Source organism: Xenopus laevis, chromosome 7S (genome assembly GCF_017654675.1).
Source record: "Xenopus laevis strain J_2021 chromosome 7S, Xenopus_laevis_v10.1, whole genome shotgun sequence".
Classification (NCBI taxonomy): Eukaryota; Metazoa; Chordata; class Amphibia; order Anura; family Pipidae; genus Xenopus; species Xenopus laevis.
The window spans coordinates 103308654-103452832 of NC_054384.1; the positions used below are offsets into that span (position 1 = coordinate 103308654).

The window sequence follows — 144179 nt, forward strand, 5'->3', positions numbered from 1 at the left end:
AAGTCGGATAGAGCCGCAACGGTGATCTGATGCAACACGACTGTCGGATGCTGCAAGCTGCATCTTGACGCATGCGTTTTGTCCCAGTGTCGGATCCGACATAAACGGCTAAGTCGGCCATGTAGTTCTATCCCTAGTCTACAAAAAAACATTAAATAACCCAATAAGCGGGTTTTGCTTCCAATAAGGATTAATTATATCTTAGTTAGGATCAACTACAAACTACTCTTTTATCATTAGAAAAAAAGAAATATTTTTTAATATTCTCAATTATTTGATTAAAAGGTAGTCTATGGCCTTCCTTTAATTTGGAACTTTCTGGATAGCAGGTTTCCAGATGAGGGATCCTGTACTATGACGCAGGCTCATAAAGGGGCAAGTTGAACCTCCCTGGGACTTGCATGGCTCATTGAACGCTGAAGATAACTACTTGTTGCTTAATTTATCATGTAATGCCAAGTTCAATATTAATTTACAAGCACGCCCTGCTTGCACCTTGTGTGGTCTCTACTGTGAAAGAATGAAACACCAGAAAGTATATCCATCTTGATGGGAAAATACTACCAACAACAGGTAAATCATCATTAAACCCTGATCGCTGTCCTCTACCTGGTGTCCCAGGGGCCACAGAAGTATCTGATGGTCTGAACCCAGGACCAAGGGAAAAATAATATAATCTGCAATCACTTCCAGGCTTGGAACAAGATCATGGAGGGGTCCTGGTGCATTTGTAGCATTTGTAGCATCTAGGGATGGTGGAGGTTGAACTTAATTGACATGTGTAGTGGAGAAAGGATCCAGGCCCCTATGTGTCTCCCTACTGACACCCATGGTCCTTTGTTGACAGATGCACTTAACCCCATTGCTGCTTGTTGCTTGCTGGGATTAATCCAGATCTAATCAAATATTTACTAAATATATATACTGAAGTGCACTAATCTCCACAATTAACAGTGGTCATAATCCAAAAATAAGCAAATCAATACCTATAAGCATGCATAACTATAGAGGAAGCAGACCCTGTGGCTGCAGGGGGGCTCAGGAGGTAAAGGGGCCCCCGTGGAGCCCTAATTCATATACTATTTCAATCTAATTCATATACTATTTCAATCTAATTCATATACTATTTCAATAAATATTGGTAAAATAGTTCCACCTCTAGACATTTTAGGGGAATGAAAAATAATTTGCTGAGGGGCCCAGTAATTTGTAGTTAGTTGCTATAAGTCCTACATGGTAGTCAGGCGTGTAGAAAAAGTTATGTGCAAGATCTAGTACAGGTATGGGATCTGTTATCCAGAAACCTATTATCCAGAAAACATCCAAATTACAGAAGGGCTGTTTCCCATAGGCTACATTTTATCGAAATAATTTTACATTTTTAAAAATGTTTTTCTTTTTCTCTGTAATAATAAAACAGTACCTTGTACTTGATCCCAACTAAAGGTGGCCATATACTTGCCGATAAAAGCTGCAGACAGACCGAATCAGTAGCTTATTGGCCTGTATGTGGGGCCCTCTCATGGACTTCCCCAATCGATATCTGACCGAAAGTCAGCCAGATCAGAATCCGATACCCTAAAAGCTCATGAGGTCCTGTATATTCAAAGGGGAATCTTCCAGTGTCTGCGCTGGTGTCTGTACCAATATCCAATGATTTTGGGGTTTCATCGCAAAAAACTCAGAAAACGCCGAAAAAATCATAGTTTTTGCAGAAAACTCAGAACAATTTGGATTTTTCGGGGGAAGCTCCGAACTTTGCCCAATCCTATTTTTTCGGGGGTTTTTTTCAACATAAATATGGTCCATTCGGGAATTCGGAGTTACTTGAAATACTGAGATAAATTCGGACCTTGATAAATAACCCCCGATGTGTATGGCCACCTTTAGATATAATTAATCCCTACTGGAAGCAAAACCAGCCTATTGGATTTTAATGTTCAAATGGTTTTATAGTAGAGTTAAGGCATGAAGATCCAAATTACAGAAAGAACCATTATCTGTAAAACCTCAGTTTTAGATAACAGATACCTGTACAATGAATCCCGTTGTAACCAAACTTGTGCCCCACTCAATGAAAATACTAGTGGGTGGAAGGCAGGTCCGGACTTAGAATAAAAATAAGCCCTGGCATTTCAGGTACACAGAGGCCCAAACAGTCCCCACCAGCCCACTAAATACTGACTTTCAATGGGACCTTATAGCAGCCCCTCTGGCATTTGCCAGAACCCACAGATTGCCAGTCCGGGCCTGGTGGAAGATGTAGTTGGCACAGTACGACTGATACCAAAGTGTTAAGGAAGAAGCCACTATATGAATTAGTAACACCTGAGCTTGTATTCAGAAACCAGAGAAAACCCAGTAACCCATTATAGCTTGCAAGAGAAATGTCGTGTTCTGGTTCAGCTTCAGGCCCAGAAAATGAATTGCCAAAAATGTGCGCCAGGTCGTGTTAGAGTTCAGTCTGCGATTCACCGGCCCAAATCGCTACTATCAATTGTGATACTTTAGCAATGCCAAGAATTCACTTGCTTGTTATTACTGTAACTAAAAATACAGAACGGTAAAAGAACTTGGAAGATAAATAAGTGAGAGTAAACATTTCATATAAACCCACACTCGGCCCTATCGGAAAAATGTCTCACGGGCTCAGACACGCATAAACTGTCATGCAGATAAGCAGAGGACCGGCGTTTAAGAAATATGGCTTTATAGGGAGCAAACCTGGGTAAAGTCTAGAGTAGAATGTTTTATAATCTTCTTATGTGTACAGTAAGGAGCCTACTACAGCCGCTCCCTATTCAATGATAAAATAGTCCATGCATATATCACATACCTGCGTGTTACATACATATAGATTGTGCTTAGCCACGAACCACTTCTTCTGCAGGCTTGGAATTCAAACTGTCATCTGGTTCAATACCATAGAAACCAGAGATCTGCTTTGGAATAAAAATGCAAGATAAATAATGGAAGGTTTGGAAAGTAAAACATGCAATACAAATTATGAATTATAATAAAATTGAAGCCTCACTGCAAATCTGGTTTAGGAAGTTCTGGGGCCAAAATAGGTCCTGGCATTTTAAAGGGGTCACCTTTAGATTAACTTTTAGTATAATATAGAGAGTGATATTCTAAGATATTTTGCAATTGATTTTCATGTTTTATTATTAGTGTTTTTTGAGTTATTTAGCTTTTTATTCAGCAGCTCTCCACTTTGCGATGTCAGCCATCTGGTTGCTAGGGTCCAAACTTACCCTAGCAACCATGCACTGATTTGAACGAGAGCTTGGAGTTTACGTAGGAGGGGGCCTGAATAGAAAGAAGAGCTGTAGAAATAAGCAATAACTATATATTTGTAGCCTTATAGAACATTTGTTTTTAGATGGGGTCAGAAGAAGAGTCAGAAGAAAAAAACTATGATGAAATCCTTCGAATCGAACAATCGTTCGAATCATTCGATTTTACCAAAAATCCTTCGATTTCTCAAAACTTGCCCACACACTCAAGATAGGAGGTCCCCCATAGGCTAAACAGCAATTTGGCTGGTTTAAGACGGCGAAGTGCTGAAGTCGAACTTTTTTAAAGAGACAATACTTTGATTTTCAAAGTCGAAGTTTTTCACTTTGAATCAAAGTCAAATTTGGCCTATTCGATGGTCGAAGTATCCAAAAATTACTTTGAAATTCGAAGTTTTTGAATTTCGAAAATTCACTTCGACCCTTAGTAAATCTGCCCCTTAATGTACAAAGGAAAGGAACCCCCACCACATTAGCATTAAGAGATGTAATTTTATGTCTTTAGTCACAGAGAACCTTATTCATTGGCCATAAAATAAACTGTCGGGCTCCAGATAGGAGATATCATGCAATTGCTGGGCCCCATATCTATCAATACAATATCAGCTTGACTGGTCTGTACCCTGGATCTAGTTACACTTTTACTGAAACGCCTCCCTGATTTAATGAGTAGCAGCACATAAAGCTTTTCCCCAGGTAGAAGGCCGTTCTGTAGAGCCGCACGATTGCCCTGTGTGAATATCATCTTTACCAACAACAGGCAGTTGGCAAGCGCCATATTTACCTTGGCAAGAGCAAAGGCCAGAAAAATAGGAAAGAGAACACGTTTATGTCTTATGAAACCCGATTCATATCAATTACATGGTCTTTTTAATGATGCAAAAAAGAAAGTTTCTATGCTACTGTTCCTTATTAAAAAAAAAAAGGATCTAAATGCTTCTCTTCCCCCAAGGAGACCTTTAACAAACCATAGAACTGCCCCTCAGCCTGGATACTTGTTAGAGTTTTATTGATTCTGATGAATCTCGTTCTTCCACAAGCAAATGCTAAACTCACAGCTGGAACATGTTCTGGGCTATGTAGGCAATATATTATGGGATACAAGCCCATTACATTAGTTGCTCCAGAAAGACCAGCACTGTGGTTCCAGGCAGGGACTATTTATCAAAGAGCAAGTAGAGCTCACCATACTCCAGCTGAGTCAAATTCCACAACTTTCCATACTTTTTTTTAATCAGATGGTGAACTCTCACTTGCATTGTTTGATAAATATGTGCCTTTAAACTCCATAGACTGTTACATGTGTCCAGGGGCCCGAAATAGTAATTATAGGACAGTCAGAATGCCATGACCGGGTTAATGGGAATTGTAGTTTTGTGAGAGCAGAAAGAAGAGGTAGGGAAAGGACTGTGGCTGTGGGATAGCAGGTATAGTAGGGAGAGATGGTGCCTATAGTAACAGTGGGATAATAGTCTCTGGGAAAGGACTGTGGCTGTGGGATAGCAGGTATAGTAGGGAGAGATGGTGCCTATAGTAACAGTGGATAATAGTCTCTGGGAAGGGAGTGTGACTGTGGGATAGCAGGTATAGTAGGGAGAGATGGTGCCTATAGTAACAGTGGATAATAGTCTCTGGGAAGGGAGTGTGACTGTGGGATAGCAGGTATAGTAGGGAGAGATGGTGTCTATAGTAACAGTGGATAATAGTCTCTGGGAAGGGAGTGTGACTGTGGGATAGCAGGTATAGTAGGGAGAGATGGTGTCTATAGTAACAGTGGATAATAGTCTCTGGGAAGGGAGTGTGACTGTAGGATAGCAGGTATAGTAGGGAGAGATGGTGCCTATAGTAACAGTGGGATAATAGTCTCTGGGAAGGGAGTGTGACTGTGGGATAGCAGGTATAGTAGGGAGAGATGGTGCCTATAGTAACAGTGGATAATAGTCTCTGGGAAGGGAGTGTGACTGTGGGATAGCAGGTATAGTAGGGAGAGATGGTGTCTATAGTAACAGTGGATAATAGTCTCTGGGAAGGGAGTGTGACTGTAGGATAGCAGGTACAGTAGGGAGAGATGGTGCCTATAGTAACAGTGGATAATAGTCTCTGGGAAGGGAGTGTGACTGTGGGATAGCAGGTATAGTAGGGAGAGATAGTGTCTATAGTAACAGTGGATAATAGTCTCTGGGAAGGGAGTGTGACTGTGGGATAGCAGGTATAGTAGGGAGAGATAGTGTCTATAGTAACAGTGGATAATAGTCTCTGGGAAGGGAGTGTGACTGTGGGATAGCAGGTATAGTAGGGAGAGATAGTGTCTATAGTAACAGTGGATAATAGTCTCTGGGGAGGGAGTGTGACTGTAATAAAACAGTGTTTATCTATAATCTTAATACAGGGGAGCCTATAATTCCAGGTGTGCAGTTTACTTCCTGAATAAATTTCTTCTAGACAGTATTAAGAAACTTGGCTTAGGTGTGTGTACAGGTTGGTAGAACAGGAGGAGCGTGAACTAAACTCCATGAGAGGCCTGGACTGGCAATCGTTGTGTTCTGGCACATGACAGAGGGGCTGCTACAAGATGCCATCAACACACCCTATTTAGGAGGCTGGCGGGGGCAGTTTGGGTCTCTGTGTACTTGAAATGCCAGGGCCTATCTAGTCCAGGACTGTTCATGGCTACAGCATGATGGCTTCCCTTAGTATGAGTAAATTGCTGAAGAAATGGGACCAGATTGCGAGGACTGACATACAGGCTTCCATTTGCTTTCTTCATCCAGATGTTAGAAAAGTTAGAAAACAAGGTTTTCCCCCACTACCCAAATCCCCATGTGTACGGGTTATATAATATGCATGTTTTATGAATAGTGGTTGTATCACCGAATTTCAAAATCATATTGCTCAAACACAGAGCTGGGCAAGGTTTCCTTGGACTTCTCTGACAACAAAACTTCAAAATTCTCCATAAATCTCATTCATTCTCAAGTAAGTGGAGCAATATAATGTGCCTATTGGTTTATTGGTTTCTCAGTCGAAAAATTAAAAGAAATGGTCAAAAAAATTGAGATTTTTCAGAAAAAAAGCTTCTTCTTTTTTTTAAAGTCAAGGTTGAACCAATTAGAACAATTGATAAATCGTCCCTTAGTGTCTTCCAAATACAAACCATTCTCATTCCCTGTTCTCTGTATCCACTTGTGGTCTTGAAGCTGAGGGACAAGTGTTTGTGCATAGGGAGCATGGTGGAGATAAAATGGCCCTATTGCTTCTCCTTATATTCAGATTGGGGGGTTCCTAGGTTTGTGTTTTACATAACAATGCTCACAAGCCTTCTACTGTCAGTGTATGCAGAGAGGCAAATGCACAGATGGCTCTTCATGGTCTTTGTTCTTCTCTTCATAGAGCAGTCTCCTTCCCGCCTAACACCCAAAGAAAGGACAAGTAGCTGCCACCAAGTCCTTTTGCTCTGTAGAGATGCAAAGAAGCCAACTTAAAGAAATGTAAAATGCTACATTCCAAAGATTTTGGATATATTCTAGAAATGTATAGCCACAATGCAAGCACAGTTAGATGCCAGGAGGTTTGGGTCCAATACTATTTTGTACATTTTGGATTACTGTGACAGCTATCGAACAATTCCCAATAATGAATATTGAGCGAGGATTGAGGTTCAAATCCTGAAATATCCCCACAATTTAGTACAGAGAAAGAAAGACAGTTAGGATAAGATGATTTGGGGAAATAACGGTCAAGGTGGACATCTTGGTGGACTTTTATGTTGTTAGGAGATGGATAGGAATTAGGAGAAACATATGAAAGAAACACAGAGAAAATATGAAATTGGTTACTGGCACAGAGGCTGAATGAAGATCTATCAGGAGGCTCAATCTCAGACTCAGGTCAGCCATTACTGAGGTATGGACACGAGGTTTGGGGTTCAGTTTAAAAAGAAAAAAAGAATAGTTTCAGCGTTCCCTGTGCAGTTGCAAGGGCACAGGAAATATATTAGGAAAACATACCTGTATAATTGTGTCTCCCAAGGACAACAAAGTTCCCAGGCCTGGACTGGCAATCTGTGGGTTCTGGCAAATGGCCTGAGGAGCTGCTGTAAATTGCCACAGACAGTCACTATTCATTGGGCTGGTGAGGGCTCCTGTGTACTTGAAATACCAGGGCCTATTTTGACTCATCTCTAAAGCTATTGACTATTTTGTCACATCTCAAAAGCATGGATTGAACTTTATATAACGGACATTTCTAAGTTCTGGTCCTTTGCTGCTTGTGAAACAGTACTAACCACTGGTTGGGAAGGTTCAGGTTGAAATTTGGCCAACCATTGCAGGTTAGGGTTGGGTGCGGGTCAAACAAGGAAAGGACGTTCCTTCACTGCTTCTGAAGAGTTTGTGAAATTACACCACTCTCCATTCATTTCTGTGGGATTTTGAAAGGTGTATTTATCATAGGATGAACTTTCACTTTCACTCATTGATAAACATCACATAGAAATGAATGTCGAGTGGTGGAATTTCTACTCTAGAGGAGTGCGGTGATCTATAATTTCACAGTTTCTCAACTCACCTCATTGGAGTAGCACCCCTGCTCGCACACGTCACTAATAAGCTAATTAAGCGTCTTCCTTCCAGTCTGTGGACTGACATCAAACTGAACTTTGAGTAGAATTTTTATTTAACATTGGGATCAGTATTCTAGATCAGACACTGTGGGATTGAGATTCGGGGAACTGAATTCCCAGGCACCACTACCAGCCTGAACTGCAATTCACAGCTGCACAACTGACTTTGGGACCTCCCGTGAGGCACAAGGGTGAGCACAATGCAGCCCCTAGGACGCTGATCTCCAACCAGTGCCTCAGAAGCAACATGTCCAACCTACTGGATGTTGTTCCCAGTGACCTCAAAGCAAGTGCTTATTTTTGAATTCCTTGTTTAAAAGCAAATTTTCGATGCAAAAAAACAATGTGTACTGCCAAACAGAGCCTCCTGTAGTCTGTCAGTCCAGATAGGGGCTACTAATAGCCAATCACAGGCCATATTTAGTGCCCTAGGAACTTTGTTGCTCTACAAATTTTTTTTTACGTTTAAATTTGACATTTTGTATGTGATCTATATGTTGCAAGACTACAGCATTTCTTGGATTCAGTCCCCACAGTAACACATTCCCATATGTGCCGTGTGCCTGGCGTCACAGCCGAAAGAAATAAACGTCTTTGGGTTTCTCATATGATTGCGGTTTTGGTCGCTGATACCATTTATGACAAAGGCAATTCATTGCATATGGCAGAGAGAGATTGCGGTCTGGTGGTGTGCATGTGTCATACCCCTAGCCTGTAATTTGTGTCCCTGAAAGATGAATCAGCAGCATGTGTGCATGGGGGTCAGGGAATTTTCTTTTAGAGAACAGCTGCTAGTGCTAGTCCCTAGTTCCTAGGGAGAAAGGGGGGCGAGAGAATTGTGTAGAAAAGAGGTGTGTGCGCACGTTTGTATGGGGGTGCTTGGGTTCATTTCAAGTCCCTCTATCTTTGTTTGTAACTTACAAGAGCTGATCCAGATTTAGGGCTTATCACTGAGGTGAGAGGAGATGGAGATTGGAGAACACTTTCTCTTGTATGATCAGCCCTGCCCCTACACAAAGCAAAGCCAGGCTGGTTACACTTGGGCCTCTTTGACACACATCAGCCGTGAGTCAATATTTGCCAAGGAGAGGAGTCCACAGCTTGCACCACATCTCCATGTCTTGTCCAAAGATCCCATTAGCAGCCAGCGCCAGAGAATGAGCAGAACATGTCAGCGCAGCACCTTGGGGAATTTTTAATTTCCATTAGTAAATATCGCACTTACATAACCGAAATGACGAGATGCCTCATTCCAAAAAAAAAAGACTGCAGGGCATTGGCATCGCTGACATGTGGCATCATCTGCTGCTAACATGAGTTGTTAAAACACATTTCAGTTGGTTTGATTCTTTTTTTCTTTTTTGGGAGGGCCTATTTTAAATAATTCAATTTTAAATTGAATTTGTTTGTTGGAGTCAGTGATACCTGGCAACTAGAGTAATTGTACAAGCAGAAAACCTTGCATGGCATTAGCCTTACCTGTGATGACCCTTACAACCCCATACTTGCTTGGCACAGGCAAGATTGAGGGTACACAATCACCAGGGAGGGCATTGAGGATGAAACATGGGCACCATATGGTCATCCACTGAGACACTTCTTTCTCACTCACCATTAAGGAGTCTCAAGGAAAGGGCTCCACTGGGTTCTGCTCTGGAGCCTTGTTCTTAAAGCTTGTTGGCCAAACACAAGATGTTGGTATTAGCCTTACCTGTGATGACCCTTACACCCCCATGTTTGCTTGGCACTGGCACAGGCAAGATTGAGGGTGTACAATCACCAGGGAGGGTGTTGAGGATGAAACATGGTCAGCATATGGTCATCCATTGAGGCACTCATTTCTCACCCACCATTACGGAGTCTCAAGGAAAGGGCTCCACTGGGTGCTCTGGAGCCTTGTTCTTAAAGCTTGTTGGCCAAACACAAGATGTTGGCTTTTGCATTTTGTGATGACCCTTACACCCTCATGCTTGCTTTGCACTGGTGCAGGCACGATTGAGGGTGCACAATCACCAGGGAGGGTGTTGGAGATAAAACATGTGTCCTTAATGGATCTGGGTGCCATAGAGGGTTTTGGTTCATCTTTCAGGCAATCAAACCACCGCCTGATTAGTGAAAGTGAGACTCAAGCCACACAGTAGCTTGCATGACAAAATGTTGAATAAAAAATGGCAAATATTGTAACAATATTGACCCATTGCAATACCAGGGTCTGCAAAAAGGTTATTTTGAGTAAAACGTCCCCTTTAAAGTAGTTAGCGTGACCCACCATTTCTTGCATTGTACACATTCTCCAATACGTCAGTGCCCTTCCTTACCAGATAATGTCATGGGCTCTGTAGGCGGATTTTCCATGCAGTTCTCACTTAATGTTATTGTCAGTATGATTAGTCATGTATTTTATACACCACACATTATAGTTGGCATTGCTGTGCAACAAGGAAGAGGGACACATAAAATGATGACATTACACATTTAAAAAATTGGGATTCGAATGTATATTATTCTATCCAGAATGTTATCCAGAATGCTAGGGACCTGGGGCTTTCCGGATAACAGATCTTTCTTTAATTTGGATCTTCATTCATTAAGGAGCTTATTTAATAAACTTGAAAATTTTGAGTTTTTTTAAAATCTGAATTTTTAGTGGAAAAATAAACTTCTCGAATTTTTTAAGATTTATTATAGCCTGAGTCTGTAAAAAGTCCAAATCCAAAAATACTCCATCTTCAACCCGTCGAGGTCCTGTAGAAGTCAATGGCAGAGGTCCAATTTGTAATTTGAAGATATTACGGTCTGCGCTTGGTTTCATATGATAATCTGAGCAAACTGAAAAAGTTTCGTTTTTTGTCGATCCGATCTTTTTTCATGTTTTTTTTTAATGATAAATAAGGGTAAATCATGGATTCTAGTTTGGTAGAAAAAAAAAAAAGTATTAATTATTCCGAAAAATTGGGATTTTAGTAAATAACCCCCTAAATCTACTAGAAAATCATGTAAACAATAAATAAACCCAATAGGCTGGTTTTGCTTCCAATAAGGATTAATTATATCTCAGTTGGGATCAAGTACAAGCTGCTGTTTTATTATTACACAGAAAAAGGAAATCATTTTTAAAAATTGGATTATTTTAATAAAATGTTAAGCGACTACAATATGTTCATGCCAGCAATGGCCAAATTTCATTGTTTAAGAAGAAATAAAGTTGATCAATTTTCTGAGCCATGTGGGAAGTAAAATCGCTAGATGTACGATAGTTCATTGCACGCAGGCCCACCTATAATTCAGAAAAATTCTAACTTTTATGCCCATCTTTACTACAGGTATCACTGTAGGTCTGTTTTCCATGGAATACCAGATGGTTCACCTAAGATGCCAACAAATTGTGACTTCAGGCTCCAGACTGGAAGTGTCACTATGGAATGCCAGTGCTTATGTGCAACTAGGATCCCCATGTCAACATGCCAGTGGGAGTGGAACCAATTAGTAACCTTCAAATATCTCCTCCTCTAAACAAAGAAACAGTGCAGTGTGAAGCACCTGTTAAAAGTAGGAAATGTTCTTGAAGGCATAAAGATTAGAGCAGAGTCTGAGCCTGGTCCTTTTTTGTTACTAGTGCATGTTTGTAAACAGTGCCGTAACTAGAGTGCGGGTTCTGCTTCCTCTATAGTTACGCCACTGTTTGTAAAATAACCAGTTTTGCCCTTTCTTAGTATAGAGAATGAAGAAGCTGCAAAATGGTCTGTATACAGTATTTGGGGTGAAATATGGTCATACACTGGGACACTGACTCCTTTCTCCCACACCATTAAGGTGTCTCGAGGAAGCAGCTCCACTGGGTGCACCAGAGTCTTGTTCTTAAAGCCTTCTTGCCATACATGAGATGTTGGCTTGCTTTTTGGCCTGTGTATAGGGGTCTCTCTGTCGGTGGGTTTGGCTCAAACAAAAAATAATATCTTCTGGCGTATAGTCAATGTGGCTATAAGAATAGAATATTGGTGGTAATAAATGATGTACCCAGCTACCTCCCTACTGGCGTCTTTACTGGCAAGTCTCCCAAGCAATCTTTCCTATGAATGATCATCATGTGAACTATTTATCATTCCATATTTATGGGAACATTGGCCTTAAGACCATTCAGCTGTGATTTGTGACATGATAGACACTAATACACACATAAGGGCATAGCAATTGGGGAGCAAAACCAATAGCTAGATTGATAAAGCTTTGGAATCTGTTATGCAAAAACCCAATTACAGGACTAGCCAATGCTGGATTTCCAGTCCTGATTCTCAGCATAAAGACTAGCAATTTCTCCTGCTATTATTTTTTGGAACAGTCTAAAAAAACTGTTTTTTATTGTACGCTGACAGTCATTAGTTGGCCCACTCGGCCGCCCCGGATAAAATTAAAGTGCGATTGAAATGGACACATGCTTTATTGCCATCCCACACAGAAACTGAAGAATGTCTTTTCTGTATGGGGCTGAAGAACAAATAGCGCTAAATCAACAAAGTGCGGGAGGGAAGAGGATTTTATAGAGAAAGAGGAATGCCAAAGCAAACGGTCAGTGCTGGCCAACATTTCTCAAGCAAAAGAACAGCTATTTTGTTTTGTTTTTTTCAAGGGCGCCATCCAGGGGGGCATAAACTCATATGATCTTTAATAGAGCCATATTTAGGGGGTTGCAGAAAAATGGAGATGGCCCTGGCCCCATAGTTGGCAAGATTGTGGCAGAAGGGCACGATGGCAACAATACAAAAAGATAAATACTATTGGGTCGGTCCAGCTGCAGGGAATTGTATTTAGAAATAATATTGTGGCAATACACTTATGTTGTTGTTGAATGTGGGAGTTGACATTTGATGAATTGCTTATTACTTGAGCATTTGTATGGCTCTTGGTTTGTTGGTGGATCTGGGAGGGACCTGCTCACGAGAGCTAACAATCGCAAGGATAATCTGAAATAACAGTGAAGCAAGAAAGGAAAATAAGCCAATAAGCCAATAAGTGCTATGGTCCATTAGAGAGAGGTTTAGAGATACTCTTTGCTTCCTCCACTGAGGGGCCTATTCTAAAGTAAAGTGGGTTGCACTGGAAATGTGTTCTGTACATACTTTTAATGGTGTGATGTTGTGTTTTTCTGCCAACTGGAATCTGCAGAGTCAGGGTGAAAGGGGAGGAGGTTGATTTATTAGTATTCCAGGATGCAAGGGGGGAGTGTACAAAGAAATATATGTTCTCTGCCCAAGATGGAAGAAATGGTTGAGGATAAGACCAGAAAAATGGCTTGTGCATGTTTTGAACTGGCCAACAATCCTGGAGCTATATGTCGTCACTATATTTAATCATTTAACCCAGATGGGAGAAAGTCTTCCAATCTCTATCTAAAAGGTCCACCATGGTTGCATCTAAACTGCAGCCAGATTAACAAGGGTCAGTTGAAATACTTTTTGAGAAAGCTGCATATTTGGTTATAGGAGATCGGGCTGGTGATCAATACTCCTCATATGTCCTAGCCTTTAATTTGGCTACATGAATCAACCAAGGGATATACAGGGTCAGAAGTAGTGGTAGGCTAGGCTGCAAATTGTGAGAGCTGTTCTAGGTACATACCAATACTTTGGTACTGCACATCCAGAAGAAGTGCTATACAACATGGACCATGTGAGAGAGGTTTTTTTCAGTGGTATGCAAAGAGTAGATGGACACTTTGGGGGGGAGGGTGGCAGGCTCTATGGAAGGTACAGATGGTGGGCATGGGTGCCAGTAACCATTGGTCTGGGTTGTGATTCCTGGGGTTAGAGCAGTGATTCCCAACCAGTAGCTCATGAGCAACCCCTTCGATGTTGATCCCAGTGGCCTCAAAGCAGGTGCTTAATTTTGAATTCCAGGCTTGGAAGCAAGTTTTGTTTGTATAAAAACCAGGTGTACTGCCAAAGAGAGTCTCCTGTAGGCTGACAATCCACACAGTGGCTGTCAAATAGCAAATCACAGCCCTTATTTGGCAGCCCCAGGGATTTTTCATGTTTTTCCAAGTAAGAAAGGTTGGGGATCCCTGGGTTACAGTGTCATGAAGTTCTTTACAGGCTGATCAACACTTTAGAGTTTGATTGGCCAAGTTGCTTGTTGGCTTTTTGCAAATAAATAAAGCAAATAGCTTGTGTCAGGCCCTGGTACAAGATTTAATCCAGTGCCCCTATACGTGTCATCCCCAAACACTATTAATACCTTAACAGAAGTTTAAAAAGATGGCAAACTAAAGGCCAGTGGGCCCTGGTGCAACACACAAAGGAAATGTCAACCCAAAAAAACAAGTAAGAAACCATAATTCTATGAAACTTTTCAATAAACATTCATTACACTTTTCTATGGTGTAGAATTATGTTTTCTCTTATTAGGCACATTTTTATGTTGAAGTTGACTTACCCTTTTATCCAGTGCTTCTATACTTGTCATCACAAAATATACGATAAAAAAAATAATACAAATAGAATGTATTGATACAACCCATATCCTATTGGATTGTGTTGGCCATTAACATTGCAGTTTGTTGTAACAGTTGGGCCTATAGGAAACCATATTGTAGAGTAGCTGGGTGTGGTTATGACCTCAAGCGCATCTCTGAAAAACCTATAATTAATTATATTATTATCTTATTACTATTAAAACATGCATTCTTTCTTATATAGAAACACTCTGTGTTATCGCACTTCAGTTGATCCCCAATACCCAAGTGTACTATTCATCAATCATTTTTATGTTTCTTGACAGAAGTTTTAATGAGCCATTGTTTTTCTAACAATTTCTGCTGCATTTTGTTCTTGACCCCTTGCACTTTCCTGTGCCATTGGCCATTTTGATATATAGACCTGTGGAATTCTTATCTGAGATTCCCCATGAATGGGCCAAGGGCGCTGTCCCTTTAACCCGAGTGCCTATAAATAAAGAACATTAGCAGATAGCAGAAGCAGGGGATCATGTTTTGATGAGATTGGGGAGTCCTGGAAACAGAGGCCATAAAACAGACTCCCTCCTTCTCCAGCGCCTTTGTCCATTGTTCTCTAGGTTGGATTGATGGTGAAAAGAATGAAGAAATAAAGAACATTTGGCCCTTAGAGGAGCTAATACACAGAAAGACAGTTGGTTTTGTGTGTTGCTAAATTAAAAAGTGAAAGCGCTTTCTACATTTTATTTGTTGCTGTCTTAGAAGGAGTGGGGAGTCGCATTTTTTTCAGCCGAGAATTAATCTACTTTATGGTCTTGGAGAGACCCTGCTTCTAAAGAAAGAGTCCCTTGCTAGGTGCAAAGTTTGCTTTTTATGAGATTCAGGACACTTACGGAGTGTATAGCCTTGTATAAAAATATTACTTTTTCAGCTAATTAAAATGAGGGATCTGCTGTTTCTTGGGGAGACACTTTGCTCTAATTAATAAAGTTTATTTCAGAATAATTTCGTGCAGTCAGTGGTGCAACTAGATGGCACTGGGCCCCACAGCAAATTCATTTTAGGGCATCAGAAGTTGTTGATCAATTAGGGCCACATGAGGACCCCAATATTCCAAGGCCCCCCTGCAGCTGCAGAGTTCTGTTTTCAACTGCCTTGTAAAAGAACTTACTATGTGTCCTTTGCATGTTCTTCCCATGTCTGCTGTTTCCACTAGTGATGTCGGGGTTGAGAAAACTTCGACCCGCACCGGACCCGAATCCTCACCGGATAGGGCTGCCAACTTTGCCTGTGGCTGAACCCGAACAATATGGGCGTGGCAGATAGCATTGGGGGTGGAGCAGTAATCTTGGGGTGGACTTGATGACATCAGAAACAGGCACAATGATGGCGTGGAGTCATGATGCTGGATCACGGTTATTACATCACTTATATATTTAAATGGCTGGATTTCTGTACAGTTTTCAGAGAAAACTCTGAAATACAGCAATGCTCATTTAAAAAAACAATTTCTTATTTTTAATTGATTTGCTTATTTTGGTTTCTTTAATAAGAAATTAACTGCACTTCATAATAACTAAGCCATGTCAAGGTGAGTATCTTGGTACTTAATTGGTTTTCATTTGGCCAGATTATTGTTCGGTTTTCACAAGGCTGAAAACTGAACAGTAAGTTGAGACCCAAATAGGCCTTAGAAAAACCGAACTTTTCAGGTCAAAACTGGTGGCGACCCTGGCGCCTGACCCGATCCACATCTACCCGCACCCGGCATTTATAGACCTGCGTCTAGGGTTGCCACTTTTTTTTAGATTAAAATGGGCAGGGGGGCAGGCTGATGACGTAGGGGGCGGGTCACGGGCAGGCAGGGCGGGTGATGTCAGGGGCGAGACTGATGATGTAGTGATCAACGATTGACAAATCGCCATGTCATTCACTTCAGGGTCCTTTTAGGATTACCTAATTTTCCCGCCAATGATGTCACGAAAGGGGCAGGGCAGGTAAACTCCTATAAAAATGGAAGCTGGAAGAAAGCAGTATAAGGTCGCAGGTTAGGAGAGCAGGCAGAAGAGCTTATCCTGAACCCACCCACAACCCGCAAAACGGTGCACCGAGGTCGGCCTGAACCTGCTCGACCCATGGGTAAACATAAATATTGGCCCGGTCTGCACATCGCTAGTTTCTGTCCTCTTCCACCCACAATAATTTATGGAAGGTTTAACCTTATTGTATAACTTCTATACAACAACAGCATGCCTAGTTGCTATATACAGATTTCTCTGTTCCATCTAGAGTCCTGCACCGGGCTGGGTACCTACCGGGTACCCATAGAACACTCTGGTTTTGCGCAAAAAGTCCCCGATTCCCTGGGTGTGCGGGCAGACCGCAGGCAACCCAGCTGTGTACCCAACAAAAGTGCGGGCTTGAGCCCTCCCCTGTGGTCGTGGTAATTTTTTCTATTTTTGTGCAGATTCAGCACCAGAGTGATGTTATTTCCATTCCAAGTGCTGCGTGTCCCAGGGTCGGGAGGTTGGTTGGCCTATTGTGGGTCAGTTCGGGTAGCGGATCAGTGGTGGTAAATTAAGGGTTGCGGGTCTGGGTTGTGGGTCACAGGTAGCGGGTATGGGTCGGGTACAGGTATAAGAAAATAGACCCAAGCAGGACTCTAGTTCCATCCACACCTATGGAGAATGGCTCAGCAAATGCAAGCAGTCAGAAAGGCAACTGTGTACTTCTACAGAAAGCTCAGCCTTTATATCATACTCTCTGTAAGGCCAGGGCTGGATGTGCTACAGGTATAGGGTCTGTTGTCCAGAAACTCAGTATCCAGAAAGCTCAGAATTACGGGAAGACTATCCCTATCCCCCATAGACTCCACTTTCATAAAATAATTCACATTTTTAAAAATGATTTCCTTGTTCACCTTTTTTAATAAAACTTTACCTTGTAGTTTATCCCAACTCAGATATACTGTAATTGGAGGCAAAACCAGCCTATTGGGTTTAATTAATGTTTAAAATATTTTCCAGTAGACTCATGGAATATTACAGATGGAAGAAGATCATTCTGGAGAGCAGATCCCATACTTGTGCAGCGGGTATTGGGGCTCAATTGCATATAATGGAGTTCTACAGAAATAGTGTATTATCTCTAGGTGCTGCCAGTTGCTGAGTTTCCTGCATGATGCTCAAGCAAATACAACAAGGTGGTGTTTCTACCTCCTTTCATTATAGTGAAAACATAGTATTTTCCTTTTACCTCTGCTGCAATAAATGGGGGTATCACACCAAGTCACTTTCTGCCTATTGCATCTTGCTGGCTCCAATATAGGAGCTATTCATTGCAGACGTGTGCCTGGGAGAAACTGAACCATAAATATTGGCTAGGAAAGGGTTCAGTTTCCCTTTAAAAACAGAACAGAAATAGTAAGTGTGGCAGAGTCTCCTTCCATCTGCTTTTCATTTAGCTAATCCTCTCCTTGATTTTATCCTCACGCTCATATATTTAAAAATAGTTTTATTCCCCTTTTTTACTGACTCTGCTACATTTAGTTCTTTTTTCAGCCTCCACAATCCAAACTACTATTGTTTGGCCTCACATTACACCCCAGAATTCTGCTTCTACCTTGCGTGTGGCTCCCTTTTCTTGCACTGGCTTCTATCTTCATTATTCATTATATTCATTCAATTATTTTCAGGTGCCAGTTTGAGGGCTATTTTCAGAGAGGGCATGCCACGTCCCTGCCATGGAAAATAATACCTACTCTATATGATGATTCAATAACAGCAATGACACCATTGGGTATTTCTTTGGGTGACAGTGGTGTAAATACCAGGGGTGCATTGGGTGAGATCACACTAGGGTCCACCCCACAGAGCTGCGATAGGGATATCCAGGGCTGGGGAATTTTTCAGCGGTGTGTACAGCAGCCGCAGGTTTTGAGAGTGGTTCATATCTTGCACCCAGGCCCTACCTTAGCTAGTTACGCCACTGTTGGGTGACTTCCCGTTGATTGCAGATTGCAGAAGGATTAGAGTATCTCATGCCCAATATGGGTTTTAGATCAGAGCATATAATATGCAGGTAGGGTTGCCACCTGCCCTGGCCGGTAAAAATGTTGCATGCTTGAAAAATACGGAAAAACCATTAAAACATAGGAAGGCCAGTATTTTTTTCTAGAAAATGTGGCAACCCTTTATGCAGGCATTGGAGCATTTGGGTAGATTCTGTCATTATAACACTGGTAATGATTAGGGGCAATAAACAGGCCCCTAACTATATTTTGCAATAGGCACTATGGTCTCTAATTATGCCTCTGTTGTTGAACAACAACACCCAAATTCATTCTTTGGCAACCGAGAGAGGCTGGGGGTTATATTCAAAGAACAGCAGGAGGATCCCCATCCACTGTTTATTGTTGGGAATAAAGGCAGGGCCGGATTAAAATAGCAGGCGCCCTTAGGTTCGCTGCTGCTTATTGCCCCCTCCCCTTGTGCACATGCAAAAATTCAGGTCCGGAGTACTGGGCTTTGGTGCGCAGGACATTTTAAAAACTCTTGTATCTCCTGCAAATCCCCAGGGCTTCCAAATCAATGCGGGCGTGGTTGGGCAGCACACCGCCCCCTAAAATTCCACCCTAATCCCGGGCCTTTGTGGCCGTTCCACAAATCCGGGCCTGAGTAAAGGTGGCCATACATGGACAGATTAAAGATGCCGATATCAGTCCTGCCAATGTGTAGGGGCTTCCGAAGGGTCTTTCTGATCGATATTTGGTCAAGATATCGATCAAGGAGGTTTGAGTTTTCTGGCGATCCTGGATCACATCGACTGGTTGATGTGGCCCTCGTCCAGTCGGGGCCCATTCTCTTTGTTTTAATCTGATTGTTCGGCCCAAGGGCTGAATGTTTGGATTAAGATTCTATTGCCCTACTGTTGGTGGGCATATCAGGAAAGATCTGCTTGCTTGGTGACCTCACCAAATGAGCAGATCTTAAGGGCAGACACACGGGCAGATTCGGGGAGATTAGTCGTCCGACAACTCTTTCTCTTCTTCGGAGCAACTAATATCCCCAAACTGCCTTCCCTGCCTTTCCGCCGGCTAGAATGAAAATCGCCGGTGGGATGACACTCGGAGTGCTTCTTTTCCGAAGTCGCCCAAAGTTTCCTTGTGAGGCAACTTTGGGCGACATCAGAAAATAAAGCGCTCCGAGATCTATCCCGCCGGTGAAAAGGCAGGGAAGGCAGTTCGGCGATATTAGGCGCCCCGAAGAAGAGGAGATTTGTCACCAGGCAACTAATCTCCACGAATCTGCCCATTTGTCTCTGCCCTAAGAGAAACAGCTCAGATTTTTGCTTTAGGGCTACATCCCTGCAAGTCTGACATATGGAGCATTAGCTGTAAAGGGCCTAGAGAAGGAAGACGGAGGCAGTAATGAGTGACCTTACTTTAAGACAGTAATTGCCACTTTCCTGCACAGAAGGTGCATCAGGGTAAAGTGTCAATTTATTTTCACGATTATTTTAGGCCCCGTAAAGGGACAGATTTACAACGTTACCCATGTGACTGCAGCCATAAAGTGCTAAAGGGGGGCCGTAATGCCGTTACAGAAGGCTGTGCAGCCCTAGGTGATGGAGTGTGCGGAAGTATTCGTTTGAGGAAGAGATGTAAATCTAGGACCCCCTGTGGAACGGGCCACCCAAAATAACTTAATAGTACCCAAGCGCTTCTACTTAACGTGTGTACAACATCGTGCACCATGAGTCTTTTATATAGGCACAAACTATATATCGTTAGGGTTGCCATCTCGTGCCATTGGGGCAGGCAGCAGAGGCACAGCCTAGGGCACAAACGTTTTGCAAAAAGGAGTGGGGAGCTCAAATTTCAGAAAATACTTATTGGGATTTATAGTTTCATTTTAAAGGGGTTGTAAACCCAGCTGTAATACCGTCTCACAACACCCACTCGTTTTCCATGGAAGTCGACAAATAACATAATTAATTGGTGGAATAAACGTCACCAATGAGAATTCTACTGATCAAAGACTTTATTATAAATACTAAAGATTCGACCAGTAATAATTCTGATTTTCAGCACCATGTCAGTCATCTTGCTGTTATGTAATAATTATCTGATAATATGTCATATTTTTCTTGATGATATTACACTGGAATCAGAAATGGAGATAAAGGGCAGACTTGTTCAGTGCTGGGAAACTGGGCTTAAAGCTTCCAACTCCAATTAAAGAAACAAAGAACAGGGATTGTTACAGATCAGCTGGGAGTCTCATTGGAGGATTTTTTACATTTTAAAGCAGCCGCTGACTGTGGAGATTTGGGGGAAAATTTTATTGTGCAATATTGCTTTAAGAATACAACCCTGATGTTGCTGGACTACAGCTCCCAACATTCCTCAACCTTCATTATATGTTACATTATTATTATTAGTCCAGCAACGCTTGTTGAGCAGTGTGGTGTTGAGCAGGGTTTACAACCCCTTTATTTGTTTTGATTTGCTTAACTACAAAGGTCACATAGTCTACTACAGCACAACCTATAAAAAAAACACCCCTGGTGTCTTTTATAGGTAGGGTTGCCACCTTTTCTGGAAAAAAATACAGACCATCCTTTATATTTATTTTTTTTATCAACCATTTTTACCTGCCTTGGGTTAGGGTTGCTACCTGGCGGTTTTTTAAAGGGCTACCCGGGATTCCCTATGAATGACGCCACGATCGTGCCAATTGTCACAACCCTGCCCCCGCACAGCCCCTCCCCCATTGCATCACATCCCTGCCCGGATTCAACTGGGCCTAAAGGTGGCAACCCTACCTAGGGTGTTAGAGCTCCTTGACCCAGATCAGCTCAATTTGACCCATCCCCTGGGTGGAGAAATGTGAGAAATTGCTTTTAGGGTAGGACTACAATGACGTTTTCGGCGCGATCCGACACGCTGCAACAAAACGCTGGCGTCAAATCGCATGCGACGGAAATAAGGGAAGTGAATGCATTGTCGGATGAAGTCGCAGACGCTGCATCTGCCAGTCGTGTCGGATCACGCTATGACTTCATCCGACATTTCCATTACTTACCTTATTTCCGTTGCATGCGATTTGACGCTGGCGTTTTGTCACGCCGAAAACATCCATGTAGTCCTACCCTTAAGCATCAAAAATATCTAGGAAAGAGTAATAGTGCTCCAGAAAGTAATCACATGCAGCCCCTGGGGGCCCCAGCTGAACGGCCCTTAGCAAAGGCAACGTGCTACTTGCTTTCTCTGGCACAGGCATGTGAGCTCCAGGTTAGTTATACAAGGGCGTAGAGAATAAAGTCAATAACACCAGGGTGTGCAAAGCAGAGATGGGACTTTACACCTCCGCTCATTGAACGCTGATGGGTGATGATGAGGAAGCCACAACCACAGTCAGGGGGGAGAAGTCTAATCAAGGACCTTTTATTTGCTGGCAGGAAGGTTTCCAAACTGACACCTCATTAAAAGTGTGAATTGTTAACAACTTCTGCCCGTCTTCTAATTACTCTAATCCTTTCTTCCCCAAAGTGTCCTCAGCAGCAGGGCATTAATGAATTATTATCATTAGAAAAAAATATTTGCACGCTCACAGCCGATTGTACACAAGTATTTTCACACCAAAACACTACAAAGCAGTACAATGGGGAATTTGGGGAGGTTATACGGTATATTCAGTGTACCCCGGGCCTGATACTGGCTCTAGCCCACGGGTGCCCAAAATGTAGATCAGGATCTACCAGTAGCTGGTGATAAGTAGATCTCAAGACTGTCAACAAACAGTTTGTCTAAATCTCCCTCCTGTTTAATACCTCCCAACTGTCCCGTTTTTCACAGGACATGCACGATTTTGACAGCTAAACCTGCAGTCGCGGATTGTTACTGAAATGTCTTGAGTTTCTCTTTGATCTCCTGCACTGAAATGTCAAAAAACAGAAACAACGTTTCTAAAACTTAATTGGCTTTTGGCAGAGCCCAGAATACATGGCAGGTGCACTTAGATACATTTGTAACAATTTAAGATAAGCAAAAAAGCAACTGGAACAATTTAAGATAAGCAGATCTCTTGGGGAAACTGTGACTTGCAGCTTAAAGGGCAATTCAACTTCATTAGAAAACTGTAATAACATAAAAACCACAGAACTTTGTTCAAACTTTCATAATCTGCCAAGTTTTGTAAAATGAACATGGTAATTAGGGATGTGGCTACAAAAATAGGCATGGTGAAAAAAATTGCAGCTGATGAAGATATTTATTATTTTAAAGTAACATAATATGGGCACTCCTGTTGTAGCCCGACTTAATTACAGATCTGACATGAATGATACAGGGAAGGTGCAGTCCCAAAGACCCATTTTACCATATAAAAGGCTAATTCTGACATCACAGTGAGGCATTTATAACTTAAAGGGCCATTGTCAGAAGTGCACACACAGGTCAAGTCATTTAAAAACTACATACAACTTTGTTATTGCATCACCACAGGGGTGGGAGTTGTAGTCTTTCTACCTGTGGGTGGGGATGGCTACAACTAAGAACTGCAGAAAGATGTTATTGCCCAGACAAACACTTGCTACTAGTTGCACCAGAGTGGCCTTTATGCTTCTAAAAAAAAAACACAAATTAGAGTAAAATTGATATTTTCTTAAATTTCTAAGTATGACCTGCAAGGTCGGCTTTAATGCAGTGAAATGGGAACATAAAGGGAGTACTGTACATTGTAAATTGTTATTTACCCTAAGGCCAGATCTGCACTTAATTCTACACTAATTGCATTGCCTGCGGAAGCTCAGGCCTTGAAACCTTGAAAAGGACAATACAAGCACATAATAACTGAGCCATGTTTAAAGTTTCTGTCATTCTGCTTAAAGTACATGTCATGCTGTTATGTGGGACATAATACATATAATCAGAGTTATTGATTAGGAAGATTCACTGAACCTTCTTTTATCTCTTTTTTGCTTCTATTATGTGTTTACTGAACTACAGCTCCCAGCAGCCCCACAGCTTTTGTTAAATGTTGGGATGATGATTTCGAGTGGGAACAGCATTGTTCAAAATGAACTAAAGGTGCACTGGCCATGGGGTGAGTGTTCTTGACGCACCAAATCCACTAATTTAGGTTCTGGCCATATCCCAAATCCTTTGTGAAAGAATCAGTGAATACCAAAGTCACATGATTTTTTTTTGAAAAAAGACAAAGCCCATCAAGTTCAACCCCTCCAAATGAAAACCCAGCATCCATACACACACCCCTCCCTACTTTCATATAAATAATATATACCCATATTTATACTAACTATAAAGTTTAGTATCTGTCCAAGAAATCATCCAAGTCATTCTTAAAGTCATTTACAGAATCAGCATCACAACATCACCCGGCAGTGCATTCCCCAACCTCACTGTCCTCACTGTGATGAACCCCCTACGTTGCTTCAAATGAAATTTCTTTTCTTCTAGTCTGAAGGGGGGGGGGCTCTGGTACGGTGATTCTCTTTATGGGTAAAAAGGTCCCCTGCTATTTGTCTATAATGTCCTCTAATGTACTTGTAAAGTCTAATCATGTCCCCTCGCAAGCGCCTTTTTTCCAGAGAAAACAACCCCAACCTTGACAGTCTCCCCTCATAATTTAACTCTTCCCACCCTCTAACCAGTTTAGTTGCACTTAGTCTCTGCACTCTCTCCAGCTCATTTATATCCCTCTTAAGGACTGGAGTCCAAAACTGCCCCCATACTCCAGATGAGGCCTCACCAGGGACCTATAAAGTGGCAGAATTATGTTTTCATCCCTTGAGTTAATGCCCTTTTTTATACAAGACAGAACTTTATTTGCTTTAGTAGCCACAGAATGACACTACCCAGAATTAGACAACTTGTTATCTACAAAGACCCCTAGATCCTTCTCATTTAAGGAAACTCCCAACACACTGCCATTTAGTGTATAACTTGCATTTATATTATTTTTGACAAAGTGCATAACCTGCATTTATCAACATTGAACCTCATTATCCAGTTTGCTGCCCAGTTTCCCTGTGCAAAGTGGCAGCATCCTTCATGGAACCTATAGTTCTGCACAATTTAGTATCATCTGCAAAAATAGAAACAGTACTTTCAATGGCCACCTCCAGGTCATTAATAAACAAGTTGAAAAGCAAGGGACCTAGTACAGAGCCCTGCGGTACTCCACTAACAACACTGGTCCAATTAGAAAATGTTCCATTTACCACCACTCTTTGTAGTCTATCTTTTAGCCAGTTCTCTATCCAGCTACAAATACTATGTTCCAGGCCAACATTCCTTAATTTAACCAGTAACCTTTTGTGTGACACTGTATCAAATGCTTTAACAAAGTCTAAGTAGATCACATCCACTGCCATCCCAGAATCGAGGTCCCTGCTTCTGGAGGTGTTGCTTCTGGCCAAAGAACACCCATGTTTGGACTCTTCTCTGCCACCTGAAAAACCCAGTGGAGACTACAACCAGTGCGCATTGGGCCTTAGCAAGGACACTATAAAAGAGGCAAGATAATGAAGAAGGACTCGCACTGGCTGAGATAAATCATACCAAATGGTTTCATCATATACCGGACTCATTAAAGCCATCGCCCACCCCCTGGAATATATTTCGTTTGAGCTCCTTAATCTCCAGAGCTCAGAGCCCTGAAGGGACAAGTGTGGCACAGATTTCTTTTATCAGGCTCTGCAAAAGAACAATATGCTGCATTTATCCATCCAGTCATACGCTTCTCCAACCCTGGTCAGAGGCGTTGCGTGCGTATGGTATAAATAAGCCTTTTCCACATCACTCGCAACCTCCCACATAATTAATAGCAGGCTCTACATGTACACAGAGTTTTACCCCGGCATCCCTGGCAGCACATACTGGCAATTCTGGTTACAGGTTTTTTAATTTATATGTCCAACTTGCGGTCCTCTGGCATCATGGATTTATTTTTCACCAGAAAAATACAATATTATTATCCTTTATGATAAGGGATGTACAGGTATGGGGTCTGTTAGCCATAATCATTTTATCTAAATAATCAAAAACGTTTTAAACTGATTTCCTTTTTCTCTGTAATGCTCCCGAGCATTCTGGATAACGGATCCCATACCTGTACCTAAAAAAAGCAGACCCTGCAACTGCTGGGGGGGCCCATGAGCTAAGGGGCTCAGCAGAACACCAAATGTGAGTCAAAAGGGGTCATTTATGATTGCAAGCACAGTTGCCCTTGTGCAAATTTCCCAGCACATAATAACCCATGTATTAAAGGTACTTTGAATGTGCTTCTTGCACTTCCATATAGTTTCGGGTTGCCCCACTGTCTGGATATCCCAGTTCTCAGAAGGGCTGCCTGGGTCGAAACTGGCCGCCCAAATTAGGAAAACCAAGCAGGAGTCTCCTAGATTGATGTGGCAGTTGCACTACTACATCACATCACTCATGTCATGATGTCACCTGTTCACCCCATGATGTCACAGGCCAACCTTCCTGCCCGTGCAGTGCAGGCTCAAATGGTGGCAACGCCAGTATTGCTGCACCTGTCGCTGCTCAGTACTTTCTGAAGCAAGCACATTTATTGACATAGAGTGGGGGTCCACCTTTTTTACCCATGAACCACATTCAAATGTAAAAGGGTTGAGGAGCAACACAGGCATGAAAAAAGTACCTAGGGGTTCCTAATAAGGCCTGTAAATGGTTATTTGGTAGTCCAATGTGGACTGACAGTCTACAGGAGGTTCCGTTTGGCAGTACACCTGGTTTTTATGCAATGAAAACTTGCCTCCAAGAAATTCAAAAATAAGCACATGCTTTGAGGCCATTGGGAGGAACATCCAAGAGGTTGGTGAGCAGAAAGTTACTCACGAGCCACTGGTTGGGGATCACTGTTGTAGAGGAACCCTGGAGCTTCCACCACCTCTTGACCAGGCAGTAGCTTCAGAGTTTCCTCAGTACCTTCAGCGCTGCGAAATAGGTTGGCGCTATATAAATAAATGTTAATAATAATAAAAAATAGCCTGCATCCAGAAGTACAGTGCACTAAGAGATCGGACACATGTCACTCACAAGAAGATGCCAGAAATGACGCCAACCAAACTTAGAAAACTTTCAGAAAATTGCACCCAAAATGAGGCAAGTTCAATTGCATTTGTTTTGAGCAGTGGTGATAATTCCATAACACACGTTTATATATGACAGTGTTGTAGCTGAATACAGATATTGTTGTAAATATTTGCGCTGCATTTTGCGGTACAAATAGTTGTGCAAAGAGTTGTAAATGCTGGGCTACCGGGAGACAAACTCTGCTGCTTGCTCTGGTATTATTACGTTTAAGAAAAGCCCCATTCATTTGCTAGCCATGTTCTACAGAGTCTCTATATCACCTAATCCCTAATAGGGTTGCCACCTGGCCGGTAAAAATGATGGTTGATCCCAATGTTATTAATAGGGAAAAAAGATAAATATATAGGAAGGCCGGTAACCCTAATCCCTAAGGATCATATTGTAACAAACAGGTACAGTCTGCGCCAGATTCCTCGTCAGGAGCTTGTCACCAAGCAGTTGGCGCGCAGGTTGGTATCCTGTAAGCTGATCCCAACTGTAACATATTGTATGGAACGTGCCGCTAAGGAGGGTGCAGGAATTTCCTCCTGTCGCTGTAATTAGTTTCAATATGGACTTGTTCTCGGCTAACATGACTCCCGTGTTATTTTAAGACCGCACTTCGCAGCCCGTAATTTGTGACATGTACACAACCTTGCGCTGGCACCGTGACAATATTGTTATTGTTTTCTCCCTTAATGAAAGTCATTGTACCTGAGGAGCCCGGCCTGGCCTGCTATACCCCCGGAAGGCTTAAAGGGACACTGTCACGTTTGTGAGTTTCTTGGACAAATTCCTTCCCTCCTGCAGTTTAATTTTTGGCTGGCAGTGGGCCAAACCACAAGGCTTTAAGCACTGGCTTTTTGTGTGTTGAGGGGGGAGGGCAACATGGATAGGGCCCCTGCTAGGGTTACCTTCTACAACTTAAAAACTGGACAAATATAAAGCCTGCATTATATAGGGGTAACAAGCAATGGATTTTTTCTTGTCTATTTCTGCATGGTTCTGAAAAATCAGTGCAGGCTGCAACATGCATCTTATTGAAGGGTTCATTAGGCATGCACGATGAGCATTTAATATGGGCCCTGTATGTAAAGGGTATGGCAGAAACCCTTTAATTACTTCCCTAAGGCCTATGGCTGTTACAGCCTGTTAGTTTCAGAGTGGCAACTAAGGAGAGTTTTAACTACAGCCACTAGGGGGCATCCAGTGCACATGTGTCCAATCTGCCCAGAGTTGGACTGGGATACCAGGGGCCAAACAGAAAACCCTAGACTATGGGTCCACTTTCCAACTATTATTCCTCCTCTCCTCACTCAACCTCTTTATTCTCCTAGTCTTTTATCTCTACGTACTATACTCTATTCTTCCATTTTTAAGCCTCTTAAAGAAATAGGGAATGACCATGAAATAGGCCAAATCGTTAGAAGCAAGAGGGCCCGCTGACACCTGGGCCCACCAGGAGTTTTCCTGGTAACCGAGTGGGCCAGATGCCCCTGGCATCCCAGTCCAACACTGGGCAGATTGGACATATAACAGTGCAGTGGATGCCCCCTAGTGGCTGGAGTTAAAACTCCCCTTAGTTACCACTCTGTGACTAGCAGGCTGCAGTGGCCATAGGCCTTAGGGAAGTAATTAAAGGGTTTCTGTCATACCCTTTACACACACGACCCATATTAAATGCTCATCATGCATGCCTTATTAAATGCGGGGACATAGGAGAGGATCAAGATCATTTTTTTCCTTTTTGTATGATTGCTTGCTACAGCCAAGTTTATTATCATCAAGGACTCCAAGCTCCGTCTCCATAATGTATTTGCCTAGTGCAGTCCCATTAAGGGTATAAGTGGATATTGTTACATCCCAGGTGCAGGACTTTACATTTATCAACATTGAATCTCATTTGCCACTTAGCTGCCCAGATTGCCAGTTTGTCAAGATCCTGTTGCAAGTGCCACATCCTGGATGGAATTAATTGGGCTGGATAATTTTGTGTCATCTGCAAACACTGATACATTACTTACAATACCCTCCCCTAAGTCATTAATGAACAAGTTAAATAAAAGTGGACTAAATACCGAGCCCTGAGGGACCCCACTAAGAACCTTACTCCAAGTAGAGAATGTCCCATTAACAACCAACCTCTTTACCTGATCCTGTAGCCAGTTTCCTAACCATGTGCAAACGACTTCATTAAAGGAGAAACAAACCCTTAATAAAAAAAACCCTACCCTACATAGACTCCCCTCCCCAGCCTAGCTGCACTCCCCCCCTGGCAAATGCCCTTAACTCATTACTTACCTCTCGGTGCAGATTCTGTCCAGCGGAGTTCATGGGCGCCATCTTCAGCCTTTTCGGGCAATTTTCCTGAGTTTCGGCGCATAAGCAGTTGAAAATTGCTCCAACTGCGCATGTGCCGCTTTGCCAGGTCTCATTCCGATGATTACTGAAGAGAAGATGGCGCCCGTGAACTCCGCTGGACAGAATCTGCACCAAGGGGTAAGTAAAGAGTTAGGGGCATTTGCCCAGGGGTGGGGCAGCTAGGCTGGGGGGGGGGGGAGAGGAGGGATGGGGGTCTATGTAGGGTAAGGGCGTAGGGGTTTTTTTATTAAAGGATAAGTAAACCTTTAAAATAATTGAATTGAAAATTGATTAGAGTGCTAGTCTAAGCACTTTTGTAATTTACATTCATTATTTATTCTTTTTTCACTCCAAGATATTAAGGGATACATGTACTGTTAATATAAATGAATTTTGTTACAACAGCGCCACCTGCTGGTCAGTTTCCCACCAGTCTGACCACCAAGTAGTCAAGGAAGTTGTCAGGAGAAAGAAAGAGGCTGCTCTGATGTTCTTCTGCTTAGGAAAAAAATTAGAAACATTTCTCAAATATTTTCTAAGCAGAAAAACATCAGAGCTCTTTCTTTCTCCTGACAACTTCCTTGACTACTTGGTGGTCAGACTGGTGGGAAACTGACCAGCAGGTGGCGCTGTTGGAACAAAATTCATTTATATTAACAGTACTTGTATCCCTTAATATCTTGGAGTGAAAAAAGAATAAATAATGAATGTAAATTACAAAAGTGCTTATAATAGCACTCTCATCAATTTTAAAATTGCTTATTTTAAAGGTTTACTTATCCTTTAAGGGGTTGTTTCTCCTTTAAGCCCAACAGACCTTAGTTTAGAAAGCAGTCATTTGTGGGGCACGGTATCAAACGCTTTGGCAAAATCCAAATAGATCACATCTACTGCCCCCCCACTGTCTAGCATCTTACTTACCTCATCATAAAAAGAAATCAAATTTGTCTGACATGACCTATCCTTCATAAAGCCATGCTGATTGCTGCTCATAATGCCATTCACTAGGACAACATCTTGAATGTGATCCCTTAACAAGCCTTCAAATAATTTGCCCACCACAGATGTCAGACTTACTGGCCTATAATTGCCAGGCTGAGTCAGTGGAGACAGCTTTAAGCCCATGTATGTGGGCCTTTACCCATAACCCACTCCCTTCTAGTATTACGTATATAACCTCTTTATATAGGGCTTTATTTTTCTTTTTTTTATCCTAAAATAGACAGTACGATAATTTTGCTTATTGTGTGGAAATATATTTATAAGTGGGAGGTACCATATGAGTTACCAGTGCTGGAGCATTTTACATAGATACCAGCATAACAGCACCATCTAATGGTCATTGCTAGGGATGGCTGCTTTAACTAACCAGCGGAGGATCTGTTGAAACAAGCAATAAACAGTTCAGACATGCAGAGACTGTACTCCATTATACATTATCATTAAAGGGGTGGTTCGCCTATTAGTTAACTTTTAGTACAGTACATGACCGATTCTAAGCAGCTTTTCAATTGGTCTACTTTATGTTCTTATTGTATAGATGAATTATTTGACTTCTTCTTCTGACACTTTTCAGCATTTCCCAGGAATGATTTTATTTAGCTGTAGGCAGGTGGTGCTGTTGTTTCAAATGCATTATATTAGCAGTGTAAAAACTGATTATATCTTAAAAACTAAAATAAAAAAGAATGTAAATTGCAAAAAGTAGTCAGAAGAACACGCTGAACAATTTTACTAGGGAAGCACTGAATCCAGGATTTGGTTCGGGATTCGGCCAGGTTTCGGCCTTGTACAGCAGGATTCAGATTTGGCTGAATCCTTCTGCCCGGCCGAATCCTAATTTGCAGATACAAATTAGGGGCCGGAGGGAAATCGCGTGACTTTTTGTCACAAAACAAGGAAGTAAAAAATGTTTTCCCCTTTCCAACCCTGATTTGCATATGCAAATTTGGATTCGGATTCGGTTCGGTATTCGGCCGAATCTTTCGCGAAGGATTCGGGGGTTCAGCCGAATCCAAAATAGTGGGTTTGGTGCATCCCTATATTTTACAATAATTTGTTTACGTGTGTGGTCACGTTTTACTGATATCCAACCAACTGTTTTATTCAGGGTGGGTCAGATATCTTGAAATGAAGCCAAAAAGGATTCCTTAAGCAAACAGCCACGGGAGCCTGGGAATTTAAGAATATTTATAGGGCCACAGGCAGTGCCTCCCCTCTCTGCTTAATATTGTTGCTCCTTATAATCAGATTAAAATAGCTCCTGTGAATAAATACAGGTATGGGAACTGTCAGACCGGGCTGGCGTTATACCGGGAAAAAACACGGTGGGCCCCTGGTTCTTGTGGGCCCCGTCGGGCCAGATCCACATTGTTCGATTTGCCTCTTCTTCCTGCCTCGAACTTCCGAAAAATATAGTGCACACGTGCGCAGTTGCACGGCGGCCCAAAATACATAGTTCGCACCTTTGGGGAGGCGGTGCGACTGGAGGGGGGACCTGAACAGCAGCCAGGCCCGGATTTACGGCAAGGCCGCATAGGCCCGGGCCTAGGGCGGCAAAGAAATAGGGGCGGCATGCCGCCCAGCCGCCGTTCAACTGCACCAGCTGCGCCGGCGTTTTTTCGCCAGCGCGCTGGGAAGGCGGGCGCTAGGACCGCGCGGCCGCCTGGTCGGACCGCGCGGCCTAGGGGCGCGCAAAAGTTAAATCCGGCGCTGACAGCAGCCGGTGTGCCCTGGGCCCCCCAGTCCGACCCTGGGTATGGGATCTGTTATCAGGAAACCTATTATCTATAAAGCTCGGAATTATGGGATAACCGCCTCCCTTAGACTCCATTTTATCCAAACAATCCATATTTTTAAAATTGATTTCCTCTTTCTCTGTAATTCTAAAACAGTCGCTTGTACTTGATCCCAACTCAGATAGAATCAATCCTGATTGGAAGCAAAACCAGCCTATTGGGTTTATTTCATGTTTTTCTAGTGACTTTCTAGTAGACCAGGTATGAAGATCCAAATCATAGATAGATCCATTATCCAGAAAACCTCAGTTCCAGAGTATTCTGGATAACAGGTCCCATACCTGTGTGTGTGTGTATATATATATATATATATATATATATATATATATATATAGACTCAATTATTGAGTTAAGTAACGGTGCCCCAGCGTAGATAGATTGACTCATAACTGCATCCAAATGAAGTATCTCTACATTAATAGGCCTTGCAGCCAGTTCCTAAATGAGCTCAGTTGTGTGATTTAATCCCTTCCTGTCGAGTGACTTCATGCTGAAGCCCCCGCGTTGCACTAAAAAAAACAGATATAATTCCTAAATGCAGGTACAACATGCCTGTGGGCTGATTCACAAAATTGACAATACTCATTGGATAACCCAGACCCAAGAAATGCTGTAAAGGCTAGGGCCACATGGGGGTCAAAATAAGCTTCTGAAAATCTCCTTTCCACATTGAATTGACGAACACGAACAGACTTCAGAAGATTTCGGGCCTCTCCTAAGGAATTCTTTTTAACTACAAAATACATTTTATCACAAATATCACATTTTCAGACAAAATGTATTTTGTAACCACAAAAGAGTATTTGGGTCTGCAGATTTATTTTTGTATTGACAAAATGATCTTTGTGCTCACAGAATTAGGGGCAGATTTAACAACAGTCCTATTGAGGAATATAAAAGGATTCACACCTCTTTCGCATTTATCGATATTTTCCAGGCAGTCAGACAAATGATATCGATACATGTCATTTCATTTTCAATGGTAAGTTAATACAGTTCAGCAGTAATGCTGCACATTGACACCCATTTAAACTGTTAGTTCCAAAGCAAAAAGACCCTCCTAGGTTTTTAGGGAGTTATAGGTCAGATGGGAGTCTGGCAGAATGGGGTTTGGCTAAAATAATGTGATTTCAATTCTGTGCTGGGAGGAATTTGCAAATTTATTATTTTCTGTTCTATATGTAGAAACTGACTATTGAAAAACGGACTTCATAATTTTGTGCTGACAAGATACATTTTCTCACTATATAATTATTTTTGTGCACACCTAATTTATTTTGTGATGACAAAATCTATTTTCAATTTACAGAATGCTGTGTTAAACAATACACTGCCCCTTCTGCTGACAACACTAATTTTTGCAGCTAGATAGTGTGGGTCAGTGGTTCCCAAACTGTGGCATTAGGGTGACATTTGGGGACAATGCCTATATGCTCCTCTAGATGCACCTGAAAGCCCAGCTTGATGGTCAAATAGGGTGAAATTTGAGGAAAACACGTATTTCCTAGATATTTTAGGAACCGAAGGACTGCTATATATACGAACGAAAAGCTAATTAACTTTTCAGCTTGTGTATTTTATATGCATCTGCGTTTAAATGAGGAATTGGAAATCTTGACCCTCTAATCGTCACACCTAATGCATTACAGTTTATAGATATTATTAGACTTGCCTCCAGCCATGAAGCGGTTAATCCAGGCCTATAGCACATATTTCTCCAGTAAATTAAGTAAATGTTTTCAGCTGCTTTAACACCTGTTAGTGTGAGAGATCAGAGGCACTGGGTGGCTTGTGTGAGCTTTGAGCATTAGCCCCAACTCTCTGTCACACCCACCTCCCTGCCGCAGCCGAAGCTTCAGATCTTTCCAGCACTTTGAAGGGTGGACTTGCCCCTCTTAAAGGAGCAGCGCAGCTGTAGAGTGAGTGGTGGAACAAACATGTGTTTAACAGTGCTTAAAGGGACTTTATCAATAATTAAAAAGATTAAATTTGTGCCTCATCTAATGTTCAGAAAAACATTCAGTTGTTTTGGGGAAAATAATAATATATACATAAGCTTAATATATGCTTGATAATGTTTTAGTAACTGTAATGATAATGATAAAATCTTTCTGTATCTTCTGAAGCAGCAGTTTTGTCATGCTTTATGGCTGACCTTCCAGCTGTATTTGTAACAGAGCGTTTTGTCAACCCTTCTGTCATGGCAGTTACAGGTTTTGACCCCTTAAAATGCGCCTATTGGCTAAATATATTATCCCCAACCAAATGTGGGGGCTAATAGAGCCTGCACTGTGGATGGGGGTTACAGTAGTCTTTATTTTAAATATCCCCCCCCAGCACTAGGCACTGGGAGGGAGCTTCCGGGTGGAGCAGCCATTTTTTGGGCACACTCATGTGTATAATAAGCAAATGGCACAATTTGATCTTTATGCCAAGTGACGTCAGATTCGCATTATCCGTATGCACTACATGGCTGCTCACACTGGGAGGGTGCTTAGCACTGGTGGGGGGCAATTTAAAAAAAAAACTGCTGTTACCCCCAACCGCACCTTTGGTTGGGTATAATATATTTAGCCAACTGGTGCCTTTTAAATCTACAGCACAGGTGGGCTGCTGCTGCTGCTGCATGTGTCGAAATCAAACTCCATTACTTACCCCGGATCAATTCCCATTGCTATTGGCCTGAGAATGGGGCCTTCCAGGTTTCTATTGGACAGATTTAAAAATCCCATTAGGGCAAAGACTGCATCAGCTCATTAATTCTGTTCTTACCCCGATGGCATTCATTATGTTTGGTCCAAGGGCCAGATGATTGGAACAGCCCAATATGGACTATCTGAATATCTGCATATTGGGGACCTTTCCAAATGAGGGGATCATTAGGTGTATGGACAGCTTCACTGGGGGAGTCACCTGCATTTATAAATCCAGCAGGGGCAGGTAAGGAGGTGCGGTCTAGACAGAACAAGTGTGTGGTCTGAAAATATTTAACCAGCTCATATTCACATGCAACAAAGATCAAAACTCTTTGGTGCAAATTCAGCAGGGTCTGTGTTGAAACCCCGATCCACTTTTGGCACCTCTGTTATTACTGGAGGCTGCAACAATGACCTGGCTGGGATGCAGAGACGCTACACGGAACATTTGTTCCCAAACGCACAAGCATATCCAGACTAAACCAACAGTACACGTGTACATCTGGGACAGCGTCCAAATAAGAAAGCAAACAAACACTCGTGTGTGTTCCTATATGGTTATTGTTCCGCTGAGTTGGTTGCACCGCACAGAACATTGACCTTTGGGGAAGGTATACGGGTATTAGCTTGTGTCATTCAGCCATTCAATTTAGGGAATGAGGTCAGGTCCGGACTGAGAATAAAAATAGGCCCTGGCATTTCAGATACACAGAGGCCCAATCTAAATACTGACTTTCTATGGGACCTTATAGCAGCCCCTCTGGCATTTGCCAGAACCCACAGATTGCCAGTCCGGGCCTGAATGAGGTGCTACAGAGCTCTATACTTGATACAAAGCTGCACCCCTGCCACAAAACTCTGTAAATAACCAATAAGAGCTGCAATTTTGCTGCAGGGAAGTTGAAAAATAGCTCAGATAGTATTTTCGTTACTGTGCATCTATGCCAGAATAAAGTAGATACATGTAGCAGGGAGAACAAGGGATAGGAAAAGGGGGAAAAACAGGGGAAAAAAGGGGTTCAGTGTAGCAAAAAATGTAAGTAGTAAGGTAAACTTACCAATACATGGGGTCCAGGTGCTCAAGCCCCAGACCTTCAGCTCGGGGAGGCAATATTAGACATGTACATTTCAGTGGTAGACTGGCACAAAGACTGGACTTCACTCCAAAAATAGATGCAAGTAAAAAAGTTTTATTTATACAAAATGGAACATCTCAGAGGGAGGCCTTATGCGTTTTGTGCCTTCTGGGCACTTAATCATAGGCTAGGGATATTCTGTACAACCAGTGATATTTAAATAAAAATACACCAATCAGAGAAGTGATCTAGTTAACCAATCAGAATGAATGTAGCATTAATGACTGGCTTATCCAGAAGAAATAGATACAAGTACAAATAGAAAATACAAAACAGAATCAAGTAGCCTTCGCTTGCCAGTTAAAGAATGGGAAACACAGTTGCCTACTTTCCAAAGTGGTGCCCAAATGTTGCCAGTGCCATAGGCAGAGCATTTCCCATTCTTTTCACTGAGAAGCAGGGCCGAAACTCCAGAGGAAGCAGACCCTGCGGCTGCAGAGGGGCCCGGAGGTAAAGGGACCCTTAATTTTTAGCAATTTCAACTAGTGATGGGCGAATTTATTCGGCAGAAACAAATTTCCACATTTTGCTGCTGGCAATAAATTTGCTGCGGAAAAAGTTTAACGTGCGCCCATTGACTTTGATGCAATTGGACAAAATAGGAGAGTGTCAAATTATCGCTGGTGTCAAAATTTGCATTTCGCAATTTTTTGCCCGTTTCGCAAATTTCACAGGATATCCACAAATTGTTTTGGCGAAGCAAAACTGGACAAATTCGCCCATCACTAATCTCAACATACACTGGTAAAACAGGTCAACCTCTGGATCTGTTGGGGGCCCTAAAACTATTTTGCTGTGGGGCCCAGTAAGAACTAGTGACACCGCTGCTGAGAAGCAAGTGAGGAAGGGCATTTCCACTGCTGCAGTTATTGTGCCGTTATGGAGCCAGAGCAAAGAGTTTTTAAACACGTGCAAACGAAATATATTTAGCAACAGAAACCTGTTCAGGAATAAAGATATATTTTGAACAGAGGAAGGTAATGACTAAACAAAGAGTGTAAGTAAAAGCGGAGCAGCTGTCGGTACAGCCGTCAGATGTACAAGTTGCACTCACAGCGACAAAACACTCTCTGTCACACTCACACCCACAGAAAGTATTTTAAACTTGACCCCATCCACATCAAAGGGGCCCTCTGAAGTCTCACAGAGCCCTGAAATGTGTCCAACATGGCCCCATCTGCCTTATCCCCCCCCATACACACACACATCAAATGTTAAAAATAATTTGCCTGGCAGTTGGCACAATGCTGTATTTGTCACCCGCACTGGCTCACATCACACAAGGCTGAGTGCCAGGGAAATGGTTAGTGGGGGATTCTGGGAGTTGTGTTCCTGATTAGTCTTTAATCACTGCACTGCTGGAAATGTTGCTGATTTGTCCAATATATTCCACACCAGAAAATCTAAAACTACAACGTCCACCATTCATTGACAGTTTATTTGGATAGCTATAGCTCACCAGCAGCCAGAGGTCATTGCGCTAATGGCTTTGCGTTACCTGCTCGCTGGCACCGGGCCTGGGACACCTGTGGGTCACTTTACTGCCAAAGCACAAATATATGGCTGTTTATTTAACTCAGGGAAGGGGGGGATGAGGTTTTACAGCACAGACGAGAAAACCTCAGCAGTCCTCACGCGTTTCACTGCACAGATCTGTAAAACTCATTCATGCTGCAAGATGGTTCCACTTTATAACTGGATCTAAACTATATTAGTATCCAGAACTGAGGCTCTGTAAGCTGCACCCTATTTCTGGCCAACAGCTGCGCTTTCCAAACAAATATCTCTATGATGAATCATATTATACACTTACAGGCAGTGGCTACCAGCCTGGGGCTCATTGATGAAAGGGTCTCTCTGTTTTTTGCTCTGCTCAAGGGGAAATTAAAGGGACGCTATTGCTTGTGATCAGCTGTCCTTTTTATCCTTTATATAACAGAAATAAAAAGTATATACTAATATCATAAAGAATCTTTTTAAGATGATTTTAAAGTTCTGTTTTCTTTCCTTGAGAGGGGAGGCCTTGTTGTGCCTGTCTCTAAACACATCGGGGCTAATTCATCAAGGGTCGAATATCGAGGGTTAATTAAGTACTGTCACTTTAAGAAAAAACTTCGAACCCCCTAGTTCGCCACCTAAAAGCTACCGAACTCAATGTTTATCCTTCGACCAAAAAAAGTTAGCCAAGCCTATGTGGACCTTCCCCATAGGCTAACATTGAGTTCGGTAGCTTTTAGGTGGCGAACTAGGGGGTTCGAAGTTTTTTCTTAAAGAGACAGTACTTCGACTATCGAATGGTCGAACAGACGAACGATTTTTAGTTCGAATCATTCGATTCGAAGTCGTAGTCGAAGGTCGTAGTGACCCATTCGATGGTTGAAGTAGCCAAAAAAAACACTTCGAAATTCAAAGTATTTTTTCTTCTATTCCTTCACTCGAACTTAGTGAATGGGCCCCATCATATAAAGCTCTGTGATTGACGTCCAACAACCATAGACTACTTTAGGCCTCAGCAAATCTATCTGCTCCCAGATGGTGCAGTTTAGACCTGGATTCAGGTGCCTTTTTTTAATTTAACATTTTGATGGCCAAAATATGAAAGCATGGCAGTAACAGCCTCCCTGCATTCATTTTAAGGATATCCACGATGATAAGCACTCACACGATATTTTACACCGAATGGCCTTCAGGCTTATACTGGCCCCTCAATTTGAAGGGCAGAGATAAGACCACTGAGGTTGCTGGTTTCAATGATATCCAGAGCCTTTGCAGCATTGCAGTGTTTTAAAGATGTTAGCGGAGAGCTGTCTCTGCTGTTAGATTTAACTGCATGCTCCCCCTAGTGGCAGAATACAGAATGGATGAATAAATATTCATATTTACAAGGTTAATAATGAATAAACGACATACTTTGGAAACATGTTTATGACTTATAGTATTTAATATACCCCTGCTTTAAAATAACATGGAATTCCCTGACCTGTATAACAGCAGACTTAGAGGCTTTCAGGGAGTTGCTGGGAGTTTAGATTTTGATCTTATTATATTTGATTTGATTTTATCGGATGAAAAAAAACATAGTAAAGTGATAAGCATTGCAACAGATGCCTGTTTCCCTGCACTAACCGAACATTTAATAAGTTCATAATTGGCATTCAACACGGAGGGTTATTTATTAAAATCCAAACTTTTCTGCTTTTCTAAAATTAGGGATGCACCGAATCCAGGATTCGGTTCGGAATTCGGCCAGGATTCGGCCTTTTTCAGCATGATTCGGATTCGGCCGAATCCTTGTGCCTGGCCGAACCAAATCCTAATTTGCATATGTAAATTAGGGGTGGGGAGGGAAATCATGTGACTTTTTGTCACAAAACAAGGAAGTAAAAAATGTTTTCCCCTTCCCACCCCTAATTTGCATATGCAAATTAGGGCTCGGATTCGGTTCGGTATTCGACCGAATCTTTCGCAAAGGGTTTGGGGGTTCGGCCGAATCCAAAAAAGTGGATTCGGTGCATCCCTATTTAAAATAAAAAAGTCAGAACCAAACTATAATACACAATTTGACCTTATTTATTATATAAAAAAAAAGCATGATTTAATCAGATGGGAGAAAACTCGATAAAATTGAGCAAAAACCTGAATTGTAGTATTTTTTTGGAGGTTTTTCCAGAATCGTACCATTTTTTCGGGCTTTTTCCTGAAAAGCCAGAGTTTTTCAGATTTTTGCCCAAAATAGTCTAATTTTTGGAGTAATTCAAGCGCAGACCACAGAAACATATAAAATCCAAATAGGATAGGGACCTCTCCCATTGACTTATATACAATCTGGTCACCTCTGAGATGATTTTCAGATTCTGACTTTTTGCAGCATCGGAGTTTTGCACCAAAAAGCCCAACAGGCACCCCCATAGAGTGCCCTTCTATAGCTTTGGACACTATCACTATACTTTTTGCTCTTATAGGCTGCAGATGCCAAGATCTCTCCTGGTGTTCCTGTGCAATAGAATGAAGAAGGGAGGCTCTTGGTTACACACAAGCTCATATAACTGGAGATCATGCCCCATTAGTAGCATGTTAACTGTCTCTCCTTCTCTCTCTTTGCCGAACAGTGTGGGTGTGAGAAAGAAAAACAGCCATGGATTCTATAATAAATTCCTTTATGGCATATGCACCACCCGGCTCCTGTCCTGCTTATGTCAGTCTGTGTATAGCAATATTGTGGGGACCCTGCTGGCTGGAATAATATTCCACACACTCTATCCAAACAGAAGCCAGTGTTAATCAGGAGCAAAGTACCTTATACTCTCCATAGGCTAAAGATTTACTTAACGGGTAAAAAATGGTTCTTAAAGGAGAACTAAACCCTAAAATGAATATAACTAGAAATTCCATATTTTATATACTGCACTTATTGAGGTTCAGCAAATCTATAGTAGTAATGATCCAGGCCTTCAAAGATGTCACAAAGTTTCCCATCTTGGATTTTGTTAGGCCTGTCAGCGACACGCACAGGCTCAGTGGGCTCTGAGCAGCTGTTGAGAAACTTAGCTTAGGGGTCGTCACAAATTATCCAACAGTAAGTGAGGTTTGACATTTATGTTATATATTCAGTATCTTGTGTGTCAGCACCTAAGCTCAGTAAGTGACAGCAGCACAGAGCATGTGCAGTGAATCAGCAGAAAAGAAGATGGGGAGCTACTGGGGCATCTTTGGAGACACAGATCTTTACTGCTAAAGGGCTGTGGTTGCCTTGGAATGGAGCATAAGCCCAAAACATAATGTACAACATTTCTAGCTACTTCTTTAGTTAAGCTTTAGTAAAGTTAAGTAGCCCAAACGTGGCACCAAGAATGCAAGAAACCAACCCCCATTGAGTTCCTTGGAAATCGCCAGACCTGTACAAGTACTAGTTTGTGCCCAGCTGGGTATTCTACATTCATTTCTCTCTCCATTCTCTTCAGGTAGGTGGGAGAGAACAGGGGCCCTTGCCTGTCCATTTTCTCAGATCTGGGGTGGGGGTTCATGGGAGCAACCAGTACTATTGGGGTCACACACTGGTATGTTTAGACATCAATATGATTTTATGTAATCGCAAAGTTCCCTAAGTCCTATTAATTGGGATAATCAGGTGAATGAAGTACATTTATCCTTTAAAAATAAGGTTAAAACTTTGACTATAAAGTTGACAATACTTCGGGCTGCCTCCTCCGTGTTCTGTTTGATGTAAAGACAGTCTCCCCTTTTGCATCACGGATCGCCCCCTTTTATTCTCCCCCCCCCACTGGCCGGTAATATTTTTCACAAAAGGTGGCAACCCTAGGCAGAAATAAGACCATTGAGGTTGCTGGTTTCAATGATATCCAGAGCCTTTGCAGCATTGCAGTGTTTTAAAGATGTTAGCTGATTTAACTGCATGCTCCACCTAGTGGCAGAATACATAATAGATGAATATATATTCATATTTACAAGGTTAATAATGTATAAACGACATACTTTAGAAACATGTTTATGACTTATAGGATTTAATATACCCCTGCTCTAAAATATCACGCAATTCCATTGCTACTAGCTTGGTCATTTTGCTTCTTAGCCCTGATCTTGTCAGTCTGATTCTTGTTCCGAGATTCCTGTTCTTGAGACCCTCCCTTGTTTCTTGATTCCCAGCCTTGTCCCTGTGCTCCTGTCCCCTGCTGTTTAGTTACTTTGTCTCATTAAATCCTGTATATACTTCACCATGACTCTCAAACTCGGTTCTGCCATTTACGGGTATACCCCATTTTCCCCACCATACAGACTCCCCTCCGATTGTTTCACTTCTGTTTCTGATCATTTCAGTTTCTCATACTTGGGTCAATAAGTTGTTGACAGTATAGAGAGGCCTGTTTATGGCTGGTTAAAATATGAGTTATCTGGAACTGTTGAAAATGTTTAGGAATGACCCTGAGCATAATAAATGTTTGAAGCCGAGGCATGAACATAAGGTGTTACGGGCTGTGCTATTCCCTTCCTTGGATGCAGAAGAAGGTGGCAGACATTGTGCACAGTTAGAATGCTTCTACATTTAGAATGAACACAGAGTTTAACGTTGGGCACATTACCTGGTTTTCACTATTCAAGTTGCTTTATGGCACAGAAGTAGATTGGGTTGGAGCATTCAGGGGAAAGGTGTGAGATTCCACACTGTTACTGAATACATTACAGACTATTACATGAAATGTTCTATAATTTCCTGATCTGAGCTTCAGTGCAAGCTCGCGTGTGTCTCCCTGCCCTTTCTGGTACCCGATGATGCTTCACATGGATGGAAACAAGTCCTTGAGTCATTTTTCCAGGCATGCTGTAGGAATTTTATGTTTCAAAAATGTTGACCCCATGACTCAAACTCAAACTCCAAATCATTAGAGTTTCTGCAGTGCTTGATTCCATCAGTGCTTCCAGATCTTTTTTGAAAGGTCTTCAAAGTTTAAGAGGGCCGTTCTCTCACACGGAAGCCTGCCTGGGAGTCTCACTATTAACCATTTCACTGCCCTGGCCCAGACCTCAACTCCATGAACTCCCTTCTGGCCCGTTGCAACCGAGAGCAGGAAAAAAGAAAAGGAAGACATGGGGGGGGGGAGGGAGGTTGCGGCACAGGGGGGCCAGAGGTGTCTTTAACGCTGGGGGCCCAAGGGGGGCTTGAAGGCCCCAAAGCAGCAGCCCCGGTGGTCCCCAAGCCCCCTAGTCCAACCCTGCAATTCATTATTTAATACCAAATTATGACAAATAGTGATGCGCGGACTGGCCTGATACTCGCGGGACCGCGCAGACTTACCGGGCGGGTTGGGTGGGTTCGGGCTGTTGATACAAAATAACAGTAGTCAGCCAGCTCAGCAAACTAGTCAGCCAGATCAGCAGGAGAGCAGGGGGCTAGACTGTTTCAAACCATTAAAAATCATGAAAAGTCTGCATATTTTTTAATCGATGTATATTGCAAAGTTGCTTGAAATTATGTTTACTTTTCAAAAAGCTTAAGTTATGTTTGGGTGGAGTTCCCCTTTAAGATCTACAGTGGAGAAAACACCTATATGCACCGATGTGCCTCGTATTGCAGCAGCACTGACTGGCATAAGATCTGCCCCTAGTGCTCAGTAATACAATATCCTGCACCTTTCACCTATAAACTTGCCCCCCTCCACCACCACCACCACCACCACCAGGAGAATGTTATTATTGGAGATGCGGCTCCGTTGCAACTTAAAGGTTCCTTTCTTGGCTTCAGTATGAGTGAAAAACAAGCAAGAAGGGAAAGTACCCAGCATGCTCTAGAACTGTTTTTGCAGCAGGAATGTTTCAGTTATGAAATGTGTGCCATTTGGCAGCCATTTCCCACTAGGGTGAGTGACACTTGGCAAGCGCTCGCCTGCTAAATGGTGTGGAGGCAGGTGGAACAGGCACGATATAGAGGAATTAAATATGTGCACACGGCGCCCTCTGCTGGACATGGGTTGCCATAAAAAGAAGAAATGTGGAACGGCCATGGGCACAGAAAGACTTGTCGGATGACACCCAGGGAGGGATGACAGTATATAGAAGCAATGCCACAAGTAGTAGATTTTGGGCTCCACAGCAAAATCATTTTAGGCATCATAATGCAGGCACCTAATGAGTCCTTTGGCTCAGTCACTATGTGCATAGCTGGGAGCTGACCCTTCCATCATACGCATGCACTAGTGATACATCCCATAACTCCCTGGAGGCAACAGGGTCAGAACTAGGGGTAGGCAGTTGCGATGAGCGAATTTTTTGCCAGGTGTCATCCACGAAAAAGACACCCATAGACTCCAATGGGGGGAAAAAATTGTATTTGACATTTGCCAAATTTTTTGCTGTTTCGCAAATTTTTGGCAAAGCAAGATGGTCAGATTTGCCCATCACTAGTAGGAAGCAAAGGAACATGCTTGGGAGCAATTGAAGGGACTAGTAGGTGGTGAGCAACAGAACAAACGAGAAGCACGGTGGCATATGGGGGGGTGCAGGGGCCAATGGAGTGTGGACTATGGAGGGGGAAAAGAAGCATGAAAGAGAGCCAAAGTATTATTATCTTCATACCAATATTATCAGACAAGGCTCAGGCAGCTGATTGGTCAGCACAGTAGACCAGCCCTCCAGTTGAAAATGATATTAGTAGTGTAGAACTTCTAATATTACAAAAGGTATAGCACACCCTAAGCACTATTTTTTTTTTATTATCTTTGCTCCAATTTTAAACTGATATAAATAATGCTAAACAGGTCCGGACTGAGAAATAAAATAGGCCCTGGCATTTCAGGTAAACAGAGGCCCAATCAGCCCACATAGAGGCCCAAACAGCCCCCACCAGCCCACTAAATACTGACTTTCTATGGCACCTTATAGCAGCCCCTCTGGCATTTGCCAGAACTCACAGATTGCCAGTCCGGGCCTGATGCTAAAATACTATGGTCCAACCAAGGTCCAACAGTGGATGCCCTAGTTGTTGAAAATACTCTTAATACCACTGTGATTATCATTAAATTCTGGGGATAACCTTGCACCCACACCCCTTCCCATATATCTACGGTTTTATGAAAATTCCAGGAGATTGAAGGTTTGTGTATCTTAAATCACTATCTCTTCCATATTCCCAAGCACTAGTCACTGCCTCTAGTCGGCTTTGGAATCAGCATGCCTTCCGAATAATCTCAAATGAATATTATTTATTAATCCTGTCTAATGGTACCTCCCTATATCCCTTTCAGTTTAACACCAGGCAAAGATAAGTCCTATATTTCATTCAAATGTCGCATGGAATCGCCTAGAAATCCGGTCATACCCAACATGCAGATAGCAATGGCGCCATCTAGTGGTTGCAAAGCTCAGTGTCAGCATTATGATTAAAATTCAAGCTGCTTTGCTCTCAAAGTACTTCTGCAATAATGCGTAAAGAGTGTTCTGTAAAGCCGCTCAACCAATTGTGAGAGTCAATATTTACCCACACTTTTCAGAATATTGTCTGGTATAAACCCTGTCGACAAATGAAGTAAAATAGCAACCCCCCACACAACCAGTGTGCTGGAGCTACGGTCTCATTTACATTATATAGATTCTGTATGTAGTCCTCCAGTATTATTAAACGTTAACACTGGTGGGCCTTCAGAATTGACTGCACCAGTACAGATTGCATGCAACTGTGATTATTCATATTAGCAGGTTCCCCTTAAATTGCACCCTTTGTTTTGCATAGGTTTTGTTTTGCATTTGTTTTGTTTTGTCTTTGTTGGCAGGTGAGCTCCAGCCATGCTAATTGATAGGCCAGTGCAAACACCTCAACACCTTTCTCTAGTTCCAATTCAAATAAGGGAAGCAGTACTAGGGAGCATGCTTGGCTATAGTTTCAGTCTAATAATTACCATGTCTGTGTTCCAGGTAAGCGGATATGAAATGCAAATGCTAATACCTGTGTATTTAATTCTCTTGTTTTCTATTTGAGTTTCAGACAAGGAAACATGTCCTGTGACCACAAGCTTCATTTGCCTGACATATCCGGGGGATGCTGCCCAGCAAAATGCTCCAGTGTCATTGCATCTATTTATGCACAAATTCCGTTTTTCTTTGTTTTACCTTTGCACATGTGGACACTGTATCACTGCAGTTGCCAGGAGGAGGTTGCATTTTGAAAACAACATGTTTTCCCATGACAGTATCCCTTTAAGCTTGTAGCAGGTATAAGACAAGACACTCCAAGAGGTTTCCATAAAAAATTAAAGGGATACTGTCATGGGAAAACATGTTTTTTTTCTTTCAAAAAGTATCAGTTAATAAGGCTACTCCAGCAGACTTCTGCACTGAAATCCGTCTTTCAAAAGAGCAAACAGATTTTTTTTTATATTCAATTTTGAAATCTGACATGGGGCTAGACATATTGTTAGTTTCCCAGGTGCCCCCAGTCATGTGACTTGTGCCTGCACTTTAGGAGAGAAATGCTTTCTTGCAGGCTGCTGTTTTTCCTTCTCAGTGTAACTGAATGTGTCTCAGTGGGACATGGGTTTTTACTATTGAGTGATCAGTTAATACCAGAATCAAAGAGCATAAAAATGCAATTCGCAATTTTAAAGCAAACACATATACAGACACTTCTGTATCCAGACATTTTTCTGAGGCAAGGCACAACGTCTGCCAACTAAAGTGGAAAGTATTGGAAGTTGTTCCTAAAATGTCCAAAGGGGGTGATAGAAATAATCTGCTACTCCAAAGAGAGTCCCGTTGGATTAATCGATTAGATAGCACGTACCCCAAAGGAATGAATGAACAGCTCAACTTGGCTTGTTTCTTATAACTTGTTTCTTATAACTTGTTTATTATTGTTTACCTTAGTGCTAATTCACAATTTACTTTCTTCACAGATTATTCTGACAGCCAGTTAGTGGCCGGTTTAACGGATCTCCTGCCGTATAAGCATTGTGGTGAGTTACCATTACAGGAGACTAATGTTAAAAGCTGGCTTATTGTATTATTATTAATATACAATTACAATGCTGTGGATACATTACTACTGTTGCATTAATGTAACGTTTGATTGTAAAAGATTAAGGGCTCTAATATGTTACTTTCTATAGTATATAACCATGTCGCAGTAACATGGTTACTAATGTGAATAGGTTAATCTTTGTATTACCTATGCTACTCTGTTTCTGAAGCTAAAGCCCGGATAGGCCTTTTTTTGGCAGTTTCCTATCAGGCACAGGCCAGACTAATGCAGTAATGGTCTGTCCGAAGTGACATTCAAAGATTTTTTGGACTGAGATGGATTTATTGACCTTTTTTTCTTCAGCACAAGGATGTTCCTACACCAGTGGTTCAATTTGGACTTCACTACCACACCTGGACACGATGAACTCTAACTATATTGTTTCACCTGTTGCTTATGTGAATACTTAATTGATTAATAGGGTCTGCACCCACAATGCAACCCTTAAGGTGAAAGGTCATTGTTTGTTTAAATGTTCCCTTTTGCACTGTTCATGCACACTTGATAAAGGGCCTTGCCCGAAACATGTAGTGTGCTGTTCACTACCCCAATAAAGATACACTTGCAGACTCAGCTTGCTGCCGTGGACTTCCTGCAATTACCTCCTTTCTATCACATTGATCTATTAGGGTTTCACCACAGGATACCCTGCAGGAGTACCACCAACACATCATACAACTTGCCAGAGTTCAGCCCTGCTACTTTTTGGATCCCCCAGTCATGTGACTTGTGCTCTGATAAACTTCAGTCACTCTTTACTATAGTACTGCAAGTTGGAGTGATATCACCCCCTCTCTTTCCCCCCAGCAGCCTAACAACAGAACAATGGGAAGGTAACCAGATAGCAGCTCCCTAACACAAGATAACAGCTGCCTGGTAGATCTAAGAACCAGGGCCGGAACTAGGGGTAGGCAGAGTAGGCAAGTGCCTATGTTGCAAAGCTGGGGGGGCGCCAGACACGTACCTTCTATGTTGCCAACCCCATGTCCGGTCCCCTCTCTCCTGTGATTTCCTCGTCGATAAGCGCTTCTGCGCATGCACGCTTTGATCCATGCATGCTTTGATTCGCGCATGCGCAAATGAGCAGCATTTTCGCACAGGTGCGCAGGATTTTCGTGCACGTGATTGCCATTTTCACACGTGCGCATGAGATCAGTATTTTGAACATGCAAGCATTTTTTTTCATGCATGCGCTCCCAGCCAGCGCCGGGACCAGCCAGGTTGCCTAGGGCCCCTGGTCGGCCTGGCCCGGCTCTGATAAGAACAGCACAGAATAGTAAAAATCCAGGTCCCACTGAGACACATTCCATAGTGCAGCACGGGCTCTGAAATCACATGACCAGGCAAAATGACCTGAGATGCACCTACACACCAATATTACAACTACAAAATACATTTGCTGGTTCAGGAATGAAATTTTATATTGTAGAGTGAATTATTTGTAGTGTAAACAATGTAATTTAGAAATAAAAAATACACCATAAGAATCATGACAGACAGTGGCGTAACTACATATTACTGGGCCCCACAGCAAATTATTTTTCAGTCCCCCCAAAAGATCAAGAGGTTGACCTGTTTTAACAATATATATTAAAATAATATATTAATTAAGGCCTCATGCGGCCCCTATACCTCCTGGAGCCCCTCTGTAGTTATGACCCTGATGACAGAACCCCTTTAAATCTGTCCTATAGGACATGAAGAAGGATTTTGGATAATAACTTTAATAATCGCCTCGTTTTATGCTTTGACTCGTTTTTGTAAATAAATCTCTACATTTACAAGTACACATATACAAATTATTATTATGGACACAATTTAAAATGAAAAATAAACAAAAACGGTAGAAAACATGACATTCTGCTGGTGTATGCCCCCTAAACTTTACATCATAAATAGAGATGAGCAGAGTTTTGCATCAAAAATGACGCCCCCATGGTCTCCAATGGGTGAAAAAAAACGGTCAGATTCCCATCACTAATTATAAATCTTACTCCTGAACCGCTACTCCTTTTTTTTCATAATCTTATCAGTAAATACATCTTTTTTTGTCCATATAGGAACATTATTATCAACACCCAGAAACTGTAAACAATTTCATAATAAAAAATAAAAACTGTAAACAAAAACAGTAAAAAAACAACAACAACATGGCACCCTGTTGGTGTCTAGACACATAACAAACATTATATTACAGAAAAAGTCTTGGACCTGTAAGAAATCATCTAACCAAACTAGATCTTGAAGACCTCTACAATGAAGACCTTAAAACTTCTCTTTAGAAAAATAAGAATTTGAGATGAAAATGTTAATCCTGAAAGAGGGCGGCACCTGCAGCTGCTGTAGGTAAGCAAGTCCATCTCTGTTTATTGGCAGGACAGCTCAGAGCAAAGTTGAGACAAAAAGTTCTGTAAGTGCCTTGCTGGGTGGTTGGACAAGAAGGCAAATCATTTCTAGTCTTGAACGTGGAAAGGGTCCACTCTGTATCACTAAGAATGAGCTTTAGAGTTCATCCTAAATTATTTTTCAATGACGTAAGAGAACGATACCAGATCCACTGAGCACAAACGTTGAAATTATCGATGGAATTCAGCGACTGTATCAGTGAACAGACTATTGGTCCACAGGTGCAAGAGAAGAAGATCAGCAGAGAGGAACCTCAGCAGCTGGTAGCAGCAATTCTTTCTTGGATAAAGAATGTCTTAACCTGTGAAGAGGAGAATATGATATTAGTGAATTGGGAAGCAGCCAACTTTGTGATACGTAAAGCCTAGATATCATCTATTTCCAAAAACAGGGATTAGCCACATCTTCCTTTAAAGGAGAACTAAAGCCTAACTAAAGAATTAGTACATTATGTTTTGTGCTTCTGTACCAGCCCAAGGCAACCACATCCCTTTAGCAGTAAAGATCTGTGTCTCCAAAGATGCCCCAGTAGCTCCCCATCTTCTTTTCTACTGATTCACTGCACATGCTCTGAGCTTAGGGACCCACTCACAATATACAGTACACATAGAATAGAAATGTCACAATATAAGGCTGATTAGTAATTAATACAGATAATTACTACATGGCAGCACAGAAACCAGTGCAATTAGCATCAGAATTTAATAATCAGCAAACCTGTAGCATCAGCTTATATTACAGCCAGGGAAGCTCATTTTCTGCTGGATAATTAGTGACGAGCCCTAAGCTTAGCTTCTCAACAGCCAATCAGAGCCCACTGAGCATGTGAGTGTCACAGACACTTTCCAAGATGGTGACCCCCTGTGACAAGTGTGAAGTCCTGGATCATTGCTGCTATTGACAAGCTGAAACTTTAGCCTCGTGCAATAAGTTCACTATATAAAATATGGTATTTTTAGCCATATAAATTTTTATGGTTTCATTTTCCTTTAACCACAGTGCGACAAATATGCAATTGATTTGTGTTTATGTGGTTGATTATTAATTAAATTATGGTATAGGGTGTGTCTAGTGGTACAATACAATACGAGTTCCCTATATGTTTTCACATATTGAGGTATCAACTTTTTTTTTGAGGGGCTGCAATTAGATGGCTAAGGATGACACTTTAACGACTTCATGGAATTTCTCACTTACCTTCATTAAAAACAGGTGGACTTCTAGTGGTTTTCACAACCTCACTGTGTTGAAGTGCATCCACTATCCAGGAAAGTGCATTGCGGCAGTATTCCAGCTAGTAAAATGTAGGAAAAATGGTAAATGGTTTGTCATTTATGTAGGAATGTAGGGATATTGTCTTCCCCTGTGATTGTTCTTCTCCATTCAGCTTATAGCCCTATCAGCGCTTCACAATATGTTGGAGCTCTAAAAATACATGTTAACATTAATAATAATAATAATAATAGGTAGGAAGACAGGTTTATGTAAGAGTGGTGTGAATACGTGGAGCCCCATCTAGATGTAGACATGTCCTGTGAGTAGTGAGGCCCCTATTGCTATTGGGTTGTCAAGGTGTTTCCCATTAGATATGAATAAAAAGTAACAGTGGTAGCCATGTTAGTTCTCTTGGACTTGTCTCATGATAGATGGTGGATGGTGCAGGAAGCCTGTACTAGAGAAGGCACCAGTGAAGAGCAAGCCCCAAGGTTTGTTTTCCAAAATCGCCCAAAGTTTCCTTGTAAGGCAACTTTAAGCGACTTCAGAAAACGAAGCGCTCCGAGTGGCATCCGGCCAGCGATTTAGATTCTAGCCGGCAGCGAGACAGTCTCGAAGGGAAATTAGTCGAAGAGGTGATTTGTGGACGGGCGACTAAATCTCCCCGAATCTTGTCGTCTGTCTCTGCCCTCAAAACTGATCTATGTGTTCCTTAAACCAATAACACAAAAATTATATATTTAGCAATTTACCTCAGTTTCCATCACTTTCATCCTTCGGTCATGTTCCTTTATCTCATTGAGTTGTTTTAAGGCAATATCAACCCTGCAGAAGGGAAATAATGGTGTCAGGTTGTTTACAGACCACATTATATAATGGATAGCCTTCTTTGTTATCAGACTAATTTGTTCTAGAATAGGTATGAGAAATATTGTCATTAGGATAGTCAACCCTGTTATCAGACTGAATTCGGAAATAGGCAACCTTTTTCCATTGATATTGACCTACCACCATCTCCCAGAAGCAAAGATGAACACTCAGGGCAGAGACAAACGCTCAGATTCGGGGAGATTAGTCGTCTGGCGATAAATCGCCTCTGCTTCGGGGCGACAAATCTCCCCGAACTGCCTCCCACTGGCTAGAATCTAAATCACCAACGGAATGACACTTGGATGCCTTAGTTTTCCAAAGTTGCCCAAAGTTTCCTGGTTAGGCTACTTGGGCGACTGCAGAAAAGGAAGGGCACCAATTGCCATCCCACCGGAGATTTACATTCTAGACAGCGAGAGGCAGTTTGGGTAGATTAATCGCCCCGAAGAAGTGGAGATTTGTTGCTCGGCGACTAATCTCCCCGAATCTGAGCCTGTGTCTCTGCCCTTAAGGTTGTCATCACTTGACTGCATTTAATAAGGTGACAATGGATTCGATGTTTGGTTGCCCTACTCTAGTCCAAACAGCAGCAGTCATAACAAAAGGCTCTGTAAGATATTCTTTCCTTGAAAGATGTAGGATTCCCAGCCTTGATCCAAGCTTCTGCAAAGAGATCACTTGTGCTGCCTTTTTTAATGAGAGGAAACAGTGGTGGCAATTTCGGGTTCTTACTTTTGTGAGGTTCTGCGCAGACGCTCTGTGTCACTGTCCCTTTTATGCTTAGCAACATTTACCAGGTAGTTCTCCTTCTGCACGGCTTCCCAGATGAGCATTCGGTTGTCTAGAGTCTCTGTCAGTTCCAGCACTAAGGACACAAATCAATATAAGTCGTTTAGATGGTCGATATAAGTCGTTTAGATGGTCGCTGAAAGACTAAAAACAAAAGCGGGGATCCACAGTGTTGGAAAACACACAGTCTGTAGATTCTAAAGTACTCACTGAAATGTCGGATCTTCTGAGATGCCACCTTGCGGATCTTACGCTTGATGAATGTGTTAATGTGGCTGATGATGATGAATGGAGGAGCGAGGGCCGGGCGGTTGTGATACTCCACTATCAGGTTGTAACGCTGGAATTTCCAATAGATATCGCTGTTGCCTTGGACCTTTGAGAAGGTGTAACTGAAGATGATAAAAGAAACAAAGATAAAAGATCCACCTCTAATCAGGAGTCATGTCTGTATTATGGCATAATACACACAATTGACACAGTTCATGCAACCGTCTGGGCTTCCCAAAGATAAAAGTTATCTGGTTGGTCCACTATAATGTGGGTTTTGGGCAGGTCCCGGCACATTTATTGTACTGTACTGTACTTAAGGTGGCCATAGACGTAACAATTACGATCTTTCCTGAAAAATATCTTTCCAAGAAAGATTGTTTGTTTCTATACACACGTGTAGAGCTGAATTGTCAGATAAACATATAGAAACAATAGAATTCTACATACATCTGACGATTCAGCACTAACGGTGGCCGATGTTTGAGTGCCTTCACCCGATCAAAATTAATCGCCTGGCCTGATCTACAAGCCGACCAATATCCACGTCTTCTGCAGATATAGTTGGCTTGTCTCCCTCCTTACACGCACCAAATATTGTATGTAAATCAGTTGTGTACAATAATATCGGTGCATGTCTGGTCACCTTAAAGGAGAACTAAACCCTAAAAATTAATATGGCTAAAAATGCCATATTTTATATAGTGAACTTATTGCACGAGGCTAAAGTTTCAGCTTGTCGATAGCAGCAATGATCCAGGACTTCAAACTTGTCACAGGGGGTCACCATCTTGGAAAGTGTCTGTGACACTCACATGCTCAGTGGGCTCTGATTGGCTGTTGAGAAGCTAAACTTAGGGCTCGTCACTAATTATCCAGCAGAAAATGAGCTTCCCCTGTAATATAAGCAGATGCTACAGGTTTGCTGATTTATTAAATTGTGATGCTAATTGCACTGGTTTCTGTGCTGCCATGTAGTAATTATCTGTATTAATTACTAATCAGCCTTATATTGTGATATTTCTATTCTATGTGTACTGTATATTGTGAGTGGCTCCCTAAGCTCAGTAAGTGACAGCAGCCAGAGCATGTGCAGTCAATCAGCAGAAAAGAAGATGGGGAGCTACTGGGGCATCTTTGGAGACACAGATCTTTACTGCTAAAGGGCTGTGGTTGCCTTTGGCTGGTACAGAAGCACAAAACATCATGTACAAATTTTTTAGCTGCTTCTTTAGTTAAGCTTTAGACCACAGTCATTAAGAATAGCCCACAATCTTTACCGTGATATGGTAATCCCTTGTAACAGGTTTAAACATAAGCATGCAGATGATTAAGATTCCATAAACACCATATAAAATAAAAGACACACTGAATGAGAAAATCGTTCTCAGCCCTTCACCAGTTTGTCACCTGAACATGGCGATCAGCAGGTTCAGAAGAAGGATATTGGCAACCAGGAGGAAAACGACAAGCAGGAGAATGACCAGCCAGTTGGCATAAGTGTTGGTACAAGGCTCAGCTTCTTCCAGCATTATGGCGATAGGGTCATCCGTGCAGTTGGAAGCAGCTATCTTGGCAGCTTTAAGAGAGCAGAACAGGGCCTCAGATACACGTATTTATTATTATTATTAACATGTATTTATATAGCGCCAACATATTTCGCAGTGATGTACACATAGAACACATAGGGGGTTATTTATTAAGGTTTGAATACCAATGACTCGAAAAATTAGATTTTTTTTTACTATAGAATCCTAATTTTTAGTGGAAAAAAAACTTTGGAATTTATTAACCCAGAGGGTGTTAAAAGTCTGAATAAAAAAGTCTAAGACCTGCCGAGTTCATGCAGTTCAAGTCAATGCTAGAAGTCCTGAAGATATCCTGATCTGCACTGGGTTTTGTGCAATAATCTGAAGATTTCAAGGTTTTCGGGCAAAATCTGAAAATTTTTCATGATTTCAAGTTTTTTTTCAAGTTCTTTCCCGCAAAAGAAAATTTCTGGAAAAATGTATTGATAAATAAGGGGAAAATGCCCTGCGGATTTGGTTGGAGTAGCTTTCAGAAAATAATGAGATATTTTTGGATTTTGATAAACAACCCCCGTAGACATTTTCTTTCAAAGATAGGCCTGTGGGCCAGGACATGGGCATTTTTTTACATGCATTCCAATAGCACAAAATTTAGCTGGTACAAAACTTCTAGAAAGTTCAGGCAGAAAGGCTGCACTGTGCATATAACTTATGTAAATCAATTTGCAATCCATACAAGCTGCTTACTGACACCAATAATATTGAGCAAGACAATTAAATCAAATGTCTACCTCCCATTATTCACAATTTAGCAATGACGCCTTCTGCTCAACCTTCAACCACCATGTGTGCCTTTGGTTTATTTGTGTGCACCATGAATCATATGAACGCAACGGGGCAGCCCTTAGTTCTTAAAATGGCAATTTTCTATTTAGGACAGGCGCCTACTACTAAAAAAGAATGTTTTAATGAAAATGGTTTACTTAGATACAAATCTAATATAGGTATATTCTAATCATGCAGTTTAAAATATTCAGAGAAACAGTAAATCTGTACAACCTATTTATGCAGTGGGTATAATGTGTGTTGATCACTGAAATATACTTTTCTCACCATCAAACTCCTCCTGTGGGATTTGACCAAATATTTGGAGATAAGGCCTGTAGAAGACCCGGCGGAAAATCCAGCTGAGACGCATGTCATTGGGATGAAGCAGGCCCTCGGTTGCTACTCCATAAGCAATGAGCCAGACACCCAGGAAGAATAGAAAGAAAAAAACATCCTTCATCTACAAAAAAAAAAACAAATTATAAAATAAGCTAAAAACATCTCGCTCATGACGTAAATGGGTGGAATCAGTCTCCATAGGGGAGGGTTCAGCACTATTAAATCACAAAATGCAGGGGTCTGGTTCTGCCTGCCCCAACCCATACCTGGTGCTCACCTAGTTGTGGTTTAGACCAACCTGTAGGTAAAACCACAGGTCCATGGGTTTTTGGGTCAACCAACTAATAACTACTGTAGAGGGGTTGAACTTGATGGACTCCAAGACAAATAGACTATACAACTAACTAAATATTCAGTAGAGATACATCTACTGGAGAAACCAGACGCACATTGTGGGTAGGGATGCACCAAAACCACTATTTGGGATTCGGCCGAATCCCCAAATCCTTGGTGAAAGATTCGGATGAATACCGAACCCGAATCCTAATTTGCTTATGTAAATTAGGTCAGGAAAGGAAAAAGTTGAAAAAACTCTTCTTTTGTGATGAAAAGTCACATAATTTCCTTACCCGCCCCTAATTTACATATTCAAATTAGGATTCAGATTCAGCACAAGGATTCAGCCAAATCTGAATCCTCCTGAAAAAAGCCGAATCCCAAACCGAATCCTGGATTCGGTGCATCCCTAGTCGTGGGCAGTTATTTTCTGTGCTGGAATAAAAATAATTGGTTATGTCTTAAATGACTGAAGACATTATACAGAGCTATAGTGATAAAAGTTACTAATAAATCACTAATAAATAAATAAATGAATAAATAAATAATAAAATAAATAAATATATCACTAATAAATCAGCCCCCTAAATAGGAAAAATGAAATCAGTTTCAGATGGCTAAGGGCATATACAGAGCACGTAGTTGAGCCTTACCTGCCAATACCCTTGAATTCCCCTTTTGCTATGGATTATGGGAAAATTATTACACTAATATTTAAGAAGCTATTGAAACAATTTAATTTATCAAAATCAAAACAGCAGAATACTGTAGCTCATTAACTAGGTTGTTGAAGGGTCATTGGACATTAGAGACAGCAAAATGAACAAAAATAGAACAATAATGGCCTTTTTCAATGTAACTTCCACAGTTCTGAAGTTCTTAGCAACAAGAGTTTCGACCAAATACAGTACAGTTATCTGTAGTTCTATTTCCCTAGCTGTGCAGCACAACAATAAATAATCAGAAATATTTGCCTTGTTTTTTTTTTTTGCAAATCATTGTATTACTCACCATCTTTCTGACTATAATGATTTTTGGCCCCAGCTGCTTGTTGACGGCAAATATATGGATCAGCCTGAGAGTAAACACCATGAAATCAAAGCAGAGGATTGTACGGCCAGCTTCAAACGATTCATTAAACATCCTGCAAGAAAGCATCAGCAGTTAGCTGGTCCATCAACATCATGGGCATGCGCCGTTGGGTATCTTTTTTAGCTTCTTTTGGCAATGCAGTGGGGTTGAAATATCACCTGAAAAGTCTGTACCTCCGCCACAGTAAAAATGATTAACCTCTACTTGGGGAGAGAACTTTAATGTTCTAATGAAAGAAATTACAAGTGCTGAACACAAATTATTGTCATGGAACCAGTTTGAAAGAAAAACTTACTAGACGATGGGATGGAATGCGTTATCTATCCAGAAAGCTCCGAATTACGGAAAGGCCGTGTCCCATAGACTCCATTTTATGCAAATAATCCAAATTTTTTAAAAATTCTTTCCATTTTCTCAGTAATAATAAAACAGTACTTTGTACTTGATCCAAACTTGGATATAATTAATCCTTATTGGAAGCAACACCAGTCTATTGGGTTTTAATAAATGTTCACATGATTTTCTAGTAGACTTAAAGGGATACTGTCATGGGGAAAAAATTTTTTTTCAAACTGAATCAGTTAATAGTGCTGCTCCATCAGACTTCTGCACTGAAATCCATTTCTCAAAAGAGCAAACAGATTTTTTTATATTCAATTTTGAAATCTGACATGGGGCTAGACATTTTGTCAATTTCCCAGCTGCCCCATGTCATGTGACTTGTGCCTGCACTTTAGGAGAGAAATGCTTTCTGGCAGGCTGCTGTTTTTCCTTCTCATTGTAACTGAATGTGTCTCAGTGGGACATGGGTTTTTACTATTGAGTGTTGTTCTTAGATCTACCAGGCAGCTGTTATCTTGTGTTAGGGAGCTGTTATCTGGTTACCTTCTCATTGTTCTTTTGTTTGGCTGCTGGGGGGGAAAGGGAGGGGGTGATATCACTCCAACTTGCAGTACAGCAGTAAAGAGTGATTGAAGTTTATCAGAGCACAAGTCACATGACATGGGGCAGCTGGGAAATTGACAAAATGTCTAGCCCCATGTCAGATTTCAAAATTGAATGTAAAAAAATCTGTTTGCTCTTTTGAGAAATGGATTTCACTGCAGAATTCTGCTGGAGCAGCACTATTGACTGAAACTTTTTCCCATGACAGTATCCCTTTAACTAAGATGCACCTACGCAGGCAGCTCCACCCCACCCAATGTGTTATTCATATTCAGTGTAATAACAGCAATTATTATATGGCAAGCTGCTCAGTTTATCTTTGTTTGGTGTTGAAATGCTGCCCACTATAAAAAAAATCTGTTTGCTCTTTTGAGAAATGGATTTCAGTGCAGAATTCTGCTGGAGCAGCACTATTAACTGATTCATTTTGAAAAATTTTTTTTTTCCCATGACAGTATCCCTTTAAGGTATGAAAATCCAAATTATGGAAAGATCCATTATCCAGAACACCCCAGGTCCTGAGCACTCTGGATAACAGGTCCCATACCTGTATCACCAGCCTGTATGTATCAAATTATAAATGGAATGGTAAATAAAAAAAGCAAATAAGCTTAGGAACAAACATTCAATCAAGAAGCTCTAATATTTGCATTCTTCTACTCTCAGGAGCAGTGATTGGCAACCTGAAGTCCATTAGGGCAGAGACACACGTGGAGATTCAGGGAGATTAGTCGCCAGGCCTCCTTGCCGGATAGAATCGAAATCACCGGCTGGAATCTAAATCGTCGGCGGGATGGCACTTGGAGTGCTTCGTTTTTTCTGAAGTTTCTTTGGGAGACAACTTTGGGGACTTCCGACAATGGAGCACTCCAAGTGCCATTGCGCCCTTGATTTACATTCTAGCTGGCAGGGACACTCCTAGAATCTTCGCATGCGTCTCTGTTTTTTTTTTTTGCAAAGCAAAGTGAAGCCTCCCAACAATCCCTGAAATTAATCTTCAACAACACCTGAAAGGCAGAGGGTTGACTATGACTGCTCTGAATCATCCACACATTCTACCAGTCAGACTTACCTGCAAATCACTCCGATGATAAAGAGACATAGGGCTATGATGTCAACATGGTTCCATGAATCCTGCAAGTATTGCTTGACCTTCTGAGCCACGGGCATGGTGCCCACAAAGAAACTCTGCCGTATCTCTTCACACACCATTGTAAAAACCCAGAAATATAGTATAAGCTCTGAATTTGCTGGACCATCTGGAGGAGGCATCTTGAATTCCAAAAGCAGCACATAGGAAAAAAGGAACAGGAAAGCAAAGTACATGACCACGTTGCCAAAGAAGGAAGTCACTGGGGCACTCCAGAACTGCTTCCAGCGCTGCATCCACTTCGGCCGCTGTTTATGTTTCATGATTTCTGCCTCGGGGGCCTTGACTTTTTTGGATTTTTTCACGCTCATCTTTTTGAGCGGTACCTCTTCTGCTTGCTCTTCATTGTCTTGTTTGTCTTCTCTGAAAAACAAATAAAGCTCATGTGACTGTTTCTGCTTCCTTTCTGGCAAACAACAGCAGTCCTAAAGCTGGCCATAGACGCAAAGATCCTATTGTACGAATTGAGGATTCGTACGATTTTCGGACCGTGTGTGGAGAGTCCCGACATTTTTCGTCCGGCGGAGATCGGTCGTTTGGTTGGACAGGTTTGATTTTGTCCCAACCGTCCCGCCGGAGCCCATTGAGCTCTCATCGTAATCTGATTGTTCAGCCATAGGGCCGAATGTTCAGATTATCCCCGATATAGCCATGCCCGTTAGTGGCATATCGGAGAAAGATCGGCTCGTTTGGCGATGTTGCCAAACGAGCGGATCTTAGCGTCTATGGCCGCCTTTAGGATAAAATGTCTGAAAAAGCACTGAAAGAAATGTAAAATAAAAGGAATGATTTGCTAAGTGACAGAGATAAGAAAGGTAGTGAAATGTAGGGGATACCCTAGGGAAGGTTGGGAGGGGGCAAAGCTTGAAGCCCAGAGAAGGGGAGAGACTAAAGCTGGCCATAGATGTTGAGATTTTTAAAAGATCAGATCCTGATCGTGAGACCACGATCTTCTCAGAATGATCGTACGATCGTACGCATTGTTCATCAACTAAAAAGACCAATTTGCCAGGAAAACAAAGGGGAGCTGCCTGCTTGGCCCTGCAAACATAGATAGATTGCACTGGGACCGACAAAGATTATTTAACCTGGCCGATAAATTTCCTGACAGATGTCGGCCGAAAAATCATGAGATGTACGATCGTTCGAATCCCACTAACCGCACGATAATTTCGAAGGATTTGTTCGGGCTTCCCTAAAATCGGTTGTTCGGCAAGAAGAATCGTTGCGTCTATGGGGAGCTTAATGCCTATTGCTTCTCCTAGGGGCAGATTCACTAACTGGAGAATTTCCGTCAGCGTCAGCTTCTCACCCCTCACACCACTTCGCCAGGAGCAAATGCGCTATGAATACACTACTTTACTAAAATGTGAAGTTTCGGCCCGGGCGTCAAACGCTGGCAACTTTTCGCTAGCGTTACTTCGGCAGTGTGAGCATTTCATAGCGAAGATGCACTAGCGTTCATTTGTGCCGACCGAAAATTCGCTAGTGATCTTGCGCTTAGGCCATAAAGTTATATGGACAACTTTATTATAAACATTGGTGCAAATGCTTAAAATGTTTATTACACAAGTCCAGGGAACCTTAATAACAAGAGAGTTAATATAATGCCCTACACATGAGCCCACTGTAAAATGAATGTTCCATATGTTATGAAATGTCTGGAGAAAACCGGTTACCCAAAAAAGGTCTGTTAGGACTTTTGCAGCCAAAAAAAAAACGAAAAGTAGCCAGAGTTTTTTGAACTTTAATGCTTTTTAGCACTTTGCTTGGTCTGAGGTGGCGAATTCAACTCTGGCGAAAGAGGTAATGTTCAGTAAAATCTGCACTTTAGTGAATTTGCAGAGTAGCACCGGAGTGAAAATACGCCTGGCGATAGGGTCTAAAACTGCACTAGCGACGGTCTGGTTCGCTAGCGAATTGGCGTTTGAGCCTGTTAGTGAATTGGCGATGTCCCTACGGATGGCGAATTGTCACTAGCGTTAGCCACTTCGCTCTTTAGTAAATCTGCCCCCTAGTATTTATCTAGTGATGGCATCCTTTAAAGTCAATCTAGTGTTATTTTCTATTTGAAAGCCATCTTATGACTTGGCTTACCCTTCCATAATTTCCGCAACAGTAGTCTTTATGTCAGTGTCCAGGCTGTCCATTTCCATTCTGTGAGCACTTTCTATTCCATTTTCATGGTCAATGGACCTGAAGTAGAGAGTGAGAGTAACAGTGAAATGGTGTCAATATTGTAATACCGGAATACTGTTGAGATTGTTACTGACAATAACAAGAATGATGTAACGAAAGATAAAATGTAAAAAGCATATCATGCAGTTGTGTCCAGTTTGGAGTCTGCAAGCTGCATATCTTTGTTGTATAAAGTAACCTCAGGACTGATCAGCCTGTAAACAATCTTGACATTTTGTTTTATTTCAGACAGGGCCTGGTTTCTGGAACAATTAAGACATCGGAGAAAGAATTCCTTCTCTAATATTGATTAAATTTGGATTAAATACCTTGAAAGAAAACCTTGGTGCTCTATATTCAATATAAGACAAATGGACTTCTTTGGTATTAGTTGGTATTACATACATTTAGGAGTTCTTCTAGAACACATTCTAATATAAAATGTCCTTAAAGGTTAAGTAAACCTTAAAAATAAGTGAATCTAAAATTGATGAGGGGGCTATTCCAAGCACTTCTGCATTATTTATTTTCTATGAATTCCAAGATATTAAAGAATGCATGTACTGTTCATATGAATTAAATTTGTTCCAACAGCACCGCCTTCTGGTCAGTTTCTGACCAGTCTGACCACCAAGTAGTCAAGGAAGTTGTCAGGAGAAAGAAAGAGGCTGATCTGATGTTCTTCTGCTTAGGAAAGATGTGACAAAGGATTCTAATGTTGTTCCTACGCAGAAGAATATCAGAGCAGCCTCTTTCTGGAAAATGAGCAACACATGCAGCTGGTAACTTACTTAAATGTGATCAGGTCTGTATAAATCAGAGGCGGACAGAAGAAAGTCAGCACCATCGCCCATACAGGGGTGTTCTGAGCCATTTGCCCCCACCAGTTGTCTGTCAACATTGACTGGAATACAAATAAAATGTATTATTATGACAAGTAGTATTTATGAAGAGTAATAATATTGCACATAAAGAAAAAAAAAAAAACAATTAACAATGTATTAGCATTTCATTCCACCTCTGTTTACTGCAAAACATTTTCTGTTATTATCCTGATGCTGATTCATGGAAGGATGATGCTAACATTCACATTTATTTATCTCTCTTTGACGGCCATTTCTACTGTCCCGGAGCTACCAACTTGAGCCTGTCACATTCAGACATGGATAGTGGTGGGGGAATTTCTCCCGTTTCGCTGCAAAATTCGTGAAACGCCAAAAAATTCGTGAAAAATGAAATTGGAAAGTTCCCGAAAAAATCTTGAAATTTGAAAGTTTTCACGAAAAATTGTGCAAATTGGACGTTTTCACGCAAAAATCGTGAAATTAGGATTCCACTCAAAAAATTTAAAATTTAAAGGATTTCACTCAAAAATCGTGAAATTTGAAGGTTTTCACAAAAAAATCATGAAAATCGGACGTTTCAATCAAAAATCATGAAATTTGAAGGTTTTCAATAAAAAAACATGCAATTTGAAGGATTTCACTCAAAAATCTTGAAATTTGAAGGATTTCACTCAAAAATAGTGAGATTTGAAGGATTTCACTCACAAATCGTGAAATTTGAAGGTTTTCACGAAAAAATCGGAAAAATCGGTCATTTTCACGGCTAATTTTCACGGGAGATTCGCAAATTTATTCGCTGGCGGCGTAACACGGAAATTAGCAGCGAATTCTTGACAGGCAAATTTATTCACCCATCACTAGACATGGACCTATTTCTTATGTCAAACACCCATAATAATCCAGAATAATCTATTACTGTTAATGACTTTACTATCTCCTGCTCTCTCACCAGACAGGAGCCTTGAGGTTATTCTGTATTCTCTGTCCAATAGCCAATCAATAACTAGATCATGTCACTTTTACCTTAAGAAATTTTCTAGAATGTAACCATTTATCATACAAGATGTCTTAAAACTATAATTTACTCTTGTCTTGATATTACGGATTGACATATGGTCTCTGCTGATATCACTGCATGCTAAAAATCCGCCAAAGACAACGTGATCACACTAACTGAAAAGGGGGCAGCATTTTGCTCATATAAAGGGAATAATTAAAGGGATCCTGTCATCGGAAAACATGTTTTTTTCAAAACGCATCAGTTAATAGTGCTACTCCAGCAGAATTCTGCACTGAAATCCATTTCTCAAAAGAGCAAACAGATTTTTTTATATTCAATTTTGAAATCTGACATGGGGCTAGACATTTTGGCAATTTCCCAGCTGCCCCTGGTCATGTGACTTGTGCCTGCACTTTAGGAGAGAAATGCTTTCTGGCAGGCTGCTGTTTTTCCTTCTCAATGTAACTGAATGTGTCTCAGTGAGACATGGGTTTTTACTATTGAGTGTTGTTCTTAGATCTACCAGGCAGCTGTTATCTTGTGTTAGGGAGCTGTTATCTGGTTACCTTCCCATTGTTCTTTTGTTTGGCTGCTGGGGGGGAAAAGGGAGGGGGTGATATCACTCCAACTTGCAGTATAGCAGTAAAGAGTGATTGAAGTTTATCAGAGCACAAGTCACATGACTTGGGGCAGCTGGGAAATTGACAATATGTCTAGCCCCATGTCAGATTTCAAAATTGAATATAAAAAAATCTGTTTGCTCTTTTGAGAAATGGATTTCAGTGCAGAATTCTGCTGGATCAGTACTATTAACTGATTCATTTTGAAAATGTTTTTTTACCGATGACAGTATCCCTTTAAGGGACGAAAGAAGAATATCCATAGCTACACCAGGAAAAAATAAACTTGAGCTGGAACAACAAGAAATGCCAATGTTTATGTACCTGAACGCCATCCTGGGCAAAGAAATTGCGAGCATCAGCCTCATAAGCCAGCTGCAGACACGTGGCTCCTCCCCAGATGCTGGAGCGACGCACAAGGAGCTTAAATGCTCGATTTTCACTGTTTCTGTAGCACTCATTAAATACTCCTGCAAGAGTAAATATGAGCTTTAGAGCATTTTAATACAAAGCTGAGGCATTTAGACACAATAGCATTTCTTAAATGGCCATACAAGGGCAGATTTAAGATGTCAAATCGACCCCTTCAGAACAATTCAGCAGCTTATTGATGTGTTTGATGGCTTGTTGATGTTTTCCTAAGCCGGATGCCTTGTATCTCTCTCATTATCCACGTAAAGCTTCACAAAATTGGGCTTGTTATTTATCAGGGCATCAGTCATTGTATCATCAATGTCGGTTGCCTAATGGGACACAGTATATCAGAACAATTCAGCAGCTTATGAGCTCATGTACGGGACATTCCAACTGGCCTACCCAAGTGATGTGTGGCCAAAAATTGGCCAGATGCAAATCCGGCAGGTTTAAACATCCCGTCTGGGAGAGGACCTCATCAGCTTATTGATGTGGTCCTAAGGATGCTCTGTATATCTCTCGTTGTGATCCGATCATTTGGCCTGATATTACCAACCTCAACTCTATGGTCCTCCTCAAGGTGGGCATATCATGGAAAGATCCTCTCGTTTTCTCTGTACTCTCTGTATCAGATAAACTTAGTATCCAATGTATTCTGAATAATCTATCCCATACCTGTATAGATGACCCATTCTGTGGATGGTTTAACCCATAAAGAAGAGCTAAGAGAAGGAAATTTACAGCAGGCTGTTACATACCTATAGCAAGCTGCTCAAACTTTGCTGCTAGATCCCTCACAGCTAAAGATTCTTCAGCCTTAGACTCCATCTGCTCATGTATGGGGCACTCAAACTGGCCTACCCAACTGATGTGTGGCCAAAAATTGGGCAGATGCAGATCTGGCAGGTTTAAACATCCCGTCGGGGAGAGAACCTCTTCGGCTTGTTGATGTGTTCCTCAGCCAGATGCCCTGTATCTCTCTTGTTGTGATATGATCGTTTGGCCTGATATTACCAACCTCAACTCCATATTGTCCTTCTCAAGATGGGCATATCGGGGAAAGATCCTCTCATTTTCAATGTATGGTTATATAAGCACTAAATCTCATACGTGTTGCAGTTGCTTTATATAAAGAGACAACCTGCATTTTTCTCTGTACTCTCTGTATTAGATTAACTTAGTATTCAATGTATTCTGCATAATTTATCCCATACCTGTATAGAGGGCCCATTCTTCGAATAGTTTGACCCATAATCCCATAAGCAAAGAGAATGATTTTTACAACAGGCTGTTACATACCTATAGCAAGCTGCTCAAACCTTGCTGCTAGATCCCTCATGGCTAAAGATTCTTCAGCCTCGGATTGCATTCGGGAAAGATCCTTAAGAAGCTTCATAGCAGCCAGAGCAGAGGAAACAGCTTCAGAGCCCTGCAAAATAACAAAGGGAAACAACTGAGCACAAGAAATAACTATATTTTCAAGGCCCAAACAGATAATATTATATCTGATGAACATTTCAGTATTAGTCTTTATATATAGTTTTGGGCAGTTTAGTCTATGTAATAGGCAAACTTCACCATCACTCTTTAAACTAACGGTAGTCAATAATGTCCCTATTTGGTGAGACAATTTGCTTAATCTGCTCAATAGGGCTACACTATCAGAGCAGGTATGACACCTTGGAGGACTATTAATGGCACATCATCCTGTGATCGATAAGTTATCTATGGATGCCCCTTTTTGGTGGGTGAGTAAGAGGATCTGCTACCCCTCAGATCTACTATTGGTTTTAAGGAATATGTGGCATCCATATGGATGGACAAATGGTACAATATGTAACCATTCAGCCTGCAGGCTGGTCAGTCAGATAGGTGATGGATTGGCCTGTCTATGAACACCTTAACTCTGCTCATATCAGTAGGAAAGAACTGGGCAGTTTTTGGGTGAAAATGAAACCATGATCCATAAGAGCATTTTCATTACAGGCCTATCAATTTGGCTCATGTTGCTGTCTGTAAGGTCCATACAAATGTGCATTTAAATATTCATCCAATCACAGTCTGAGAAAAACTGTGGTCACATCATATTCCAGGGTATCGAATGACCCCAGATCTGGTAATGAGGTACCATATATATGGTATTAAGTTTTTTGTTGTTGTTTTTTTTTATTTATTGGCTATGTTTCTCTTTTTCAGTAGGTTTAGCTTAGAAAACTTACATGTCTGCACTCAGGACTCCTCCTTGGAAACAGGCATGCTTCAACTCATGATGGCACCTCAACTAGCTGGTCTCTGCTCAAGTCAAATTCATATCCAAATTGGCAAAACAAAGGGTTGAAGACGTGTCTTTCAAGCCACGGGTTAAAATTTTTTAAAAAAACCTTTATTACCAAGCTTTCATTAAAAACAATTAACAGGTATCATTTAGGAGACTAGTTTCCTGGACTAGGACATATAGGGGGCAAATTCACTAAGATGCGAAGTTGCGCCAGGCGCAACTTCGCCGCACTTCGCCAGGCGTAGTTTCGCCAGGGCTCCGCAAATTCATTAAAAACCGAAGTTGCGCACAGGGGTAGCGTAAGGTTGCGAAGTTGCGCTAGCGTTGATTCACTATATAAAGTGAAGTTGCGCTAGCGAAGGCTAATTTGCATACGGCGCGAAATTCAAATTTCAATGGAGGAACACGTATCAGCACTACAAATGCCTAGAAAACCTTCAAATCTGCAAATAAAAATGTTATTTTGCCCTACACATGTGCCCACTGTCTAGGTAAGTTGCCATGAGTCAGGAAATGTAGGGGGGAGGAAGGGGAGCCCCAAAAATTTTTCGATCTTTTTCAGCCTATCACCCGTCATGTAGAAAACACGCCAGGGTTTTTTGGGACTTAGAAAAAAAATTGACTTTTTTTGAAACAATCCCTATCTACTCTATTGCGCTTCGCCAGGTCTGAGGTGGCAAAGGAAGTCTAGCGCAAAAGGTAGAGTTGCGTAGTTTCGTCGCTAGCGAAGATTCGCCTGGCGTAAGGTTGCGAAGTAACACTAGCGAAACTACGCCAGCGTTCGTTAGTGAATTTGCGCAGTAGCGAAAATGCCAAACTCTAGCGAATTAACGCTAGCGTTTGGCGCTTCGCGTCTTAGTGAATTTGCCCCATAGAGTCACCTGACGCGTATCATGCCTCGTTCTGCCACTTCATCAGAGGTGATGTGTCAGAACAAGGCATGAAACGCATCAGGTGACTGTATATTTCATAGTCCAGGAAACAAGTCTCCTAAATGATATCTAATTGTTTTTAATGAAAGCTTGGTAATAAAGATTTTTTGGATTTTTTAACTCTTGGCTTTAAAGACACTTCTTCGACCCTTTGTTTTGCCGAGTGGAATCTCTTTTTCAGTAGGCATAATATGCCGGGCACTGAAGTCATGTTTAAGTTATTCCTAAGCTTAAGACTCACCATTTCCCAGAAGTAAGAGGCCATTTCATCTCGATTCTGTAATATTGCCCAAATAAAGAGATCTATCCATGGAGATGTTGACTTCTTTGGTTCATACTTTTCCACAGTGATGTGTTCCTGAGCTTTTTTCTGTTCATATAAGAAATAATAAATATATAGAATTAGGTGACACGTGTACCATACAACTGCATTTTTACTAAATGCCCCAGAAACTGCTGTCAGTAAACAGAACAAATATGTCTAGATTTACCCAATTACCTGGCTACATGCAATATAGGAAGAGTATCTGTGCATCTGTCTGAGCCTTCCAACATACACATAATACTAGAAATGTACTAAAAATGTACTAAAAAACATTTTTGTCAGACCTTTATAAAACTCAGAGCTTCATTTCTTACTAGTGATGGAAGAATTTATTTGCCAGGCACGAATTTGAGGTGAATTTCCGTGTTTTGCCACCAGCGAATAAATTTGCGAATTTTTGGGCAAAGTTCGCCCATCACTATTTCTTACATTCTATTATTAAAATTAAATATTAGTCAAATGTCCAAATACTACATACGGCTGAGTGTCTTCTGGTAATATTTCCCAGGACATGTGTGTAGAAAGGAGCACAGACATCACCCAACAGGTCTCGTAGGATCTTGGAAACCTCGTAAAGTTTGAATTCCATCCCTTTGCCATTAGAATCCATCAGTGGGAATTCATGATGGACTTTGTTTGAATTCCTCCGTTCGTCGTGCTTGTTCTTTAGCAATTGATGGAGGAGAGTGTTGTCCAGCACAGAACTGTACAGTTCCTCGAGTCGCCCGTAGGTTAAGTAATCCACAATGTTCAAGCCATTGTCCACGAAAAGCTTCACAAACTTGGGCTTGTTGTTTATCAGGGCATCAGTCATTGTGTCATCAAGGTCAGTTGCCTAATGGGGAACAGTATATAGGGAACCAATTAGATAGCAAAGACTCAAAAGGGGTTTTTATACTGCAACAGGCCCATGTCTGGATACATAAGGCTGTAAAGAACAATGGAGTCTTATGAAAGGCTGAAACTGCCAGCAAGCCAGTAACAGCTTTAGAGTGAGAAGGACATATTTATATGTTAACCTTTAAGTGTTTCTATTATACAAAAACAAATGCAATACAGGTATCCAGAAACCCGTTATTCAGAAAGCTCCAAATTATGGAAAGGCTGTCTCCCATAGAGTCCATTATAATCAAATAATCCAAATCTTTAAAAATGATTTCCTTTTTCTCTGCAATTATAAAACAGTAGCTTGTACTTGATCCCAACTAAGATGTAATTAATCCTTATTGGAAGCAAAACCAGCCTATTGGCTTTATTTAATGTTTACATTAGTGATGTGTGGGTCGCAAATTTTTCCACCGGCACCAGACCCTACCCCGCCCGCATTTGATCCAGGCCCGCTGCTCCCCTTTATTTATAGACCAGCACCCGACCAGCCCTGCAGTGAAGGCGGAAGTCTATAAATTCCGGCGCCGGAAGCCGGCAGTACTATGTTGCGGGTGGGGAGAGCAGGAGAAGAGCTCAACCTGCACCCGCCCGCGACCCGCACATTTTGTCCAGGGGTCGGCCCGAACCCGCCCGACCCATGGATCCCGCGGCCCGCACATCTCTAGTTTACAGGATTTTCTGGTGGACGCAAGGTATGAAGATCCAAATAACGGAAAACCCCAGGTCCTGCCCATTCTGGTCCCATACCATTGTCGCTACGGAAGATTAGTATATGTTACTGGCTAGAAATATTCTTAATGTCTAAGAAACAACAGAGCTCATTTACTGGGAGGGGTAAGATGCAAAGTTTTATATTTTTTGTATTTTGAATTGTGCCTCCCAGTAACTGTGCAGTACTAGTACTAGTAAGGCTTATTGTTACTACATTGTTACTACATTCAGCAGCTCTGGATGCAGAGGGCTTTTACAGAAGTAATTTGCATGTTTATATACATCATTTTTTCAGTGCTTTGTCTTATTTGAATAAACATATCCCTATCCACGTTCTTTCATTACAATCAGGTAAAAAATGTGCAGAAGAAATCCATGTCATTCTTTGTTTGGGATGTCTCTCAAATGCACTAAAGCAATATCATCATTGTGGTCTCAATAGCCATAGTTATATGTTATTTAATGATCGTTTGCAGTTCATATTCTACTCTTTACATAGGGTTAGGGTAGTGCCAGAACACACAGGGGGTCATATATAAAGTTTGCGTTGCGCATATTTTTTGCAAATGATTGTATTGCGCATGTTTTTTCCTGTGCGCAAATATATTCCACTGCTCTGCCCGTCTTTCGTTTTTTTTCGAATTCACATTGTGAATAAATTTTTGCAAATGGTGTGCAAATGAGACGGGAGTTTGCGCGAGCGCACCCAATGTGCGAAGTTGTTGTGCGCGAAAATAGCGTTGACAGCAACTTAAATTCGCATTTTGCGAAACTGTTTTGCGAATATTTTATCCGCCAGCAAAGTTGTGGCTTAATTGAGTCGCAGAGTGTGCACATAATATTCACAATTTGCAAATTGTGACATATTTAAAAAGCTCCTATAGACATTCGCATTGCGAAAAAAAATTTGCAGTTCTGTTTGCACCCTCTTATTCAGCTTTATAAATATATCCATGCGCAGGGCAAATATATTCACTTTGCAAACCAATCTGCCCTGTGCAAACTGTATAAATGACCCCCAAGGAGTTAAAAGGGTTTAACATATTTACGCCCGGAGAGAGAAGACAACTCACTTTTTTGGTTGGTTATAACAATATAAAATATCTCTTCTAGAAACATCATGTATCATGCACAAACTATACCAAAATAATATTTGCAGAGGAGAGACATTGAACCTATCAGTGATACTATAGGTCCCTTTTTTTTATTATATCTTCAGAGCCAAAGGTTGCTGATAAAATGGATTGCATATTAATAAGAACTTGGCACCTCAAAATATGCGCAGAAGATATAAAACAACTCTAATTAAATAAATATTTACCATACCCAACCTTTAACTATTTAGCTATACTGTTTTCTGGTATATTATCTCTGTGAACTCAAAGCCATTTTCTGGTGTACCAAGTGGTTTTGGAAAGTAGAAGAAGAAAAAGTCATTTGTGAGGTCGCAAGAAGATGAAACAGGGATTCGCTATGCATCCAATTTCTAACCAGATATTGGTTATCATGATATTGGAATCATGTGCCACCAACTCATTCTGGAAGGCTATGGCTTCATCTTTTGACAGTCTTTATGTTGCCACATTTATTTCCTTCTCAACCAATGAGGCAGCTCCTCTTGCATTGGAATCTATTTTTTGCCTTCGTGGGTGGAAAAGTACATGAGTATAGAACTAGAAACCTTGTCAGGCATATATTCGTTTTTAGGGTGTTTTAAATGTACTTTACCCGCCAGAGAATCTCCCCATGGAACAGCTCAGTTTTGGCAATATCCTCTCGGTTCCAGGCAACTGCCAGTTTAAGCTCATCCAGGTATTCCGTGGCATCACTTGACTGTTTCTTGCAGGCTAAGACAGGAGAATCCACGTCAGGGTATTAAAAACTGGTCCCACGTTAGTGAAATCATGCTCAACCAAGAGTATAAATTTACCTTTTACCAGTGCTTTTAAGATTACAGTTTCAAAGTCCTCAGTCCCGTCAGAGTCTGAATAGACAGTAACCAGATCCCTGTTCTCCACAATTCTCTCGACCTAAGGAAGAGATGCCATAAACAGATGCTACTTGAGATCATGAATGGCCTTTGCAAGATGTAAAAAAACAAGTGCAGTTTCCCATGTTTCTGCACTTTGCACCCAGCCCTGTATGTAAAGACCTGCTTTCACCCCATGATAAAAGGGTGCTTGAGGGGTGCATGGACTGAAGCCTATAGCCACCCCCCTGCCTGCCCATAATATTCTTATGAACAAATTAGTGAGCGCTGATGAGTGCAGGCTACACAGAGCCGGCACTTTGCACAGCACTCTGCACCTCACTCCAGATTGTCATTCCTGCCCTGCCAGAAGTGCAAAGTAAATGAGAACTAAGGGTGTGCATTTGTGCTCCTTACTACTTTGTATTTGCGGCAGGGACAGTAGTAAATGACCCCCATCAACTGCATTACATTCCTATATAAGCTCCTCCAAAGGAAAGCTTTTTGCTGGTAGCGTCTCCAAACAAAACGTTCCCATCCCCATACTTAAATATCACTTCAATTCTTAAAGGGATACTGTCATGGGAAAACATATTTCTTTCAAAACGCATCAGTTAATAGTGCTGCTCCAGCAGAATTTTGCACTGAAATCCATTTTTCAAAAGAGCAAACAGATTTTTTTATATTACATTTTGAAATCTGACATGGGGCTAGACATATTGTCAGTTTCCCAGCTGCCCCCAGTCATATGACTTGTGCTCTGATAAACGTCAGTCACTCTTTACTCCTGTACTGCAAGTTGGAGTGATATCTCCCCCTCCCTTCCCCCCCAGCAGCCTAACAACAGAATAATGGGAAGGTAACCAGATAGCAGCTCCCTAACACAAGATAACAGCTCCCTGTGAGATCTAATAACAACACTCAATAGTAAAAGCCAAGTCCCACTGAGACTGATTCAGTTACATTAACTAGGAGAAATAACAGCCTGCCAGAAAGTAATTCCATCCTTAAGTGCAGGCACAAGTCACATGACAGGGGGCAGCTGGGAAACTGACAATATGTCTAGCCCCATGTCAGATTTCAAAATTGAATATAAAAAAAACTGTTTATGTGCAGAATTCTGCTGGAGCAGCACTATTAACTGAAGCATTTTGAGAAAAACATGTTTTCCCTAGGGTGTTTCCCCACTCCACATCTTTAACATACCAGTAGGGATGGGCGAATTTGACCCGTTTCGCCAAAAATTTGCCGCCGGCGAAATGTCTAAGACGCCCATTAAAGTCTATGGGCGTCAAAAACATTTTGTCACGCGGCAAAATGTTTTTGACGCGTGCCCTTTTTTTTTTGACGCACGCCGCCATACAAGTCTATGGCCGTCATTTTTTAGGCGAAACGAGGCGAAAAAAATCGCCCATCCCTAATTCCATGTCTTAAATAAGGGGTGCCCAGGCTATTGATACAGGGTCTACTTTCAGTGATGTTGTACTATTAAGATCTCCTTCCACAACAGCATTGTCTAGGTTCTGTAAAATGGAATTTATTGAAACAATTGTCAGAAAAATCAACCCAAATAAAACTAAATAAAAAGTTTATTTAATGGAGTGTTATCGCTAAAGGTGGCTTGGTCTTTAAATCAAGCATTGAAGATTTACTCCATCACTCGTGTATTTTCAACATCTCAGATTAAGGCATTAAAAAAGCTATAAAATGTAATTTCAATAAAATTGAATTATGCGAACTATAGTACTTACCTTTTGCACCATTTTTGTTAGGTTCTCATTAGGAAAATAATGTTTCAGTTTTTCTTCTATCAAACCCCTAATAGACTCCTGAGCTAAGGATTCCTCCAGGATTTCAGCCAAGCAGTCAGCGACCCCTCCTGAACCAGCCACCAGCAGACATGGGATCGGGCTTTTTGTGGCATTATATACTCTCTGATAATATGGAATGGCAACATTTAGGTTATATTTCAATTTCAATAATTCTTCCTACACATAAATGTATTTCTAATGCAAAGCGGGACCCTAGCTCTGTTGGGTTTCTGAACATGAAGCAAGATTATAAAGGGTTGAGTAGGAAGGCTAAATCTTTTTATGTTAGACTCCTAGTCAAGCATTTGGAGCGTTCCCTATAAAGTGATAATAAGTTTCCCATTGCTGGGGACTGTTAGTGACAATGCATCAACTGCATCCCACAACCCATGCAATTCTTCTCATAAGGGATGGGATTGGTACAACTTGATGATAGATAGATGATGCATTGGAGCTAATTACCCATCATAAAATCTGACTTGCAAAGAGCCTGCATTTATGATTTCTTCATAGGTCCCCCATGCACCCAGCAAAGAGAGAGACAGTTTCCTAAGTGTCTAAACATATATATTAATCCGAGTGCTGTCTATGCGTCAAAAAGTGACAACTGTAATTGTTAAACAAACACTTTACAGAGCACTTGACAACTTTTACTTACTCTTGTTTATTTGCAAGTTCTGCAAGATTGTTTCCCCTGAAGGCAAGTTTAATGCCCCTATTTTTCAAGCTTCTCAACTGAACATTTCTGGATTATTTTCTTTACAGGCTGATAAAACCTGAGATTTCAAGGATTTCTGAATTTACTTAAAGGGTGGTTCACCTTTAATTTAACTTTTAGTATGCAATAGAAAGGCCAATTCTAAGCAACTTTTCAATTAGTCTTCATTATTTATTTTATTATAGTTTTTTAATTATTTACCGCCTTCTTCTGACTCTTTCCAGCTTTCAAATGGGGATCACTGACCCCATCTAAAAACCAAATGCTCTGTAATCCTTCAAATGATTTGTTATTGCTACTTTGTATTTCTCATCTTTCTGTTCAGACCCTCCCCTATTCATAGACCAGTCTCTTACTCAAATCAATGCATGGTTACTAAGGTATTTTGGACCCTAGCAACCAGACTGCTGAAACTACAAACGGGAGAGCTGCCGAATAAAAAGCAAAATAACTGAAAAACCACAAATAATAAAAAATGAAAATCAATTGCAAATTGTCCCAGAAGATCCTCTCTACATTATGCTAGAACTTAATGCAAAGGTGAACAACCCATTTAAAGGATACGTAAACCTTTAAAATAAATGAATGTAAAATTTATTAGAGTGCTAGCACTTTTTTCCATGTACATTCATTATTTATTTTGATTGTATTCCAAGATATTAAGGGATACATGCACAGTTAATATGAATGGATTTTGTTACAACAGCGCCACCTGCTGGTCATTTTCCCACCAGTCTGACCACCAAGTAGTCAAGGAAGTTGTCAGGAGAAAGAAAGAGGCTGCTCTGATGTTCTTCTGCTTAGGAAAAAAATTAGAAACTTTTCTCAAATCTTTCCTAAGCAGAGGAACATCAGAGCAGCCTCTTTCTCTCTCCTGACAACTTCCTTGACTACTTGTTGGTCAGACTGATTGGAAAATGAACAGCAGGTGGCGCTGTTGGAACAAAATTAATTTGTATTAACAGTACTTGTATCCCTTAATATCTTGGAATGAAAAAAGAATAAATAATGAATGTAAATTACAAATGTGCTTAGAATAGCACTCTCATCAATTTTAAATGCACTTATTTTAAAGGTTTACTTATCCTTTAAGTCTTAGGTCACAGTTATATGTCCAAGGGCTTAGTCTGGACATAATGAAAACAGAGCTCCCCACAGAATGAGGGGAATTTCACCAGTCTGTTCTTTTGTACAGAATTTAAGGCATATCCATTAAAAGCTGAAACCTGAGAGTGTTCTGTTTTCACCTTGTGTCCCACCTAAAGTGACTTCCCAAAAAAGTAATTAAAGAAAGAAGGGAACAATCTCAAATTTGAGTTTTCACCAGAATGACCGAGGTCACCACTGAGGAGTATTTTCCCATTTGAGCATCTTCAGACAAGCAGAATAAACTCACCTCCAGCATTTTCGATTCTCCAGCTATCAACATGCACAAGACTGGGATCTCAATGCTTCCTTTGCCTAAGATAATAAGATATAGAGAGAGAGTATAAATAATGCATGTCAGGTTATAATATACAGTCATCATAACATAAATACATTGATATATACACACAGGGACCAAGCTTAAAATATTTTTCACTTAAAAGATCAATGTTTTGAACATCATCTGGGTTGTAACATTGTTCTTAAAAGAGAAGAAAACTCTAACAAATTAATATGGCTTAAAATGCCATATTTTATATAGTGAACTTATTGCACGAGGCTAAAGTTTCAGCTTGTCAATAGCAGCAATGATCCAGGACTTCAAACTTGTCACAGGGGGTCACCATCTTGGAAAGTGTCTGTGACACTCACATGCTCAGTGGGCTCTGATTGGCTGTTGAGAAGCTAAGCTTAGGGCTCGTCACTAATTATCCAGCAGAAAATGAGCTTCCCTGGCTGTAATATAAGCTGATGCTACAGGTTTGCTGATTATTAAATTCTGATTCTAATTGCTCTGGTTTCTGTGCTGCCATGTAGTAATTATCTGTATTAATTACTAATCAGCCTTATACTGTGACATTTCTATTCTATGTGTACTGTATATTGTGAGTGGGTCCCTAAGCTCAGTAAGTGACAGCGGCACAGAGCATGTGCAGTGAATCAGCAGAAAAGAAGATGGGGAGCTACTGGGGAATCTTTGGAGACACAGATCTTTATTGCTAAAGGGCTGTGGTTGCCTTGGGCTGGTACAGAAGCATACAACATAATGTACAATATTTCTAGCTACTTCTTTAGTTAAGCTTTACTTCTCCTTTAAACAGATACTCAGGAAGACGTGCACAGTGATGTCAGCCATGACATCATGTCCGTTTAGTTCTTGATATGAATTTAAATTTAAGGCACTTCTCCAACCTCTCATTCCCATAATAATAATAAAAATAATAATAATGTTCTTCCGCCTGCTTAAATATAAGGATTAGTGATGGGCGAATTTCTCCCGTTTCGATTTGTCAAAAAAATGTGTGAAACTCGAAAAGTGATGCCCGCGTTAAAGTCAATGGGCGTCCAAATATTGTTGACTCACAACGGTTTTGATGCAAGCAACTTTTTCCGACGCGCGTCCAAAAATTTTTGATGCCTGCGAATTTTCATGGGAGTTTCGTACATTTATTCGTCAGCGGTGAAATTCGTGCCTGCCGAATTTATTTGCCCATCATTAACAAGGATATTAGAAGTCACCTTAAATTTCATTGACCTGCTCAAATTTAACAGCATAGGGTGTATTAATATATTCATTACACAAAAACCACAACTCTCTCATTCTTCAGAATTATGATTATTATTATTATTATTATTTGCACTGGAACATCCAAAAAAGAAACTTTGGGGGACCTATAGTCAAGCTTACCCCCAACTCCAGTTTTTTGTCTGGAAATGTGTTCCTCCAGCCTGAATCGGAAACTTGTCTCGCCACCCATCTGTCCGTGTGTCCCATCATCTGCGAGAAGGAATACAGAGTAATTGTTGTCCAAGGAATACGTGGGTCCATCCACGCTGTCCATGTAATATGTGGCTGGAAAAGATCCCTGTGTTACAAGAAACAAATAAAAGATGTCCATGACCCCACTAGTCATTAATGGAAGAGTACTGGAGATGAACTGGAGGTGTTGCGTTACCTTGGGATTCATTAAGCTCTGCCGGTTGTGTACAATTCCCCAGGGAGCGATTCCCATTGCAACAACTTTGGTCCTGGAATTGGAGTTGGAGGTGGCGTGGTCTCTCACTGCCTCCCCTACATATTTGCCAATGCCCACCTGCATCCCCCCTGTCATTATCCAGGCACCTGAGAAAAAAGGTTCAAGGGAAATAAGTTGGGATTAAAGACATAGAACAGTATAATAATAATATATTCTTCCAAATAACTAAATCTTTTGGCAAAATGATTTGATGGTTTTGGTGTTACCGGTAACATAGATAGTAAACTACGGGGCTGATTCACTAAGGGTCGAATATCGAGGGTTAATTAACCCTCGATATTCGACTGGGAATTGAAATCCTTCGTCGAAGGATTTAGCGCAAATAGTGCGATCGTACGATCGAAGGATTATTCCTTCGATCGAAGGATTAAATCCAACGATCCTTCTATCAAAAAAAGTTAGCCAAGCCTATGGGGACCTTCCCCATAGGCTAACATTGACTTCGGTAGCTTTTAGATGGCGAACTAGGGGGTCGAAGTTTTTTTTAAAGAGACAGTACTTCGACTATCGAATGGTCAAATAGTTGAACGATTTTTACTTCGAATCCATCGATTCAAAGTCGTAGTCGAAGTAAGTAGTAGTCGAAGAAGTTTTTTGACTTCGAATCCTTCACTCGGAGTTAGTGAATCGGCCCCTACTTGTTATATAGCCTTGTGTATTTAAATGGATGGTCTTCATTATTTATTTGTTATAGTTTTTGAATTATTTGCTTCCTTCTTCTGATGCTTTCCAGCTTTCAAATGGGGGTCACTGACCCCCATCTAAAAACAAATGCTCTGTAAGGCTACAAATGTATAGTTATTGCTACTTTTCATTCCTCGTGTTTCTGTTCATTTCCTCTCCTATTCATATTCCAGTCTCTTAGTTAAATCAAGAAAATCAGGAAAGGACTGCAGACTCAATTGAAAGAAATTAAATAATATATTTATTGCATAAGAAAAAAAAAGAAAAACATACAAAAATTACAGAAAAGTGAGCCCAACGCGTTTCGACCATATTGGTCTTCCTCAGGGGCACAAATAACAAAAAAAAAATAAAGAAAAAGGCAGACCTTTTTCTTTTTGTTTGTTGTTTTGTTATTTGTGCTCCTGAGGAAGACCAATATGGTCGAAACGCGTTGGGCTCACTTTTTATTTCTGTAATTTTTGTATATTTTTATTTTTTTAATTTTTTTCTTATGTAATAAATATATTATTTAATTTCTTTCAATTGAGTCTGCAGTCCTTTCCTGATTTTCTATATGTGAGATTTGGAGACCCACGTGGGGAGTCTCCCTATGGCACCTCGCATCCTCTTTCCTAAATTCTTAGTCAAATCAATGCATGGTTGCTAGGGTAATTTGGACCCTGGCAGCCAGATTGCTGAAACTGCAAAGTGGAGAGCTGCGGAATAAAAAGCTAAATAACTCAAAAACCACAAATAATAAAATCGAAAAAGCAATTTCAAAGTTTCTACAATCTACATCATACTAAAAGTTAAACTGAACAGCCCCTTTAAACCAAATAAATATTTTTGATAAAAATTTAATGATATGAATTAACATATATTCTCTCATTTAGCAATTTAATTTTGGCTACATATGGGTGCCTCCATGACAGGTATTTTAAAATGAGGGTGTGTTTTATGCACAGGAATTCACAACATTAGATGTTAGGCAACTGGATTAGTCAGTTCTGACTCACTGAAAGCACAACAGCTAATTGCCCAGTAATTTATGACCCAGAACTTGAATCCAGGCCACCAAGAAGTTTCACAAGCCAAATGTCAAGTCATTCCTGAGGTTGCTCATGGCAAATCACTAGTGATGGGTGAATAAATTCTCCAGGTGTAAATTTGCGTCAAATTTCGGAATTTTGTCACTGGTGAATTTTCGTAAATGCCGTGAAAATTCGCCGGCATCAACATTATTTGGACGCCCATTGACTTTAACGTGGGCGTCAAAATGGCAAGTTCACAAATTTTTTGCTGTTTTGCAAATTTCACTGGAAATTCGCGCATTTTCCAGCGAATTTAAACGGGACAAATTCGCCCATCACTGCAAATCACCAAGAGGAATGTGCCTCCTAGGTTTGGCATTTAGAAGGGCATGAAATGTGTAAAGGTGGTCATACACGGGCAGATTAAAGCTGCTCATTTTGGTTCTTTAGACCAATTTGGCAGCTTATCTGCCCGGGGCTTCTAATGGGTCTCCCCGATTGATCTCTGGCCAAAAACCGGGCAGATATCGATCTGGGAGGTTTGATTCTTCCTTCAAATGAGGACTACATTGGCTAGTTGATGTGACCCTCGTCCCGTCGACGTCCTTCGTTATAATCCGATCAATTGGCTTTAGGGAGAAACTATCAGATTAACTCAATAATGCCCTGCACATTGGAGAAAAATCTGCTCGTTGGCGACCTTATCGTGTATGGCCACCTTAAAGGGGTTGTTAACTTTTAGTATGTTATAAAATGGCCAATTCTAAGCAACTTTTCAATTGGTCTTCATTATTTATTTTTTATAGTTTTTTTTTAATTATTTGCTTTCTTCTTCTGACTTTTTCCAGCTTTCAAATGTAGGGTCACTGACCCCATCTAAAAACAAATGCTCTGTAAGGCTGCACATTTATTGTTATTGCTACTTTTTATTGCTTGTTTTTCTATTCAGACCCTCTCATATTCATATTCCAGTCTCTTATTGGAATCAATGCATGGTTGCTAGGGAAATTTGGACCATAGCAACCAGATTGCTGACATTACATAATAGAGAGCTGCTGAATAAAAATCTAAATAACTCAAAAACCCCAAATAATAAAAAATGAAAACCAATTGCAAATTATATCGGAATATCATTTATTACAAGTGATAGGCGAATAAATTCACCAGGCGCGAATTTGCAATGAATTTCTGAGAAAATTCTACGGCGGCAAAAAATTTTGGATGCTCGTTGGAAAAGTCGCTTGCGCCAAAACCATTGCGCGTTCGCATTATTCGGACAATTGACCCGGGTGTAAAAATTCTCTTTTCGTGAATTTTTTGTCGTTTCGGGACAAATTCACCCATCACTAGTTATTACATAATATTAAAAGTTAATTTAAAGGTGAAGATGAACAACCCCTTTAAGGGTGATGTGTGATCAGACAGATAAGAGTAGTGCATGCAGTAAATATGCTTCAACAGAATATGACTTCTAGATGGGACAGTATTGCCTTAAGGGCCAAGGCAGAGTTGTTTGTGTCAGCTGAGACACACTATAGACACACTATAGAATCTAACTGTAAAAGATATTGAGCATTTGTAACTACCCTCTAATAAAATAATGGCAGGCTTCTAGAAGGCCCCACCGGTAGATTAGAGTCATCAGTGTAGCAACATGTCTGCTTGGAGCTAAACTGTCAAACCCACACCTTCATTAGTCAAATGCCTTTGAAATGGGACACCATTGCAAGTACAGGTATGGGATCCATTATCCAGACACCCGTTATCCAGAAAGTTCCAAATTACAGAAAGGCCGTATCCCGTAGACTCCAAATAATCCAAATATTTAAAAACGATTTCCTTTTGCTCTGTAATAATAAAACAGTAGCTGATCCCAACTGAGATTTAATTAATTCCTTGTTGGAAGAAAAACCAGCCTATTGGGTTTATTTATCGTTTATATGATTTTCAAGCAGACTTAAAAGGATAGTGTCATGGGAAAAAAAAAATTTTTCAAAATGAATCAGTTAATGTGCTGCTCCAGTAGAATTTTGCACTGAAATCCATTTCTCAAAACAGCAAACAGATTTTTTAATATTCAATTTTGAAATCTGACATGGGGCTAGACATATTGTCAATTTCCCAGCTGCCCCAAGTCATGTGACTCGTGCTCTGATAAACTTCAATCACTCTTTACTCCTGTACTGCAAGTTGGAGTGATATCACCCCCTCCCTTTCCCCCCAGCAGCCAAACAAAAGAACATTGGGAAGGTAACCAGATAATAGCTCCCTAACACAAGATAACAGCTGCCTGGTAGACATGACCAGGGGCAGCTGGGAAATTGACAAAATGTTTAGCCCCATTTTAGATTTCAAAATGAAATATAAAAAAATCTGTTTGCTCTTTTGAGAAATGGATTTCAGTGCAGAATTCTGCTGGAGCAGCACTATTAACTGATTCATTTTGAAAAAAACATTTTTTTCCATGACAGTATGAAGATCCAAATTATGGAAGGATCCGTTATCTGGATAACAGGTCTCATACCTATACTGCTACACCTTTCATTTATTCTGTACCTTTAAGTCAAATATCCATAAAAACACTTGAAATCGACAGGAGCTTTATAACTGCCGCACCTCTGCAACAATTGGTTTGACAATACAAGACTCTGTCCTACAGCTATAGTAAATCCTGCAACCTTTCATTTGGGACTCCAAAGGGGTATTTGAGGGTGGATCGCCATGATATTTATTGTTTAGTTATGGGCGAATTTATTCACCAGGCACGAATTCGCAGCGAATTTGAGTGATTCGCCGCCAGAGAATAAATTCGCGAAACGTCTATGAAAATTCGCCAGCATCAAAAACTAGACTTCGGTGCCGTTTCGCAAATTTGCGCAAATTCGCCCATCACTATTATTGTTATCCTTCATTTATACAGCACTGACATTGTACATCATTCCCATCAGTCACTGCCCAAGTGAACCTTATAATCTAAGCTCCCTATCACATTCACACACACTAGGACCAGTTTTATCAGGAGCCAATTAACCTGCTAGTATGATTTTGGAGCTTTGGAGGAAACCGGGAGTACCAGGGGAACCCTACACAGAGCTGGGAAGACTATACAAGATGACTTTTCTTTCCTGAGCAGGGCAACATCTGAACAATTCTCTTTCTTCTAAGATGTTCTCCCTACACTGGGTCAGAAGAATGTACCAGCAGGTGGTGCTGTTGCGACTGTATTTATTATATTGTCAGATGACATTGTTGCTAATATTGTGGAATCTCTAAAAAAAAATTATGGAAACTTCAAAAGTGCTTAGAAGAGAAAGTATCTTAGAAAACTGAGAATGGCAAAAATACAACTTATTTTATGAAAAGTACATACAAGATACAAGAGAAGCCATTGCCATGATGTCACGCTAACCATAAAGACAGGTGAACAGGTGATAGGGAATTAATATCAGTACATGCAGATTCTGAATTATTTGCATTTCCCCTGTGCAATGATGGCAAATGCAAATTGTAGCGACTCCACAGGTTTCCATGATCTTTTGACATGCAAAGTAGCACTGACATTTAAGCACTAAGGCTAATATTGCATTGGGTGTCTGCCCAGCACCTAAGGGAGCCACTCAGAGTAAAACCTATTGCTCCGTATAGAGAAAGGAACTAAAGCATGTTATCATTGGAAGTGCTTAATTTCTAAATATAGCCCACGCATTAAAGGACAAGGAGAGACTTGTTAAAGGAGAACTAAACCATATAAATTAATATAGCTACAAATAGCATATTTTATATAGTGAATTTATTGCGCCAGCTTTAAGTTTCAGCTTGTCAATAGCAGCAATGATCCAGGACTTCAAACTTGTCACAGGGGGTCACCATCTTGGAAAGTGTCTGTGACACTCACATGCTCAGTGGGCTCTGATTGGCTGTTGAGAAGCTAAGCTTAGGGCTCGTCACTAATTATCCAGCAGAAAATGAGCTTCCCTGGCTGATGCTACAGGTTTGCTGATTATTAAATTCTGATGCTAATTGCACTGGTTTCTGTGCTGCCATGTAGTAATTATCTGTATTAGTTACTAATCAGCCTTATATTGTGACATTTCTATTCTATGTGTACTGTATATTGTGAGTGGGTCCCTAAGCTCAGTAAGTGACAGCAGCACAGAGCATGTGCAGTGAATCAGCAGAAAAGAAGATGGGGAGCTACTGGGGCATCTTTGGAGACACAGATCTTTACTGCTGAAGGGCTGTGGTTGCCTTGGGCTGGTACAGAAGCACAAAATATCATGTACAACATTTCTAGCTACTTCTTTAGTTACGCTTTAGTTCTCCTTTAACCAATGACATTGTGATAACTCGTGGAGCAGCCATTGCAGTGAGCCTTCCTTAAATATCATCTGTGAAGTCTTTGGCAGTCACCTATCGCTCATTATTCCCAAACGATGAGGCTGCCCATTGTAGGGGGCCCCATTAGTAGGCAGATTAGGGTGACATATTGATCTGATGGAAATTGTAGCAAATTACTGTTATGATTATATTTTCATTTATTGGGGGTCCATATATCATTGGACTGCAAGAGGGGGCCATACTTCTTTTCTACACCTTTGTCTGCCTCCAGCAGTCAAGCATCTATTTTATAAAAACAGCTAAAAGTTCACAGGGGACAGACTTTATAGGCGACAATGGTGCAAACTACGCACATGGCATATCATCCAATTCAGTGGAAAAAGAGTATCTCTGAGTCATCTGTATACTGTGACCCACTTAAAAATATTCTTCCTCCTTTTTATCTCTGTAGCAAATGGAATGTCAATTTAAATTGCAACCAAGTTTGACATACATTGAAACTATGCCAACAAGGGTTCAGAGAAATATTATTAATTAAAAATAACAATAGCTAAGTCCATTTAGTCGATTGTGACATAGTGGGCAGCATTTCAACACCAAACAAAGATAAACTGAGCAGCTTGCCATATAATAATTGCTGTTATTACACTGAATATGAATAACACATTGGGTGGGGTGGAGCTGCCTGTGTAGGTGCATCTTAGTTAAAGGGATACTGTCATGGGAAAAAGTTTTTTCTTCAAAATGAATCAGTTAATAGTGCTGCTCCAGTAGAATTCTGCAGTGAAATCCATTTCTCAAAAGAGCAAACAGATTTTGAAATCTGACATGGGGCTAGACATATTGTCAATTTCCCAACTGCCCCAAGTCATGTGACTTGTGCTCTGATAAACTTCAATCACTCTTTACTGCTGTACTGCAAATTGGAGTGATATCTCCCCCCCTCCCCCCCAGCAGCCAAACAAAAGAACAATGGGAAGGTAACCAGATAGCAGCTCCCTAACACAAGATAACAGCTGCCTGGTAGATCTAAGAACAACACTCAATAGTAAAACCCATGTCTCACTGAGACACATTGAGTTACATTGAGAAGGAAAAACAGCAGCCTGCCAGAAAGCATTTCTCCAGGCACAAGTCACATGACTTGGGGCAGCTGGGAAATTGACAAAATGTCTAGCCCCATGTCAGATTTCAAAATTGAATATAAAAAAATCTGTTTGCTCTTTTGAGAAATGGATTTCAGTGCAGAATTCTGCTGGAGTAGCACTATTAACTGATGCGTTTTGACAAAAAAACATGTTTTTTGATGACAGGATCCCTTTAAGATAAAAGGTTAGTGCATAGGGCCCTGAAACTTGTGTGGGATCTGGTTATTTGATAGATACAGCACTGACAATGAGTACCTGCCATATTCATGAGGAAACTGATTGGTACAACTGAGGAGCGTGAGTGTGATATATGACATGACCCGGAATAACCATGGATTCCCCTTTTTACTGTTATTCAAAGAGTCTCAAAAGAAATAAACACTGAAAGCTTTGGCAATAGCGGAATCGGAAATAATTTCCAAACTTTACCTTTTTCAGTCAAGGAAGTATCAAAGCATTGGGATTGGTAATCTAAAATTCCCTATGATTGGAATTAGCACAAAGTTCCATTTCTAAAGAAGGTTCAAACAATAGGGGATCTAATTGATTTACCTGCCACTGAGACACAAGATTATTTAATCACAGACTGAACTGAACAACGTCTCTCAATGCCATCGAAATGGGGACAGAGTAAGGTAAGTGATTGACATTAAAGGAAAACTATACCCCCCAAACAATGTAGGTCTCTTTAAAAAGATATTGCATAAAACAGCTCATATGTAAAACCCTGCTTCATGTAAATAAACCATTTTCATAATAATATACTTTTCTAGTAGTATGTGCCATTGGGTAATCATAAATAGAAAATTGCCATTTTAAGAAATAAGGGCCGCCCCCTGGGATCATAGGATTCACTGTACTCACAAACATACCAACAAACCATACATGTTAGGTCACATGAGCCAATTAACAGACAGAGTTGTGTCTTTTGCTTCCACACTTCTTCCTGTTACAGTTAGAGCTGCAGTATTTCTGGTCAGGTGATCTCTGAGACAGCACAGAGACCATCACAAAATGGTGGCTCAAGGCAAGAGATGTAAAAGGGCAATATTTACTTAAATATATATTCCAGTTTGGTAAGATTCTTTAATATGCCACTTAATATGATATGAACTATCTGTTGCTTAAGTGTTCATTTTGGGGGTATAGTTTTCCTTAAGAGCAGTGGCACATGCTGCTACTGGGGGAGATTAGTTGCCCAGCAATAAATCGCTTCTTCTTCGGGGCGACTAATCTCCCAGAACTGCCTCCCGTCGGCTAGAATATAAAACACCGGGGGATGGCACTCAGATTGCTTCGTTTTGCAAAGTCGCCCGAAGTTGCTTCACAAGGAAACTTTGGGCGACTTTGGAAAGCTGAAGCAATCGGAGTGCCATCCCGCCGTTGATTTACATTCTAGCCGGCAGGCAGCCATTTAGGGGAGATTAGTCGCCCGAAGAAGAGGCGGTTTGTCACTGGGCTACTAATCTCCACCAGAAGCAACGTGTGCCACTGTCCTTAGTTGCTTTAAACAAAGCCAAGTTATCAAATGTATAAATATTTACAAAAATATATTTGCTCTTTCCACCTTGAGACAAAGTACAGACACTCATGTGTAACTCGAGAAAAAACAGTGACTATGTTATAAGAAATTTTTCCCATTTCTAATTATTTGGACCACTCACCCGTGCTCTGAGCAGCCTTGACCAGTCCCTTCCTCAGGATGTCCTTCAGCCATGTCTTCATTTTAAAGTCGCCATCTCCACCCACAACAGAGACCACCAGGTTTGGTGGAGGGATCTTCCAGTTGTAGGTTATGAGACTGTACACGCTCGCTGGGTCAGTGTCATTGGACAAGCGGATGAACTAAGACAAAAGGAGAGAAGAAAGAGACATTACTACAGGCTCAGGGGTCACATTGAAATGCACAATGTTAAAGGGGAACTATCCCCTTTAAAGTTCCTCACACTGAAATAAGAAACTTTCTAAACACATTCAATAAAAAAAATTCTGCATTGTTTCTCAAATAATCAAGTTTATCTTCACTATTCCTCTCTCAGCATCTGTTTCTCTTCATTCTCTCTTCATGCAGCAGTTGGGTGTCAGATATTCATTGACGGTTAGATCCAATATATCTTATAGGGGGGATGTATTAGAGCTCACTCAAATAACGGATTCCAGTACAAATAAAATCTAACAATAACTGCCTTTTGCACAAATTCTGCATGTAGAGAGACATGACGTCTGGTGATTTGAATACAGTGAGCTCTAATACATCTTCTAGGCAAACGGAGCCCCTCTATAAGATATATTGGATCATTCATTTTGACACCCAACTCCTGAATGAAGACTGAGGAGAAACAGATGCTGAGAGAGGAATAGTGAAGATAAACTTGATTATATGAGAAACTGTATATAATTTTTAATATATTGTATATAGAAAGTTTCTTATTTAGGTATGCTGAAGCTAATATCGAATTTTCATTTTCCCAATAGTTCCCCTTTAAGTTACAACTCCCCATCCACATTTACTACCACGCCCTTAGATGTCATGACCCCACCCCCTTACATCACTAATCTGCCCAACAATGGTACCCCCAGTGTTACTGGTCCACACTTGACTTCATTGGATCACTTCTTTGTCTGTTTTTTGCCAAGACCAAAGGCAAAGGTAGGGGGAAATGGGGCATCAACAGATTTTTCAAGTAGACCCGATCCCTAAACAGACCAAAGTCCATAGCATTCAACCCCCTTCCTCGCCGTCTTTCATGTTCAAGTCATGGAATCTGGAATTGATATCCCTCTGCTGCTAAGAAAATCTGCCCCACCCCCACTCAACATGGAAGCAAAGGGACTTAAAGTCATAAGTCAATTTGTCCATTAAATTGTCCATCAAATCATCACCAGTCAATTTGTCCATGAAATTAATGTCCATTGTATGTAGTAATGCTCCTGATTGTCTAACGCTTTATATTGTGATTATAAACGTGTTAAGCACTGCTGCAATGGATACTGACAGTTGGAAAATTGAGTTGAATTCACAGTCAGCAGGCCAATCATGAGTAAGGCACAATGGGGAGGATGGTGGTCACATTCTGATCTCTGACACCTATACTGTAATTGTGCTGGAATCCAGTATTTCTAGAAATACTCATTTTACCTGCTATGTGTATTGTTAATGGGTGCACCTTTGTTCACAATGAGAAACATATACGAAATAGCTTAAAAAAATTAGAGACTTTACATCAAGGCAAAGGGTCTTAAAAACTATGTATATGCACAAAAGGCATAAATTTCATTATCTACAACTGTAAATAATATGGTCCCTTTGATTGCGACTCATTTACAATTTAAAAGAACAGTGACACAACTGAAAAAGCTTCATATACATTTAAATGTACCCTTTATGCAAAAGGAGGGTTAATAAGTGTCTGGAGAGGTGGGGCATAGTGTGCGAGCTGCTACGTTTTTAATGCAGGAAAAGCTGTGTTGGTTGCTAAAAGTCTTTACTGAATATTGTATTTAACTAAAATAATATGGTATGGTTTCTAAAAATAATGTTGATGGGTGCGCTATGGGAACCACTTTACCCCAGGCCAAAATATGTCACCCCACCCCTCTTTATGGGATTGCCTTTAGGATGATTGCTGTAATACTTATAGAATTAAAGGAACAGTAAAAACAAAAAATTAAAGTATTTTAATGTAATAAAAAAATATATCGTCCTGTTGCCCTGCACTGGTAAAACTGGTGTGTTTGCTTCAGAAATACAAATATAGTTTATATAAAGAAGCTGCTGTGTAGCCATGGGGGCAGCCATTCAAGCACAGGATACACAGTAGATAACAGATAAGTACTACTATAGTTTATATAAACAAGCTGCTGTGTAGCCATGGGGGCAGCCATTCAAAGCTGAAAAAGGACAAAAGGCACAAGATACACAGCAGATAACAGATATCTGTAGTATACAATGGGATTCTTCATAACTATCTGTTATCTACTGTGTATCCTGTGCTTGAATGGCTGCCCCAATGGCCCACACAGCAGCTTGTTTATATAAAGTATAGTAGTACTTATCTGTTATCTACTGTGTATCCTGTGCTTGAATGGCTGCCCCCATGGCTACACAGCAGCTTGTTTGTATAAACTATAGTAGTACTTATCAGTTATCTACTGTGTATCCTGTTCTTGAATGGCTGCCCCCATGACTACACAGCAGCTTGTTTATATAAACTATAGTAGTACTTATCTGTTATCTACTGTGTATCCTGTGCTTGAATGGCTGCCCCCATGGCTACACAGCAGCTTGTTTATATAAACTATAGTAGTACTTATCTGTTATCTACTGTGTATCCTGTGCTTGAATTGCTGCCCCCATGGCTACACAGCAGCTTGTTTATATAAACTATAGTTGTGTTTGTGAAACAAAAACAAACACACCAGTTTTCCCAGTGTAGTATAACACTACATTATATTGCCATTCCTTTAAAACACTTTTTTATTTTTTAGTGTTACTGTTCCTTTAAGCTTATCAATGGGCATTATACGGGATCCTGTAGGCTGAGTCTGTCTCATCCAAAACCTTTAGGCTGGCCCTGGCTTTTTGGCTGGTCCTGGACAAATGTCAGTGGGGGTAATTTATCAACACTGGGCAAATATGGCCCGGCAGTAACTCATGGCAACCAATCAAATTGTTGCATTCATTGTTCTACCTGCAACTGTCTGAAAAAAAGCCACTCACCGATTGGTTGCTATACGTTACTGCCCATGGGCAAATTTGCCCAGGGTTGATAAATGAGCCCCACTGAGGGCAAACGTTGGGCTGAATGCATATTTGGTATTCTGGATGCTTGCAGAATGATAGTTTTAAAGTTTAAAAATAACAAGCACCTTGTTCCCATTGCTTTTGTTTTGGTCCCACTACTATAATTGTGGAAATATTTGTGCGTGTCTGTTTTTATCCATCCGAACAAGATGCACACAGACTAGCTGACAGTAAGAGCTGTTTCACGTCACTTATGAAATGTAAATGCCCATGGGGACAATTCTTTCCTTCTACCGAGTTTTATAGTAAATGAAAATATTTGTTGATGAATGCCAAGGAATACTGCTTTCCCTAGCTGCTAATAAAAGTAAAACATGACATTTTCCTGCTTCATACATGATTAATGTTTATTTAAGATACAATCTAGAACCTGTGAAATATGAGTAAAGGAGAAACAGAAGAGTCAGGGCCGGATTTACATAGTGGGCGCCCCTAGGCCCACTAACGTTTCTCGCCCCTGTCCCCTCCAGGGGGACAGGAACAATGGGGATTGGCGCACGGGAAATTTAAAAAATTATTGTATCTCCAGCGCATCCCCAGTGTTTTTGAACCGATGTGGGTGTGGTTGGGCAGCATTCCGCCCCCCTAAAATCCTGCCGCCCTAGGCCCGGGCCTAGGTGGCCTTTCCACAAATCCGGGCCTGAGAAGCGTCTATCTTTCTATATTCAAGCCACCATTTCCCATTAAGGTAAACCCGTATAGTGGTCCTAATTATTTATATCTGGTGACTGATACCGCTCTGGTTCAAACTATTTATCTCTGGACATACGGTGGCCATAGATGCACAGATAATATCGTACAAAATGAATTTTCGTACAATATTCGGTGCGTGTATGGTGGGAAATATCGGCAGAAGACTTGGATATCAGTCGGCTCGTCAATCAGGCTGGACGGAAAATTTTGATTGGCTGCCTTTGAAGGGACCAGAACATCGGCCATTGTTAGTGCTGAATCATCACATACAGGTAGAATTCTATTGTTTTTCTCTTTATATCTGACGATTCAGCTCTACACGTGTGTATTGAAACAAATGATCTTTCTTGGAAAGACCTTTTCCAAGAATGATCGCATTTGCAACGTCTATGGCCACCTGAAGTCTCATAGACTGGTACCTCTCTGGTCCTAACAGTTTGGTTGAAGTATCTTGGGAAGAGTGTCTCCTAATCAAAGGATGACCCAACCCTTTTGAAAATGTTTGCATTTTAGCAGAGTTCTTTTGCTGGAAGGTAGGACAACGTAAATGCGGTTGCATCTAGTGATGGGTGAAAGCCAGGCATGGATTTGCTGCAAATTTCCGTGTTTCACCGTCTGCCGAAAAATTCAATGCGACATGTCGCTCGCATCAAAATTGCCGTGCATCAAATTTATTTTGACGCCCATTGACTTCAATGTGTTTCCCAAATTTTTTCTCAGTTTCGTGAATTTTTCGTCAAAGCGAAACAGGACAGATTCGCCCATTACAAGTTGTAGCTTGTAGTATGGGGATTTAGCAACTTGGAACATAAACTACAACTCATTATTAACTGTCATTATTTCACAAGACTCTGAGAATGCTTGTTAGTGGCACGTATAATAATAAAGCTAATTTTGTAGTAGTAGAATTCCCAGCTGCAAATATATGGGAGATGATGTTCACCTTTTTGTAAAATATAAGGATATTAGAGGTAACGGATGAACTGGATGACCATATAATTCACAGGCCAAGATAATACAGACCATAGGGCTCTAAAAGTACACTATTTATTACAATACACATTTGTATATGATGTGACCTCACTAAGAACCTCTTATAACTGGAGGCATCACTAACCAATATTTGGAATCATATATTACACAGGTTATGGATCTGTGGTGTATTACAGGCTTCAATACAATTCTCATATATTGCTAAAGTACACTGACACTGGAAATTATTTGTAATTGTTGCTAACTACTACAAGACCCTAAGTAAGTTGAAAAACCTTTATATTTACTGGAATGGGCAATTTAAGTCACACCCATAATTGTTGACAGAGGTGCCAATACATCAAACTGTTCTTGATAATTCCGTACTTTCTACTTTCTGACCATATTTTGGGAAACAGCACTGCAAACTATGTCCACAAAGCATAAAGCAAGGCCAATACAGAAGGAGTTTGCTGATATGCGAATTGAAGAAATTGCCCAACCTTTTTATGTGTTAATAGAATTAAAGAGAGGAGCAGCTTCATATCAGTAGGTTGGTTTTAGAATACAGTGTTGGACAGGCAGGTGTCCTCATCATTTTGGTGATATAGTGTAAGTGGGATGAAAGGCTGATGAAATGGTGGAAAGCAAAAGGATGTCAGAAACCTTTGGCTTAGGTAAATTAACAAATAAAACATGGCAAGTGGTGTGCTCCATAATTTACAGTTCACAATTTATATACTCTGTATTAATGTCCCCATTTCCTTGAATAAATGTTACCTTGCTATGTTTTTTCCCAGCACCCACAAACTCAATATCTCCGTAGGCATCGGTAGATTCCTCCGTTGTGTGTTCTGCAGAGTTCCACTTACTGACGATGGCTGCACCAAAATTATCCTCCATTGCCACTGACACATGATTTATCATGAATGCCCCACACTGGCACAGTTTTGTTGGGCTGCATGAACAAAAAACACAATCAAATGGCATATTTTCATTTAAATCTCCTGTTGATTAAATGTATGTAACTGAATCATCGACCCCCATTCTCTCTGAGGATTTAATATTATTCATTTTAATATTCATTTATTTTCCCAATTAACAAACCAAAGTAAAATTCTAAAGTGCCCAAATACTTGTACTCACCAAACTAATCTTTCCAGTATGTAGTGCCAGTAGCATATACATGGGCAGGGGGTAGATGGGATGTAGGTTCTCTTTGTCACACCCTCTAGTCTGGCACCCAACAGCTTTGCACCATGGTGCAGAATACATATATTGCCCAGCATCCAAGTGCTATGAGCATATACTCTCTTGCAGCTGCGTTTGGGAAAATAATAAATATACCTTCGTGCCCCTTGCCTGTAATACTGGCCAGAAAATTAATTTGCTAAAATAAGCAACATACCCTTGGAATCACTATGTATTTCTAACCAACACAGTGCCTAGCCAATATACTGTATATACAGCAGGGAAGATAAATATTGAACATGTCAACGTTTTTCTCAGTAAATATATTTCTAATTGGCATGAAATTTGCGCCAGATGTCTTTAACAACCCATAGAATCCACACATACAAAGAACTAAAAAACAAATAAATACATAAATTAAATTATGTGTAGTAAAGTGGAATAATATTGAACTGAAATGTATGGAGAAACTAGTCGCATGCATTGCTCAAACTGTCTTCAAATCATGAAGGTTCCAGTTGGCTCTTCTATGAACTCTGATCTTCAGTTCTTTCCATAGATTTTCAATTCAATTCAAGTCGGGTGATTGACTGGGCCATTCTAGCAGCTTTATTTTCTTTCTCAGAAACCAATTGAGAGATTCCTTGGCTGTGTGTTTGGGATTGTCGTCTTGCTGAAATGTCCACCCTCGTTTTATCTTCAGCATCCTGGTAGATGGCAGCAGATTCATATCAAGAATGTCCTGGTACATTTCTCCTTTAATCCTTCTTTCTATTATATGAACCATATGCTGAAAAACAGCCCCACACCATGATGTTCCCACCTCTAAACTTCACTGTTGGCCTGGTGTTTATGGAGTGATGTGCAGTGCCATTTCCCCTCCAAACATGATGTGTGCAATGACATCCAAATACTGTAGTTACATTTTGGTCTCATCTGACCAGGCTGTATTCTCCAAGAATTTCATTGGCTTGTCCAAATGTTGTGTAGCAAACTTTAAACAACCTTCAACATGCTTTTTCTTCACCAGTGGAGTTTTGAGTGGTGAGCGTGCATAGAGGTCATGTCTATTGAGTGCATTACTTGTACCTACTAATTCAAGGTCTTTCTGAAGCTCCTCGTGAGTGATCTTTGACTCTTGTGAGGAACACCTGGTCGTGACCCGTTTAGGGTGAAATTAAGTTCTTTCCACTTCCGAATTATGGCCCCAATGGTATACATCTGTAACCAATGCCATTAATATGGTTTGCAACAATAAGGGGGTTATTCATCAAAGTCCAAATTTATCTCCATTTTTTCTGAAAAAAAATGTCCGACCAAATCTGCAAAGGTTTTTTCACCTTATTTATTAATACACTTTTCTGAAGATTTTTCTGATTTTCCACCCGAAAACTGTTTTTTTTCTGATTTTGCCAAAAAACCCTGAAATCTTCGGATTATTGAACGAAACCCAAATCTTTCGAACTTCTCACGTTGACTTATATGCACCCTCGGCAGGTCTTAGATGCGTCGGGGTATAATATATCTTGAAAAATTTGTGTTTTGTTTTTCCACTAAAAATTCAGATTTTTACACTAAAAAAAAAACCACACATTTTTCAGGATTTTGGCATTCAGAGTTTAGTAAATAACCCCCTGAGATCTTGAGAGAGCTCTTTGCTTTTACCCATCATGAGATGCTTCTTGTGTGATACCTTGGTAATGAGAAACCTTATTATAGGCCATCAATTAGGACTAAATCTGCTGATATTAATTTGCACTGATAGGGGACAAGATTGCTTTCTAAATACTGACAGATTTCAGCAGGTTTTTTGGCTTCCCATCCCTTTTTGCACTTCATTTTCTTCATGTGTTGAATACCTTGTGTCATCCCACTTTATTACACATAACTTAAAGGGATCCTGTCATCGGAAAACATGTTTTATCAAAACGCATCAGTTAATAGTGCTACTCCAGCAGAATTCTGCACTGAAATCCATTTCTCAAAAGAGCAAACAGATTTTTTTATATTCAATTTTGAAATCTGACATGGGGCTAGACATTTTGTCAATTTCCCAGCTGCCCCTGGTCATGTGACTTGTGCCTGCACTTTAGGAGAGAAATGCTTTCTGGCAGGCTGCTGTTTTTCCTTCTCAATGTAACTGAATGTGTCTCAGTGGGACCTGGATTTTACTATTGAGTGTTGTTCTTAGATCTACCAGGCAGCTGTTATGTTAGGGAGCTGTTATCTGGTTACCTTCCCATTGTTCTTTTGTTTGGCTGCTGGGGGGAAAAGGGAGGGGGCAGTGGAGTAACTAGATGCTACTGGGCCCCACAGCAAATTAATTTTAGGGCCCCCAACATTTCCAGAGGTTGTCCTGTTTTACCAATATATATTGACATTTCTCATTAATTAGGGCCTCATAGGCCCCCTATACCTCCTGGGCCCCCCTGTAGCCGCAGGGTCTGCTTCCTCTGTAGTTCCGCCCCTGGGAGGGGGGCCGATATTACTCCAACTTGCAGTACAGCAATAAAGAGTGACTAAAGTTTATCACAGCACAAGTCACATGACTTGGGGCAGCTGGGAAATTGACAATATATCTAGCCCCATGTCGGATTTCAAAACTGAATATAAAAAAAATCTGTTTGCTCTTTTGAGAAATGGATTTCAGTGCATAATTCCGCTGGATCAGCACTATTAACTGATTCATTTGAAAATTTTGACAGTATCCCTTTAATGTATGGAATTCTTTGTATGTGTGAATTACTTGGGTTGTTACTGACATCTGGTGTAAATGTCATGTCGATAGCTCCATTTGAAATATTCTTACTGAGTAAAAACGTTTCAATACTTTATCTTTGCTGATTTACATTTATGCCGACGGGAAAGCATTAGGGTATTAGTCGCCCGCAGAAGGAGAGATTTATCATGGGTGACAAAACTCCTCATCTGCCAGTACCCTTATGCACCTCATTGTAATTCGATTTACTTCTAGACATAGTAAGCATTACTGAAATACTTTGTGTCAGACAGCAGGTATAAGGCAAAAGGCAAGGCTACAATGCAATCTATGGTTTTGTTGTGCAAAAGAGAAACATTTCATAAATGCATGCTATTTAGCATTTAGCCAAAGAAAAAAAACAACAAAAACAAACGTCAGTACTGTCACATGTAAGTCAAATGTGCAGAGTGAATCCGATTGCAGAATGAATAGTGTTACTGCATATATTGAATGTTTCATTATTAGTAAAGCTTTGAACAGGGACAACATATAGAGATGGACAAGTCCATTAATGCAAACTGCCTCAAGTTCAGCAGCAAATCCTGATAGGTCCCGTGTTCTTATTGTCCATTAAATGGGAACTCCGTACAAATATTAAAAAGGAGATTTTAACATAATGAAAGAAAATGTCATTATAAGCAGCTTTCCAATATACAATATCTCTCACATGGGGCCCAAGTATAAAATTCACAACCATTCTACCAAAAATGGTAATATTTCTCTCACATATACCCAATTAATACATGTAGATTTAGATGTTCTTTGATTATACATTAGGAGGGATATTTATTAAAGTATAAATGCCAAAAACTCTAAAAATGTGAGTTTTTTTTTTACTATAAAATCCTAATTTTTTGTGAAAAAAAAAATCTTGAATTTTCAGTATTTATTATACCCCGAGGATGGAAAAAGTCAGAATCCGAAAATCCGTCATCTTAAACCTGTATATAAGTCAATGGGAGAAGTCCTGAAAATATCACTGGGTTTCGTGTAATAATCCGAAGATCCCAAAAAAAATCAGATTTTTTGGAAATTTGTACAATTCTAATTTATTGTATGGTTTTTCCCACCACTGTCAGACTGGCCCGGTGGGATACTGGGAAAAAACCCGGGGGAAAACTGTTTTCTATATGTGCCGCGCAGCGCCATTTGCACATGCGCACGGCACCTTTCACTGAGGAACGGCGCCTACACGCAGGCGCGCCGAGCAGTGCCTTCGCGAACGCGTGCTCGGCGCGTCATAGTACGGAGGCAGGGGGGTCGGAGGGGGCCCTGGACAGTAGTCCCGGTGGGCCCCGGGCCCCCCAGTCCAACCCTGTTTCCCAAACTGGAATTTTTTGGGAAAATGTATAAATGAGGGGAAATAACCCGTGTGGATTTGGTCGGAGTATATTTCAGAAAATAATGGGATAAATTCGGATTTTGATAAATAGCCCCCTAGATGTTAATCCCCCCAGATAAAATGTGCCCTAATGTCACTACTAAATAGTAAAATCTTGCACAGATCATACACCAACCCAATAATTCATAACCATTTCCTTCAGCACAACCTGTTTGCTTTTGGGTTTGGGTTTGGGTTTTTCAGCAGTCCCTTACCCCTGATCCAGAATAACATCTGTTATGCCTGCTCCTTCTGAGGCTTCCTCCCTGGTCAGCCTTTGGGGCAGATAATTAAATAGATATATTGAGCTTCCCCTTTCCCCCAACTTGATGCCTCTGACATGTCAAATAAACTGCAGTCCATAAGGCAGGGGGTGAGTCTGTGCACTGGTTATTCAATACAATCTGTGCAAGAATCAGGAAATTGAAAACCAAAACAGATTTAAAATTCACAATTTCCTGTGTTCAATCAAATCTTTCCCTCTATATATCTGTCCATATTTTATATATATGAGCAGATATTAGCTCATTAGTTTCATGTAGGGGCCAACCAATAAGCTGCCAACTAAGCTTGGCATAACTGTGTTTATAGTCAATGTTGGTTCCTGAATTAGCTAGGCTACTCAGTCAACAAAATGCCTATGGCTAATGTGGCTAATGTGTGATTTAGGTGCCAAAATCCACTGTATGTGCCGGCACCCTGATTCTGGGTGCAGGCAAGGGAGAAGCTGACTCTCACTGCCGGCTGAGAATCCCTCACTTCTGGCATCAGCCTAAATGTCAAACACTACAGATAAGATAGAGGAAAATAAACAGAGGATTATGTGCATGACTATATTATGTGCAAACTATAAATGAAGCATGTGGTTGGTCTTTTTTTGTAACTACTCACCTGATGTTCTTTGTGTCTTCTATGAAGGTAGTACATGTTTTCTTTTTAAACAACTTGGGAATCCAGCTCTACAGAGTAAGAAAAGAAAACAAATGCATTACAAGTGATTATACACAGAGAAAATACCCCATAATCTTCATTTATAAACACTGGGTATATATGCACCTGGGCTGTAACCAAAGGCACCAATGAAATGTTTGATTTGGGGTTTTTTACAGTGAGAGCTATGAAGAATTCTCCCCCTGAATCAGTGGTACAGGCTGATACATTAGATAGATATACTGTAAGAAGGGGTTGGATGGTGTTTAGCAAGTGAGGGAATACAGGGATATGGGAGATAGCTCATAGTACAAGTTGATCCAGGGACTGGTCCCATTGTCATTTTGGAGTCAGGAAGGATTTGTTTCCCCCTCTGAGGCAAATTGGAGAGACTTCAAATGGGCCTTCCTCTGGATCAACTGCCAGTTGGGCAGGTTTAAGAAAGAGTTTAAAAGTTGAACTTGATAGATGTGTGTCTTTTTTGAACCTAACTTACTATGTTATTATGTATTTCATTGTTCTTTTTGCAGGTGGTTGCAAAAAAGCTAATCGCTGGTTGGTTGATATGGGTTAAGGTGGCCATACACAGACAGATTTAAGATGAGAATTTGGGCCTTTTAGACTGAATTGGCAGCTTATCTGCCCGTGTATCAGGCCTCCCCAACCAATATCTTGCCAATAATCAACTAGATATCGATCAGGCAGGTTTGATTTCTCAGGAATCGAAGACCTCATTGGTTAGTTGAAGAGCTCCTCGTCATATTGGTGCCCATTCCCATCATAATAAGACTGGCTCGGCCCTTTGCTTAATATACAAAGAGAAAGATTCACTTGTTTGGCTCATAGTATATGGCCGCCTTTACTGCCCACGGGGCAGATTGGCCAGTGTTCATTAGTAAGCTTAACTGAGTCAGAACCTTTCAGGATTTTAACAACATATGCTATTTAGTGAATTGCTTCAGATGCAGTATGGATTTCAGAGAAAGTTACAGAGCAGCAGTTTACAGATCTAAGATTTACACCAGATATTTATTGACTATAACTAAGCCGGTTACCACATTGCACACCATAAACAGAAGCAAAATAATGAAACTGTGCCTTAAAGAGATTACAGTTGCCCTTGTTAGCCGCCTGGGTTTATTATTACAGGTATAGGATACGTTATCCAGAAATCCATTATCCAGAAAGTTCCGAATTACAGAAAGACCGTCTCCCATAGACTCAGTTTTATCCAAATAATCCAAAATTTTAAAAATAATTTCCTTTTTCTCTATAATAATAAAATAGTACCTTGTACTTGATCCAAACTAAGATATAATTAACCCTTATTGGAAGCAAAACCAGCCTATTGGGTTTATTTAATGTTTATATGATTTTCTAGTAGACTTACGGTATGAAGATCCAAATTATGGAAAGATCCATTATCCGGAAAGCCCCAGCTCCCAAGCATTCTGGATAACAGGTCCCATACCTGTATAATATAGCTGCACTTGGCTACTGCCCTTTAGAAAATAATGTAACAATAGGGCTAATGTATATATGTAGTTTCCTTTTCCTTTGAGAGTTCTACTCTATGCTCTCATAATATAAGTAAACTGTACTTCCAAAATGCAATAAAAAAAATAAGCATCTAATATGTTCTGATTTGAGTATCTCAAGCTATTATGAGAGATTTCCACTGACAGGTCTGTTGAATTACCAATAGTAACCTAGTGGTATCCAGGCAGTATGACTGTTGTCACTACTTAACAGTAGGTCACTTGTGATGGGCGAATTTCTCCCATTTTTGACGCCAGCTACAATTCCGACGCTGGCGACAATTTGCTCGCATTAAAGTCAATGAGTGCCTTTAATTGTCCCTGGTGTCGGAATTGTGCACGATCATGGAGAGCTCAACCTAATCCCAACACACTTGTTGTAAGTGTAGGGTGCTTATCCTGAAGACCCTTCCCTCGCATAAGGGTCAATGAGTAAATGACAAAAGAAATTCGGATGCACACCTGTTAGTTGCAATTGTGTCCAAACGGTGATTTATTTGAAGCCCAAAGTATACATCACAAAGGGGCAACGTTTGGGACCCCTCCGGGTCCTTTATCAAGAATTGTGCTTGGAGTAAAAGTATTTTGACGCCAGGGAATTTTTGACGGTGAATTTTCCCGACAATTTCGAAAATGTATTCACCAGCGGCGAAACGTGGAAATTTGCCACGAATTCGAGCCTGGGGAATAAATTCGCCCATCATCATAGGTCACACATATACAGGCCGGGATTAGTGAGCAGGTCAAAGGCGTGGGCCTAGGATGAGAAAGTTTGTGGGGTGGCATGTTGGCCACATCTGAAATGGGAACTGGGTGGGAGTTTTTGACAGTTTGAATCTCCAACCTGCGTCCCCAGTGCTGGCGACCAGGGGAACAGCTCTGGGGGAGCTGTGGGAGATGTGAGGGGGTCACAAGGGGGTGCGACAGAGGAGAGGGCTTGGGGTGGCTGTGCGATGGGGTCAAGAAGGTGCGAACAGCCTAGGGCAGCACCAGCTTTAAATCTGGCCCTGCAAAAACACACACATTAGCAGGGCTTTCAAGCTGGAGGTTGAAGGCCAGATGTGGCCCTCCAAAAGCTTTTTTTTTCTGACCCCCAGTTGTACTGAACTCTTTGAACAATACCATCATTTTATTATAATCAGTCCCCAAACATGGAGCATAGTAAATAAATGGTCCACACACTATGAAACCATTGTAAAAAATGTGACTTGAGAGCTGAGTGTTGTACATTTATAGCAACGTTGTTCTCTGCTCTCAGAGAAATGTGATATGTTGTCATTGACATTGTAACATGGAGTCACTACAGCGGCAGTGGTAGGTTCTGATAAGTTAACTCTCTATCCGTAATGTTTGGACACTTAGAAAGTATTGATATGGCTGCAGCTATTGTATGTGATATTATAGATTTAAGACTTTAAGATTTAAGAAGAATCTTTCACTGTTTGGAATGCAGAGCAACAATGACTACATATACAGTATAAATATGAAGTGAGACTAACATGCCTCCAAACAGATGTTAGCACTAGTGCAGATTCACTAGAGTAATAGAATCATATGCAGAGACATAGAGACAACTATGACTTTAGGAGTCTTCAATAATTACTGTTAGGTTTGGTTGGGGTGGATGAGAGGTGCAGCCAAACCTTTCATTGGATAGACCCACACCCAGACCAATCATCAGACAGAATAAAAGTTTATCCTTCATGCTCATAAATATTTCTGCACGGGTTTGAATACTGTTTGTTACATTAAAGGATTTCCTATATTTTATATTTTGTAATAAAAATATAAAAAAGAGATAACATTTAAAGATGTGGTAATTAAAGGCAACCAAAAACAGCAGCAGTGTTCAGCTTTGCTTTACGTATGAAGATACAAGTGAATTTTAAAACCAATGACAAGTCGATCATCACCCAGCTCCTAATTTGGCTGAACATCTAAGGGCAAGGGTAAGGGCACACGGGCAGATTCGGGGAGATTCGGTGACAAATCTCCTCTTCTTTGGGGCGTCAATCTCCCCGAACTGCTTTCCCCTCACGAGGAAACTTCGGGCGACTTCAGAAAACGAATCGCCGCGAGTGACATCCCGCTGCCGATTTTTCATTATAGCCGGTGGGAAGGTAGGGGAAGGCAGTTCAGGGAGATTGTCGCCCCGAAGTAGAGGAGATTTGTCACCGGGGCAACTAATCTCCCCAAATCTGCCCCTGTGCCCATACCCTAACGCTGCTCAGTGCAGGGCCTTCCAGCCTACACTTTCTAAACACATAATGTCATGTTAGTTTTCTGCCCCACCTTAACTGGCCATCTTCTTGTTAATCTTACAGGTTAAACAAACTAGAGAGATTAGGAGAAAGAAGTTTTGCATGTGCTATGTACACAATGGGAGAGTTTTATTCCGTGGGTGACTCATAGGTGCAGTAATTAAAAGCATGGAGAAAGAGTTGATGTCACATTGCCCAATACAGCTAAACGTACCAGATGACAAACAGACTTTACACAGTCCCACCCTTCTATTCGGTAATTAATACATGGAAAAAATTTCTAAAGTACAACTAAATACAAATGTTTTAAAATAAAATAAAAAAAGGCAGCACAATTTGAGTAAAGTCCTCTTTCATATGGCAAACTTTTTTTCATTTTCTTTGTCTAAGTCCGGGAATGGTTCAGAGTGAAATTAAATCTGTTGCCCGGGGTGCCTATTTAGGACTGGTTAATAATCCAAAGGGGATTTTTTTTCCCTTTTCCAATGCTATCATGAAAAATAATGGGGTTAATTTTCTATTTACAATACTAGTTGCAGAGAGCAAAAAATGGGTGCAATCCACCATGTTTTTTTTACTTTATGCCCTACTGTGCACTTCTGTGAATTTCTGAAGGTCTCTGTGCTTCAAAATGGAACACCTGCATATGCACCACGAATACAGCAAGGCCCGTGTCCAGCAGCACTTTATTAATGAGAGGCAAGGGGAGGAATATAGGCGACTCCCATAGGCGGAGGGTGACTTTTGAGTTTGGGAAGGCTAATCAAAGATCACCAAAAAATTGTTTCACCTACCGGAGGTGCAGGCTAACAGTGCCTTCAGTGCAGATGGGGGAAACAATAGCATTTTTTTAAGAAAAGTCCCCTATAGAGTGCTATAGTCACCTCAGTCATTAAGAAAATGTGTGTGCCTCAATGAGGCCTTCCATACCAGGAGGTCCCTCCCAGTGAACAAGCCAGTGCTTGATAGGGGTATTTTCTTAAAAGAGAACTGAACCCGAACACTAAATATGGCTAAAAATGCCATATTTTATATGCTGAACTTATTGAACCAGCCTAAAGGTTCAGCATTTCTATTGCAGTAATAATCCAGGACTTCAAATCAATCGTATCCCTGCATGAATTCTCTCTCTCTCTATATATATTAATACGGAAGGTACCCGCACTCTGTCTCTGACTTCCACTTTACGGTGAGTAAATGTATATAATTGTTGAAGAGGAACCAGGCACACCGATTTTTTTAAATTCACCAAATATTTATTGCAACATCACTGTGCTTCCACAAAAGCACAGTGATGCTGCAATAAATATTCTTGAATACCCTCTTGAACAATTATATATATATATATATCCATATAAAAAGCTGAAGCACACTGTGGTTTGTGAAAATAAAACTTAATTTATTGGATCGACGTTTCGGTCCACACAGGGACCTTTATCAAGATAAAAGGTCCCTGTATGGACCGAAACGTCAATTCAATAAATTAAGTTTTATTTTGACAAATCCCAGTGTGCTTCAGCTTTCTATATGGATATACATTTTTTTTCTCTGAATAGCACCTGGCTCCTTGCTCCAGTAAGTGTGTGTTTTGTATACCAACTTTTATACATTATACAATCCAGTAAGAGCTGAGATAAAATAGTGTCATCTATAGTGTATAACATCCCTGACAAACACAGCTAAATAAATGTAGAGTAAACATCAAGTATAACATAGTATGTCAGAAATACATTTTGTGAACCTAGTGGAAGCCTTCACCTCAGAAAATATATTTCCCCAAAATGTAAGGTCATGTGATTAAATGGAACAGATACAGACAGACAGATACAGAGGCTAGTCTCTCTAAATAAAAACACACACACACACAAGTGTTTCCTTGCTCAATTTCACCCACTGTCCTCCCTGTACTCTAGTTTTGTCACCAGGATTCCATGTGAGAAGCACATCTTGGCATGTCAATCAGGGCAGGAAGGGGTAAAACTGCAGCAAACTGACTCAGATTAAATAAATTCTAACCAAGGGAACTACAAATACAGTTATAAACAATACACAAATAATTGTTCCCTTCTCATTGCCTAAGTCTCTGAATGTATGTGAAATCTTTCAGTGATATATTAAATAAATATAAATATATGTGAGCTACTGGCAACCTGGTTTGTGGAATAAATACATATTTAAAACTACTTGGGATCTTTTTAACTCACTGTCGTCCTGGAGATGCTGCACATGGCTAAACCTGAGCTTCCATTTAGCATAGAGATCAGCTCTGAGATGTGCAGGAACCGCCCACTCCCCTCCCGTTCCTCAGTCAGCTGATCTCTCAGCCTGTGTGAGACTACAGGAGCTGCAAGTGAAACAAAGTGACTGCTTTCTATTGCAAGGTATTGCTAGAATCAGTCTTTCAAATCCCCCAGTTTTAATGACATTTACCGTGCTGGTTTGGGGATTCTTAGCCTCCCCAAGCCTTCATTAAAATCCGCCCATGACGGTATATTCAGTGTACCCCGGGCCTGATACTGGCTCTAGCCCAGGGGTGCCCAAAATGTAGATCAGAATCTACCAGTAGCTGGTGATCAGTAGATCTCAAGAATGTCAACAAACAGTTTGTCTAAATCTCCCTCCTGTTTAATACCTCCCAACTGTCCCGTTTTTCACAGGACATTCACGATTTTGACAACTAAACCCGCAGTCGCGGATTGTTACGGAAATGTCCTGAGTTTCTCTTTGATCTCCTGAACTGTGAGGAAAAAAAACAACGTTTCTAAACCTTAATTGGCTTTTGGCAGAGCCCGGAATACATGGCAGGTGCACTTAGGTACATTTGTAACAATTAAGATAAGCATAAAAAGCAATTATAACAATTTAAGATAAGCAGGTCTCTTGGGGAAACTGTGACTTGCAGCTTAAAGGGCAATTCAACTTCATAAGAAAACTGTAATAACACATAAAAACCACAGAAATATGTTCAAGCTTTCATAATCTGCCAAATTTTGTAAAATGAATATGGTTATTAGCGATGTGGCCACAAAAATAGGGGTGGTGAAAAAAATTGCCGCTGATGCAGATATTTATTATTTTAAACATAATAAGGTACATTGTCTCATAAATCATTATTTGAAGTAATATTTTCCATGGAACATAATGCTAACAATGCTTTTATGGAAGTAGATCATAATGGGACAACATCACTAAAAGTAGACCCCACATTAGTAAAGTATAGGCACTCCTGTTCTAGCCCAACTTAATTACAGATCTGACATGAATTGTCTATTTGTCAATAATGTCCTCTAATGTACTTGTAAAGTGTAATCATGTCCCCTCGCAAGCGCCTTTTTTCCAGAGAAAACAACCCCAACCTTGACAGTCTCCCCTCATAATTTAAGTCTTCCCTCCCTCAAACCAGTTTAGTTGCACTTAGTCTCTGCACTCTCTCCAGCTCATTTATATCCCTCTTAAAACTGCCCCCATACTCCAGATGAGGCTTCACCAGGGACCTATAAATAGGCAGAATTATGTTTTCATCCCTTGAGTTAATGCCCTTTTTTATGCAAGACAGAACTTTATTTGATTTAGTAGCCACAGAATGACACTGCCCAGAATTAGACAACTTGTTATCTAAAAAAAACCTAGATCCTTCTCATTTAAGGAAACTCCCAACACACTGCCATTTAGTGTATAACTTGCATTTATATTATTTTTGCCAAAGTGCATAACCTGCATTTATCAACATTGAACCTCATTTTCCAGTTTGCTGCCCAGTTTCCCAACTTGGACAAATCACTGTGCAAAGTGGCAGCATCCTGCATGGAACCTATAGTTCTGCACAATTTAGTATCATCTGCAAATATAGAAACAGTACTTTCAATGCCCACCTCCAGGTCATTAATAAACAAGTTGAAAAGCAAGGGACCTAGTACAGAGCCCTGCGGTACTCCACTAACAACACTGGTCCAATTAGAAAATGTTCAGTTTACCATCACTCTTTGTAGTCTATCTTTTAGCCATTTCTCTATCCAGGTACAAATACTATGTTCCAGGCCAACATTCCTTAATTTAACCAGTAACCTTTAGTGTGGCACTGTATCAAATGCTTTAGCAAAGTCTAAGTAAATCACATCCACTGTCATCCCAGAATCGAGGACCCTGCTCACCTTCTCATAAAAAGAAATTAAGTTAGTCTGGCAAGATCTATTTTGCATAATAACATGCTGGCACACACTCATAGTATTATGATTTGCTATTAAGTCCAGTATCTTATCCTTTATCAACCCTTTAAAAAGCTTTCCTACCACTGATGTCAGACTAACTGGCCTATAGTTTTTAGGCTGGGAACGGGATCCTTTTTTGAATAGAGGCACCACATTAGCAATTCTCCAGTCTCTCGTCACTATGCCAGACCTCAATGAATCGTGAAAAATTAAGTAAAGAGGTTTGGCAGTCACAGAGCTAAGCTCGCTAAGTACCCTGGGATGAATACCATCTGGTCCCGGACCTTTGTTTTATCTTAATATGTTCTAGTCTCTTTTGCATTTCCTCATGTGTGAACCATACATCATTCGTTGTATTACTAGAATTGGGACTATTAAGAAGGAAACCTTCATTAACTGGTTCCTCATTTGTGTAGACAGACGTAAAATATGAATTCAGAATCTGCGCTTTTATTTTGTTTTCATCAACCAGCTGACCCCCCTCTGATACTAAAGGTCCCACCCCTTCCTGCTTCATTTACAGCTCTTGATTAATTTGCTGACTGACTGAGGCTTAACACGCAAGATAGAAACAAATATACCAGAGGGTGGGATATAAAACAAAAAGGAAATGTTTAATAATCTATAACTTCTCCTGTCTGAGAGGCTTTTGTATGTATAGACCAGGGGTCCCCAACCTTTTTAACCCATGAACCACATTCAAATGTAAAAACAAGTTGGAGGGCAACACAAGCATGTTAAAAGTTCCTGGAGTGCCAAATATGGGCTGTAATTGAATGATGGTAGCCCCTATGTGGACTGGCAGACTACAGGAGGATCTATTTGGTAGTACACATGGTTTTTATACAACCAAAACTTGCCTCTAAGCCTGGAATTGAAAAATAAGCACCTGCTTTGAGGCCTCTGGGAGTAACATCCAAGGGGTTGGAGAGGAACATGTTGCTCATGAGCAACTGGTTGGGGATCACTGGTATAGACAATACCAACAAGTACTGCCACTGAATGGTTTATTGATGATATTTCATTATTATTATGGGGCAATTTTTGAGGAAGGTTTGTATTGAGGTAGACGTTTTTCTCCCATTCTATTACATGATCTTCACTAATGGAATCAGGCTCAATTAGGTGCATAGTCAGGAAAACCCCCATATTATTTTTGACCAATTTATTTGAAACCATATTGCATCAACAGAAAGAAGCCCAAAGTAAACGATAATTACTAACTCTTCTAAAACCTTCAGGTAGTGGTATATCCTATTACATTAAGCACATTACAAAGTATTACTAGATGTCTTGTTTATGCTCTGTTCTAACAATCTCTCTAACAAGAATAGACCCTTTTTGGGTGGCATGGGTGAAGAGTTGTAGTAGCCTGTGAACAAGATCAGTTGCAAAGAGAAATGTGCAGTAGGGGTGAAATGATTGGTTTGGGATTGGTGTTGCATTGGTTCTTGCTGACACTTTTCCCATCTCATTTGGGCCTTACGATTAAATGTGGCAAGTGCATACCCAGAGACAGGCTAGAGAGCTGTGGATATATCCTGCTGGCTTGGTTCCTAATCTGTAGGCGGGCATGAATTAAAGGTTTCTACGGAGGCACAATGTAATAGGGATCTTAGAACAACAGAACTGGAGTGACTAAAGCAAATTTATTGTTTTGTCCAGTATCCTGTTACAGAGACAAAACCTTTCTTTGGGACACAGCCTTGGAACCTACCAGCAGCCCAAGCAGGGTAGTGAATTTTTAGATTTTCTGGGTTCAATTTTTTCACACCTCATCCCCAATAAAGAGGTAAAATATAGTCACTCAAACCAGTATGAAATTAATAGTACTTTACTAATAACTTACTTTGATCTAAGACCTAGCTTTTGGGCCCTCAGGTACACACTGAAAACTATCTCTGATATTATTGAAATTCTGTGAAGTAAGTCATAACTAAGAGGGAACCAAATGGAAAATGAGAACAGTTGGTGACTATGCACTTTCTTGGTCACATCCTACCAGCTCAGTCATTCTTTAAACTTTGTATTCTCAATAGTGGGACTTCCTTGCTTAGTCACATTCTACCATCTCAGTCACTATTCTGTCTGCTGCTCCATTATTCCTCTGAGAGGAACAAGTCATGTACCGGTAATTAGCTTCATCCCTAGAAAGCTTTTCTCCTAGGCGACATAACATTGGCTCTGGTGCATGGCAACATCAGAACCTGAATCAGCTTCTTCAAACTCAAACCTTTTTCTAAAAATATGAGTCATTGACACTCCTTGCACCTTGTTATTTTGCAGCAAACCCTGTCATTAAATCAGTCCAAAGCTCCCCATAGATGCGACGATTCTTCTTGACGAATGACCGATTTTAGGGAAGCCGACCAATTCTTCGAAATTATGGTGCGGTTAGTGGGATTCGAACGATCGTACATCTTACGATTTTTCGTCCGACATCTGTCAGAAAATTGATCGGCCAGGTCAAAAAATCTTTGTCAGTCCCAGTGCAATCTATCTATGTTTGCAGGGCCAAGCAGACAGCTCCCCTTTGTTTTCCTGGCAAATTGGTCTTTTTAGTTGATGGTAAATTTGTACGATCGTTCTGAGAAGATCGTGGTCTCACGATCAGGATCTGGAAAATCTCAACATCTATGGACAGCTTTACTCAATCAGAATTCCCAAACGGGTCAGTACTGCCAACCCACATAACTAGCAATCTTTGCATGAAATTAAAAAGCTGCACTGCATACGATAAAACAAATGTTTTTAGAAGGTTATAGACATGCAGTATCATTTAAAATGATTTTCCCATGGCGTCTTGCCACTTGAATCTGGTACAAGGAAATCCTGAATTTCCTTTCCATTGTGAAAACAGAGGAAATGATGTAAAATTTTTCGGTCGTAAGTTACAGAATCAGTTGCTCAGCCAAAGTACAGAAGTAGTTTAGACATGTGATAGCAGAGCTCACAACTGCCATACCAACATGAAAGCAGTAGGGCCCTTCCTAAGGTTGCCACCTGGGAAAAAGTTACAGATTTTCCTATATCTTTATACCATTGATACGTGATAAGTAATAAGAGCAGCAGTGATCTCAGCTACAATGTTCAGTTTAAATTCCAGCTCCAGAATAAAAGAACCAGGGTACACAGACTTCCTTTGTTGTTATTACCCTGGCAGCACATACAAACCAATGAAACTGACACCAGGCTTTGTTTGGTTTTGCCATACTCATGGGAGTTACAATACAACATTATTAAAGCAGCCGCCTCTTGTATAACATTTATTAAGAGCAAATTTGTTTTTGTTTTCAAGAGAGAACACATTATATATATATATATATATATATATATATATATATATATATATTATATATACAAACGCATGCACTCTGATCCAGTCTTGAGGTTACTGTGGGTGCAGGGTCAAAGCTTTAGCATACAGTAATTGGATAGGGACCCGCACTCCAATGTTTCGTGAAAAAAAGGATTTTTATTTCAACTTGTGCATCCAACGTTTCGGCCCATGCCTGGGCCTTTATCGAGGATAAAGGCCCAGGCATGGGCCGAAACGTTGGATGCACAAGTTGAAATAAAAATCCTTTTTTTCACGAAACATCGGAGGGCGGGTCCCTATCCAATTACTATATATATATATATATATATATATATATATATATATATATATATATATATATATATATGGAACAACCATTTCTGTCCTGAAAAGTTGCATTATTGCCTCAATAAAATATACTGTTGGCTATAGAATATACACTATAGGATACTACTTATTTCTAGTTCAACCTGCTCTCACTGTTCTTACCTTCTCCACCATGCTACATATCTCACCCAAATTACATGGGTAAACACTGTAATTATATACATTTACTTAAAACGTTTCCTTGTTATTCCACAGACAGTAGCAGCAGAAAACTATTGTGTACTGCAGCTAGAAGGCTGTAACAAGGGAAAGTTACATGGGCTAAGTCAGAGCTCTTACAATGCTTGCCCTGCCCCAAATAATCTTGCATAGTATATACTTTGTGTTAAAGGCCATACATCCATCTGTACCTTAGCAAAAAACCCTCCACATACAGGGCACCATCTGACCCTGATGGAAACATTGCCCTTTAATTTGGTCGTGAGCTCCAACTTAAAGCCAATCACAGACTGAACGGCAGAGTTTCCTGAGATGTTCACTCACCACAATAGTTGACTAAAAGCTCCCATCCCACTAATAATTAGGTGTAAGGGATCTTAGGATAGATCACTGGTTAACTTCAGGGCTGATGTGCAGTTTGTCACATTTCCCTTTTAAGAAACAAAGTTTTCTGAGCAGTAATAATATCAGGGCCCACCGCTCTCACTGAGAAAACCACATCCTATAAAGTATATTTTGAAATTCTGACAAAGTACAGCATGGCAGGAATTGTACAACGCTTCTATCCATAGTCAACAGATTTAGTCTTCTGCATTTGAAAAGTGAGCATCTTACACTGGACTATGGCTATGCTTAAATAGTTTCAACTGACTCCATGTATACAAGGTTTATTAGCAGAGGACACAATGTTGTGTGTTCCGGACACTAAACACATAAGCTTTCAGACAAGGTGCAGTGTTACTGACATGGACAATGAATTTTGGGAAAATAAACATCAAACTCTCTTTCCGTGGGGAAAGTTTGTGCCTTCCCGGGTCCCCAGCAGATTCATTTTCTCTAAAGCAGTGGGCGTTCACCCATCCTACTCCATGTTCTTTCTTTCTTTCTCTAATTTCAATATGAAAATTAGGATTCTGATTCAGTTGGGTATTTGGATAACTCATTTGTGGAGGATTGAGGATGCAAATGAATTCAGAAATTAAGTTTTCAATGCATGGCTAATTATGTCAGGGAACTTCTTATTATACAACATGGCTACTTCTTAAATTCTTTCTTGTTTGCCTAAACATCAGTAGGAAATACAGTACAGTAAAATGTAATGTTGATGTATGGGAATTATTATGATTGTAGCAAGTTATGCTGACTTCAGAAGAAGTGGGCCTGTCAATCAAAAGAAATTGTGGCCCCCAAGATATTAGTGGATGCTGTTAGCAAGGGCTGCTGGGTGTAGAAATTACACAATATTATAAGTTCCATGCAGGATGCTGCCACTTTGCAGAGTGATTTGTCTAAATTGGAAAACTGGGCAGCAAACTGGAAAATGAGGTTCAATGTTGATAAATGCAGGTTATGCACTTTGGCAAAAATAATATAAATACAAGTTATACACTAAATGGCAGTGTGTTGGGAGTTTCCTTAAATTAGAAGGATCTAGGGGGGTTTGTAGATAACAAGTTGTCTAATTCTGTGGCCACTAAAGCAAATAAAGTTCTGTCTTGCATAAAAAAAGGGCATTAACTCAAGGTATGAAAATATAATTCTGTCTCTTTATAGGTCCCTGGTGAGGCCTCATCTGGAGTATGGGGGCAGTTTTGGACTCCAGTCCTTAAGAGGGATATAAATGAGCTGGAGAGAGTGCAGAGACTAAGTGCAACTAAACTGGTTAGAGGGAGGGAAGAGTTAAATTATGAGGGGAGACTGACAAGGTTGGGGTTGTTTTCTCTGGAAAAAAGGCGCTTGCGAGGGGACATGATTAGACTTTACAAGTACATTAGAGGACATTATAGACAAATAGCAGGGGACCTTTTTACCCATAAAGAGAATCACGTACCAGAGGCCTCCCCTTCAGACTAGTTGAAAAGAACTTTCATTTAAAGGAACAGAGTAGGGGGTTCATCACAGTGAGGACAGTGAGGTTGGGGAATGCACTGCCGGGTGATGTTGTGATGCTGATTCAGTTAATGACTATAAGAGGGACTTGGATGATTTTTTGGACAGACATAATACAAAGGCTATTGTGATACTAAACTCTATAGTTAGTATAGATATGGGTATATAGAATTTATGTGAAAGTAGGGAGGGGTGTGTGTATGGATGCTGGGTTTTCATTGGGAGGGTTTGAACTTGATGGACTTTGTCTTTTTTCAAACCGATTTAACTAAGTTTAACAATTATTATATATTTATTTTGTACTCAGGAAGCCTCACCGATCTGTGCCCTGTCTTTTAAATGACATTTGTTTCCTTTCTGCCGAATCTGAGGTTGTGTTTTAGCTCTGACCTGGGCAATATAAACATCCAGTCTTTAACAATAGCCTCCATGTTCAGCTTTGTATCCTGTTGCACAGCCATAACTAAATATAACAGCCTATTGACCAGAGAGCTGACACTTCTCTTGACAATGATGCAAATAAATAATATGGCATTATTCTGTTTATGTATTTTGGAAACTATTTGAAGCCAAGTGAGTACTGCTGAATCATTTGCACATCTCACGTTTTATATTTTTGATGAATCATTTGCATTTCTAGATTTTAGCAATTGTAAAAGCTAAGCAAACTAAATATTGAAGGCATGGAAGCTCTGTAACCCATGTCCCACCCCTAGAGTGCCCAAAACCATCTAAGCACGCACATAGCATCCAAGACAAATAGAGAACATCATATAAAAAACAGTTGCATTAATAAAAAACATAATATTGTATGAGTTTTTTTCTTAACTCCCTTAAGCCTTAGTGGAAGTCCTTTGCACAAAAACATGTTGGAGCCGGGCTTAAAGGAAAATTTAAATAAAGTTTTATCAATGTGTCCAATATATTTGAATTAAAAATAATGCATCATTTATTTATAAGAACAATTAGTTAGTTTATAATCCGCTCCCTCTTTTCTCAGACACTCGCCCAGGAATCGACTGGAGTTCCAGACCACAGGGAAGCACATGTGTCTGTTTCTTGCTTAAAGCCTCACAAGTAGACAGACGTTAAGTAAATGGGGAAATTTCTAATTTTTTGATACCTGCCCGAAAATAGACTACAGTATGGTTAGAGATTGGGGCAAATTCACTAAGATTCGTAGTTGCGCCAGGCGCAACTTCGCCGCACTTCACCGCACTTCGTCACACTTCGCCAGGAGTAGTTTCGCCAGCGCTCCGCAAATTCACTAAAATCCGAAGTTGCGCTCAGGGGTAGCGTAAGGTTGCGAAGTTGCGCTAGCGTTGATTCGCTAAGCGAAGCAAAGTTACGCTAGCGATGGTTAATTTGCATTCGGCGCCAAATTCAAATTTCAATGGAGAAATACGTAGAATCACTACAAATGCCTGGGAAACCTTCAAAACATCAAATAATTTTTTTTTTTTGCCCTACACATGTGCCCACTGTATAGTTAAGTTGCCATGAGTTAGGAAATGTAGGGGGGAAGGAGAGGAGCCCCAAAAAAAATTCGATCTTTTTCAGCCTATCACCCAGCCTATCACCCATAATATAGAAAAAACGCCAGCGTTTTTTGGGACTTAGAAAAAATTTGAACTTTTTTTGAAGCAATCCCTATCTACTCTATTGCACTTCGCCTGGTCTGAGGTGGCGAAGGAAGTCTAGCGTAAAAGGTAGCGTTCAGTACATTGTGAATTTGCGTAGTTATGTCCGTAGCGAAAATTCGCCAGGCGTAAGGGTGCGAAGTAACACTAGCAAATTTACGCCAGCGTTCGTTAGTGAATTTGCAAAGTAACAAAAATGCCCAACGCTAGCGAATTGACGCTAGCGTTAGGCGCTTCGGTGCTTAGTGAATTTGCCCCATATGTGCTTTATATATTAAAATTACTGTCCAGCCCAGAACTTAGGCAGCCCAATAGCCATAATGATGCATGGTTTGAATATTGTCCACATCGGCTTCCCGTCATCTGATTTTGCTAGGGCATTTTTTGAGTGTCGGTGACAATGCACATGCTCAGTGGGTTCTAGGTCACCGGTACTTAATTTAGGGACAGTCAACGCATTGGCAGAAAGAGAGATTACATTTATCAGAAACTGATGCCAAAGGGCTGATTATTAATTATTTCCAATGCATAATGCAGTAATTTATGTGCTGCCATGTAATGTGAATTTGAATGAATCATTCAACAGACACAAATTATAAACTTTATAGTGTTCATATAAACAGTGTATTGGAAGTCGGTCCCTAAGGTCAGGTATAAGAATGTGTTGGGAATTAGCATTAAAAAAGATGGGGGAGCTACTGGGGCATTTTCAGAGACCCAGATCTTCAATGGCAAAGGGCTGTGGTGGGTTTTTTCTGGTACAGAAACTCAAGTCATGGCATTTCATTTCTGTATCTTTGTTAAGCTGTAGTTCTCCTTTAAGGAATTATTTTTCACAGTACAACATGACTTTTGTTATTGCCTCTTTTATTGCAAATTCTTTAGGTCCATATGTTGGCACACACATATGTCACAGGGGATCTTTTCATAACTCTAGGATGAAAACCCAACAACGAATCCACCCTTCTTTTCATTATATTCAGTCTCTCCCTCTTTACACACACAAAGATAAAACATTTACACAAATGGGTTTGGTCATCGTCTTTATGTTGTATCAATAACTCATCCATCACCGTTTGTGGTCAAAATAATCATTTGACATCCAGTGCACCTAGACCAAAATTATTCTACCGGCTTCACAATTTTGTTTGTGCATTATTGTTAATACTTGTGTGCGTGCAGTTACTGTAAGTAGGAAACGCGATAGTCTTCTTAAACAGGCGCATATAAATAGTCAGCTCCAGTGGCGTAACTATAGAGGAACTATATAGTAACTATAGAGGAAGCAGACCCTGGGGAACCGGGGGGCCTGGATTGTGGGGTCTGCTTCCTCTATAGCTACTAGAAGAAACCCTCCTCCCCACCTGCAACAAAGAAGGGGGAAGCAAGTTGGGCGGTAGTGGGTGGAGTCGGGGCAAGTAGTGGGCGGGGTGGAGGCAGTACGTGGACGCAACGTGGGCGGGAGGATGGGGATCGGAGTGTGCTGGGCCCCTCTGAAGACTTTTTTTGCAGGGGGGGCCTGGCAAACTCTAGTTACTCCACTGATCAGCTTTGTAAGATAAAACATGTATTTCTTTGTATAACAGATTTAATAATGCAGAGATTAAAGGCAGCCATACTCTGGCTGATCCTGAATACTATCCTACCAAAACTATACATGGGGCTGGGGGCCATACGTGGTACAGTCTCTCTTTTTTTTTACATTTATATGGCCTAACAGATTATACCGGTATATTTATGCCAGATTCAAATGTGGATTTTTAAAAGTTTTTAAAAGTTACAGGTTATTTTTAGTGAATCTGGGAATTAGCCAAATCCCAAAACTGTTTGCATAATTCAGAGTTGGCTTAATCCTTGATATTAAAGGATAAGTAAAGTGAAATCTATCCCCCGCCCCAGTGAATAATCTCTATCTGTAGACTGGCCTGGGGGACTATTCCTGCTGCAAAGTGCTGCCAATGCTCCGGGACATCACACGTCCAGTGGAGTAAAGATTGAAAATGTAACTTTAAAGTGGCAAATTTCACTCAACTGTGCAAGTTCTATGAGGCAGTGCAGAGGATCTCTGGGCCTTAAAGAGACACTGACACCAGAATTTAAAACTTTATTTACATCTATCATGACATTGACGTTGCATGCTATCTATAATTTTGCCATAAAGTATTTGCCCAATGCTTTTACATTTTACCCACCTGATCCCCCATGTTATCAATAAAGGGGGCTGCCATATTTTAGTTTCAGGAGCCCGTTAGCATTATTAACTCTAACTGACAAGTTGAGATGAGACAGTCAGGTTGGCAAAACAGTCAGGTTTAGATACTTCAAGTAACAATTACAAAGCCAGATCTATCCGTGAAAAACGATCAACGAGATATGGGCAACTTTTAATGTACATTAATATTTTGAAGAATAATTTTTTTAGTGTCAGTATCCCTTTAAAGAAAGATGATGGTAAGGCAGGAAAAATACTCAGAGCAGGTGCACTTTTCAGTGGACAGAAGCATCGGTATAAGACTCGGGTATAAGGCTCGGGTATAAGGTCAGTGAATAGAGAGGAGCCTATGCTAAAACATCTGCTTTTGACAGCCACAATAATTAGAGAAAACATTGAAATGTCTTGAAAGCATGGGACAAGTGAAAGCAACATGATTCCGCTTAAAGATTGCGGTGAGTGTGCTCATATTGGAATAGGCAAATTAGGATTTGGAATCAGTTTGACATATTGAACCGAGCCTCTGTTTTCATCCAAATCCGAAAAAATTACGGATTCAGTGCATCCCTAGTTCAAGTCTTGGATTAACTTTTATTTCCTTTGGGGAAGTTACTTTATTTTCTCGTGCCTCAAGCACCAGATTTAGATTGCAAGCTCTATGTGACAGAAAAACTTTGTGCCTGAATAACTGCAGAAAGTGATTAGTAGATCAGAATAAATAACATATACTCAATAAGCCAATTATAAAACAGGCAGAATCAGGGGTTAATCAGGGTGGTACCAACACGATTTATTAAAAGCATAATCTTATCTGCTATCGACAAGCATGAAGAAGAATTTTAAGGCAGGGCTCGAGTTTTTTCCTTAAACATATTAGCTAAGAGGCAGAAATATCAGCAGTAGCATGTCTGCACCTGAAGTGCCGCATACCTCCACAGAATCACATATGCTGGGGCCCCAAATATAACTGCCATCTCTGGGCTATTCCTATGTTCAGAGCGTACCTGGTCTTTTTGAATGTTGTCGGCCATAATTCCTGTGCTGTCTGTGACCTGCCGACATCCAGTGCTGGACCCTTGGTGTTTTCCTGCTTGTTGTGCTGGAAGCTAAGGAAGTTCAATTGAAGTGCGGGGCCGGTGTTCCCTTACACTGGGAGACTGAACGCCACACCTACACATCAGCAGCTTAAAGGAACTTCCCCGGTCCCACCCTTTCACCTTCTCTATGCTACGCACCTGCACAAACCTGTTCAACAAGAAAGGTATCTGAGTGCCAGCCTTCCCTACTTTCAGCCATGTGCATTAAAATAAGCACTTGTGCGCACTTTGGAAAAACTGTAGGCGCATAGACACGGGTGGGTCCAAATCACACCACGGGGCAGATTTACTAAAGTGCGAAGTGGACGTCGCTAGCAAAAATTCACCAGAAATCTCATCCGCAGGGACATAGCGAAAAAGACATGGCCGGATCTACAAAGTGGGCACCCCTAGGCCGCTGATGTTTGCTGCCCCGTCTCCTCCCTTTTATTCACGCAAATTTTCATTGTCTGGACCGGATCACTGGGAATTGGATCACAGGAAATTTAAAAACTATTTTATCTGCTGTGCATCCCCAATGTTTCTGGACCAATGTGGGTGTGGTTTGACAGGTTTGACAGCATGCTGCCCCCTAAAATCCTGCTGCCCTAAGCCCGGGCCTTGGTGGCCTTTCCACAAATCCGGGCCTGGAAAGAGACCGTCGCTATCACAGTTTCGCACCATATAGCCAGGCGTATTTGCGCTCAGGTGAACAGTTGTTACTCCGCAAATTCACTAAAGTACGAATTTTACAGAACGTTACCTCTTTCGCCAGAGTTTCCTTCGCCACCTTAGACCTGGCGGAAGCTACGGCCTCCTCAATCTTATGTCAAGAACATCCTTAGACCTGGCGGAAGCTACGGCCTCCTCAATCTTATGTCAAGAACATCATATCCTGTATGCCGGAAATTTAAAAAAGTTGTAAAAAACGCTGGCGTCTTTTCATTTTTTAAAGCGTGATTGTCTTTAAAAGTTGTATCTATTAAAGATTTTTGTGTTAACAATTTTTTTAAACCAAGGGGCATGCCACATTTGTTTTAGGTTGGGCTTATGTCTAGGGCATTAGAGGATCTCTTTATTTTGCTTCGTTGGACATGTGTAATAATAAGTGGTCACTTCAAGATGCACCAACATCACTAGTAAAGACATATATATGACCTACCGTATATACTCGAGTATAAGCCGAGTTTTTCAGCCCCCAAAATATGCTGAAAAACTCTACTTCGGCTTATACTCGGGTCAAGCGCAAAACGGTCGCCGGCGTCTAAGGATAGTCGCCGGCGTCTAAGAATAGTCGCCGGCGTCTAAGAATAGTTGCCGGCGCCTAAGAATAGTCGCCAGCGTCCAAGAATAGTCTCCAAGAATATTCGTCGGCGTCCAAGAATGGTCGCCGGCATCCAAAAACAAGACGCCAGCACCTCCAATGGGAGCAGAAACCCTAAATTTTTTGATTGAAACTTACCAGAAGCTGCTGCATTTCTCACCCTAGGCTTATATTCGAGTCAATAAGCTTTCCCAGTTTTTGGAGGTAAAATTAGGTACCTCGGCTTATACTCGGGACGGCTTATACTCGAGTATATACGGTATATGTACCCGCCCTATTCATATTGAAATGCTTGCACTGACGAATTAACACTATTGAAACTTCGCCAGCATTCGGCTGCTGAGACACAGCTTTGCATTTTAGTGAACTAGGGGAAGATTTATCAAGGGTCGAATGTCGAAGTGGAAAATACTTCGAAATTCGACCATCGGATTGAATACTACGAAATTCAAAGTCGAATTCGTAGAATTTTTTGCATCATACGATCGTATTACTATCGTACTCCGATCTTACTTTGAAACATATGATTCGAACGATTTTCCTTCGAATACAAAAAACTTAAAAATATGGTCTGGATGATCCCCATAGGCTAACATAGCACTTTGGCAGGTTTAAGTTGGCGAAGTATTCAAGTCAAAGTTTTTTTTAAAGAGGCAGTACTTCCATTATAGAATGGTCGAATAGTCGAATGATTTTACTTCGAATCGAAGGTTGAAGTCGAAGTAGTAGTAGCCCATTCGATCGTCGAAGTATCCAAAAATGACTTTGAATTTCGCATTTTTTAACTTTGAAAATTCCCTCGATTTCACTTCGGACTTTGATAAATCTGCCCCCTAGTGTACTGGTAACAAATTGGCGCGAAGTGTGGTGAAGCAGTCGCTGATGAAAATTCACTCTTCACAAATTCTTATGTGTGCACGATTGCACAACTTATGGAACTGTGTGGGTGGCAAAAGAGCTGGCACAATAAGACGTTTCAACACAAGCGCAGAAAGCTTTTCTTACCCACCCTTGTCCCACAAGCACATGCAGCATCTGTGTGTGGGCAGCTTCCATGTAAACAAAAGTTCTGCACCAAAGCAAATGTTCTGCACCAAATGTAAACAAAAGTTTACATTTTGTCCCATGTTAGCCTCTCCCCCATTTATTTTTTTGTAAAGATCTGCAAAAAGATTTCTGTGTATTTACACACACACTATGTGATTTGATACTGGGGTCATGTATGTTTAAAGGAGAACTTTAAAGTATATCACACGCGTTGGTAAAGGCTATCCTTCTGTATGTATTAGGTTCATCAGTAGGGGGTCGCCAACCTTCCTTGTCTTCATAAATCACAATATAACACTCTGGAGAACCAATACTTATTCCAAATAGGTAGTGATGGGCAAATTTCGCTTTGCCAGAAAATTGCAAATTTCCCGCAAAATTCGCGAAACGGCGAAAAATTCCCAAAAAATCATGAAATAGGAAAGCTCCCGAAAAAATCGTAAAAATTGAATGTTTTCACGAAAATTTTTTGCAAATTGGACGTTTTCGTGCAAAAATCGTGAAATTAGAAGGATTCCACTCAAAAATTTGAAATTTGAAGTTTTCAATAAAAAATCTTGAAAACTGGACGTTTCACTCAAAAATCGGTTTTCACTAGAAAATTGTGCAATTTGAAGGATTTCACTCAAAAATCTTGAAATTTGAAGGATTTCACTCAAAAATCTTGAAATCTTGAAAATTATAAATTGACGCTGGTTGAATTTTCACGGGAGATTCGCAAATTTATTTTCTGAAATTCACCGAAAATTCGTGCCAGGCAAATTTATTCGCCCATCACTACAAATAGGTAACCTTTTATTGATTGCACTACGTTTCGGATCATAGTGACCCTTCCTCAGGTGCTAGTGTTCACAATGTGCATAACCCAAAACTCCAATTTATCACCAAAAAAAACAACAAGTATGTCAGTTCCACAATGTGGCCAGACATTACATTACATGTTATAAACATTCTTCATGCAGTACTGCCCTCTAGGGCCTACTCCAAATATACACTATTACTATCATTGTACAGTAGCCATAATTTTATATACATCGTTGCAAATGGCTGTTCCCAACCTGCTTCATTGGGACCTATTTTATAAGAGAATAATGGCGGTTCTCTACAGTATTTGCCAAGTATAGGATCTTTTTGCAATATTGGCCAATGGTGATTTATAATTATTTGTACACTGTTACTTCAGGGGTAAGACTGTGAGGCAGGGAGGGGGACCAGTGGAGGGGGGCCATGGGGGTTTAGTTCTCCTTTAAGAGGGTGGAGGTTGTGACCAGTGGAATTCATGAGTACAAATAAAAAATGTATGAGTTTTGAAATATGTAAATATTATTCCCCCATGTTCATTTCTTTTCTTTTTTTATCTCCTTCACCCACTGATGCTTGAGATACGGCATTCAGCTTAGGATCTGGCAAAAGACTTGATAAGCTGAAGTACTGTCATGGCTATAAAAGTGTGACACTTTTATTAAAGTTCCAATGCCAAAAACTCAAATTTTTGGAGATTTATTTAACCCAGAGGATGGAAAAAGTCAGAATCCAAAAATCTGCCGAGGTCGTATATAAGACAATGGGAGAGGTCCCTATCCTATTTGGAAGTTGCTGTGGTCTGTGCTGGAATTAGCCCAAAAATCTGACTCTTTCAACCTTTTCTGGCAGAAATCCGAAAAATTCGGTATTTTCAGGAAAAAGTCCGAAAAAAGCAAGCGATTCGGGGGAACAATCCGAAAAAATCATACCAATCGGATTTTCAATAGATTTTTTCATGTTTGCCCCCAATCCAATATAATTGTGAAATTTTTAATAATAAATAAGGTCCAATCGTGGATTCTAGTTTGGTCTGACTTTTTTTCATTAAAATAGTCAGATGAATTCAGACTTTGATAAATAAGGTCCCCAAGTAATCAGAGCTCCAGGCAATTTTAAATTCTAATAATGACATTCCTATAAATATCAGTACCAATTGGCAAAATGATGCTGTTATTGGGCTATGGCCCAGCACCCTTCCACGTGAAGAACGAGATCGGGTCAAGTGTGCTACAGTGAATATAACTAGGTGCTGAAATAGCAAATTAAAGAATCCAGTAATGACTGACATGGCATCACAGGCCTTTAGACCCACAACATCATCCAATGTCATTTCCTTCCTCCATGTTTTGTAATATAGATCTATATATGAATTATCTAGTGCTCTTGTGTTACAAAACTGTAAGGGGGTTATTTATTAAAGTCTGAATCCAAAAAACTAGAACATTCTGAGTTCTTTCAACTGTAAAATATGAATTTTTAGTGGAAATAAAATACACAAATTTTTCGAGATTAATATACCCCAAGGATGGAAAAAGTCAGAATTCGAAAAATGCTCCATCTTAGACCTGCTGAGGTTGTATATAAGTCAATGGGAGAGTCAAGTCAAGTTTCTGTGGTCTGCTATGAAACTAGCCTGGAAATCCAACTACTCCGGACTTTTCAGGCAAAAATCCGAAAAAATTCTGAGTTTTGAAGATTACGTCTAAAAAACCGTACAATTTAGGGGAAAAAAGTACGTTTCGGATTAGCAAGTTTTTACCCGATCCAATTAAATCATGCTTTTTAAAAATAAATAAGGTCCAATCGTGGATTCTAGTTTGGTCGGACTTTTTTTTATTTAAATACTCAAAAAATAAATCTGATTTTGATAAATAAGGCCCTAAAAGTGCAAACGGGGGCAACGTTAAGAGACACAGGAGGGAGGAGGTTCCTGCCTGTAGAGCTTACAATCATTTCCTTCTCTGCTACTTTGTCTTGTGTGGAGTTTGGAGGCATGTGTTAAGTGAATGACTAATTATTTGTGGATTTAATTACCTAATAATGAAAAGACAGAAGCAAGTAAAGCAAGCAAATAAAAACTGGGTAAATAGATAGGCTGTGCAAAATAAAAAATGTTTCTAATATAGTTAGTTAGCCAAAAATGTAATGTATAAAGGCTGGAGTGACTGGATGTGTAACATAATAGCCAGAACACTACTTCCTGCATTTCAGCTCTCTTGGTTTACTCTGATTGGTTACCAGGCAGTAACCAATCAGTGACTTGAGGAGGGGGGGGCACATGGGTCATAACTGTTGCTTTTGAATCTGAGCTGAATGCTGAGGATCAATTGCAAACTCACTGAACAGTTATGTCCCATGTGGCCCCCCTTATAGTCACTGACTAACTCAGAGTTAGAGAGCTGCAAAGCAGGAAGTAGTGTTCTGGCTATTATGTTACACATCCAGTCACTCCAGTCTTTATACATTACATTTTTGGCTAACTAATTATATTAGAAACATTTTTTATTTTTCACAGCCTGTTTTTACCCAGTTTTTATTTTTACACTGAACTGTTCCTTTCAAACCAGAAACCGTGTTGGCCAGTAAGCCATCCTATAAGCTAGGGCCATTTATATCTGCCTAATGATGAGCTTAGGGAGCAACTCAGCGAGTTCTTCCAGTATCATTACCAGTATCTCCTGGGAAGATCTTCTGTCTGTGTTATTGAGTGTGTAACCTGCTAAGCCCCTGGAGAATTTAGAAAGGCTACAACTAAACTAACTAAAATGTCTTTGCCCTCAGAGCAGAATGTGACATAGAACAAAAGAAGAGGTTGGGGGTGAAAAGGGCATCAAACTTAAGTTTATGTAGTTTCTTAATATTCAAATTTATGAGTAGAAAACGTTCTCATTCAGTTTTCCCAGAACCTTTGTTTTGAGCCACACAATTAAACCCATAAAGTTCTCATTGTATTAAGTGTCTCCCTTTGTCACGTTGGCTTCTGGCAAAGCTGACCACCTCCAACATTAGCCATTTCAGTTGACTATTACAATGCTGGCTTACTGATCTTACATACAGTAGTATCGACATATTAGCTCTCTAGTATTCCTAACTGTCATTCCATCTTAAATGTTGCATGAACCATTACCCTATGGACAAATTAAATGGCAAACTACTCCTTTTGTTTTGCATATGGGATAACTACGGAAGACCACTGGGGGCAGCAAAAAAAAAAAAATTCTGATGAATTATGACTTTGAAAACGCATAATTATGACTTTTAATCTCATAATTATGACTTTAAAAAATTGTAATTAAGATTTATAATCTCAAAATTATGACACTCATAATTATGACTTGAGAAGATCAAAATTATAACTTTTAATCTCATAATAATATGTAAATACAACTTTTAATTAATTTATTATAGGGATGCAACGAATCCAGGATTCGGTTCGGTATTCGGCCAGGATTCAGCCATTTTCCGCAGGATTTGGATTCGGCGAATCCTTGAGCCTGGCCACTTCGGCATTATTCTCCCCTCCCTCTCACTGATTTGCATATGCAAATTAGGGTTCTGATTCAGTTTGGTATTCGACCCTTGAGCAACTCTCAGCAGTGTGTGTGTCTATTTAAACACTTTACCCTCAGGTCGATCCTGGGTGTCTCCTGGTGCACAGATCAATCAGGATGAAAGTAACAGCAGTCCAGTTTAATTGCTTCAAACCAATAACTTCTGTATTGGACAATGGTTGTGGAACTGGTCACAGCCATCAGGCAATTTAGATCTTCAATTCATTCACAGCAATCAGTGGCAAACCTTTACACCTCAAGATTTTACCAGTTGATCTCTCTCAGGGGGTAGTTCAGCCTGTCTTGATGATGTTTCCCAGCACTAGGGGTCCCACGGGGTATCTTGCTCCCTGGCACTTTCCCTGCTCCTAGGGTTGCCACCTTTTCTGCAGTTGGAGACCGGGCAGGGACGTGGCATGATATGGCGGTGGGCCATGTCAATCATGGGGAATCCTGCCCAGTTTTCCTAATTTGGAAACCGCACGGGAAGTTTTGACCTGGGCAGCCCTTCAAAACCAGATCAAAACCAGACAGGTGGCAACCCTACCTGCTCCTGAGCTCACCCACACGTGTCCCAGTCTGGTGCCTTGATCATTGCAAGGGTGCTAACCCCAACTACTCTCCTTGTTGGAGACAGAAAGCTGCTCACTAAATACCTGCCTCTACCTTTCACTCCTCTACCTTCACTCCTAAAGCGACTACTATACAAACTTCTACTGCTAAATTAACTTTCCCTAACTTGGGCCTGTTACTGTCCAGATACTCTCATGTACCCACCTCCCGCAAGGTTAGATCAGGGTCGTCAGGTCTAATTTTCAAAACCAGCCAAAGTCAGCCACAAAGCTAGCCCAAAACTAACCAAGAGGCACTTTAAAAGTAGCCCAAAAATAACACAAAACCATACCTCTGCAGGGCCCAACATTTGGATTCATCCGATATTGCCCAGCTGTTAGTGGGCATGTCGGGTTAAGATCCGCTCGTTTGGCGACCTTGCCAAACAAGTGGATCTTATAGTGTATGGCCCACTTTACTTTTCCTGAGGGACCTGTAATCTTTTATAATTACAATTAATTATTTACTTATCTAGATTGCTTATCTAGATACATTTGAATTGTTACAAATTCATCTTATCTTTTGTTATGGCTGTTCTGGGCTCTCTGCCAAAAGCCAATTAAGTTAGAAACTTTGTTTCTTTTTCTGGCTGTTCAGTGCAGAGAAAAATGGGACCAGTACAAACGAGAGACTGCGGGTTGAGCAGTGGCGTAACTACCGGGGGGGGCAGGGGGTGCGATTGGGCCAGGGCCCCCCCGGCAGATCACACGCCACTCTCTTCTAAGGGAAATGCGGCCGTAAATGCGGCCGTTTCCGGCCGTAAGGAGGGGCTCGAGGCCCGGCTGCATGTCCTGCGCCAGGGCCCGTCCCCCTCTAGTTAAGTCTCTGGGGTTGAACTGTCAAAAGAGGGACTGTCCCTAAAAAATGGAACAGTTGGCAGGTATGCAATACTGTATGTGCATTGAAAAAAAGGCTAAAAAATAAATGAAAATACTGTGAAAATATACCCTTGTCAAACTTTTCTCTTTTGTTTTTCAACATTTCTCATATTTTTCCATGAAGAAGAATGGGACAGATTCCCCCTCAATTGAAAAAAAATTGCCCGCGCTTCAAAATTACTCGTACGCCCATTGACTTTAATGCATTTGGATCAAATAGTAGGGCTTATAAAAATTGTTGCTCTCGCCAAATTATTTCAACGCCCATTGACTTGAATGCGTTTCGCAAATTTTTCGCCATTTCGCTAATTTTTCCGGCGAATCGAAACTGCACAGATTCGCCAATCACTAACAATAATCGAATTGATATAATAAGAGGAAGAGTCCTGAAAGTGTACAGCATTTAGTCACTGATCATTTCTAACACCTTTTGCAGATTTTTTAATTGCAGAACAAAATTACGCAACCCAGAGAATAGAAACTAGAGAATAACTGAGGTTTCCAGCTGGAAACAATAGAGGGCGCCATAGTGACAGTGGTGTGCAATAAATATGCAGTAAGTTATTCTATCTCTCTCCATATAGACTGGTGCCTGTACAGTGAGCTGCCCAGGGTCGGACTGGGGGGCTTCGGGTCCACCGGGGCTACTGCCCCAGGGCCCTGCTCCGGCCCCCGCTGCTAATCCGGCGTGCTTCATTGGACCAGTGCGCGTGCACGCGGCGCCGCGTTTGTGCGCACGCGCGCAGCAATAGCTTTGTGCGCATGCGCAGATCCTCTATTCTACCGCGACCCCCGACAAAGTGGGGTCGCGCATCCAAACTACGTAGCGGATCTGGGCCGGCGGGGCCCACAAGAGCCCGGGGCCCACCGGGTTTTTTCCCGGTGTCCCGCCGGCCCAGTCCGACACTGGAGCTGCCTGCAACAACACTACAACAATATGATTGGAACATGTTACATTGAAGGTAAGGAAATAAACAGCATCTTGTGTCTGTTTCAGGCCATTCCAATAAAGAAAAATTCCCTTGCCACTAGTCTTTAGTATTAATAGAAATTGAAATAGCATAAATCACAGCTCCTAGGTGCATAACATTAAGGGGGTTATTTATTAAAGTCCGAATGCAAAAAAATCAAAAATGTCTATTTTTTTTTTACTATAAAATCCAAATATTTAGTGGAAAAAAACAGATTTTTCAAGATTTATTTTCCCCCGAGGATGGAAAAAGTCTGAATCCGAAAATCCAGCATCTCAGATCTGCAGAGGTTGTATATAAGTCAATGGGAGAGGTCCCTATCCTATTTGGAAGTTTCTGTAGTCTGCCCTGGAATTAGCCCGAAAATCTGACTATTTGGACTTTTTGGGCAAAAATTCGAAAAATTCTGTTTTTTCTGGTAAAAGTCAGAAAAATCTCCCCGACTATTGCTGCATTTACTTCATCCTTTGTACTTCTGCGCATGTGCACGCTCTGGGCGCGCTCTATTTCTACAAATTGCGTGGACGTGATTGTTCCATTTCGCGCATGCACGCAAAAGCACTAATCGGCGCACGTGTGCACAAGCGCCAATTCGCCTGCGCGCGCTCAGCTGGCGCCGGGTCCGACAGGTTGCCTAGGGCGCCTGGCTGCCCTGGCCCAGCTCTGTGTTAACCAGCACGCCGGTTAACATAAGAAGCAGCGGAGGTCACTTGCTAGTGGCTGGGCACATCCCTGGATTTGTGATGAGAAGTACTTAAAGGGGAACTATCGTGAAAATGAAAATGTTGTATATATTTTTATATAATTTTATATAAGCTTCATCATACTGGAAAAAAACAAACGTTCTAAATACAATTAGTGATGAATCTGTCCCATTTCGCATTGACGAAAAATTAGCGAAACATGTGAAAACATTCGCAAAGCGGTGAAATTTTACGAAACGCATTGAAGTCATTGGGCGTTTTTACACGCAACGAATTTTTCACGTGTGACCATTTTTCACGCTCCAATGGCCGTTTTTTCTTATGGTGACTTTTTCTCCTAATGCATTAAAGTCAATGGGAGTTTTTTCTTATGAAGAAAAAAAAATCTGCGGATCTGAGGAAAAATTTGCAAAATGCGAATTTTGATGCCTGCGTCAATTTTCACGCTGGCATTAAAGTCAATGGGCGTCCAAATAATGTTGATATATATATATATATATATATATATATATATATATATATATATATATAACCAAAGGAATGGTGCACTCCGTAGACAAAATTAATACCTGGGTGCCAGCATGGGAAATAAGCAGTGAAAAAGGATTGTGGCACTCACAGGGTTTTAGTGAAAAAACAAAACAAATTTTTATTATTAAGCCTCAACGTTTCGATCCCCCACAGGGATCTTCGTCAGGAGCAAAAACAAACAAACATCCAGCACCCACAACCCCCCAGAGGTAATAAAGCCTTGAACTGGCGCCAAAATCTGTTGCTAGGCAACCATACAGGCGTCAATGAACGTGCTCAAATCTATTAGCCAGTGATATAATCTAAAAGGCACACAGGGAAAGGTATAAGAGCAGGGTGAAGCGCACAAAAAAGATTAAGAGAAAAAGAAAACAAGAGTGCAGTACTGTGAGTGCACAGTGTCAGTACAAAGGCCACTCCCCCGACTCCTGCTCTAACTGTCAGTGCGAGTCAAAGGCAGGCCTGGCGACCTATCACTGAGCAGCGGTGGGTGTATACTGGGCTTCTACCGGGTCTCTGTACTTCTGTATTATCAGTGAGCGTATATATATAACTAACTGTTGTAATCATTTAAAGATTCTTCTATAATTTTGTGAATTTTTTGTTAATTCTATTGTTTTCCAGCATTCGGTTAATAATACTAAAATAATACCAAATGATTCAAATCAAGTTTAAAATGTATTGTGATGATTTAAAATGATTTAATAGTATGAGAGCAAAGATTTTGCTGAAACAATTTAAATTTTAGGGTTAATATTTAGGATCGCTGGCTTTACATGTCATATCTTTTTTATTTGTTTAAATTCTTTTCATGGCTGTTTTCAATCACGCCTGTAGCTCCAAAACGCACTGAGACCCTTTTCCGAGTGATTTATCAGAAATAGCATGTACTTAGAAAAGCACTGAAATCTCCTAGACACGCACACACATACAGATAAGTAGCAGCAATTGTATTCAAATTACAATGCGAATGCAATGACGCAAGAACGCAAGCACGTAAAGACGCCAGGTTACAGCGGGAAGCACAAACCGTTTCCGGTTTGGGTGGAGCACGTACCGCACAGAGTAATGGGATACAAGTCGCTCTGTGCCAATAGTCCCTGTGAATCGTCTTGTCGCCGCGATTTACTTTTTTAAAACTTTGGCGACAAATCATCCAGTGTGTCCTTACCCTTAATTTACTAGTGTTTAGCAGCTCCTGCCAAGATCACCCCTACTGGCTGCTTGTTATCTGAATATAGATAACAGAAGATAATTGCAGCTCTGTAATGTTACCTGCAAGTGGATGTTTGGAAAAAGACTATGGGGGTCTGATCTTGAGAATCTCATTGTCTGGTTCGGGATAGTTTGGACAAATAACATGTATCAGTCTATAGCTTAGACTCATTGAAGGGGTTTTTCTCCTTTGTGTTAACTTTTAGTATGACGTAGAGAGTGATATTCTGAGACAATTTGCAGTTGGTTTTCATTTATTATTAGTTGTGGTTTTTGAGTTATTTAGCTTTTTATTCAGCAGCTTTCTAGCTTGCAATTTCAACCATCTGGTTGCTAGGGCCCAAATTACCCTAGCAACTATGCATTAACGTGAAAAAGAGACTGGAATATGAATAGGAGAGGGTCTGAATAAACAGATGAGTAATGAAAAGTAGCAATAACAACCCATTTGTTTTTTAGATGGGGTCATTTGATTTGAAAGCTGTAAAGAGTCAGAAGGCAAATAATTCAAAAACTATAAATAGATAATGAAGGCCAATTGAAAAGTTGCTTAGAAATAGCCATTCTTTAACATATTAAAAGTGAACTTAAAGGCGAACCACCCCTTTAACATTTAGTATGATGTAGAGAGGGATATTCTGAGACAATTTGCAATTGGTTTTCATTTTTTTTATTTGTGTTTTTGAGTTATCGTTTTATTCAGCAGCTTTCCAGTTTGCAAAATCTGGTTGCTAGGGTCCAAATTACCCTAGCAACCATGCAATGATTTGCGAAAGAGACTGCATATGAATAGGAGAGGGCCTGATGAGTAATAAAAAAAACAATACATTTGGAGCATTACAGAACATTTGTTTTTAGATGGGGTCAGCGATCCCCATTTGAAAGCGGGAAAGAGTCAGAAGAAGGTAAATAATAAATTAAACAACTATAAAAAATAAATAAATAATGAAGACCAATTGAAAAGTTGATTCATTCTATAACATACTAAAAGTTAAATTAAAGGTGATCCACCCCTTTAACGGTGTCTCTATTTGTGACCATCCCCTTTACTTCGCTGTGGAAATGACGCCCATAGACTTGTATGGCGGCGCGCATCAAAAAAAAAAGATGCCGCACATCACAGACTTTAATGGGTGTCGGCGACATACCGCCGGTGGCGAATTTTTGCCGAAACGAAACGTGTCAAATTCACCCATCCCTAATAATGTTCATTAAAACCTTTATTCTTGCAACCATAAAAATTCCAGCTGATAAGATGCCATTGCACACCCCCATGTCATAAGCGGCACTGAGAATATTTTCGGCTCCATGTCCTGAAACAATCTGCAAGCCGGTGAAATGCGGCAAATTTCAGAAACCACAGTATGGCCTCAAGTGATGATCAACAGCTGGATCCATAAATTTGCCCAACTCTTGTGACAGCTCTGCATTTGTTTCCACGTCCCCCGAGACAAGACACACCGTGGTCATATTTCAGGCAACTAGTAGGAATATTACAGGGTGGCTGATTTTGTGCCAGTGATCTTTATGTTGCTCCGTGCTTTGTCTAGCACAGACAGCAGCAGAATGGGTGCAGGATTGGGTGTCATCCTAAAATGCTCAAGAGGAAATGTGAGCCGGCTGAACAGGCGTGCGGAGAAATCCTTAATCACACGGGTTATTTATAAATAAGCTTCAAAAAGTGCGGCGTGAGAGAAACCCAATCTCACCAGCTAACATGGCATCATAGTTGGACTTAAATTCAAGAACTGTTTTTTTAAAGGAGAAGGAAAGGTGTTTTTACTTGGGGGTGGCAAAAGTTAGGCAGCCCTAAGTGATTGTATTTACTTGCCTGACACCCTGGGTCGATGCTCCTATCAGGAGAAAACGGCATCTGCCGGGATTCTTCAAGCGAGCACCATGGAACGATCAGCTTTCAGCTTCTTCTTTCTTCAAATTTCCCGGGGCAGACATGTGCAGTAGAACGAAATAGCCAACTTTTTTATTAACGTTCGCTCTACTGTGCAGCCCTCCCAAGTACAAAGTGTATTTCCTTCTCCTTTAAGAGCATATCTTGGGAATTGTCAGCCAAACCTAAAGGTGGCCATACACGGGGAGATTAAGGCTGCCGATATGGTTCCTTTAGACCGACTCAGCAGCTTATCTGCCCATGTGTGGGCTCCCGACGGGTCCTTCCGATCGATATCAGGCCAAAAATCAGCCAGATATCGATCAGTCAAGTTTGATTTTTTGCTAAGATCCAGGAAGGACTGTATCGGCTAGTTGATGCGATCCTGCGACCCGTCACCCCCCATTGGCAGCATTGTGATTCCGATCCTTCGGCCCCATCCTGAATGTTCGGATTCACCTGATATCACCCACCCGTTAGGGGCATATTGGATTAAGATCCACTCGTTTGACCTCGCCAAACGAGCGGATCTAGTAGTGTATGGTCACCATTACTTACTCTATGTGTTAATTAACCTATATTTTGCCATGGAGAATCCTGACTCTGTTCCTCAAATACAGTTAAGTGAACTAGATGTCTAAATGCACTCTAATTGTAAGCAAAAAAATAAATTTTTACAGATATGAGATCCGTTATCTAGAAACCCATTACAAAAAGCTACGAATTATAGGCCACCTCCCATCAGGGTTGGACTGGGGGGCTGGAGGCCCACCGGGCTGCAGATTTAGGGCCCCCCGCCACTGCTCCCTGCGGCGCTGCGCAAGCATGTGCGTGCACTCGTGTATGAACTGTGTTCTACGGACCTCAGTCCAGTCGCGTCAAGAATAGGAACCACGGGATGCCGGCCCAGTCTAACCATACGTGTAGATGCAGAACACACCACAAGAGCCAGCCAGCTGTCATGTCCGGGTGACTGGGTCCCCTCCACTATCGCAGCGGCTGGCTCTGGCACAGCATGCACTGTGATACCAATGTAATTAGAGGGCCTAGGTTCCACCAATGCTGGGGCCCACCGGGTTTTTACCCAGTGTCCCGGCAGACCAGTCCGACCCTACCTCCCATAGACTCCATTTCCATCTCTCTCCCTACTATACCTGCTATCCCACAGTCACAGTCCCTTCCCATAGACTATTATCCACTGTTACTATAGACACCATCTCTCCCTACTATACCTGCTATCCTACAGTCACACTCCCTTCCCAGAGACTATTATCCACTGTTACTATAGGCACCATCTCTCCCTACTATACCTGCTATCCTACAGTCACACTCCCTTCCCAGAGACTATTATCCACGGTTACTATAGACACCATCTCTCCCTACTATACCTGCTATCCCACAGTCATACTCCCTTCCCAGAGACTATTATCCACTGTTACTATAGGCACCATCTCTCCCTACTATACCTGCTATCCCACAGTCACACTCCCTTCCCAGAGACTATTATCCACTGTTACTATAGGCACCATCTCTCCCTACTATACCTGCTATCCCACAGTCACACTCCCTTCCCAGAGACTATTATCCCACTGTTACTATAGCCACCATCTCTCCCTACTATACCTGCTATCCCACGGCCACAGTCCCTTCCCAGAGACTATTATCCACTGTTACTATAGACACCATCTCTCCCTACTATACCTGCTATCCCACGGCCACAGTCCCTTCCCAGAGACTATTATCCCACTGTTACTATAGGCACCATCTCTCCCTACTATACCTGCTATCCCACAGTCACACTCCCTTCCCAGAGACTATTATCCACTGTTACTATAGGCACCATCTCTCCCTACTATACCTGCTATCCCACAGTCACACTCCCTTCCCAGAGACTATTATCCACTGTTACTATAGGCACCATCTCTCCCTACTATACCTGCTATCCCACAGTCACACTCCCTTCCCAGAGACTATTATCCACTGTTACTATAGGCACCATCTCTCCCTACTATACCTGCTATCCCACAGTCACACTCCCTTCCCAGAGACTATTATCCACTGTTACTATAGGCACCATCTCTCCCTACTATACCTGCTATCCCACAGTCACACTCCCTTCCCAGAGACTATTATCCACTGTTACTATAGACACCATCTCTCCCTACTATACCTGCTATCCCACAGTCACACTCCCTTCCCAGAGACTATTATCCACTGTTACTATAGGCACATCTCTCCCTACTATACCTGCTATCCCACAGTCACACTCCCTTCCCAGAGACTATTATCCCACTGTTACTATAGACACCATCTCTCCCTACTATACCTGCTATCCCACAGTCACACTCCCTTCCCAGAGACTTTTATCCCACTGTTACTACAGGCACCATCTCTCCCTACAACAACAATGGATGTAACAGCAGTGAAGTGGACCCTGTCCCTCTTTTATACACTATTACCAAAGCAAGGTTGCGCCAGTATAGTAATACAGAACAGTTTAGCTATTATGGGAAACTGAATCATTTCTTGTAAATATTCTCTTATATTCTTTATCCTCCTCATTATTCTTGTATATGATGTATATGGAATTGCCCTTATTTTAATGGAACAAAAAGTTAAAAAAAAAAAAAAAAAAAAGGACGCCTAAACCCAACTGCTCATTTGACACTGTTTTTTTTTTTTATAATTCTATATACGTGTTGTGTGTGCATGTGTTTGTGTGTGCAGGCATTTTTACATGCATCTGCATTTTTAAAGGGATATTCATCCTTAAAACAGTGCCTGTGGTCAGACATCTGCTGGCAAGTTTGCTGACTCCTCACCTACATACTTACATGGCATATTTGCTGTCATGTATTTGCCCCGGGCATGGATATATGAGCTGAGGATATTTCCTTTCTCTTGCTGAGTAAGTTATGAGCGAGGCCTGCAAGCAGTATTAAAGAAGTGATAACACCAAAACACTGATACCAGTTATTCCTGTCCAGTGCTTGTAAAACGGTTTTATTTGGAGCCAAAGCACTTATATTTATTGTACTTTGTTGATTTATTACTTTTCTAAACACAAACATCTTTAATCTGTTGTATACGTTGTACATAGACCCCACCCATTCAGTCTCAGACCTTTTGTTCTCCAGTTGAGCTTTAAAATAATTGTAAGACTTCATGACTAGGGTGCAACAGGCAAACAACGTGAAATGTGCTGTTTGAACATAATAAGACCAAGTGGGCTCATTTACACATACAGCGCAATGTGCATGTGAGAGTTGCAGCTTTTGTCTTTTTTTTTTTTAAATAATTTTTATTGCATTTTTCATGATATGACAAATATCAATTACTACACCTAGGGGCAAATTCACCAAGGGTCGAATATCGAGGGTTAATTAACCCTCGATATTCGACTGGGAATTAAAATCCTTCAACTTCGATTATCGAAGTCGAAGGATTTTAGCGCAAATAGTGCGATCGAAGATCGAAGGAATAATCCTTCGATCGAACGATTAAATCCTTCGAATCGAACGTTTCAAAGGATTTTAATCCAACGATCGAAGGATTATCCTTCGACCAAAAAAACTTAGGCAAGCCTATGTGGACCTTCCCCATAGGCTAACATTGGGTTCGGTAGGTTTTAGCTGGCGAACTAGGGGGTCAAAGTTTTTTCTTAAAGAGACAGTACTTCAACTATCGAATGGTCGAATAGACGAACGATTTTTAGTTTGAATCCTTCGATTCGAAGCCGAAGTCGTAGTCGAAGGTCGAAGTAGCCCATTCGATGGTCGAAGTAGCCCAAAAAACACTTCGAAATTCAAAGTTTTTTCACTTCGAATCCTTCACTCGAGCTTGGTGAATTGGCCCCTTAGGCATTGAAAATAATTACATCCAAGGGCGCCATAACTAATTAAAAGAAGTCACATTCATACTTACTGCCACTTGTAGTTTTTGTAACGGAAATTTTCTGACACTGCTTCTAATACTTTTTGATATGATTGGACCATGATATGAATGGCATTTCCATTTTTGGGCTATAGTAGTTCTAGCTGCTGTCAGTAAATGTAGATTTGAACAGTGATCTTTACTCTGTAACATACCCACATTCAAATTACAATGTGCCAGTGATGGAACAAGCAATGCCAACTGACAACATAGCTTTGAAATCAGGTGGAATATCTTGACTATTTTACTATTTATCTATTATAGTGCTTCAAATGAACCATCAGTTTTTTAAAAATGTGTGTAATACTGATAAATCTATACTGGCCAAAAATACATGTATTCCCCTTCTAATTATTGAAATTGGCAATTTAAGCCACACCCATTATTGTCGACAGGTGGCACTACACCATACAGTGATATTCTGTGGTGAGCCCTGACCCCAACCCAACTGAACACCCATGGGATGAACTGGAATGCTGACTGTGATCCAGGCAAGATCCCCGACATCAAAACCCAGTGGAGGTTGTGGCTAAATGGAATCAAATCCTACTAATGATGGATACATTTAATAAGACATCATTCTATCTGTGGTCCCTGAACAAATGGCAGTAGAGTAACCAGTGTATGAATACAAAATAATAAGCTACCATTTGGGCAGGATTATTGTCAGAGCATCCTGGCAGCTGATTTAACAATAGCAAAGTATAGGTTTAATGTTAGTGATGTGCAGGTTAACCCAAAACCCGCATTGACCCATTGGTTGACTACCGGTTTGCCGGATTCAGGTTGAAATTTGGCCAACCATTACAGTTTAAGGTTGGGTGCATGTCAGACTGGGGAACTATAGTCCTCCTATGCTTCTGAAGATTGTCTGTCTTGGAACTAGAGGCACTCATATTAGTAGATTAAACAGTGAGATGCTATGGGTAGGGGTCGGGTCGGGTCCCACAATGGCAACATTTTGTGGTTTTGCGGCTTAGGGTTGGGTGTAGGTTGAGTTTTTTCTGACCTGCACATAACTACTTAATGTTGTAGCTTGCATTAAACCTTCTGTAGACCTTTATTTATAGGTGACCCAGACCCGCTTCATAGCCTGTGCTCAGAAAACTCTACACCTCTCCTAGCACTCACCTGGCGTGGGAGGAGGCAGGGGATGCAGCGGGGCAGATAAGGATTTCTGGCTGGGAAGGAGGGACGAGGGCCTTGATCCACCAGCCCTGGTGGGCTCCGCTGACCCAGACCCACTCCACACAGCCTGCGCTCCTGACCTCCACCCCCACCATCAAAAAAAGAAAGAGCACAAGTGGGGGGGGTCTGGGGAGATAGAGCAGGATTAGCGGCTTGGGAGGCCCCCCAGTCCAACACTGTTTATAAGTTGGCCTGTGTGGTACCAGGTGGTATAAGTAGAGAGGATAGTGCTCTAACCTTTCTTTGTTATATAATGGTAAAATTATAGCAATGGTAAATCAAGGAGATTATCAGGGAAACCTGGATTTTCACTATTATAGCTTCTGACATTTTCTCGTTATAACCCTTCTACCTACCCCTTATAACTGTATCTTATTATTTATTCATAAAGTACCAACATATTCTGCAGCACTGCTGCATCAAACATTACAAATACGTACCAATAAATAGTAAATGAGGGCTCTGATGACTAGATCTTATGGCTTTATTCATAGAAGCTAATGGCTAGAAGTTAAACTATATTTGGTTAAGCTTGCACACATATTCGAAGAACATCCTTTTATTCCCATCCTTTTTTTCATAAAGGGTAATGGCATTATTTAGATCGCTTCAAACTTTATTAATATTTTAGCAGTTACACCGCTATGGGTCAAAGTGCACAGACTTGCTGACGCGTTTCATGCTTTACTTCATGGCACTTCCTCAAAGCATTAAAGCTGTATGGTGATTGATATACAACTTTACTGCACTGTCAAGTAAGGCATGAAGCGTGTCAGCAAGTCTGTGCATTTTGTACAGTACTGGTGTATCTGCCAAGAAATTAAGCCTTAATTACAAGTCTTCAGGTAGATCTGTGACCCTGCAGAGTTGGAGCCTACCTGTGTGCCACAAAAACAAACATAAATGTCCCTAAAACATAAAGGAATCATACACAAGCAACAGTGCACTTTTATGTCTCAATATATGTATGTTCTCAACAAATAGATATCTCAAATACTACAAACACCCTGAGACCTTTCTAGGGAAATTTTTTCTGTGTTATATGTTTCATATATTTCATATATATATATATATATATATATATATATATATATATATATATATATATATATATATATATAAAGGGATAACCGAATTTGACCCGTTTCGTTCTGCCAAAAATTCGCTGCCGGCGAACTGTCGCGGAAAAAACTTGCCCATCCCTATATATATGTTATATATTTTATTATATATATATATAATATATATTTTATTAAATTATATATCTAGATTTCAAATGCCTTATGCAATGGGCCTCTTAGGGCTTAACTACAACTATTCTCACCTATAAGGGCAGGACTACGCGGCCGATTCCGCCGTGATCCGACGCGCTCCAACAAAATCGCAGGCGTCACGTCAGATGCGAAGGAAATAAGGTAAGTAATGCCAGTGCCGTAACTAGAGGGGGGCGGGCCCTGGTGCGTGACGCGCAACCGGGCCCCGCCCCCCTTTGCACAAGCCGGATTTCAGTGGTGAGCAGACTGCCGGGGGGCCCTGAAGGGGTGCGGGCCCTGGTCCACTTGCACCCCCTGCTCCCCCGCCACTGAGTAATGCCAACGTCGGATCGTGTCGCAGCGTGCAGCGTCTGCATCCAACAGTCGTGTGGCTTCGCATCAACGCTGTGACACGATCCGACAATTGAATTACTTACCTTATTTCTGTCTCATCCGATGTGACGCCTGCGATTTTGCGCAGCGCGTCGGATCGCAGTGGAATCGGCCATGTAGTCCTGCCGTTAGGGTTGTCTGCAGTTGCCATACATTTAATTTGCAAAACAATAAAAACTATTACACTGCAGCATTATTCTACAGGTCAGTTATGCTGGGGCTATTTCTGCACTGAATACAAGTGTAACTATAGAGGAAACAGACATGGGGGGCCCAGGAGGTATACGGGGCCCCATGAGGCCCTAATTAATGAGCAATTGCAATATATTTTGGTAAAACAGGAAAACCTCTGGATAGGTTGGGGGCCCTAAAATTAATTTGCTGTGCGGCCCAGAAACATCTAATTAACATCTAATTGGAGCCAGCCTTGGAAATTTAGATCCACAACATGGTAACAATCTGGAGATCATGTAGATCAGCTGTCCCCAACCTTTTTTGCCCCAGGGACTAGTGTAAAGCCCTAACTTTTTTTCAAGGACGGGGGGGGGCGCAGTTCAAGCTCCCCCCCCCCCATCCTTGAAAAAAAGTTAGGGCCTTACACCAGTCCCTGGAGCAAAAAAGGTTGGGGACAGCTGATCTACAGGATCTCCAGATCTCCAGATTGTGCTTAAATTTCCGCATCAAATTAGGACGCGCCAGCATCAGATTTCATGTGCGCCGTGCCAAATTCAGACGCTTCACATCAAATTTGCACTGCAGCCTCAAGGGTCCCCCACACCATCCCCCGGGCCCCCCAGCCGCAGAGCCCCTTATCCCCCCATCCCAGTCGCAACCTGCACCTCCCCAGCTTATAAGTACAAGTATGGGATCTGTTGTCTGGAAACCCGTTATCCATAAGTTTAGAATTACGGGAAGGCCGTCTCCCATAAACTCCATTTTACTCAAATAATTAAAATCTTTGATTTCCTTTTTCTCTGTAATAATAAAACAGCAGCTTGTACTTGATCCCAACTAAGATATAATTCATCCTTATTGGAAGCAGAACCAGCCTATTGGATTTATTTAACGTTTAAATGGTTTTATAGTAGAGATTAGGCATGGAGATCTAAATTACAGAAAGATCCTTTATCCGGCAAATCCCTGGCCCCGAGGATTCTTGATAACAGGTCCCATACCTGTACAATTAAGAGTGTGCAGCTTCTTAAAGGTACAGGATACACAGTAGATAACAGATAAGTACTACTATAGTTTATATAAACAAGCTGCTGTGTAGCCATGGGGGCAGCCATTCAAGCACAGGATACACGGTAGATAACAGATAAGTACTACTATAGTTTATATAAACAAGCTGCTGTGTAGCCATGTGGGCAGCCATTCAAGCACAGGATACATAGTAGATAACAGATAAGTACTACTATAGTTTATATAAACAAGCTGCTATCTACTGTGTATCCTGTGCTTGAATGACTGCCCCATGGCTACACAGCAGCTTGTTTAAATAAACTATAATAGTACTTATCTGTTATCTACTGTGTATCCTGTGCTTGAATGGCTGCTCCCATGGCTACAGAGCAGCTTGTTTATATAAACTATAGTAGTACTTATCTGTTATCTACTGTGTATCCTGTGCTTGAATGGCTGCCCCCATGGCTACACAGCAGCTTGTTTATATAAACTATAGTAGAATTGCTATAACAAAAACACCAGTTTTACCAGTGCATGGCAACACTACTTTATATTTTCATTACTTTAAGACACTTTCGTTTTTTTTGGTGTTACTGTTCCATTAAGGGTCCATCTGCATTCAGTATGCAATAAGCACAGTGCCCCCTATAGGTGTGTTCTGGCTATTACTTAACCACATTTGCCGCAACAACTTCACACAGAAAAAAAGTTAAATAAACCAAACAATATATAATAAAAAAGAGCAATAAAGGGATATTACTTCCGTGGTCAAACTGCACCCTGGTGCTAATTATGGCTTCTATGGGGATAGAGTGAGATATAAAAAACTGTTGGAGCTCTGCAGATTCTCAGCACTGTGCACTTGAAACCCTGCTAAGGCGGAAACCTAAAACCCCCCAGCAGGCTGCCCCTGTGACCTCTCCCTGGTCATTACAGAGCTAGAGCAAGGGATCAGGGGGTATTTATAGAACAACGGGCCGGGGGGAATGCAGGCTGACAGCATACACTGGGCTCCAGTTACAAATGGGCAGCAGTTTTCTCCGAGACCCTTTTCTAATGCACAAAGCTCAGATCAGCACATTTCTGTAAATGCTCCTGTCCTATAGTAATTATACATATATATAAATAAATATGTAACTGCAGCTATATCTGCAGAGCGTATATTTGTTATTCAGTTATCCATCCAATCTCTAAATATAGTAATATATGTTATACTCTGTAAGCATATAAAAGCAGGAGGCTATAGGCATTATGTATATGAGTTTGGGGTACATTATAATCTGTAGCACAAATGACTAATTTGTGCTGCATGTATCATGTGGACTACGTGTCCCATGATGCTGTGCAAGTCTTTGCCCACAAAAAGGCACTAGTGGGGCTCATTTATAAACAGTGGGCAAATTTGCACCTGGGCAGTAACCCTTAGCAACCAATCAGTGATTAGCTTTTTTCAGCCAGCTGCAGGTTGTGCAGTGAAAGCAATCATCTGATTGGTTGCCATGGGTTACTGCCCAGGAGCAAATTTGCCCACTGTTTATAAATGAGCCCCACAGTGACTGCAGCTAAAACTTTCAAAAGGCTGAAGTGGACACCAGTATAATATGGTCATACCTCCTCCCAACATTTTGGAAATAAAAAGAGGGATTTGGCGCAAGGAGCGATGAGGAAATTTGCTGACCTCACCTATTTTTGTGGCCCCCTAATTATCATGTTCAGTTCACAAAACTTGGCAGGTTATGAAAGTTTGAACACATTTCTATGGTTTTTATGTGTTATTACAGATTTGCTTATGAAGGTGAATTGCCCTTTAAGCCGCAAGTCGCCGTTTCCCCAAGAGACCTGCTTATCTTAAATTGTTACAATTGTTTCTTTGCTTATCTTAAATTGTTACAAAAGTATCTAAGTGCACCTGCCACGTATTCTGGGCTCTCTGCCAAAAGCCAATTGAGTTTTAGAAACTTTGTATATTTTTCTGGCTGTTCAGTGCAGGAGATCAAAGCATATCGGGACTGTCCCAAGAATTAGTCTTTGCACTCCATATCCAGAAAGACTACATTTCCCATGATGCACTATGAAATATCCATTTACACAGGGTGCAGCAGTGCCAGAACAGACGCATTTTCCTATAAAATACTGTATCCTCAATCTGTTACCTGCATGTAGATTATTACTACAGACCCATGATGCACTGTAAGTTCCTAACTCACAGCAGAGCAGTTAGAAGAGGGAACTATACGGAAAGATAAAGGTTTTGAGCCATTGAGTCCCACTTAGCAGTGTTTATAAGGAAATAGTTCACAGGATATTCAGGGCTCTACTATATTCAGGTATAATATACTGTAGAATCCATGAATACCCAGAGAAATACATCATCATATACAGGGCTTTGTGTTGCCATCAGTTTTAAACAGCTCTTTGTGATGTCATCAGTTGTAAACTGTGCTTAATGATGTCACTTGTGTCCTGTTAGAAACAAAACCCTCGTAAAATATGAGGATGTTAGAAGTCAACTCGTAAGTCTATGACCTATATAAACGCACTTACGTTACATCCTTGTTCCTTTATATTGTCATGGAAGTCCATGATGACTTAACTTATAGTTTACCATAGGGAGGAATTATTACTACACATTTCAACGTAACACATACAGTATACAGTTGTCAGCTGTTAATATTGAATATTGAATTTAATATTCTGCAAATCATCATTGTGTATGTTGTGGATAAGTGCACGTATGTACAACACAGCAGGCATTGGCTGTTGGAGGGTGCTGGGATTTGCAGTTCGACAATATCTAAGTGTTGAATATAAGACATTTTTTTCAACATAAATATCGAAATTGTTTGTCCCCACTGGGCAGCCTAATACTCTAGGGTCCTCAACAGTCGCAGGGTCTGTTTAGTCTACAGTTACGTGCTTTGGTATTTCTAAAAATAGCAGTTCCATGACACTATTAAGTATAAAGCTACCTGAGAATTAGGTTTTAATATTCTCATTGCAATGATAAGCACAAGGAAAGGAAGATAAGTCCTAATTATAGACTTCCAATTGAGGAATTTGTGGATTACTAGTGACTTGCCATAGGGCTGCCTTCAGTGACCTTTTGCACATTGTGGAACACAAATATGGTCATGAAGGGGGTATGTGCCATCATCTCTTTCTATATTAGCGGCTCAGTGGAGTTGGGAAAAAAAAACCACTTCCTTGCCGTGATTGGCTGAGAGACGGCAAGTTCATGTTTTGCATCTGTTGCTATCAGTCACACCAGCCCTGGGTACTGCTCTACTTTTCATGAGACACTTCCATTCTCCAGTTTTCTCTTTCTGACGTCCTCTTCGCCTGCTCACATTCAGAGGCTCCTTTATTGGATTTGCGACAACTGCTGCCAACTGGGGTTTCCCCATACAGGATTTGTCTCATTTCAAGTGGTTTGCCTTGTGGTGGTCTTGGGAAGCCTGTGGAAACCCAAAGGAACTTGTACTGGAGAGGAGATACAGAATCTGACATTTCATTTGCTCCACAATGGCCTCACAAAGAGTGTGGCTCTTCTGCCTGCTGATTACTTTTATTTGCTCTTTCCAAGTAAACTTAATACCCAAAGTGCAGGCTGAGGCTGCGGATGATGATGATGACAATGTTGATGTTAAAGCTCTGGTAGATGATGATGATGATGACGATGATAAAGGTAATGATGATGATAAAGACGACGATGATGATGATGACGACGACGATGATGATGATAAAGATGACGACGATGATGACGACGATGACGACGACAATGATGACGATGATAAAGATGATGATGATGATGACGATGATGATAAAGATGATGATGACGACGATGATGATGATGATAAAGATGATGATAAAGATGATGATGATAAAGATGATGACGACGACGATGATGACGACGACGATGATGACGACGACGATGATGACGACGATGATGATGATGACGACGATGATAAAGATGATGATAAAGATGACGACGACGATGATGATGACGACGATGATGATGATGACGACGATGATGACGACGACGATGATGACGACGATGATGATGACGACGATGATGATGTAAAAAAGGACGATGATGATGACGATGATGATGACAATGATGATGACAAGAAAGATGATGATGATGACGACGATGATGATGATGACGATGATGATGATGATGACGATGATGATGATGATGATGAAGGTAATTAAACCTAAACTGTTTCATAGTTTAAAAAAGGAAGTAGGGAACAGCTCTTTCCATTATAAATATTTACACTAGTGGAAAAGTAGCATCATTATTTTTCTATCTTGTTAAAAAGAACATGTCAGTGAACTGGTTAGTGTAACCTAGCCCTGGCCCTATACAGAGCAGTATATGACCTGGCTTTACTTAACATGTGGCTGATGGCATGAACAAGAAACCTTAAAGATTTGCATTGAGCCTTTTGCACCTCCTTGCTTTACTTAACCTGTATGCAATACCGATGGGACATTGATAAGGACTGGACTGATGTTCTACTGGAATGAACTGGTTTTCCATTGGCACAAAGCTGGGAGACAACGGCCGTTGACTTGGATTGTATCCAAATAAGTAAATATATAAGATTCTGGGCTATTTACATCTGTATGAAAATCACGCAGAGTGAATCTGATACTGATCTGGCCAGATTAACCAATTCACCAGTAGACAGAGAATTTCCAAGAGCTGTCAAGTCTGAATTCATTCTCTGTCACATCTGAATTGCTGCTTCCATTGCGGTTCTATACCAAGAGCGCCACCATGTTTTGCCTTTATGCCTTTAACCTTTTTGTGATGGGCTTTTGTAACACTTGCCCCCCCCCGGCTGTTTGTTGGATTACATCGCTTAGCATTCCTGTCCCAGGCTGGGAGTTGTAGTTCACAACAGTCATAGTCATAGGGGTTGGCTGGGAGTTGTAGTTCACAACAGTCATAGTCAAAGGGGTTGTCTTGTAGCCTGTAAAAAAGCATTTTTCATGTTGCTACTAAAGACTGCTGGCTTTCAAGGTTTACAAATGGATAAAATCAGATTAGATTGCCTTAGATGAATGATATAATTGAAATCTGATGATTTTATTCATTTAATTGCTTCTAAAATGATATTGTTCATGTAATGTAACCCTTGCAATGCTTGTATACTGCTACCAATGCTTCATGCAGCCTTCTGGTACTCACATTCTGTATGTTGGTCTTCAGTGATATAACTGCCCCAAACAAAATATTTTAAAGACCCCCTGTGTCCCTAATTAAGTGTGGGTGACAAAACAGCCCATGTGACAGGGCCCTAAAACTTTGTTTAAAAAAATATCAGCCCAGACCCCACTTTTGGCTCTCTATAACTCTAGGCCCCCTTTTTTTGCAATTTCAATCACTTTATATTGTTACACCCCCTGTTTCTCTACTATGTTTTTCATTGTATTCAATGCAAATATGTGGCTTTTAATGACATCAAGAGGCCTTTCTCTTGAAAGGGTAAATACAAATAAGGTTTACGTTTACAATATTTTCTTTAAAGACAAATATGGACACAGGTTATCCTGTGCAGAGAGTTTTACCGATCTGTATTTATTTATGAGAACGAAGCTGCCATGTTTAACAGGGTTACACAGTCATAAAATGTTATCAATAGTTTTGGGTGAAATAGTGGATGATGAAATCTGCAAGAATAATAATTTATCAGACTTCAGAATACTGTTATTCTAGAAAAACACACAAGGTATATGAATAAATGATGATTATGATGATGTTGACGTAGATATTGTGTTTTTAAGTACCAGCACTGGTTAATATGGTGTCTCTTTAATGCAGCCCCGTTGGTATTCAGATTCTGTTTGCTGTAAATATAGGGATGATCAAAGCAATCTTAATGGATACAAATATGTAAATGTTAAGGCTCATGGCACACGTGGCAAATACTCTGGCAGTGGAGAAGTGCCCAAACCTGATCACACAACCTGCACAGTCATATTCGGGAGGTTCTCCATGAGCTGACAATCTCCATTGTAGCGTCACTCCTCCCCATGTGCCACGAGCCTAATGACATCAGAAGGTCTTGTTAATGTTATGCCTCACTTAACTTATCTCCAAATGAAAGCAAAAGCCAGAGAGTCTAGCAATAAAACAGGACTCTGCCCTATTTATATCATCTTTCCTTGTACCAATCCGAGCCATTCTGTCTGTCCGTACCATAAATATCAGCTTTGCTTGTCAAGCAACCGCTCTGTCACACTCTGATTCTGAAAGAACAAAACAACTTCCCAGTATCACAATTTCTAAAATGGTTTGGAGGGTTATTTGCACACATAACTGCAGTTCTGATTAGTTGTGCTGTAAAGAGAGCGGGCAAGGCTTGGCATCGGCTACACTGTTGCAGAGCCAGAACCAGCAGTGTAGAAAGAGAGCTTTGAGTTGCAAATACAATCACCAAAAAAATAGTTGCTCCGAATTACATTTTCTGCCGTTAGGCAAAATGTTATGGTTGGGTTTACAATTACATACCCTTAAAGCTCATGCATGGGAAAGACAAGTAATTATATTATTGCAACTGTGACTTAGTCCAAATAGATGCCAGGTGTATAGAACATGCTGAGGCTACTTTAGTAGAAAATAAGGGTTAACTCAGATGCCAAGTGTATCCTTCCGCTGTTATTTCTACAAGGTAACCTGAGTGCAACTGTTCCAGCCAACATCACTGACCATTTGAATAAATGCTTCACTAAGTAACCTGTTGTTCTGTGTGTGATTGTGTCTGAGGGTGAATCAGCGGGTAAGGGAATGCATTGCACAATTACTGTAGCATTGGCCCATGCATGGAATAAGGACAAGGTTATTTAAACTGTTGTTGAACTTCAACTACCAGTTGTTTAAGCCCACAATATCCAGTCTGTTTTGCATTGGAGTTTGGGGTCCCATATGATTTCCAGCCTAATGATTCGGTGTAAAAATATTTCTGAGTGTATTATTTCACTAACTGCTATGGCTATCTATGGGTATATATGCATACTAGTTGCTGTCTTTCTTCTTGGCTCATCTTAGTGCAGATAGCAGGGTGTAAACTGTGTTGCTTTTGGGTTGGTACAAGCAGCCCCTTTGCAGAGCAAGAGTTATTTACTGTAAAGAAACTCCATCTATTTTCTTGGAAGGGGCTGCAGTTATGGTATCATATGTATTGTAAAACAAGATGGTGTTAGAGAAAGGTGCTGTAACTATGGGATGGAGCAGGGGTTCCCAACCTTTTTTACTCATGAGCAACATTCGGATGTAAAAAGAGTTGGGGAGCAACGCAAGCATGAAAAATGTTCCTGGAGGGTGCCAAATACAGTATTTGTTATGATTGACCATTTGGTAGCCCCTATGTGGACTGGCAGCCTACAGGGGGTTCTGTCTGGAACTACTCCTGGTTTTATGCCACAAAAACTTGCCTCCAAACCAAGAATTCAAATCTAGGGCAACATCCAAGGGGTTGGTGACATGCTGCTCATGAGCCACTGGTTTGGGATCACTGGGGTGGAGTATAGTAAGGCACAATGGTCATGGAAATGGGTCTGTAACAGCAGGCCAGTGTATAGTAATAAGTAAGTAATGCAAGATGGAATCAGGGGAATTGCCTGTAAAAGTGGAATAGTGTGTATAGTAAGCCATTATTAGCCTGTACTGGTATGTGTGAAATGTAAGGCCCAGCTCTTGTTCAAACTCCAGCAGTCACATTACAGTACACCCAGAATCTGGTGGGACATTTAGTTCAGTGACTGCTGCAGCAATGCTGTGATAAATATTGGGGTTCTTCACAGTGGGCAATTTCCATAATGTGCCCTTAGGGATACATAGATTTATGTCAAAAGTCTATTTAGCTTTTTGGTGACCAAAGCAACTAAGATATTTAGGGGGCCCTATGAATTGCTCTAAACTGCTATGTACTAGTTCAAATGACATTAACAATTTGTGACTGGGCACCACAGCTGTTATTGAACTACAACATCCAGCGTCTATAGAGAATGAAGGCTGTGGGTATTCAGCAGGAGCCGGAGGGCCATAGTAGTAAATGCAAGCTTAGTTTTTTCCCAAAAGTACATCATTCCTTTGAAAACATATACATTATGCAGGTCACCAATATAGACCTTATAATGGGCTCATTTATCTATGGGCAGGAGCAAGTGCTGGAGCAGAGTGATGCCATACAGGCCCTGGAGACTGACAATTTGTGGGTACTTTTTATAAGGCTGGTGGGGCTGTTTAAGCCTCTGTGTACCTGAAATGCCAGGGCCTATTTTGATTCTCAGTCCAGACCTGATGCCATACAATGAAGACCCTAATTGCACCCTCAGCTCTGTCCATCTCTGCCTGTTCTCTGAGGTAATTTGGTGGGTTTTAATGTGGGGTTTACTGTAATTCAGTTGTAAATTACAGGGAGCTTGTGACTGCAGGTAA

General features: G+C 40.8%; 1 protein-coding gene and 1 long non-coding RNA gene across 2 annotated transcripts; one reads left to right on the top strand and one right to left on the bottom strand.

The window, feature by feature from the left end:
* The first annotated feature begins 45548 nt into the window (after window positions 1-45548).
* On the top strand, window positions 45549-46581 carry LOC108696298. Its single transcript, XR_001932221.2, has 2 exons — window positions 45549-45943; window positions 46318-46581. It is a non-coding gene; the product is annotated as an uncharacterized LOC108696298 (long non-coding RNA).
* Window positions 46582-47730: 1149 nt separating this feature from the next.
* On the bottom strand, window positions 47731-114362 carry LOC108697268 (transient receptor potential cation channel subfamily M member 4). Its single transcript, XM_041571645.1, has 25 exons — window positions 114182-114362; window positions 95525-95592; window positions 90081-90258; window positions 84496-84676; window positions 75568-75734; window positions 75300-75477; window positions 73863-73927; window positions 71689-71871; window positions 69899-69998; window positions 69697-69815; window positions 66848-67204; window positions 66286-66414; window positions 64134-64263; window positions 62745-62890; window positions 60747-60859; window positions 59875-59973; window positions 57700-58140; window positions 55602-55734; window positions 54201-54375; window positions 52969-53137; window positions 51499-51680; window positions 51232-51364; window positions 50382-50454; window positions 49612-49708; window positions 47731-48715 (listed from the first exon to the last, which is right to left on the bottom strand). Exons 1-25 carry the CDS (start codon window positions 114206-114208, stop codon window positions 48711-48713), a joined length of 3648 nt encoding a protein of 1215 aa, XP_041427579.1. The 5' UTR covers window positions 114209-114362; the 3' UTR covers window positions 47731-48710.
* Between the last annotated feature and the right edge of the window lie 29817 nt (window positions 114363-144179).

What these genes read in the sequence shown, in the direction of transcription:
- LOC108697268 (XM_041571645.1), bottom strand. Translation starts at nt 114,208, where the DNA reads ATGGCCGACAACATTCAAAAAGACCAG. An exon ending in ATGGGGAGATTCTCTGGCGG is followed by an intron (nt 67,205 to 69,696) that starts GTAAAGTACATT and finishes GTTCCCCATTAG; the next exon opens with GCAACTGACCTTGATGACAC. An exon ending in CCTCTTACTTCTGGGAAATG is followed by an intron (nt 64,264 to 66,285) that starts GTGAGTCTTAAG and finishes GTTATTTTGCAG; the next exon opens with GGCTCTGAAGCTGTTTCCTC.